Genomic DNA, 144,179 nt, shown 5'->3' with positions numbered 1-144,179 from the left:
GAATCATATGTGCCTGACCTCATAACAGAGCATATGCAGTAGAAAACAGCTAGCCACGTCACTTCTGTGACATGAATGTAGCATGGCTGACAGTCATTTTAGCACTTGACACTGATTTCTTGTAACTGTGAAGAGAGTGCTACAAAACAAGTTTTGTCTTTTTTATTTGCATACCAACACGCATTCAGAAAAATGAAGTAATATTGGTGCAATTGCCTGTCTGCATTCGAAGAGAAATGGTTCAATTTTAGTGTGATTTCTGGCTCGCATTTGAAGCAAAATAGCATAATTTTAATGTGATATTTACAGTGTGCTGAAGCACTATAGTACATGATAACTGGCCACTACTGGCAAGACACTGTCAACATTTTCTCTGGACAACAGCAACTGTAACTGTTAGCATCCACAGATGGAAATGTAAACTGTAAATGTTACCAGAGGACCATGGATTTAGGAGAACTATACAGGGAGTTTCGAGAAGAACATGCAAAACTTCAGCAGGATGTGGAGGATGCTCCACTGAACAATTTGAGGTAGGGAATCTGGTTTTGGAGACATTAGTTAACTGCACATACCATCTTTGACATAATGAATGTACTGTTTGAACTGTATCTTACAAAATGTGCTGAGACTGGTGACTGTAGATATCCTCATAGGAAATAACCAAGGGGATTCAGGTCAGGTGACCTAATAAGCCATGGAATAGGACCTCCCCTTCCAATCCAGAGACCAGGAAATACTGTACCAGTACTGCTCCATCATATTGTACTGAACATCTCCTGGACAGCACTGAGTAATGAATGGGACTGTCATTGATTCATAACACATCCTGTTATGGGATAATGTAAATACAACAGAGCCACCTTATGGACAAGTAAAGTAAACAAAACTTGCATCGTGACTACATGGTAATCGGGCTCAACCTCCTTGTTTGCTTGCAGGAAATAAAGAGTGGACTTGTAAATAAGCAGCACAGTACATGTAAACTTGAATGCATGTTGGTTGTAAATAAGCTGGAAAACAGGCAATGCCAGACAAAGCGGTAGATATGCTTACTTCTGTATCTCCTAAAGCTGGCCTCTCTGACCCCAGGTTCCCTACCTCTAACTGTTCTGTGGAGCATTCTCTACATCCTGTTACATTTTTGCCGCTCTTACGGAAACACCCTGTATAATGATTTGGATCTATTTGGATTGTAATGAATGATGATAGCTGTTACATAATCACTTATTACACATATTAATATTCCCAAATCAAAATATACATATTTGCCATTTGAAATACATGACCCACAGTCACAAGCTTAGGACAGCCGTAGAGTCTTCCTGTAGGTGCTCTTGGGGGGTTGGCCTGTTGACCATTGTCCCTCAGGCACAAATACCTCCAAAGAGAGCAGCTCTCTCCAGTGACATGGCTGAATGTAGTGGCCAAACATATTAACCACCAAAGAAATGTTAAGTTCTTTCGAAACTAATACGAGTAAAAAAAAGTCCTGCTGAATCATAAAAATAACACGAGTAAGGATACATTTCAGTGCATCTTTCAACCAGGTATTCTGTTCATAGAGTTCATTATTATAAATAATACACTAAAACATTCAAAATGATGAAATACTCTTGAGTCTGCTTCAAGGTACACACAGAAAAAAATTAAAAATACAAGTGCAGTGCTTACTTTTGTATTACTTCTCTCAGTAAAGGACATAGGTTTCAGATTGGTTTCTCGAAAACCCCTTGTGGTGTGAAAATAGTGACCACTCGTACCATTCCATCATGCCCAGTGTGTACTCCTTCAATTATGGCCAGCTTCCAGCATAAGGATGACAGGTTGTCTTCCCTTACTATGATCAGAGTGTGAGGTTGCACATTCTGACTGAGGACTGTCCTCATGGTTCGCTGCTGCAGATGATGCAAGTAGTCAGATGATCGTCGCCACCAAAAGATGTGGAACCCTTGCTGCAGTAGTTTCCACCTTGTGAGCAAGCTCAGGTTGGCTGCACGATGGTCAGGCTGAGGGATGCTTCTGATTGCCATTCCAGCCAGGAAATGACCTGCAGTGACGAATTGGGAATCAGTGGGCTTGCAAGGTAGTGGTGTGAGAGCACAAGAGTTCAAGCAAACCTCAATTTGGCACGTCAGGGTCGTCAACTCTGCGAGTATTGGATATATGTTTTTCATTGCTCACTGCATATGGTCCCCTCTGGAGGAATGAAGTACCAATCGATTCCTTCTTCATTTTGGATTCTTTTGCTGGTATGAAAGAGGACTTTAGTTCTTTTCTCTGGCGCCTCCTCAAATGCAGAAATGTGTCTAATACAGCCCATGAAGTGACATCTTTTTTAAGCCAGGGTTGTTCTTTCCATCACAGGCTGTTTCCTTACATGTCTGCAGAAGAAATCTTTGTGATGCCAGATGAGCTGGCATTGTAGGTACTTGGTTCAATGCCACGGTTGCCGATGAATATCTTCATACTGTCTCTTGGAATCATTGTAACTTCTCTTAGACTTTGGTTATCTTGTCTGTCTCTTTTCAGTCTCAGAGAAGTGTTTGCTGCATTGTGGTAAGAATCACCTAACTGACTTGGGTTTTGGGGAAATGGAAGGCAGACAACAAATCTGCATGTTGAGTCTTTCTTCATATGTCCTGCAAAGTGTGCTTCATACTATTCCTCTTTTTTCATCTTTGTAGCTTGATGTAATTTTCAGCCCCCCCCCCCCCCCCCCCCCCCCCCAGCCGAGAACTGAATGGATTTCAATGTCAGCATCGGTTTTGTACAAGACGTGACACGACCAGCTGCCATGACGAACTGGTGTGCTCTGGCATTTTATAGCTGCCTGATATGGTCCAACCTTTCTCATGAAGCATACAACTATCAGTACCTACAGAGATAGTCAAAGACTTTGACTGTATGGATAAAATTCTGCTCCTAGCAATACGTCAACCTTACCATGTTACCAAACCTCTGAACCAGCAAATTCCACATATTTGGCTCAATTATTTGTTGTGGCAAGGTGTATGTTATCTCTGGCAAAACTAGACGATCACTAAAGAACATACAGTCACTTATGCAAGAGCTCACCAGTACAGAAACAGTGTAGTGTTTTGTTTCTGAGAGGTCCACACTTATTCATGGAATTGGTACTCTGCTGTGCCACCTTCAGTCTGAGGCACTGTGCACATGCTTCCAGTATGAAGCATGATTGTAGCCCTGGATCTAATAGCACACAATTCCGTCACTTGCCACTGCTGTCTTGGAATTTAATTCTTACTGTCACCAGGAGCACTAATTTGTATGGGCTGACCTTCAGTGATTTGTAACACAATGTTCGTTGACTAACTGCGTTCATGTTGCATGTCATTGGACAGTCCTTCCTTGTTCCATCTACCGTGCATCGTGATTCTGCTTGTAATAAAGGATGGTGTCATTTACGACAGGTATGACAGCCAATGGAATTTGTGAGATCACATCCTTCTTCTTCATATTACTTCATTGACAATGAATTCTCCGTTTTCAACGATGACTTGTTGACTAATTTATAACTTTTAATTACTGATAGATGAAGCTCAGGAAGCACAACAGACGAGGTTGCAACAATTGATTTATTAATGCCTTGTAGGCGAAAATTATAAAATATGAATAATGAGACCATGCTGCGAGAATCTAATAACGCCGTGCGATCTGAAATGACTCATTTTGGGATGAAATTTCCTACACTCACACTGACGTTAGACATTACTCGCGCATGCGGCCGAACACAAAATATACTGCAATGGTACCCTCACATCTCAACTCTACAATTTTCGACATTGGGTTCATCACGTGTATGTAAAATCCAAGAGAAGAAATTCATAATAAATCCCGAACGAAACATTCAAGTCGTCCGAAACAGATTATAAGCAGCAAGAAAGGTCAATCAGTCATGAACATGGTGGAGTGCCTACAACTAATGTGTATATTGTGTACTTAACACAGTTTTAACTGGTGGAAAGATGTATAATGTCAACAAAAACATAGAATTACGAAGGCAATATTTAAGCAGATAACATACATATTCTTAGAAAACTTGACAATGGTACACAGTCACACAGGAAAAAGGAGATATCTAGTCTCACTTTGAAGCTGTGGCAACAATTAAATAATCAAGAAGAAAAGTACATAAGATGATAGTAATTTATAAACCAAGGCCATTTCCATTTACATACAGTCAATTACTTCTCAGTCTTTTATGCAACTAAGTAGGACAAAAGCATTGTCGGATCTCTATGAACACCTTAAATGTTCTATTAGGTTGACTGGTTTATGACTCTTCGCAAACGATGCAATCATTTGCCATAACAGAGGAGTTGCAGAACTTTCCCAAAATAAATATTTAAAAAAATAGTTAACTATGTGAAAAAGAGAGATCAAAAGACGTAGAAAAAGTCATGCAGAAATACAAAGATCATAGTAGAACAAGATAAATGAAAACCTAATCAGTCGATATTATTTAATCATTACATTATACAGTATTTGGATAAAACTGTCTCATCAGAAAAAAATACTGAAATTGGTAAACTAAGATTACAATAATGTTAGAATATGGTTCGAAAATGCCTAGTAAAACGGTAAATTCCCTTTTTATATCGATGTACTTTCATGATGCGCTATACAATTTATTACTTCACTATGCTTTTAACCAGTCATACGGTTCGCTGAAGTCTTAACTTGAGGTTATAGCAGCAAGGAGGACACGATGTAGTAGTTGTCGGGGGATGTGTTGTGAAGTGCACAATGCGTCGTGGAATGCACTCAGCCTCTGTCGAAGCGACGGGCGAAGTTTGTTACTTGGCTGACGCGTCTTCAGACAGACGCACTGCTGGGAAAAAAACAGGAGGCAGGCCTTCGAAGCAGCTGCTTCTGTGACGCCCTTGACCGTGAAGCGCCAGCAGTTAAGGTGGTCGCTAGCAGATGGCAAAGTGGAAGGTCTTCTCCCACCAGGCGTAACAGCTGTTACGTCGCATGCGCAATCTGCATATTGCCTGCGCGTGCGCACTGGTAGTGGACGGGTGGGGCGAGGTTGACACTTGGCAGTAACCACAGCAGAAAGAGCGGAACAGACACGTTTCGACAACATGAGTTAAATGGAAACAAAACGATCTCACACTGTGCATTGGCAGAGGTTAGTGCATGTGCATCTTAGGGTGGTCGTTACTTTTAACACTTAGCATGCGCTCCACGTGTAAAAACAGGATATGGCACAACACTTTCTACAGTGAACCCATAGGAGCTATCTGAAACAGTGTATACACTCACAGGAATTACCTGAACCAATCTATATAGACAGAGCTACACATACACAATCCAATCCAGACCACAGCGTCAACGTGCTATAACCATTGGTACACGGCAGGTTTTTTCCCCACATCTCTGGGGTGGAGATTGTGAAGCTGTTGTTGCGCGATATATCCACTTTCCAGCCATGGGGTTTGGAATGTTCTTCTGTTTCGGCACAATTTATTTTCTCATTTGGGTTCTTATTTTCTTTTTGGGTTTCATTCCACTTCTAGTGGAATATATGCCTTTTATGACGTCCAAAAGGACATGATCATTGGCTTTCAAGCCAAGGGAAGCATTTCTGAAACAGATAAGCTTGTAAACTATTCGCATGACAAAACCCTTAAATTATTCCGTGCATGTCAGAACGTCGCTGTTCGAAACTGACAACGAGGCAACTTGTGGTGCACCATGGGGCCATAGATGACAGTGGTGAACGATGGCTGCCGAGATGTATATGGGTGAATAGACGTGCAACTGTTGGGCAGCTGACCACCTAAATGAAACAGGGGGCTACCAACAGTGTCTCCTCAACGAACGTTGCTGCTTATGGACCTCTGCATCGGGTGCCTGGTTGATGCACTCAAGCTGACTGCTGCTCATTGGCGATAAAGGCTGGAATTTGCACGCCAATGCCAAAAATGGACGTTCACTGAGTGGTGACAGGTGGCGTTCTCAGATGTATTGCATTTTATGCTACATCAGACTGATGGCTGTTGGTGTGTACAGAGTGAAATATCTGAAAGGAAACACCCTGTAACAATCGTCGGAAGGGTCCAGATCACAGGAGAGACCCTTATGATCAGGGGAATGTTTTTGAGGCATTGCCCAGGTCGTCTCGTCATCCTGGAAGGCACACTGGATGACCACAAGACTATGCATCTACCCTTGTGGACCATATTCACCCCTACATTCAGTTTCTTCCTCCTCAGAACGATGACATCTACCAGCAGGACAATGGAACATGTCACACAGCTCACAGTGTATGGGCATCTAAATCTACATCTACATACATACTCCGCAATCCACCATACGGTGCGTGGCGGAGGGTACCTCATACCACAACTAGCATCATCTCTCCCTGTTCCACTCCCAAACAGAACGAGGGAAAAATGACTGCCTATATGCCTCTGTACGAGCGCTAATCTCTCTTATCTTTGTGATCTTTCCGCGAAATGTAAGTTGGCGGCAGTAAAACTGTACTGCAGTCAGCCTCAAATGCTGGTTCTCTAAATTTCCTCAGTAGCGATACGCGAAAACAACGCCTCCTTTCCTCTAGAGACTCACACCCGAGTTTCTGAAGCATTTCCGTAACACTCGCGTGATGATCAAACCTACCAGTAACAAATCTAGCACACCGCCTCTGAATTGCTTCTATGTCCTCCCTCAATCTGACCTGATAGGGATCCCAAACGCTCGAGCAGCACTTAAGAATAGGTCGTATTAGTGTTTTATAAGCGGTCTCCTTTACAGATGAATCATATCTTCCCAAAATTCTACCAATGAACCGAAGACGACTATCCACCTTCCCCACAACTGCCATTACATGCTTGTCCCACTTCATATCGCTCTGCAATGTTACGCCCAAATATTTAATCGACGTGACTGTGTCAAGGGCTACACTACTAATGGAGTATTCAAACATCACAGGATTCTTTTTCCTATTCATCTGCATTAATTTACATTTATCTATATTTAGAGTTAGCTGTCATTCTTTACACCAATCACAGATCTTGTCCAAGTCATCTTGTATCCTCCTACAGTCACTCAACGACAACACCTTCCCATGCACCACAGCATCATCAGCGAACAGCCGCACATTGCTATCCACCCCAACCAAAAGATCACTTATGTAGATAGAAAACAACAGCGGACCTACCACAGTTCCCTGGGGCACTCCAGATGATACCCTCACCTCCGATGAACACTCACCATCGAGGACAACGTACTGGGTTCTATTACTTAAGAAGTCTTCGAGCGACTCACATACTTGGGAACCAATCCCATATGTTCGTACCTTAGTTAGGAGTCTGCAGTGGGGCACCGAATCAAACGCTTTCCGGAAGTCAAGGAATATGGCATCCGTCTGATACCCTTCATCCATGGTTCGCAAGATATCATGTGAAAAAAGGGCGAGTTGCGTTTCGCAGGAGCGATGCTTTCTTAAGCCGTGCTGATGCATGGACAGCAACTTCTCTGTCTCAAGGAAATTCATTATATTCGAACAGAGAATATGTTCGAGAATCCTGCAACAAACCGATGCTAAGGATATTGGTCTGTAATTTTGAGGATCCGTCCTTCTACCCTTCTTATATACAGGCGTCACCTGCGCTTTTTTCCAGTCTCTCGGGACTTTACATTGGGCAAGAGATTCACGATAAATGCAAGCTAAGTAAGGAGCCAATGCAGTAGAGTACTCTCTGTAAAAGAGAACTGGAATCCCATCAGGACCTGGTGATTTATTTATTTTCAACCCATTCAGCTGCTTCACAACCCCAGGGATGTCTATCACTATGTCCTTCATACGGGAATCTGTACGAGACTCGAACGTCGGTATGTTTGTGCGATCCTCCTGCGTGGCCGGAAGAGCACCAGGGTAAGTTAACTGTACACATCTGGCCCGATTTAAACCCAATCGAGAAGCTGTGGGACCACCTCAATTCAGCTGTTCGCACTATGGGTCCTCAACAGACCAACTTAAGGAAGCTGGCCATGGCACTCGAATTTGCTTGGTTGCACATTCCTGTCGGTACCTTCCAGATCCACAGTGATTCTCTTCCTGCATGTCTCGCAGAGGTTTGTGCTGCAGAACGTGGCAGGTGATCACATTAATGTGACTGGTCAGTGAATAATTGACTGAGTTGTGCAGAAAGGTCTTGAACAAACGAAATCTAATTTCCGTCAAATATTTGACGCTCATGGTAATAGCTCTTCTAAATTTTTCGCTTGATCCTTTTTGAGAAGAGTTATCCTGTTGATTACTCTGGCTTCCAATAAAGTCCTGGTAGTACCATCCTGCTTTGTTACTGAATGTACGAGGCTACAGTACTCACTATCTGACAGCTGTATAATTCCCACACTTAGCATTCTTTCGATCTCTTTGTTAGCTGCAGGACTCATGGCTGACAGAACAGAGTAAGATTTCATACAAAATGGTTCGTGTGGTTTTACTTTTAATTTACAAACACACCTCTCATTCTTACGGGCTGAGACGAAAGTGCACCTAGGCGTAACTGTAATACCTCTTTCACATCTTTCCTTTGATACTCAGTAAGCTCCCCTTAATTGATTTATTTTCGCGTGAATATTTGTAGAAGAGTCGTTTATATCATCTCGCGACTTCACGTCGTTACCTTGCCGTCGAAATTGTGGAGTCCCAGCTCCCACTCGTTTAACAAAACGGAAGTCAGCGCCCACAGTGCACTTACAGTATTCATCCACAAGTCCTTTCAATCAAACCTTCATCTCTTCTTCCTTATTCTTTACAGAAGCACATTCTTTTACAAAATCTAATAACTAACATCTTTTTGTCATCCAATCTGTACCGAAGATGATTCCAACGTTCATAAATGGGACAACAAAAACTGGCTGCTCAAAACCTTATTCGAATATTCGGTATTTCAACTGAACTTGATCTCTGATTGGCTTGTATCGATTGCTTATCGCGGTTACAATTCTGACTGCATTTACCGGAACAATCGGTACAGCTGCACGAACATTGAGTTCTTAAAATAGAATCTCTGCAGTTGCGCTTCCCTCTGAACCAGAATCCAAAAGGGTGTCAACATTATTTCCGCTGCAACAATGGGTCTGACGCCGCTCTTAATACATTGCCCATGCTCCTTTTTGCGTAGGTTCTTTAAATGACCTGCACATATAAAGAAATATTCTCTCCGTCCCCGCGCGGGAAGGATATCGTAAGGAGGTATGTTCATCTCAGTAAGCTAACAACAAATTGAAGGTTAAAATAGCAGATATTTTATGTATCTCCTTTGTTATTTCACCGATCTCGGTGCCTGTCGGTCTTTTGAGCTGGTAAGAGAAAGAGCATGTAATTTCGCTTTCTCAGTATTGTTTTAATTAAAAGTTATAATATCCGGAAGTCGCATGTTTTCATTCTTCTACCGAGCTACGTCCTAACTTCCTTCTCTCGATATAATGAAGATTTGCATTTTTTAAATGAATACTTTCGGAGACGATGTCAACACGAAGAGGAAATAGCTGCCGCAACCTCGCCGGCATTATTCTACATCGTCGGAGAGAAAAGGTAAATACCAAGCGGCAAACCAAGACTATAAGGAATTAGTTTTTATTCAACGATCCAGAACTGCCACGTCTTAACACGCACGCATCTATGCTTGCGCGCGTTTCTGGGCAGACAATGTTTGGTGTGCCTAAATGATAATTATTCGACAGTCCGCACTATCTCTCTCTCCAAGTGACCTGCAGTAGGACATCCTTAACGGAAGAGAGGGGTTGGGTTGTTTTGGGGGAGGAGACCAGACAGCGAGGTCATCGGTCTCATCGGATTAGGGAAGGATGGGGAAGGAAGTCGGCCGTGCTCTTTCAGAGGAACTATCCCGGCATTTGCCTGGAGTGATTTAGAGAAATCACGGAAAACCTAAATAAGGATGGCCGGATTAACGGAAGAGAGTTAGCACGTTTGTAATAATTTCAAATAATTATATAATTGTGTAAATTTTCTATTATGCTAATTGTTGTCTTGAGATTCTGTGCTGTGGCAACGACGATGGAAATCACGTGATATGCAAAATATTAAACATAATCAATTGGAGAATTAATCCCGGATAGAGCGAGAAAGCCAGCGAAAAGGTAAGAAAATTCACGATATATCGAGTACATGACTGCGCTTAGTAGTGTCTCTGTCATTAGTGATCATAGTACCTTTCTTAATTCAGTTTCTTAAATTGAAGCATTCTGTTAAAATACGTAGACATTTGGACAGAAAATTAATGTTAGGGAGAGAAATGTGTGCATACAACTGAGTTATGCCGACAGTGTATTTTGATAGATATCAGCGAGGCACCTCTGAATAGGTTTTGTGGTGGTATCCTCACTATTACAAACAGAATATTTCATTTTCAAAAGTATTCAATTACTTTGTCATTTTGTAAAATTATCAAAAAATGAGTACACACAATACGCACGTCGTTGTCAGTCCATTGCAGGATAGCCAGGCACAATATCCAGAATGAGATTTTTTACTCTGCAGCGGAGTGTGCGCTGATATGAAACTTCCTGGCAGATCAAAACTGTGTGCCTGACCGAGACTCGAACTCGGGACCTTTGTCTTTCACGGGCAAGTAATGCTCTACCATCTGAGCTACCCAAGCACGACTCACGCCCCGTCCTCACAGCTTTACTTCCGCTAGTGCCTCGTCTCCTACCCTCCAAACTTTACAGAAGCTCTCCTACGAACCTTGCAGGGCTAGCACTCCTGAAAGAAAGGAAAGGAAAGGAAAGAACAGATGGTAACGCACTTGCTCACGAAAGGCGAAGGTCCTGAGTTCGAGTCTCTGTCCGGCACAGAGTTTTGATCTGCCAGGAAGTCTTATATCAGCGCACACTCCGCTGCAAATTGAAAATCTCATTCTGAAAACATCCCCCAGACTGTGGCTAAGCCATGTCTCCGCAATGTCCTTTCTTTCAGGCGTGCTAGTCCTGCAAGGCTCGCAGGAGAGCTTCTGTAAAGTTTGGAAGGTAGGAGACGAGGTACTAGCGGAAGTAAAGCTGTGAGGACGAGGCGTCAGATGTGCTTGGGTAGCTCAGATGGTACAGCACTTGCCTGCGAAAGGGCAAAGGTCCCAAGTTCGAGTCTCGGTCCGGCACACAGTTTTGACCCGCCAGAAAGCTTCAAGCACAAAATGACTCCGAAATGGACGTGGCAGCAAGTGAAACCGAAACTGAAAATGTCGGTCGCAGTGACGACGACCAGTTACATTTTTCCGTTAACGTGGACACAGATGATAGTAACATTATCATTCGAAATTATACAGTGATGACAGTAGATGAGACAAGGTCACAGTTTTCTCCAGGGAGTATTTTTTTCCCCCTAGTGACAAGGTAACAAGCGATAGCACGGACTTATTAAATCATTCTTTGCCTGACACACTTATGCCTAATGCAAACGTGATTGGACAGGGTGCATTGGGCACACTGAAAACCCCGATCAAGATGCAAATGTTGCAACAGTTATTTAAACAAATCTACAATGATTTTAAGAGCGAGTTTAAGGAAGAGCAAGAACAAAATGGTTCAAATGGCTCTGAGCACTATGGGACTCAACTGCTGTGGTCATAAGTCCCCTAGAACTTAGAACTACTTAAACCTAACTAACCTAAGGACATCACACACATCCATGGCCGAGGCAGGATTCGAACCTGCGACCGTAGCGGTCGTGTGGTTCCAGACTGTAGCGCCTTTAACCGCTCGGCCACTCCGGCCGGCAGCAAGAACAAACAGTCAAACGAAGTATTATCGAAAAATTTGATGAGTTTTCGAAACAACAGACAGTTATACAAAGAGAGTTACTTGAACAGCAAAAGCAAATTCTTTATGATTTCAAAAGCGACATAACACAACGATTCAATGACTTGGCAGAAGATCTGCTTGCTGAGCTTTCGAATAAATTACCGGATTAACTTGTAAGTATGGTGAAAGCCAAAAACACTATTCCTCAGTGATTTGTCACAAGATATAAATAAATTAAGCCAAAAAGTGTCATCAGTGGGCGAGGCACAAGAACAGTTCCTTTTATTATTTAAATACTTTTATCCTATCTTTAGATTTTTTAGGTTATTCTTGATGGTCGATATGTCTACAACCTCAAATAAGTGACAACTTCTCTGTGGATGAAGAGCCATGACATACCGCTACCATAACACCACATGAACACACCAGCTGCTACCATGACGACGGCGTCCTCGCTACATAGACTAGAGGGCGCCTGATGTACGCTTTGTAATCCATGGCAACGGCGTCCTCACCACAAGGAGTAGAGGGCGTTGTAGTCCCTCCATATTAACCGTTTTAGTAAATTGACTCAGATGATTTCTACGTAAATGTACGAATAGATATAATACAAGGCGACGCCAGTTTTTGTGTGTCACAAATTGTTTTACTTTATATTATGCCACATAATGTAATATACTTTTACGAAATTTACGAGTTGACTACGGAACATTTGTTATTATTTTATAATTAACACTGCATTTGTAACTCTATTTAAATGGAATGGTTCCGTTTTCTGTTATTTACTGTCACTTAAATTTATATTAAACCAAGGTGACTAGTAATTACATATAATAAACTATATTAAATGCCGTTGATCGCCGCTGGGGGTGTTACCATCTATTCACGTGATTTCAGTACGCTGTTTAAGCCCATACGAAGGGTTAGTCTCGCATAGTTTCCTGCCGTTATGTAGACAGGAGTGACACCACCAGCAGTCGACCAATGGGTAACTTATTTTAAATTTACGCAATTTTAGCTGTTGTATAATAGAGTCTTTCTGACGGATATCTATGATTTCACAATGTAAACGCCCAGAAGATGACCCCTACGTCGGGTTGAAACCGGTTGGCGGTATAATAATAATAATAATAATAATAATAATAATAATAATAAATGCGATTAAGACTGTTTTTGAATAATTGACTAATCATACTAATCGCTGCCGTTGATCGCCGCTGGGGGTGTTACCATCTATTCACGTGATTTCAGTACGCTGTTTAAGCCCATACGAAGGGTTAGTCTCGCATAGTTTCCTGCCGTTATGTAGACAGGAGTGACACCACCAGTCAGCTGTCCAAAAATCTAGTCACAATTGTGCCAGAATATACAGTAATACACTTTACGGTACGTTGACGGGTTTCAAACAGCGTACAAAGGTCTACTGGTAAAAGACCTGTCATTGCAACTAAGTAGCACAAGTTTAAATATTCAGTCCATAAGAAAGAACTGGGAAAAGACAGATAAAAAAATTAAGGAAATAAAGAATAGAGCCAAGACTGGTATCCTAGACCAAGGCTGTACACTGGCACAAGAAGGTAGTCCATGAACAAAAGGGTACGTAGATGTAATCGAGGAAGCAATGAAGGTACAGAAGGCAGAACTAAGAGCAGAACAAGATCAGAGGTTGAAAGCAGAGGAGGAAAAACTGCTGACTAACATCGTTAGTAACATTGGAAAAGGAAAGGGAACATTCAACCCCAAGCTATCAGGTGTCAACAGACAGGCTAGATAATCCAAACAACTGTCCACACTTGAACCCTAACCAGTTGGGTGAAATTGATCGCAACTATAACATGCAGCAGGCGCTGCCAGCTTCTGCCCTGTCGCGCAGAGGTATTCGAAATACGGTCCGATACATCAAAACAATGCCACCTCGGCAACGGGCACTGCTGCATGGTTCTAGGCGCTACAGCATGAAACCGAGCGATCGCTACGGTCGCAGGTTCGAATCCTGCCTCGGGCATGGATGTGTGTGATGTCCTTAGGTTAGTTAGGTTTAATTAGTTCTAAGTCCTAGGCGACTGATGACTTCAGAAGTCGCATAGTGCTCAGAGCCATTTGAACCAACTGCAGTCCTTTGCATTGGTGGACCGATCGAGGTGGCCCAGTGATTAGCACATTGGACTCACGTAAGGGAGGACTGCTGTTCAAACCCGCGTCCTGCCATCCTGATTGAGGCTTTCCTTGATTTCCCTAAATCGCTTCAGGCAAATGCCGGGAAGGGTCCTTTGAAAGGGCACGGTGGACTTCTTTCCCCAGTCTTCCCTTATCCAATGGGACCGATGACCTGGCTGTTTGGTCCCATCCCCCGAAATCAACCACCAACCATACTGTGTATTGCGCTACAGTGACAGGTACTGTTCTCATAACGCTGATAGTCCACTAGAACAATATACGACCGCACGCAGGAACTAACCCCTAGGCATGCAGTGGCGCTGATATGCGTCCAGCTGACTGCGCGCGACCAAGTCGATCGCATGCGGCCGTAGAAGACCTGCTGGAAGACGGATTCCAGTGAAACGGGATTGGTCGGACGTAGTAGGTGCAAGCAAGCACTCAGAAGTCATTGCGATCGCGAAACCAGGAAAAGACCCGGTGTTACCGCAACATTATAGACCAATTAGTCTACTGCCTACCTTCAGTAAGCTTTACGAGTGCCTCCTACTCACCCCCATACAGGACCATATCACAAGAGAGCAGATACTGCCAAATTCCAATTCGGCTTTCGGCAAAGACACTCCGCCCACCAACAAATTATGAGAGGAGTTGCAGCAGCCACGGACAGCTTCAACCGAAAGGGCTACTGCGGGCTTGTCTTGTTAGATGTAGCAAAAGCCTTTGATTCAGTCTGGCACGCCGGGATACTACACAAATGTACACCCTACACTTCCCCGGAAAGATTGTCAAAATCGTAAAAAACTATCTCTCCGGTAGGACTTTCTCAGTTAAGGTCGATGGATCCCTATCGACCAGGAGAAGAATCAATGCAGGCGTGCCCCAAGGTTCGGTCCTGGGACCCGTCCTCTACAATGTCTATACTGCTGACGTCCCTACGACCCAGCATGTACACACTGTAACGTTCCCTGGCAAACTCACGTTATTAAAGAACAAGAGTTTATTTGTACCATATACGCCGCTCTGGGCAAGTTGTATATATCGTAATTATTGAACAAAAATATTACTTAATGTGGTGTAAAAGACATTTGTTATTCTCCTTATATTTTTTGTTGTAATATTTCTCTGTATTTAGGATAGGAATTTTTCTGTATTTATTATGTGATTGTAAAATGTGTCAGTATTTGCGATAGCAGAGATATAAAATGTTGCCAGAAGAGAATAATATCGTCAATTTGCAAAGAAATGTTAATAGTCAGCAATACTATTTAAGCACAATGCATTATGTATTCTTTGGTCTTCTCTGTTCAGGAGTCATTGCGGTAGGACACTGTGAAAGAGTTTTTTACGAATGTGTAGACTTCTTTTGTCTCTGTCTGGACTTAGCCGCCATTAGACGATGCGTTACGAATTAATGTGAGTTGTATTGTTGTTTGATCTAAATATATTAGAGTTTATCAAAAGTGTGAATTATTTATGTAAATTAGCTTGCCCACGTCATCTATAAAATTTCTTTAAGAATTTTTCAGCATTTTTTAGCGGTGTTGCTGGGCTGTGCCGCGACCAACAATAGCAGAGGCGGCACATTTAAAAAATTATCAAACCCGTAAATCGGGAACAGATGCATAAAAATCAATAGTGAATTAAGAAATTGTTCTTCTTTTTCAGTGATCCTGTGGCTGATAAAATTTGAATTAATTATACGTTTGTGCATTCGTAGGCGGATAGTTAATGTTAGTTAACATTGAAATTTAAACAGTTTGGTTCTTTAAAATAACTCAAATGCATAGTGAAGTAGGTTTGATCAGTGATAAATGTCGGCTTGGCAATAATTAAAACATTTTCTGCTGATAGAGATAATCTTGTGTTCTATGGCTAGTGCCGGGATAAAATTCAGTAAAAATATTTAACAAAAAACCCATTGCATCTGGAAAGTGTATGCCAAGGCCGAATGATTTAAAGGACTCAATTCTTAACCTAATATTCTTAACCAGTTCATATGAGTTCACGTAAATATTATTTTTTCTTTAAATGTACGTAATTCTTAAGAAAGTAAAAATTTTTATTACCACACGAAAATAAGAGAGTGGTTCTACAACAAAGTTCGCACGAAAGAAAATTCACTTAAAAGCAAAAGATAAAATTTATTATTCTTCTTTAACGAAATTTCAAATCAGTTCCATTCATTTCGACGATTTCGTTAAAACACTGCGCAATATGCGGATGACACTGCAGTCTTCTTCTATTCGAAAACAGGAACCTGGTTACAAGGCGTCCGCAAACTGCCCTAAACAGGACGGAAAACTGGCCCAAGCAGTGGTGGATCACAATCAATTCCGACAAAACGCAAGCCATGCTGCTCACCAGATGCTACGGCAAACTCCGACCTCCAAGACAAAAAATGGTTCAAATGGCTCTGAGCACTATGGGACTCAACTTCTGAGGTCATCAGTCCCCTAGAACTTAGAACTACTTAGACCTAACTAAGCTAAGGACATCACACACATCCATGCCCGAGGCAGGATTCGAACCTGCGACCGTAGCGGTCACGCGGTTCCAGACTGTAGCACCTAGAACCGCTCGATCACTCCGGCCGGCTACCTCGGCGTCACACTTCATGGGCGCCTGACATGGAAGTGTCACATAGAGGAACGTCGCAGAAGAGCTCACGCCAAGATGCAGGTTCTGTACCCTGTGTTGAACAGCAACAGTTCCCTCTATCCCGCAACAGGTGTAGTGATCTACCGAAGTCTCATTCGACCGATACTGGAGTACGCGTGCCCCGCATGGGGCTATGCAGCCAGAGCGAAGGTATATCGCTTGCAAAAAGTATAAAATAGAGCGTTAAGACGTGTTTTACACGTCCCCACGCGCTTCCCCACGGCGGACCTACATGAAGCTGCAGATATTGAGCCACTATCAACGCGTTTCCGTGCCCTGGCAGAAGCTTTCTACGCCACGGCGCGAAACTCGCAAAATGATCTAATCAACACCGTTGGACAATACGAGCAACAAAGGGAGAAATACGAAAGACTCAAGTCGCTACTCATGCAGTAGCAGAATAAGAAAAGGAAAAACTCTCATCAAATAGCAATTAACAAAAGAACAGTACATGTAACACCACCCAAAAAAGAGGAGGAAATGTCCAAATGCGACAACAACCTCCACCAGCTACTCCCTCTTAAGGAAGAGGACAAAAAGAGAGAAGAGAGAGAAAGAGAGCGCCATTTCTTGCTTGTGTCTGTGTGTGTTTCGAACTTGATTACCAAGTATGGACGTAGAGAAGCTTACAAGTGTTGTGAACGAGAACTGGTCAAATGGTTCAAATGGCTCTGAGCACTATGGGACTTAACTTCTGAGGTCATCAGTCCCCTAGAACTTAGAACTACTTAAACCTAACTAACCTAGGGCCACCACACACATCCATGCCCGAGGTAGGATTCGAACCTGCGACCGCAGCGGTCTCGCGGTTTCAGACTGTAGCGCCCAGAACCGCACGGCCACTCCGGCCGGCAGAACAGGTCACTGTGGGATATCCAAACAAGAGATATTTCCATCGCGACTTAGAGGAAACCATGCTTGAAGCGACTTAGAGGAAACCATGGTTGAACGTTGCGGAGGATATGGATACGCTAAGCATAACGCAACAAAAAACTTAATATTGTATGATCAGATTTACTGAAGATACGGTACGTGAAGTAGACTGTGTATTCAGTAAGACTGTTTAAATAATTCTAGAAACCGTATTTAAAATGAAAACTGAGAAGAAACTAAAGACGGTCCACAATCCTGTCTTGCCTACGACTATCATATAATCTTAATGCGGCGTGATGACAGAAACAGCAATAAACCTTGAAAAAGAACATGGTGTGATATTTTTCTGTTGAATTCGCTGTTCTGTTTGTACGTCAATGATCGATTATTAGCACCTTATTCTATAGGACTTACAAAAATTCTAGAAAGTGTATTTAAAATCAAAATAAGAAAACGTTCAACCGCACGTTCACGCTATGTAACTAGTATTGTAACGACTCTCATGATCCTGATATTCCCTGACGGGTTGGTAGTGACTATTCGTCGTTAATGATGTTTTCCTTCTGATCTCAGGGTGTGGTAATAGTTAACTTTTCTTTGCGAGAAGACGCCACAAATTACTGTCTTCAAAATCTGTCGAGGTAGAACAGCATTTCGCAGTATCTTTTTCTCATTAACGTGATGGATTAATCACTGAATAAAGACGATAATCTTTAAGCAAGTTCTCTCCAAATTAATTTTGCACTCCCGCAAGTAAGTTAAATTCACGTGAAAAGTTATTTTTTTGCGAATTATTAATGCTGGCAGTCAAAGATCCTATGCCTATGGTAAGTATTTTTTGATTTTATTAAAAATACTGACGATCGCAGCGCTGGGCTGCGTAATGTGGCAATTGAAAATAAAGTTCTCACAGTTTAAGGTCTGAATTAGTTTCTGTCCGATGAAACTCCCTGTTTCACGTCCCTCAGTTCACTTAAAAATTAATTATCATTTCTTATTAATAATAAAACTTTTCGCTATCTCAAGGATAATGTGTGTCTGTTTAGGAAATAGCTCCCTGTTGAAGACATGCGGCTATTTGGGACCGAGGCCTTATTTTTGGCTGAACCTGTGGTGTTGGGCGCTGCCGGTGGAAATTTTGTGATAACCGTACAGCGTAAGAAGCAGAGCTTGGTCAAACAATGTGGAAGGTACTTCTGAAATTAAAGTTTTGAATACTTTCGCATTATATGTTTTCACTCTCAAAAGACACGAGTTGAAACAATATAGACGACGTGACACAAGACAAATTGAGACAAAATAACAAAATGAGATCGAGATGCTATTGTCTCGAATATTTATAGACTTACACGAAACACAAGTTGTTGTAACCGTAACTTCTTGCGCCTAGAAGCTCTTATTCTTAAATAATTCACAACTATACAAAATGACAGTAACCAAATTATTTTAAATCATGGCTTATGCCCATACAAGAGTGGCTTCAATATTCTCTGCGTATATTCAAACCGCTTTCATTTGTACGCTTCCTTAGCAAAATAATGTCATAAATTTATAGCGTATAAATTTATCTCCCCGGCAGAAGCGTATCATTTTGTCGATTGTGTTAACTGCCGAGTGAATGCAGATGTCCTTTCTTCCCCGTCCTTGTCAATTACGATGTTCTACAACCAACATAAACTATTGAACATGTCAACATTTCAGTACTTGTTTTCAGCCATCTTCATTTACTAATCACTATTACAAACGCACATTTTATCACTTGCCGTCTCTCAAAAAGGCACCTGTTGGAAGCAGTTTGCTTTGGTCCGAGTTTTGAAGCTGGAAATGGTCTCATCAGGGAAGCGTTCGGGTCAGTTACTTCGCGAATGACTGCTTGTGGGCCATATGTCGGGTGTCACCGGGCTGCAATTGACGAGCTTCAGCGATCGGTCGTACTAGTACGACCATACGGACAATCTGTTAGTCGGACGAATAAGGCCCCAGGGGGTGTCCAGGCTCTTACTGTAATAGGAATATTGACAAATTCCTGGGGTTGTTTCTAAGTGGTACTGCCGGCCGAAGTGGTCGTGCGGTTCTAGGCGCTGCAGCCTGGAACCGCGAGACCGCTACGGTCGCAGGTTCGAATCCTGCCTCGGGCATGGATGTGTGTGATGTCCTTAGGTTAGTTAGGTTTAAGTAGTTCTAAGTTCTAGGGGACTAATGACCTCAGAAGTTGAGTCCCATAGTGCTCAGAGCCATTTGAACCATTTTCTAAGTGGTACTAGTATAATTACAAGAGTCACTCCAAAAGAAATGCACACTATTTTTGTGAAAATACAGTTTTCATTCTGCATGTGTGAAAGTTTTACAATGTGTAGATACATCCTTCCCGCTTGTTTTCAAACTAGTTCAACCTGTTCCCGTGAGTTTCACCGTCACAGCATGTCTTCAAGATGGCTGCTACACTTGACGTTCGTCAGAAGCAACGTGCTGTCAGGGAATTCCTGTGCTATGAAAACGAGACAGTGGGAAACATTCACAAGAGGTTCAAAAAGGTGTATAGAGATGCTGCTGTCGATCGCAGTACCGGTACAGTTAGTCGGTGGGCAAGCAGATTACGTGATGAAAGCGGGCAGGGCAGTATTGAGGATTGTCCTCACAGCGGCAGGCCTCGTACTGCACACACTCCAGACAATGTGCAGAGAGTTATCGAATAGGTTACTGCTGACAGACGCATCACAGTGAACGAATTGTCACGCTACGTTGGCATAGGGGAAGGAAGTGTTTGCAGAATACTGAAAATGATGGCGTTAAAAAAGGTTTGTGCCGGCTGGGTTCCCAGGTTGTTGACAGTGGCTCACAAAGAAACAAGAAAAACGGTATGCATCGAACTTTTGGAACAGTACGAGAGTGGTGGAGATGAATTTCTTCGAAGAATTGTGACAGGTGATGAAACATGGCTCCATCATTTTCCACCAGACACGAAGAGGCAGTCAGTGGAGTAGCATCATGCCAATTCACCCAAGGAAAAAAAAATTCAAAACCACACCTTCTGCTGGAAAAGGTATGGCTACGGTGCTTTTCGATTCCGAAGGACTCTTGCTTGTGGACATCGTGCCAAGTGGAACCACCATAAATTCTGATGCATATGTGACGACACTGAAGAAACTTCCAGCTCGACTGAGTCGTGTTCGACCACATCGACAAAAGCAGGATGTTTTGCTGTTGCACGGCATTGCAAGGCCACATGTCAGTCAAAAAACCATGGAAGCGATCACAAAACTCGGATGGACAACACTGAAACACCCGCCTTACAGTCCTGACCTGGCTCCATGTGACTATGATCTCTTTGGGAAACTGAAAGACTCTCTTTGTCAAACAAGGTTTGAAGATGATGACTCCCTTGTGTATGCTGCCAAACAGTGGCTCCAACAGGTTGGTCCAGAATTTTACCGTGCGGGTATACAGGCGCTGGTTCCAAGATGGCATAAGACAGGTGAGAGGGATGGAAATTATATGGAGAAATGAGAATATTGTTCCTAAAGGATGTATCTACACACTGTAAAACTTTCAAACATGTAGAATGAAAGATGAATTTGAAAAAAAATAGTGTGCATTTCTTTTGGAGTGACCCTCGTATCACGAGTAAAAATTATTTTTATGATAATGCATCAGTATTTTTTAAAAATCATTCGTGTATATGCGTTTTGAATTACACAATAAAACACTGACACATGTCTTGTGACCTTGTCATGACGTCACTGACCTGTTAGCTGCCTGTCAAACACTATGGGTCTTATGACATGTTGTACGTTTCCACAAATATCTCCTTAACGACTAAAGGTATCCGACAATTGTTTTCCCAACATTTGAGAGGTCAAAAATCTGCGTCTGGTGATGGAAAATGCACAAGTTTGTTAGGTCCTGGTTTGAATTAAATGAAGTGTGTAAAAAGTGGGCTTTCCGCGAAGTGGGACTCATTTCAGACTGCCAAAATTGCGTTAACCACTGTTTTAACCCTTTAAGTGATAGATAGTTTTATCCAACATAATAATCAGTATGCAATGTTTGGGAACAGTAGCCAGCAAAACTGCTCAATTTATTATTTATCTCTATGGCCACCATGAGGTTTGGCATTGTAAATATTCATATCAATGAAACAGGAGCACAAAATTTGTGCTGGAAAAGTTAGAAGAAATCTGCAGGAAATTAGCAATGTCAGCTTCTGTTAGCAAGCATAAGCCATCAGGAGGAAGAAATTTCCGAAAGGACTTGAGTTCACAAACAACTTTAGACCATACATATATTTCCACATCTGGAGCCACTTCAATTTCACAACTTCCATGAAATACTTCCTCAAACACAAACAGTCTACCGTACCTGTTGCATCAGTATTGGACGTTTCACCCACTGGTCTACTTGAGATTATATTACCCAGACTACCATCAGTTACTGCAGTAGTGTTTGCATCAGAAGAAATCATCTGTATCAGAGTTTCTTCTAAAATATGAATCGTCTGCGAGCTCTTCTGAACCTCTCCCCGTCAGTCTCTTACACGGTCAGCCAGAACTTCATCTGCCATGGGACTATGCCGTCTCAGTGAAGACATAGATATAAAATAAATATTCACGAATGTCAGTACGAGCTTACAACAATAAAAAAACATATGAAAATGATTATATAACGGGCCTATTACATTCAAATTCGTGCATAAACGTTTTCCGTCAATTTGTATATTTTCAGTAATCATCGTCAGTGTCCGCTGCCACCAGAAATATTTTCGTATAATACTTCAGCTACTGACATGGAATATCTGAATATTTATTTCAGACCTATCACATCAATGAGACGTCATAGTTCCATGGCAGACGAATTTCTGGCTGATCGTGTAATGAACTGCTGGGGAGAGGTTACAGATTGTTTGTGAAACAATAGTACGTGGACTGCTGATTCTTCATTAAGGCATTTCACACCTTATTATCAGTAAAACTGGATGTAACTAGTGAAACATCTCCTTTGGAAAATTATAAATGACTGTGCTGGTAAACCTCTTACGTTATTTGATTTTCAAACAGCTGAACAAAACTAAACATACTCAGACATTTCTCTCTTTACTTATTCTGATCAACACTAAACTGATACACACTATATTTTCTTGGCGCAACGCAATCTGACTGTCAATAATCCCTACAAAAGAATGGCCCTGACTAACAATAACCTATACCTTTCATGAATCACTTACCTCACAAAAATCTTCGTTACTCGAACTACTGCCATACAGCGAGCGCCAATGCTGCCAGCTAAAGGAAAGATTCTAACTACTGAAGGCACTAACTACTGATAGGCATAGTTTTGATAGAGAAGAAACATTGTATTTACCTTAATAGTGTTCGAAAGTATATCAGTTCATGACATCCAGTCTTACAAATTTCATTTTTCTGACGGACACACGTCCAGATCGCCCGCTCTCAAAATTCTGCCATCTCTCTCCCACATCCACCCCTGCTGGCGGCTCACCACCAACTGCGCAACGCTACGCGCTGTTCACATCCAACTGCCCAACACTACAGTAGCGAATATTGTAACAATGCCAACCAGCCACAGACTGCACACAGTACAGTCAGTGATTTTCATACAGAGCTCTACGTGGTGTTACCAACATAAAAACCTAAACACCCTATTTACACGAGGAACAGAATTTATGGCGCGGAAGGAGACTGTCTCCATGTGTGATTACGATATTGAAGTGCCTGTGTTCTTTAGAAGTACGATGCAGCGTTGCGACAACTACAGCCTTTAAGAACCGCACTAAATGTATTCGCGGTTGCGAACATGGACAACCTTCAGCTGTATAATGGAATGACCACAAAGAAAATTTGTGCCGACCCGGGACTCGAACCCGGATTTCCCGCTTATCACCTTACGTTAGGCTACCTGAGCACGCTCCATGTCCACCTCCAAACATCCATATGTCGTCAACCATGTATCTACAACCTGCATTCGTTCATCCATTATGTATATTCATGTACAGGGGAGACATTTTAATTGAAAGTCGCTTGTCTGGTGTCGGCAGATAGATACAGTTAACCTATTCTGGGTGAGCTGACTCCTATTATAGAAATAGATTTTGTACTTTTGTGTCTCCTTAATGTTTATTGTGTTGTTTGCTTTGTTTTCACTACACAACGAAAATTTACACCAGATCCTGACATTTTTTCCTGCTAATGTCCTCTTATGATTTAAACGAAATATCTGAAGTCAAACACATATTTAGGTATTACAGAGAAAAAGCCTACACTATGCGGAAATAAGAAAGTAAATACATAAAGTGTTTTAATGAAAATTACGCTGGTGTTCAAATTAAAGCAACAAACAGAAATTTTGCAGGGCTGCATTTATTTTGCCACGAAACAGTATTGTAAGTAGGCTGTTTAGGTTTTTATGTTGGTAACGCCACATAGTGCCCTGTATGAAAATCACTGGCTGTGCTGTGTGCAGTCTGTGGCTAGTTGGCATTGTTGGAATACTCGCTAGTGCAGTGTTGGGCAGTTGGATGTGAACAGCGCGTAGCGTTGCACAGTTGGAGGTGAGCCGCCAGCAGTGGTGGATGTGGGGAGAGAGATGGCGGAGTTTTGAGAGCGGATGATCTGGACGTGTGTCCATCAGAGACAGTAAATTTGTAAGACTGGATGTCATGAACTGATGTATATATATATTATGACTATTGAACGCTATTAAGATAAATACATTGTTTGTTCTGTATCAAAATCTTTCATTTGCTAACTATGGCTATCACAAGTTAGTGCCTTCAGTAGTTAGAATCTTTTACTCAGCTGTCAGCATTGGCGCTTGCTGTTTTGCAGTAGTTCGAGTAACGAAGATTTTGTGAGGTAAGTGATTCATGAAAGGTATAGGTTATTGTTAGTCAGGGCCATTCTTTTGTAGGGATTATTGAAAGTCAAATTGCGTTGCGCTAAAAATATTGTGTGTCAGTTGAGTGATGATCTGAGTAAGTACAGAGAGAAATGTCTGAGTACGTTCAGTTTTGCTCAGCTGTTTGAAAAGCAAATAACGTAATTCACCAATTTTTCTAAGGGGACGTTTCAGCATAAACAGGTGATAGTAATGAAGAAACAGTGTAAAGAATACGGAACATAAATGACTGCTATAAGCATAACGGTACATAAAAATGTTCTTCATTTTTTTCAGCTTAACTAATTTGCACACACATCCCGACAACCGGCTGATATGTTCAGTATGGTGTGTGACCGTCTTTAGCAGCAATATAGGCCTGACAACGGTAGGACATGCTTTGAATGATGTGTACAATCTCACGTTGACGCAATACCGCCCATTCTTCCTGCAGAGCTGTTCGCAAGTCTTAGAGAGTGGTTGGTGGATGCAGCCTCTTTCCCTAGTGCATCCCAGATATGCTCTTCTGCATTCATATCGGGAGAACGAGCAGGCCATGCCATGTGTGCAATGTCTTCGGTTTCCAAGGAAACATCAACCATCTGTGCCCTATGAGCATTATCGTCCACCAGCACGAAGTCTGGGCCCACAGCACATTGCAACAACCGCACATGAGGTCTCAAGACCTCGTCACGATACCTGACAGCAGTCAAACCTTTCCGATTTATCCACACAATTTCATGAAGAGGTGTTCGACTGGACAACGCAATCCTTGCTCACACCATTAGGAATCGATTTCGGTCTCTTTCCACAATGCTTGGGTCCCGAAATCGTGTTCATGCGAATCCTTGGAGAATCACGCTCCAGACCAAATCGGGACTCATATGTGAAAAGAACATTGGCCCAATATTCGATGTCCAGGTTATATGTTGCCGATTCCATTCTAGAAGTTCCCTTCTGTGAGGACGCATCAGAGTTATACATACAGCAAGTCTCCAACAGTAAAATCCACTCTGCTGAATCTCTCTGTCACTGTTTGTCTCGATACAGCACGTCCACTGCATGCTGTAAGGTCCGATGCCAGTTGCCGTGCAGCACTAAGGCAGTACCGTCATGTCCTTACAGCCAAATGACGCTCCTTTCTTTCTGATATCACACGTGGTCGGGCCTGCCCTGGTTTGTCACCACATACGAGAAACAACGGAACGATTCACATTAAACCATCAGGCCACATCAGTTTGCGACTGTCCTGTTTCCATTCTTCCCATGGCCCTCCACCACAGTGTGTCTGATAGGCGTGTTCTCTGTGCCGCACTGCACCGCCTGTGACTGAAGACACAGCGACTGTGGATGGGGGACTACCCGGCACACGCTACATCGTTTGAGAGGTGCCCTGACGTCATCGTTGGCGTGGTTGTCCGCTGATCGGAATGCCATCTTCCGTGCAGAACACGATTTTACGGACATTTGTTGACAGTTTTTACGATTATACCGTGAATTAGACACAAGATAGGAAAATAGCGGTTTTTTGCTTTAATTTTGGACACCAGTGTACTTAAACCGTGAAAAGGTCAGAGTTATCTGAACAGAAAAATAATTTTCGATGTTATTTGGCACTTAGCAAGTGTGAAAGCATTGCTAATTATGCATATAAAATTTTTTGCCATGCTTTTATTTCGTTTTCTATTTTTTTCTTTTGTTACTATCGGCATATGTAATTATGATGATGTAAGGTACTACTGTGGTTTTTAAGTGTAAAGATGTAGTTGTGATTGCCGGCCAGTGTGGCCACGCGGTTAAAGGCGCTTCAGTCTGGAACCGCGCGACCGCTACAGTCGCAGGTTCGAGTCCTGCCTCGGGCATGGATGTGTGTGATGTCCTTAGGTTACTAAAATGTAAACTTTCACGGCCGGAAATATCATGTCTATTATAATTATCCGGGCTGTTATGCCGTGGTCGGTTGATGAATTCTGAGGTGATTCCCAACGTTTCGTCTCCGACTGCGGGAGACATCTTCAAGGGGGTCCGTGGCTTGATGGAAGGTCCAACACACACAGTGGCTGAAGATGTGTACCACTCGTATAACACGTTTGTGTTGTGGAGACATGGTAGGGAGGAACTAAGCCGGTTCCACGAACATCTGAACAGTATAAACTCAAGAATTCAGTTTACTATGGATGAGGAGGTAGACGGCAAACTACATTTCCTCGATGTGCTTGTGTTTAGAAACGAAAATGGTAGTTTGGACCACTCAGTGTACCGCAAACCCACGCACACGGACCGTTTTTTGCACTGGGATTCGAACCACCACCCACAACAGAAGCGGGGTGTTATCAAGACGTTAGCGGACAGAGCTAGAAATATTTGTGAACCTGAGTTGCTCGACGCTGAGATGGAACATCTCCACAATGCACTAACGAAGAACGGATATTCGTCCGCCGAAATAAAACGTGCGTTGAGGCAGACACGCAGAAATCATACTGACGTACAGGCTACTGAAAACTCTAAGGTTTTCCTGCCGTTTGTTAAAAATGTAACGGAAAGAATAGGGAGGATCTTGACGAAGCGGAATATTACCGTAATTTACAAGCCCACCAGGAAGATACAGGAATACCTTAGGCCTGCCAAGGACGCTCGCAAACCATTGGAAAAATCTGGAGTGTATAGGATCCCATGCAGCTGTGGTGATGTTTATGTGGGTACCACCAAAAGAACTGTTTCTAAACGTTTGGAAGAGCACAAGGGAAATTGTAGAAGAGGAGAAACGGAACGATCAGCTGTTGCGGAGCATGCTTTCCAGCCAGGGAACCACAATATTCGTTTCGAGGAGACGCTAGTACTAGCGGCCACGAGCGGATACTAGGAAAGGCTCTACAGGGAGGCAATCGAAATCGCTAAACACCCAAATAATTTCAACCGAAAGGAGGAGGGCGTCAAATTAAACGGTATATGGATGCCGGTGTTAAAGAAGATGTGTACCACTCGTCCACTACTGGGTGATGGCAACGGCGATCGACGGCGACGGACAGCGGCCAATTGCACTGACGTTTTCAAAACACGTGACGTCACGCCGCGGCGCGGGGGCGCGCGGACACGGAATTTAGCGGCAGTCAGTAGCGAGCCAGTGTGTGTGTTGGACCTTCCATCAAGCCACGGACCCCCTTGAAGATGTCTCCCGCAGTCGGAGACGAAACGTTGGGAATCACCTCAGAATTCATCAACCGACCACGGCATAACAGCCCGGATAATTATAATGGACGTCCTTAGGTTAGTTAGGTTTAAGTAGTTCTAAGTTCTAGGGGACTGATGACCTCAGATGTTAAGTCCCATAGTGCTCAGAGCCATTTTTTTTCTTGTAGTTGTGATTATTTCGTTTGCTAATGGGTAAATATGTTTCTTGGTTTGTAACTGTGGAAAGATTTGTAAATTTCTTTTTTGGTACAAATGGTTCAAATGGCTCTGAGCACTATGGGACTTAACTACTGTGGTCATCAGTCCCCTAGAACTTAGAACTACTTAAACCTAACTAACCTAAGGACATCACACATATCCATGCCCGAGGTAGGATTAGAACCGGCGACCGTAGCGGTCGCGTGTTTCCAGACTGAAGCGCCTAGAACCGCTCGGCCACCCCGGCCGGCTCTTTTTTGGTATATTATTAATTTTAAAAATTGTATTTGTGATGATGATATAACATCTGTAGACAGGGTACAGCGATAGCGATATCGATAGTCGAACAGAGGATGTGTAGTAGAAGTGGACGATGCGTCGGTGAAGCGTGCGCTGGAAAATGGTACTACGTTTTTATGAAAAGCATCCGGAATTGTATGGATAGTGATACCGAACTATGAGAATGTCAGTTCGCTTCACCACTGCGGTAACTAATACCATCGCCAGGGAACTTTAGGAACAAATAAACCGGACTGTGAACGTGCCACTAACAAGATTTTGTTGTGACCGACACCTACAGGCTTCTATGCGAATGAACTTTGCTGGCATTGACATTCGGGTGGTGGAACTGTTGGCTTTTGCGCTCTACTAAGCCGTGAAAGTGGAGACTTTAATGAACTGTGCATTATATCTGACTTTCAGTGACGGACAGTGCACAAAGTGTGTAAACGAACGCTGTCTACGTAATGCGCTTTGCAAGAGGGGACATGTCAATAATGGTCGCATACTAGCGTATTGTGGTTTGTTAATCGCCACTGGGTTACTGATACAGCTGAGCAGAAACTTTGGTCGCGTTTTGCCGGAGAAGATTAACAAGCTAAACTGCCTGTATTCTGCTCACAACATCGTAACTGGCCTACGTCGTGCTGTCCAGCGCAGCGCAGCGCTTCGTTTTTGTTGTTGTCGTTGTTGTGGTCTTCAGTCCTGAGACTGGTTTGATGCAGCTCTCCATGCTACTCTATCCTGTGCAAGCTTCTTCATCTCCCAGTACCTACTGCAACCTATATCCTTCTGAATCTGTTTAGTGTATTCATCTCTTGGTCTCACTCTGCGATTTTTACCCTCCACGCTTCCCTCCAGTACTAAATTGGTGGTCCCTTGATGCCTTAGAACATGTCCTATCAACCTATCCCTTCTTCTTGTCAAGTTGTGCCACAAACTCCTCTTCTCCCCAATTCTATTCAATACCTCCACATTAGTTATATGATCTACCCATCTAATCTTCAGCATTCTTCTGTAGCACCACATTTCGAAAGCTTCTATTCACTTCTTGTCTAAACTAGTTATCGTCCATGTTTCACTTACATACATGGCTACGTTCCATACAAATACTTTCAGAAACGACTTCCTGACACTTAAATCTATAGTTGATGTTAACAAATTTCTCTTCTTCAGAAACGGTTTCCTTGCCATTGCCAGTCTACATTTTAAATCCTCTCTACTTCGACCATCATCAGTTATTTTGCTCCCCAAATAGCAAAACTCCTTTACTACTTTAAGTGCCTCATTTCCTAATCTAATTCCCTCAGCACCACCCGACTTAATTCGACTACATTCCATTATCCTCGTTTTGCTTTTGTTGCTGTTCGTCTGATATCCTCCTTTCAAGTCACTATCCATTCCGTTCAACTGCTTTTCCAAGTCATTTGCTGTCTCTGACAGAATTACAATGTCATCGGCGAACCTCAAAGTTTTTATTTCTTCTTCATGGATTTTAAAACCTACTCCGAATTTTTCTTTTGTTTCCTTCACTGCTTGCACAATATACAGATTGAATAACATCGGGGAGAGGCTACAACTCTGTCTCACTCCCTTCCCTACTACAGCTTCCCTTTCATATCCCTCGACTCTTATAACTGACATCTGGTTTCTGTACAAATTGTAAATAGCCTTTCGCTCCCCGTATTTTACCCCTGCCACCTTCAGAATTTGAAAGAGGGTATTCCAGTCAACATTGTCAAACGCTTTCTGTAAGTCTACAAATGCTAGAAACGTACGTTTGCCTTTCCTTAATCTAGCTTCTAAGATAAGTCGTAGGGTCAGTATTGCCTCACGTGTTCCAATATTTCTACGGAATCCAAACTGATCTTCCCCGAGGTCGGCTTCTACCAGTTTTTCCATTCGTCTGTAAAGAATTTGCGTTAGTATTTTGCATCCGTGACGTATTAAACTTATAGTTCGGTAATTTTCGCATCTGTCACCACCTGCTTTCTTTGGGATCGGAATTATTATATTCTTCTTGAAGTCTGAGGGTATTTCGCCTGTCTCATACATCTTGCTCACCAGATGGTAGAGTTTTGTCAGGGCTGGCTCTCCCAAGGCCGTCAGTATTACTAATGGAATGTTGTCTACTACCGGGGCCTTGTTCCGACTTAGGTCTTTCAGTGCTCTGTCAAACTCTGCACGCAGTATCGTATCTCCCATTTCATCTTCATCTACATCCTCTTCCATTTCCATAATACTGTCCTCAAGTACGTCGCCCTTGTATAGACCCTCTATATACTCCTTCCACCTTTCTGCTTTCCCTTCTTTGCTTAGAACTGGGTTTCCACCTGAGCTCTTGATATACATACAAGTGGTTCTCATTTCTCCAAAGGACTCTTTAATTTTCCTGTAGGCAGTATCTATCTTACCCCTAGTGAGAGAAGCCTCTATATCTTTACATTTGTCCTCTAGCCATCCCTGCTTAGCCATTTTGCACTTCCTATCGATCTCATTTTTGAGACGTTTGTACTCCTTTTTGCCTGCTTCATTTACTGCATTTTTATATTTTCTCCTTCCATCAATTAAATTCAATATTTCGTCTGTTACCCTTGGATTTCTACTAGCCCTCGTCTTTTTACCTACTTGATCCTCTGCTGCCTTCACTACTTCATCTCTCCAAGCTACCCATTCTTCTTCTACTGTATTTCTTTCCCATATTCCTGTCAATTGTTCCCTTAAGCTCTCCATGAAGCTCTCTACAACCTCTGGTTCTGTCAGTTTATCCACATGCAATCTCCTTAAATTCGCACCTTTTTGTAGTTTCTTCATTTTTAATCTACAGTTCATACCCAATAGATTGTGGTCAGAGTCCACATCTGCCCCTGGAAAAGTCTTACAATTTAAAACCTAGTTCCTAAATCTCTGTCTTACCATTATATAGTCTATCTGAAACCTGCCAGTATCTCCAGGGTTCTTCCATGTATACCACCTCTTTCATGATTCTTGAACCAAGTTTTAGCTATGATTAAGTAGTGCTCTGTGCAAAATTCTACCAGGCGGCTTCTTCTTTCATTTCTTAGCCCCAATCCATATTCACCTACTACGTTTCCTTCTCTCTCTTTTCCTACTACCGAATTCCAGTCACCCATGACTATTAAATTTTCGTCTCCTTTCACTATCTGAATAATTTCTTTTATTTCATCATTCATTTCTTCAATTTCTTCGTCATCTGCAGAGCTAGTTGGCATATAAACTTGTACTACTGCAGTAGGCGTGGGCTTCGTGTCTATCTTGGCCACAATAATGCGTTCACTATGCTGTTTGTAGTAGCTTACCCGCACTCCTATTTTTTTATTCATTATTAAACCTTATCCTGCATTACCCCTATTTGATTTTGTATTTATAACCCTGCATTCGCCTGACCAGAAGTCTTGTTCCTCCTGCCAGCGAACTTCACTAATTCCCACTATATCCAACTTTAACCTATCCATTTCCCTTTTTAAATTTTCTAACCTACCTGCTCGATTAAGGGATCTGACGTTCCACGCTCCGATCCGTAGGACGCCAGTTTTCTTTCTCCTGATAACGACGTCCTCCTGAGTAGTCCCCGCCCGGAGATCCGAATGGGGGACTATTTTACCTCCGGAATATTTTACCCAAGAGGACACCATCATCATTCGACCATACAGTAAAGCTGCATGCCCTCGGGAAAAATTACGGCTGTAGTTTCCCCTTGCTTTCAGCCGTTCGCAGTACCAGCACAGCAAGGCCGTTTGGGTTAGTGTTACAAGGCCAGATCAGCCAATCATCCAGACTGTTGCCCCTGCAACTACTGAAAAGGTTGCTGCCCCTCTTCAGGAACCACACGTTTGTCTGGCCTCTCAACAGATACCCCTCCGTTGTGGTTGCACCTACGGTACGGCTATCTGTATCGCTTAGGCACGCAAGCCTACCCACCAACGGCGAGGTCCATGGTTCTTCGTATGCAACGAAAAGTTATTTCGCCGAAAGCTATCCCCTGATCTAAAAACTTTCTTTCTCTATTAAAAGTAATAGAATTATGGACTCTATTCAGATCAATTCTTTGCTTGTTTATGTTTGCTTTCTGCTATCGAAAATAATAGTACCATTAGCGAACTAATAGTTGCACGTTAGTAATTGTTGGAACATTGGTAAATATAAATTTCTTCCTCTCATTAGAACTAATTCTCCTTGCACGTCAGAATTATTCAGTCGCATTATTTTAGGTGGTTTTATGTTGGTTGGTTGGTTGGTTTTGGGGGAAAGAGACCAGACAGCGAGGTCATCGGTCTCATCGGATTAGGGAAGGACGGGGAAGGAAGTCGGCCGTGCCCTTTGAAAGGAACCATTCCGGCATTTGCCTAGAGCGATTGAGGGAAATCACGGAAAACCTAAATCATGATGGCCGGACGCAGAATTGAACCGTCGTCCTCCCGAATGCGAGTCCAGTGTCTAATCACTGTGCCACCTCGCTCGGTGGTTTTATGTATTGTTATGAGTACAGCAATGTGATAGTGATTAATAAGAGTGTTTTATCGCGGAACACGGCTGCGCGCGTAAATTACGGCGAGCGCCATAATTGTCTGAGATCCGACCAATGATACAAAAGCTACTATTTCACCATTGGTGCATTTCCTGCCATGAGCGCGAATCATATATGTCAGTTGTCAAAACACTTGGGGAATGTTTTCACAGTGTAAAAAGCTTTCATATTGTATTGCTACGAGTTGTAGTATTGAGAGAAGCCGGTTATACGTAAAAGTGGATGGATGTATGGTGAAGCCCCCTCTAGTGCTCATGTAATTGTTAACAGTATTGTCTCTGATATTTCTGAAGTTTCGGGGGGTATATACTCAATTTTGTTGACTCGGGTTGTTTTCAGAGAAGTTTCTCGTAAACATTCTGTTCAAAAAAATGTTCAAATGTGTGTGAAATCTTATGGAACTTAACTGCTAAGGTCATCAGTCCCTAAGCTTACACACTACTTAACCTAAATTATCCTAACGACAAACACACATACCCATGCCCGAAGGAGGACTCGAACCTCCGCCGGGACCAGCCGCACAGCCCGTGATTGCAGCGCCTAAGACCGCTCGGCTAATCCCGCGCGGCAAACATTCTGTTTTTCAGTTCGTAAATAAAGTGGGATTGGGACTAACTGAGAAGTATAACAAATTATTTGGTTTTCCAGCTAGAATTTTGGGTGACTTCACAGTTCAGCTTTTGATAATTAGTTTTCCTGTGGGATGAGGTCATCACACAAGAAAACAAGATAGGAAGGATCAAACAAAAGGACGCTATTTACTGCGTTCTGGATATCGTTTGATGTGTTTGCACTTTTCAAGTGTATATTTTCTGGAGCAAATAAGTGTCTACCACCATGTTCTGTGATGTTTGGATGACACTTTCCCTATTCTTTCAATTATCAGGAGTGAAAAAACTTGCAACACCACCATTTACAAGAACTTCCACACTGAATTCTGCTGTGGACATTGATAAACTGTATTGTCAATGCTTGTTCTAATATTTTGCTACTGTATTTCTATTTTTTCGCTAAAAGAGTAGTCCCTTATAATTTCATTTCCACCTTTAAGATGCCAAACTGCACAGCCGACAGTTCACGCAACACACTCAGTTTTGGACCAAAACAGACGAGAGTCAGTACACAAATATTTAAAGAAAAAAAAAGAAAAGAAACGCAAAAATGACAAAAAAAAAAGAAACGCACCCTAGAAATAAAACGCCAGAGGCGATGCTGTAAACTCGCTTGTCTCGAGTTTTCAATTGAGACAGGAAAGCTGATCAAGTAAAAGGGGCTTAAATGCGACCCTACCTGCGACTCGGGGTGACAATGCATAGTGCTTGAGTGGGTAACCACAGAGACGCAGGCGGTGGCCGCACGGCTGGGAGAATAGACGCTGCACTGGAACGGGCAGGCGTGGTGTCGGCGCTTACGGGTGGGGGAAGGCTCCTACCTAGCGCGGTTGGGACTGTGAGGTCAGGAGCGGCCTTGCAGAGTTCGCTGGCGCCAGTTGCACGCCAGCCGGCTGCCAGCATGCGAGCCCCCGCGAGTCTCGTCCTCCTACTCGTCGCCGCCCTCGTCTTAGCCGCCCAGCCTCAGGTCTCAGGTGAGCTTATTGTGGGTAATACCGAGAGGATACATAGTCGTTGGAAGACCTTTAGTGTTAGTCCTACACTGGAGGAATGTCGGTCAAGAGGAGTTGGCGAGATTAACCCTCGTGTTTGACCCGCGACGTAACGGTAATGGTTGCTGTGACGACATTTCATCTACATCTACATGATTCGTCTGCAATTCACATTTAAGTGCTTGCCAGAGGGTTCATCGAACCACAATCATACTATCTCTCTACCATTCCACTCCCGAACAGCGCGCGGGAAAAACGAACACCTAAACCTTTCTGTTCGAGCTCTGATTTCTCTTGTTTTATTTTGATGATCATTCCTACCTATGTAGGTTGGGCTCAACAAAATATTTTCGCATTCGGAAGAGAAAATTGGTGACTGAAATTTCGTAAATAGGTCTCGCCGAGACGGAAAACGTCTTTGCTTTAATGACTTCCATCCCAACTCGCGTATCATATCTGCCACACTCTCTCCCCTATTACGTGATAATACAAAACGAGCTGCCCACTTTGCACCCTTTCGATGTCCTCCGCCAATCCCACCTGGTAAGGATCCCACACTGCACAGCAATATTCTAACAGAGGACGAACGAATGTAGTGTAAGCTGTCTCTTTAGTGGACTTGTTGCATCTTCTAAGTGTCCTGCCAATGAAACACGACCTTTGGCTCGCCTTCCCCACAATATTATCTATGTGGTCTTTCCAACTGAAGTTGTTCGTAATTTTAACACCCAGGTACTTGGTTGAATTGACAGCCTTGAGGCCGGCCGCGGTGGTCTCGCGGTTCTAGGCGCGCAGTCCGGAACCGTGCGACTGCTACGGTCGCAGGTTCGAATCCTGCCTCGGGCATGGATGTGTGTGATGTCCTTAGGTTAGTTAGGTTTAAGTAGTTCCCAGTTCTAGGGGACTGATGACCACAGCTGTTAAGTCCCATAGTGCTTAGAGCCATTTGAACCATTTTTTTGACAGCCTTGAGAATTGTACTATTTATCGAGTAATCGAATTCCAACAGATTTTTTTTTTTTGAACTCATGTGAATCACCTCACACTTTTTGTTATTTAGCGTCAACTGCCACCTGCCACACCATACAGCAATCTTTTCTAAATCGCTTTGCAACTGATACAGATCCTCGGATGACCTTACTAGACGGTAAATTACAGCATCATCTGCGAACAACCTAAGAGAACTGCTCAGATTGTCACCCACGTCATTTATATAGATCAGGAGGAGCTGAGGTCCCAGGACGCTTACCTGGGGAACACCTGATATCACTTCAGTTTTACTCGATGATTTGCCGTCTATTACTACGAACTGCGACCTTCCTGACGGGAAATCACGAATCCAGTCGCACGACTGAGACGATACCCCATAGGCCCGCAGCTTGATTAGAAGTCACTTGTGATGAATGGTGTCAAAAGCCTTCCGGAAATCCAGAAATACGGAATCAACTTGAGATCCTCTGTCGATAGCGGCCATTACTTCGTGCGAATAAAGAGCTAGCTTCATGACGGGCATTTGGATTCCTATTATCGTGTTTTGTTTGGTTCTGACAGTAATTATACACTGACGTGACAAACTCATGGGTTACCTCCCACTATCGTATCGGACCTCCTTTTGTTCTGCGTAATGCAGCATCTCGACTTGGCATGGACTCAACAAATCATTGGAAGTCCCTAGCAGAAATATTGAGCGATGCTGCCTCTGCAGTCGTCCATAATTGCGCAACTGTTGCTGGTGCAGGATGATCTTTCCATTATGTCCCATAAATGTTCGATGGTATTCACGTTGGGCGATCTAGGTGGTCAAATCATTCACTCTAATTGTCCAGAATGTTTTTTAAACCAGTTTTTTTTGTGGCCCAGTGACATTTTCATCCGTAAAATTTCCATTGTTGTTTCGAAACATGAAGTCAATGAGTTGCTACAAATGGTCTCCAAGTAGCCGAAAATAAACATTTCCAGTAAATGATCTGCTCAGTTGGACCAGAGAACACAGTCCATTCTATGTCAGCCGGCCGTGGTGGCCGAGCGGTTCTAGGCGCTTCAGTCTGGAACCCCTGGACCGCAACGGTCGCAGGTTCGAATCCTGCCTCGGGCATTGATGTGTGTGATATCCTTATGTTAGTTTGGTTTAAGTAGTTCCCAGTTCTAGGGGACTGATGACCACAGCTGTTAAGTCCCATAGTGCTTAGAGCCATTTGAACCATTTTTTTGACAGCCTTGAGAATTGTACTATTTATCGAGTAATCGAATTCCAACAGATTTTTTTTTTTTGAACTCATGTGAATCACCTCACACTTTTTGTTATTTAGCGTCAACTGCCACCTGCCACACCATACAGCAATCTTTTCTAAATCGCTTTGCAACTGATACAGATCCTCGGATGACCTTACTAGACGGTAAATTACAGCATCATCTGCGAACAACCTAAGAGAACTGCTCAGATTGTCACCCACGTCATTTATATAGATCAGGAGGAGCTGAGGTCCCAGGACGCTTACCTGGGGAACACCTGATATCACTTCAGTTTTACTCGATGATTTGCCGTCTATTACTACGAACTGCGACCTTCCTGACGGGAAATCACGAATCCAGTCGCACGACTGAGACGATACCCCATAGGCCCGCAGCTTGATTAGAAGTCACTTGTGATGAATGGTGTCAAAAGCCTTCCGGAAATCCAGAAATACGGAATCAACTTGAGATCCTCTGTCGATAGCGGCCATTACTTCGTGCGAATAAAGAGCTAGCTTCATGACGGGCATTTGGATTCCTATTATCGTGTTTTGTTTGGTTCTGACAGTAATTATACACTGACGTGACAAACTCATGGGTTACCTCCCACTATCGTATCGGACCTCCTTTTGTTCTGCGTAATGCAGCATCTCGACTTGGCATGGACTCAACAAATCATTGGAAGTCCCTAGCAGAAATATTGAGCGATGCTGCCTCTGCAGTCGTCCATAATTGCGCAACTGTTGCTGGTGCAGGATGATCTTTCCATTATGTCCCATAAATGTTCGATGGTATTCACGTTGGGCGATCTAGGTGGTCAAATCATTCACTCTAATTGTCCAGAATGTTTTTTAAACCAGTTTTTTTTGTGGCCCAGTGACATTTTCATCCGTAAAATTTCCATTGTTGTTTCGAAACATGAAGTCAATGAGTTGCTACAAATGGTCTCCAAGTAGCCGAAAATAAACATTTCCAGTAAATGATCTGCTCAGTTGGACCAGAGAACACAGTCCATTCTATGTCAGCCGGCCGTGGTGGCCGAGCGGTTCTAGGCGCTTCAGTCTGGAACCCCTGGACCGCAACGGTCGCAGGTTCGAATCCTGCCTCGGGCATTGATGTGTGTGATATCCTTATGTTAGTTTGGTTTAAGTAGTTCCCAGTTCTAGGGGACTGATGACCACAGCTGTTAAGTCCCATAGTGCTTAGAGCCATTTGAACCATTTTTTTGACAGCCTTGAGAATTGTACTATTTATCGAGTAATCGAATTCCAACAGATTTTTTTTTTTTGAACTCATGTGAATCACCTCACACTTTTTGTTATTTAGCGTCAACTGCCACCTGCCACACCATACAGCAATCTTTTCTAAATCGCTTTGCAACTGATACAGATCCTCGGATGACCTTACTAGACGGTAAATTACAGCATCATCTGCGAACAACCTAAGAGAACTGCTCAGATTGTCACCCACGTCATTTATATAGATCAGGAGGAGCTGAGGTCCCAGGACGCTTACCTGGGGAACACCTGATATCACTTCAGTTTTACTCGATGATTTGCCGTCTATTACTACGAACTGCGACCTTCCTGACGGGAAATCACGAATCCAGTCGCACGACTGAGACGATACCCCATAGGCCCGCAGCTTGATTAGAAGTCACTTGTGATGAATGGTGTCAAAAGCCTTCCGGAAATCCAGAAATACGGAATCAACTTGAGATCCTTTGTCGATAGCGGCCATTACTTCGTGCGAATAAAGAGCTAGCTTCATGACGGGCATTTGGATTCCTATTATCGTGTTTTGTTTGGTTCTGACAGTAATTATACACTGACGTGACAAACTCATGGGTTACCTCCCACTATCGTATCGGACCTCCTTTTGTTCTGCGTAATGCAGCATCTCGACTTGGCATGGACTCAACAAATCATTGGAAGTCCCTAGCAGAAATATTGAGCGATGCTGCCTCTGCAGTCGTCCATAATTGCGCAACTGTTGCTGGTGCAGGATGATCTTTCCATTATGTCCCATAAATGTTCGATGGTATTCACGTTGGGCGATCTAGGTGGTCAAATCATTCACTCTAATTGTCCAGAATGTTTTTTAAACCAGTTTTTTTTGTGGCCCAGTGACATTTTCATCCGTAAAATTTCCATTGTTGTTTCGAAACATGAAGTCAATGAGTTGCTACAAATGGTCTCCAAGTAGCCGAAAATAAACATTTCCAGTAAATGATCTGCTCAGTTGGACCAGAGAACACAGTCCATTCTATGTCAGCCGGCCGTGGTGGCCGAGCGGTTCTAGGCGCTTCAGTCTGGAACCCCTGGACCGCAACGGTCGCAGGTTCGAATCCTGCCTCGGGCATTGATGTGTGTGATATCCTTATGTTAGTTTGGTTTAAGTAGTTCCCAGTTCTAGGGGACTGATGACCACAGCTGTTAAGTCCCATAGTGCTTAGAGCCATTTGAACCATTTTTTTGACAGCCTTGAGAATTGTACTATTTATCGAGTAATCGAATTCCAACAGATTTTTTTTTTTTGAACTCATGTGAATCACCTCACACTTTTTGTTATTTAGCGTCAACTGCCACCTGCCACACCATACAGCAATCTTTTCTAAATCGCTTTGCAACTGATACAGATCCTCGGATGACCTTACTAGACGGTAAATTACAGCATCATCTGCGAACAACCTAAGAGAACTGCTCAGATTGTCACCCACGTCATTTATATAGATCAGGAGGAGCTGAGGTCCCAGGACGCTTACCTGGGGAACACCTGATATCACTTCAGTTTTACTCGATGATTTGCCGTCTATTACTACGAACTGCGACCTTCCTGACGGGAAATCACGAATCCAGTCGCACGACTGAGACGATACCCCATAGGCCCGCAGCTTGATTAGAAGTCACTTGTGATGAATGGTGTCAAAAGCCTTCCGGAAATCCAGAAATACGGAATCAACTTGAGATCCTTTGTCGATAGCGGCCATTACTTCGTGCGAATAAAGAGCTAGCTTCATGACGGGCATTTGGATTCCTATTATCGTGTTTTGTTTGGTTCTGACAGTAATTATACACTGACGTGACAAACTCATGGGTTACCTCCCACTATCGTATCGGACCTCCTTTTGTTCTGCGTAATGCAGCATCTCGACTTGGCATGGACTCAACAAATCATTGGAAGTCCCTAGCAGAAATATTGAGCGATGCTGCCTCTGCAGTCGTCCATAATTGCGCAACTGTTGCTGGTGCAGGATGATCTTTCCATTATGTCCCATAAATGTTCGATGGTATTCACGTTGGGCGATCTAGGTGGTCAAATCATTCACTCTAATTGTCCAGAATGTTTTTTAAACCAGTTTTTTTTGTGGCCCAGTGACATTTTCATCCGTAAAATTTCCATTGTTGTTTCGAAACATGAAGTCAATGAGTTGCTACAAATGGTCTCCAAGTAGCCGAAAATAAACATTTCCAGTAAATGATCTGCTCAGTTGGACCAGAGAACACAGTCCATTCTATGTCAGCCGGCCGTGGTGGCCGAGCGGTTCTAGGCGCTTCAGTCTGGAACCCCTGGACCGCAACGGTCGCAGGTTCGAATCCTGCCTCGGGCATTGATGTGTGTGATATCCTTATGTTAGTTTGGTTTAAGTAGTTCCCAGTTCTAGGGGACTGATGACCTAAGATGTTAAGTCCCATAGTGCTCAGAGCCTTTAGAACCATTTTTTTTGTATATTTTCATATCACTATCCCATGAACTTTCGTCATCTCAGTGTATACTGGCGTGCAAAACCTAAGGACGGAATTAACTTTCATGATGTTGCACTGGCAAGTAACATTGTTAAATGACACTACGGCCGTACCGCTTGGACCAAACTGCTACAGTGTAGCACAGAACGTAAGTGAAAGAAATAAGCAATGAGACGAACAGAAATAACACTTTTACTCATAGACACTACTTACATTGAAGTCACCGCGATTCATGACGGTCCTCTGGACATTACAAACGGCAGGACATGGTTCTTAACAGGGCATCTGATCACCACAGACGTCAATGCATGCTCTCCAACGTTTCCCACGCTAACCATAGGACTGGAAAGATGTTACAGCGAGATTGAATGCAATTTTCCGAAATCCTTCACCAGGGAAGACGAATGGAATATTCCAGAATTTGAAACACGAACAGCTGCTAGCATGAGTTTCTTAGAAGTAGATACCTTAGGGGTTGCGAAGCAACTGAAATCGCTTGATACGGGCAAGTCTTCAGGTCCAGATTGTATACCGATTAGGTTCCTTTCAGATTACGCTGATACAATAGCTCCCTACTTAGCAATCATATACAACCGCTCGCTCACCGATAGATCTGTACCTACAAATTGGAAAATTGCACTGGTCGCACCAATGTTTAGGAAGGGTAGTAGGAGTAATCCATCGAACTACAGACCTATATCATTGACGTCGGTTTGCAGTAGGGTTTTGGAGCATATACTGTATTCAAAAATTATGAATCACCTCGAAGGGAACGATCTATTGATACGTAATCAGCATGGTTTCATGGCCGCTATCGACAGGGGATCTCAAGTTGTTTCCGTATTTCTAGATTTTTCGGAAAGCTTTTGACACCGTTCCTCACAAGCGACTTCTAATCAAGCTGCGGGCCTATGGGGTATCGTCTCAGTTGTGCGACTGGATTCGTGATTTCCTGTCAGGAAGGGCGCAGTTCGTGGTAATAGACGGCAAATCATCGAGTAAAACTGAAGTGATATCAGGTATTCCTCAGGGAAGCGTCCTGGGACCTCTGCTGTTCCTGATCTATATAAATGACCTGGGTGACAATCTGAGCAGTTCTCTTAGGTTGCTCGCAGATGACGCTATAATTTACCGTCTAGTAAGGTCATCCGAAGACTAGTATCAGTTGAAAAGCGATTTAGAAAAGATTGCTGTATGGTGTGGCAGGTGGCAGTTGACGCTAAATAACGAAAAGTGTGAGGTGATCCACATGAGTTGCAAAAGAAATCCGTTGTAATTCGATTACTCGATAAATAGTACAATCTCAAGGCTGTCAATTCGACTAAGTACCTGGGTGTTAAAATTACGAGCAACTTCAGTTGGAAAGACCACATAGATAATATTGTGGGGAAGACGAGCCAAAGGTTGCATTTCATTGGCAGGACACTTAGAAGATGCAAGTCCACTAAAGAGACAGCTTACACTATACTTGTTCGTCCTCTGTTAGAATATTGCTGCACGGTGTGGGATTCTTACCTGGTGGGATTGACGGAGGACATCGAAAGGGTGCAAAAAAGGGTAGCTCGTTTTGTATTATCACGTAATAGGGGAGAAAGTGTGGCAGATATGATACGCGAGTTGGGATGGAAGTCATTAAAGCAAAGACGTTTTTCGTCGCGGCGAGACCTATTTACGAAATTTCAGTCACCAACTTTCTCTTCCGAATGCGAAAATATTTTGTTGAGCCCAACCTACATAGGTAGGAATGATCATCAAAATAAAACAAGAGAAATCAGAGCTCGAACAGAAAGGTTTAGGTGTTCGTTTTTCCCGCGCGCTGTTCGGGAGTGGAATGGTAGAGAGATAGTATGATTGTGGTTCGATGAACCCTCTGCCGAGCACTTAAATGTGAATTGCAGAGTAATCATGTAGATGTAGATGTAGGTAGATGCTGAACGGTCGCTGGTGCATGAGTATGCGCTGCAGTACGTCCCCCCCCCCCCCCGCCCCCCCAAAACGCATCCCATCCCACACGTTCTCGATGAGGTGATTTACACAACATATCTGTATGGTGCGAAAAGTGGCAGTTGGCCCTAAGGAACTTCCAGTGTGAGGTCATTCACATGAGTACTTAAAGAAATCCGTCCAGTTAATCTTAGACGATAAATCACACAAATTTCAAGATTGCCATTTGCGCTATATTACTGGGGATAACAGTTACGCACGACTAAAGTTGGAAATGTCTCACACATAATATTGTGGGAAGGTGAGTCAAGGACTGCGTTTTATTGACAGAACAGTTAGAAGATGCAACAAATCCACAAAACAGACAATCTACGCTGAACTTGTCCGTCCTCTGCTTTGTTGCCAGATGGGATTGATTAAGGAGATCGAAAAAGTACAAAGACCGACAGCTCGTTTTATATTATAAAGAAACACGGGAGGGAAAGTCACGGATACGATGCGTGAATTGGGATGGAAATTATTAAAACAAAGGCGTTTTTCGTTGCGGCGGGATCTTTTCACGAAATTTCAGTCACCAGCTTTTGCCCCGGAATGTGAAAATATTTTGTTGGCGCTCACCTGCATACGGAGAAATTATCAACGTGATAAAATAAGAGAAATCACTGCTAGCGTAAAATTGATTTGGGTGTTAGTTCTCCCCGCGCGCTGTTGGAGAGTGGAACTGTCGAGCAAATAGTCTGAAAGTGATACAATGAACCCCCCGCCAGACACTGAAGCGTGAATTACAGAGTAGTTATGTAGCTGTAGATGCAGATGTAGATTTAAGTCGCGGGAGGAGTAGGTCAGTCCATTCGCCTAATATACTCTCTTTCCAAGAGCTCTTCCGCGTCCAGTGTTCGATGTGATCGCGCTGTGTTACCCATAAAAATGACGTCAGGGTCGATTGAACCTCTAAAAACAGGCACATGGGGAAGGAGTACATTATTACATTAACGTCGCCCATTGAATGTACCGTGTTCAAAGTTCTGCGGTGGTGCCACAGGGACTGGACCAGTGTGCAGTGGAGTCGCATGCCCTTCCCAGATGAGAGAGAATTTAGTGTGCATAGTGATTCTGGACTTATTCTCACATGGCCAGAGGTGGGAACATGTAATGCACGCAGGGGCATTGTCGAACATGATCGTTTTTGTGATCCAGGTGTTAGGGTGTGGAGATGTATAGCTTTGCATGGGAGTACTCACCTCCAAATCTTTGGTCAATGGTCAAGGTTATTGTGTCTTCGTACTCCTCCCCCGTATGCGTCTTTTCAGGACTGCATTCACCTCTGCCTTCGTTCTGATGGATGACAATGCTTGATCGCATTGGAAGTCGCAGATGAAGGAGCTCTTGGAACGAGAAGATATTCCGAGAATGGACTGGCCCACCCCTTCCCGTCAAACACTCGTGGGATGGGTCTGGGGACATATTGCAGCACGTTCACACGTACCAACTGTAAGATGTCGTGGTCTCCTGTCCATCATTGCTTACATATTCCGCCCTCACAATCATATTCCGCACATCAAGAGGCTTCATTCGAACCCAAACTCGATAATATAAAGTCAATGTTGTATGAATTCATGTAATCGATATGTAATAACAAGTAAATCGCAAGTGCGCACTGAGCTTGAAATACCCGAGGCTGGCTTACACACACACATTCAAGACACGACGGTCACAAAACCTTTTAGTTTGGGAGAGGCAAACCGTACACCTGGTGGCCGGTCCCTTCAGAGGACGAGTCAACCTATCTACATTGGCCGGCGACCACCCGTAGAGCAGACAGCATTTACCCAAGCGAAATGGACAACGACCCCGTGTTCGGCTTAAAAGCAAATTCCGCTACATTGTGTGGGAGCGCCCAGCCCACGTATTCTTTACAAACATAGGAAGTAGTTTCAGAGGTTTTCACAGGGAGACAGCAAACGCCAAACGCCGAAGCTACAGATTTCCGGATTGGTTGCCTTAAACGAAACATCATTCTCCCATTTTAGAAGAGCAATGCTGATTGGCAGACGATATTCCTGACGCCTTGAGCTGAAGGAGTAATGGAAGAGACTGAAAGATATACCCCTTCATGTCTGGCGTGGAGAGGCGCCATTCCGTTGTCGCTCTTGGAGTGAGGAACAAGTCTCTCCTCAGTACTTCACTGGGAGAGCACCTCGTCGAGAGGGAAACGGAGTGCGACTCTATACTGATTCCTTGCAATTAAGCGTTGTTCACTGTGTTGGCTGCCACACTTATTGTGCAGTGTAAATGGACAGAGTTATAGTTAAACGCCTGCGAGCGAATTTTTGAGTGGCATTGCGGTGCACTGGTTATCTGAACGGTTTACCACGCCAGTAGTTAGACTAGGGGCGAATAGGAGTCCTTGACTTCAGCAAGGCGTAGGGAGAGTTTGATTGGCGAAAGTCAATCCAGATAGAATGAGAGTTATCTGTCAGCAGCGAGCGACGCAGACAGCAGTCATCGCAGCTTACGGTATTGTGCGCTACAGCTCTTGCGAGCCCTGTATTTCCTCCACAACAGTACACTTCACTGCATTTCACACGCGACAGCCTCAACCGTACCTAGCAACACTCTAACGGATAATTATTCAAGTCGAGTAGGTGCGGCTGTCAGCCATTCTGCCAAGTCAATAACAATCTTAAACTTTGTATAGAAATTTCATTAGTGGACCCTATCCTTAAGAGGTAACTTCACATTCCGAAAAGAACCCGGAAATAACTTGTTCAGTCCATAACTAAAAGTGCCATTGTGATTTCTCAGAATTTTTGCAAAAAAAATAATAATTTTCGTTAGTTTTATGTTTTTCTTACACTAGCACTACTCCAGTACCCAGGTATCCCACTAGTTACATAAGAAATTTTGTGAATTTTTGTGTCATTTCCTTACAGCGGACGACTCCAGAAGATATTTATTGCTGAAAGTTTTTCAGCCATTTCTCTTCAGAACGTTAAGAGCATCTGTCTGACTTCTGTAGTAGTGTGGGGGTGGAAATTGCATCTTGCAGGAGCCACAGGGAAAAGGGTACATCTCAGATTAATTCGTTGCGCAGAATGACAGAATAGCACCCACACGTTCGCTCACACAACTACCGCCCATCACTGCGCTGGCGGAGGATTGGGGCGCCCTATGATAAGAACTCCTTAACAACCTTATGGTGTTCCCTGGTGATGAAGCACCCTGATAAGAACCATGTCCCGCCGTTTTTAATGTTCAAGAGACCATCAAAAAATCCGTTAATACGGTGTAATTATTGTCTGCGTATGAAAGTGTCATTTCTGTTCGTCTCATTGCATATTTATTTCAGTTACCTTGTGTGCTATACTATACCAGTTCTTCAACTGCAGCGCCTGTGCGACGTGGTTATCGTCGCCGTTGGCGGCGCAGTGTTCCTATGTACAAGGCATTGAAAGCAAAAGACAGCAGCAGCTTATTGGTGGCCCAAATGTGTTTCGTGGACTACGAATGCAATTCACGTGTGATGTTTCTGCTGTGTCTCCACTTTTCGTCAACCTATGTTTCTTGACAGTGACACATCTACATCTACATCATACTCCGCAAGCCACCTAATGGTATGTGGCGGAGGGTATCTGATCCACCCAACCCTGTGCCATTCGCGAACAGTGCGTGGGAAGAATGATTGTCGGTATGCCTGTGTATTGGTTCTAATTTCTCGAATTTTCTCATCGTGGTCAATACGCGAGATGTATGTGAAGTATGTTGTGGGTTGGCAGGACAGCCAACACCGTGATATTAGAGGAAGCCGAAAGGCACGCGTTTTAGCTCACGCAGGCTGGCGTGAGGTCTGGAACAGGTCAAGGAAATTAGACTTTAGCAAAAAACGGACGTAGCTGGTGGAATACTTAACTTTAATCCATAATTGGTGAACATCGCTCTTGACGGTACATTATTCATAATCTCAATAGAAACTGGTAATGGCGCTTTGCTAGGTCGTAGCAATTGACGTAGCTGAAGGTATGCTAACTATCGTCTCGGCAAATGAGAGCGTATTTTGTCAGTGAACCATCGCCAGCAAAGTCAGTTGTACAACTGGGGCGAGTGCCAGGAAGTATCTCTAGACCTGCCGTGTGGCGGCGCTCGGTCTGCAATCACTGATAGTGGCGACACGCGGGTCCGACGTATACTAACGGACCGCGGCCGATTTAAAGGCTACCACCTAGCAAGTGTGGTGTCTGGCTGTGACACCACAAAGTAATATGTTGTCTGACTCCTCCTGAAAAGTGCTGTCCCGAAATTTCAGCAGTAAGTGTCTCCGTGATGCACAACGTCTCCCTTGTAATGTCTGCCAGTGGAGTTTGTTTAGCATCTCCGTTACGCTCTCTCGCCAGCTAAACGATCCCGTGATGAAACGCACCGCTCTTCGCTGGATCTTTTCTATCTTCTCTACCAGTCCTACCTGACAGGGATCCCAAATAGTTGAACAATACTCAAGAATCGGGTAAACAAGCGCCTTATAAGCCACTTCTTTCGTTGATGAGTTACATTTTCGTAAGATTCTTCTGATGAATCTGAGTCTTGTGTCTGCTTTTCCCACTATCTATTCTATAAGGTCATTCCGCTTAAGGTCACTGTGGATAGTTACGCGTAGATATTTTACGGCAGACGCTGTCTCCAGCTGTTTGTCATCAAAAGTGTAGCTGTACAGTAGTGGATTTCTTTTCCTATGTATGCGCAATATGTTACGTTTATTTCCGTTCAGGGTCAACTGCCAGAGTCTGGACCATTCATCGATTCTCTGCAAGTCGTTCTACAGATTTCTACTGTCTTCTGGCGTTTCTACTTGGGTATAAACAACGGCATCATCTGCGAATAGCCTTAAAGAGCATCCGACGCTTTCTACTAGATCATTTTTATATATTGTGAACGGCAATGTTCCTATTACACTTCGCTGTGGTACTCCGGATATTGCCTTTACATCTGTCGATTTAGATCCGTTAAGAGCGACGCGTTAAGTTCCATCTGCAAGAAAGTCTTGAGAATCCAGTCGCAGATCTGCTCCGATACTCCGTAAGCTCGTATTTTTTTTCATTAAACGGCAATGCGGGACTCTGTCAAATGCCTTACTGAAATCAAGGAACGCGGCATCAGCCCGTCCTCGGTAGTCCACTGCGCTGCGGATCTCTTGGAGGAACAGAGCGAGCTTCGTTTCGCAGGATCTCTGTTTGCGGAATCCATGTTGATTTTTATAGTGGATCTGTTCATTTTCCAAGAACGTCATAATTCTTGAGCATAAAACATGTTCCATATTTCTACAACAGATTGACGTCAACGATATAGGTCTATAATTGTGTCGATCTGTCTTATGGCCTTTCTTAAAAACGGGAATGACCTGCGCTTTTCTCCAGTCGTTAGGTACCTTTCGTTGCTCAAGCGATCTACGATAAATTACTGCTAGAAGGGGAGCAAGTTCTTTCGCATAATCTTTATGGAATTTTGTAGGTATCTCATCTGGTCCTGAAACCTTTCCACTACTAAGCGATTGCAGCTGCTTTTCAATTCCGCGATCGGTTATATCAATATCTGCCATTTCGACGTTCGCACGACGTTTGAAAGGAGGGACAGTGTTACGATCTTCTGCAGTGAAACAACTTCGGAAGACCGAATTCAGTATTTCGACCTTCTATTATCTTCCTTTTCGGTGCCGGTGTGGTCGCTGAGAGAATGAATTGATGGTTTTGACCCACTTATTGATTTTACATACGACCAAAACCTCTTAGGGTTTTCGCTCAGGTCGGTTGACAACGCCTTACTTTCGAAATCACTGCACGCTTCTCTCATTGCTCACCTCACGCTCATTTTCGCTTCGTTCAGCTTTTGTTTGTCAGCTAGGTTTTTACCTCTCTTGAATCTGAGATGAAGTGCTCTTTGTTTACGTAGCGCTTTTCTAACACGGCTATTAAACCATGGTGGATGTTCCCTATCCCTTAAAACCTTACTCGGGTCTAGGGCATATTGAATGATGCATTTGAATTTTTTCCATTTGTTTTCCACATCTTCGTCTTCATCACCAAATATTTGATGCTGACTGCTGAGATATTCTAAAATTTGTATCCTGTCACTCTTTCTGAGCAAATATATCTTCCTACCTTTCTTAACATTCCTTGTGGGACACATCATGCGATAGACACTTCCGACATTAATTTTTGCAGAACAGGGTGTTTTCAATCTCTGCTGTGTATGAGAAATAAAATACTCTCTCTTCTATGTCGGAGGGAATTATAACATTTAATCGGTTTATCAGTCTTTTTCTCTATATGATTTGTTTAAATTTGTGTTATTAATCGCGATATACCGGCTACACCTGTAAGTTTTTTTTTTTTTTTACGGTACTCGATTCGTTTTCTCTCCCATAAATACACTGCCTGAGGAAGAAATGTAGCGCACAGAAGGTGAGGACGAAATGAAATAAACTTCATGAGCTGAAGATGTATGTGATGTTACTTCCGTAATTACAAAATCGAGTCAAATTTACAAAGGACTTCGAAGTAAGAGGGCAATCCTATGGCGCTGCACTCACTTTGGTCTGGATATATGCACTAGAGCGTCAGAAAGCCCTTTTATCCTCTCCTGCATCCCCCCCACGAACTGTGGACCTTGGTGTTGGTGGGGAGGTCTGCCTGCCTCAGCCGCGCGGGGTAGCCGCGTGGTCTAGGGCGACTTGTCACGGTCCTTGCGGCTCCCCCCGTCGGGGGTTCGAGTCCTACCTCGAGCATGGGTGTGTGTTGTCCACAGCGCAAGTTAGTTTAAGTTAGATTAAGTAGAGAGTAGGCTTAGGGACGGATGACCTAAGTAGTTGGGTCTCATAAGACCTCACCACAAATTTCCAGTTTTCCTGCGTGCCTCAGTGATACAGATAGCCGTACTGTAGGTGTCACCACAACGGAGGGGTATCTGTTGAGAGGCCAGACAAATGTGTGGTTCCTGAAGAGGGGCAGCAGCCTTTACAGTAGTTGCACAGGCTGCAGTCTGGATGATTGACTGATCTGGCCTTGTAATGTCGACCACGGAGAGCGGCATCAAACCTGTCTCTGGACTGAAGACCACAACAACACATCCTCTTCTGAGGGGTGCTGGCCAACAACTGTTATAACTGGTCCTCCATATCTCAGATACTGCCACAGGGGCGGAGCTGACGTCCGATCTGGTGCTACACATGTTCTGTTGGGGCAGACGTGAGGAGTCTGCTGTCCATCGTAGTTCTTCAGTATGAAGCAAGCAGTTCATAGAGACAGGTGCCATGTTTGGAAGTTCGGACGAGTATCGCCCTGTTGGCACATGGCAGCACAATACCGTCACACGGGAGGCTAGTACATGGGGACGCAGGAAGTTCGTGACCTACCATGGTGCCCTCAGATGTCCCACAGTCACTGCCAGTCGTGACGTGGAGCTACAGCCGATGGTTGCCCACACCATTACGGCAGGAGTAACACCGCTGTGCAAAACAATTGCAGAGTGAGACCTCTTCCCAAGTCACCGAACACTCGTCGATGGTGGTCATTCAGGTTAGTGGAACCGCTATTGATCGCTGAAAACAATACGACGCAGTTGATCAGTGCTTCCCAGTGACGGCACCGCGGCCGTTTCTGTTGCGGTATTTACGGCGGCCTACGCGAAAGAACTTGCCCCCCTTCTAACAGCCGTGTACCGCAAGTCTCTAGAGGAACGGAAGGTTCCAAATGATTGGAAAAGAACACAGGTAGTCCCAGTCTTCAAGAAGGGTCGTCGAGCAGATGCGCAAAACTATAGACCTATATCTCTGACATCGATCTGTTGTAGAATTTTAGAACATGTTTTTTGCTCGAGTATCATGTCGTATTTGGAAACTCAGAATCTACTATGTAGGAATCAACATGGATTCCTGAAACAGCGATCGTGTGAGACCCAACTCGCTTTATTTGTTCATGAGACCCAGAAAATATTAGATACAGACTCCCAGGTAGATGCTATTTTTCTTGACTTCCGGAAGGCGTTCGATACAGTTCCGCACTGTCGCCTGATAAACAAAGTAAGAGCCTATCAGACCAGTTGTGTGGCTGGATTGAAGAGTTTTTAGCAAACAGAACAGAGCATGTTCTTATCAACGGAGAGACGTCTACAGACGTTAAAGTAACCTCTGACGTGCCACAGGGGAGTGTTATGGGACCATTGCTTTCCACAATATATATAAATGACCTAGTAGATAGTGTCGGAAGTTCCATGCGGCTTTTCGCGGTTGATGCTGTAGTATACAGACAAGTTGCAGCATTAGAAAATCGTAGCGAAATGCAGGAAGATCTGCAGCGGATAGGCACTTGGTGCAGGGAGTGGCAACTGACCCTTAACATAGACAAATGTAATGTATTGCGAATACATAGAAAGAAGGATCCTTTATTGTATGATTATATGATAGCGGAACAAACACTGGTAGCAGTTACTTCTGTAAAATATCTGGGAGTATGCGTGCGGAACGATTTGAAGTGGAATGATCATATAAAATTAATTGTTGGTAAGGCGGGTACCAGGTTGAGATTCATTGGGAGAGTCCTGAGAAAATGTAGTCCATCAACAAAGGAGGTGGCTTACAAAACACTCGTTCGACCTATACTTGAGTATTGCTCATCAGTGTGGGATCCGTATCAGATCGGGTTGACGGAGGAGATGGAGAAGATCCAAAGAAGAGCGGCGCGTTTCGTCACAGGGTTATTTGGTAACCGTGATAGCGTTACGGAGATGTTTAACAAACTCAAGTGGCAGACTCTGCAAGAGAGGCGCTCTGCATCGCGGTGTAGCCTGCTCGCCAGGTTTCGAGAGGGTGCGTTTCTGGATGAGGTATCGAATATATTGCTTCCCCCTACTTATACCTCCCGAGGAGATCACGAATGTAAAATTAGAGAGATTCGAGCGCGCACGGAGGCTTTCATACAGTCGTTCTTCCCGCGAACCATACGCGACTGGAACGGGAAAGGGAGGTAATGACAATGGCACGTAAAGTGCCCTCCGCCACACACCGTTGGGTGGCTTGCGGAGTATAAATGTAGATGTAGATGTAGATTGGATGTAAGTCCCTAGCCCGGCTACTGCTAGTCTCCGACCAGTGGTGTGGAAAGATGTAGAATAATGCAGGGAGTCCATCATCTGCTTTCGGATGGCAGGCGCAGATGTGAAAGAGTTACTACGCGCTTGGTACACTACAAGGCGATCATGCCATGTAGTTGTCAGACGCGGTCGAACCGAATCTTGATAACGAAATGTCTCCCATCACGTTCCCAGGCAGTCCAGCATCGGACCATTGTCACAACCGAATGCCCCGCAAAACTGGATGCTGCAAGAATTGACCAGCTGCCCAAATGGAGACCCACAGTGATACCACTATAGAACTCTGTCAGGCGCTGATAACGCCGTCTCAGACGTGTACACGGCAACTGCATGGCCTTCACAGTGATCATTCAACATGCACTAATGCGCTCTGGTGGCTTTTCTACATACCGCAGAGAATTACAACTCTTCAATCTTTTACATACCCGTCGGTCGTGTGCACGTGTACGATGTTACATTGACATCTCACTGTTATTTTCAAGGTGCTTCACTTTTTATACCAGGCAGTGCCGTTAGAGTTCTTGTGATAACCATTCCGAGTTGCTACTGATATGCAGAAATACTCATAATTGCTTATCACTGTGTCTGCTTGAACTACACTACTGGCCATTAAAATTGCTACACCAAGAAGATGACGTGCTACAGACGCGAAATTTAACCGACAGGAAGATGATGCTGTGATATGCAAATGATTAGCATTTCAGAGCATTCACACAAGGTTGGCGCCGGTGGCTACACCTACAACGTGCTGACATGAGGGAAGTTTCCAGACGATTTCTTATACACAAACAGCAGTTAACCGGCGTTGCCTGGTGAAACGTTTTTGTTCTGATGCCTCGTGAAAGGAGGAGAAATGAATACCATCACGTATCCGACTTTGATAAAGGTCGGATTGTAGCCCATCGCGATTGCTGTTTATCGAATCGCGACATTGCTGGTCGCGTTGGTCGAGATCCAATAACTGTTAGCAGAATATGAAATCGGTGGGTTCAGGAGTGTGATACGGAAAGCCGTGCTGGATCCCAACGGTCTCGTATCACTAGCAGTCGAGATGACAGGCATATTACCCACATGGCTGTAACGAATCGTGCAGCCACGTGTCGATCCCTGAGTCAACAGATGGGGGCGTTTGCAAGACAACAACCCTCTGCACGAACAGTTCGACGACGTTTCCAGCAGCATGGACTATCAGCTCGGTGCCCATGGCTGCGGTTACCCTTGACGCTGCAACACTGACAGGAGCGCCTGCGACGGTGTACTCAACGACGAACCTGAGTGCACGAATGGCAAAACGTCATTTTTTCGGATGAATCCAGGTTCTGTTTACAGCATCACGATGGTCACATCCATGTTTGGCGATATCGCGGTGAACGCACATTGGAAGCGTGTATTCGTCATCGATATACTGGCGTATCACCTGGCGTGATGATATGGGGTGCCATTGGTTACACGTCTCGGTCACCTCTTGTTCACATTGACGGCACGTTGCACAGTGGACGTTACATTTCAGATGTGTTACGACCCTTGACTCTACCCTTCATTCGATCCTTGCGAAACCCTACATTTCAGCAGGATAATACACGACCTCATGTTGCAGGTCCTGTAGGGGACCTTTCTGGATACAGAAAATCTTCGACTGCTGACCTGGCAGCACATTCTCCAGATATCTCACCAATTGAAACATCTGGTAAATGGTGGTCGAGCATCTGCCTCGTCACAATACGCCAGTCACTACTCTTGATGAACTGTGGTATCGTGTTGAAGCTGCATGGGGAGCTGTACCTGTACACGCCATCCAAGCTCTGTTTGACTCAATGCCCAGACGTATGAAGGCCGTTATTACGGCTAGACGTGGTTGTTCTGGATACTGATTTCTCAGGATCTGTGCACCCAAATTGCGTGAAAATGTTATCACATGTCAGTTCTGGTATAATATATTTGTCCAATGAATACCCGTTTATCATCTGCATTTCTTCTTGGTGTAGCAATCTTAATGGCCAGTAGTGTATTTAGCCAAAGCATATTTCCCTATACCAACTTCGACTTATGAACGACTCATTTTCTTATGTTAGTACTGTATATCGTGGTCTACACTATAGCGTGAGCTTTTATTTTATTTTATTTTGTTTATTTATTTATTTTATTTTTTTGTACGGTGGTCTGCTTGGTTTCCTTCCGACAGATTCGAGGGTAAGTCCATTATTATACGCAATTTAGTTATAATTATGTTTATTTTGGTAGTAGTGTCGTTTTACGCTGATGGCGCATGCTTTGTTTATTTGTTGTTATATCTTTGCAATTTTCAGGCTGCTACATTAGTTTCGTTATCGCTGCCATGCTGTTAATCGTGGCTGCTCCCCTGTCTATTTCCACGGAAGAAGAGCAACGTTCAGTGGTCCGTTTTTTGTGGTCGGAAGGCGTATCAGGGGCCGATATTCATCGAAGACTTTCGGTACAGTACGGGAACAGTGTTTTGCCACAACGGAGTGTCTACGAATGGATTGAAAAATTCCTAAATGGTCGCACAAGTGTTACGCACGATGAAGGAGACGGACGACCGTTTACCAACCAACACAAATGAAGAAACCATTGAGCGTTCACATGATATGATTCTCTTAGACAGACGATTAACTATTGACAAAGTGGCACATAGTCTGCAAAGCAGTCACGGTTCTGCCTACGAAATCATCCACAACAGATTGTGTTTCGTAAAGTTTGTGCAAGATGGGTCCCAAAACAACTCACACAGTTGCATAAACAAACGCGCTTGGACATCTGCAAAGAACATGTGGATCGCTATGGTAACGAAGGGGACAACTTCTTAGACAGGGCCATTACTGGTGACAAAACATGGGTCCATCATTACGAGCCGGAGAGTAAAAGGCAGAGTATGGAATGGAAACACCCAAATTCGCCGTGCAAGAAAAAGTTAAAGATCCAACTGTCCGCAGGAAAACAGATGCTTACGATTTTTTGTGACGCACAAACATTATGGGGAAAGCGACACAACAATAGACAGTGTACTTCACAGTGAAAAGTTTACTGCCAGGCTAAAGCCTGCAATTCGAAGCAAACCCGGAGGATTGCTAACAAAAGGTGTTATGTTGTTGCACAACAATGCCCGTCGGCATACTGCTGCCCACACTGCTTAAACGCTCCAGAAACTCAAATTTGAAGTACTGGATCATTCTCCATATAGTCCCGATCTTGCTCCTTCTGACTAACTCTTGTTTGGTCCACTCAAACAGGCATTAAGGGGCCGTCGATTTGCCTCGGACGAAGCAGTGAAAGAAGCGGTGCATTCCTGGCTCGCAGCTCAATCGAGAACCTTCTTTTGTGAGGGCATCAGGAAGCTTGTACAACGATGGACCAAGTGCGCTGAAACGGAAGGAGACTATATCGAAAAGTGATGTTCTTGTAAGTTCCCTATCTGATTACAATAAACTTTTATAACTACGTTGAGGATAATAACTGACTTACCCTCGTAGCAGAAAACTTCCTTGTCAAATTCTTTTTCAATGTACTACTGAAAAGTACATGTATCCGAAATTGCGTTTCGTTGTGTGCACTTGAGCTTAAGTCTATTCTCCTATAAGATTTATTGATGATCAATATTTGTTTTTAAGTTCGTATAGTACAGATGCCTATTACAACTATATAACTTGTTTTTATGATATGTGATTCGTTTTCTTTCCAAGACATGCCTCTCTCACTTGTATGTGACTGATAATAATAGTTGTACTTCGGAGTATGTATTCTCCGACGCATTCTCCGATTTAGTAAATTTTCCTAATCAAAACCGCCGATGTCGTTTGTGTTTCAGAGTATCGCCACAGTCTGGTATCGCCAAATATGTGACGTTGTAGTCGCCACGTTGTTTACATCATCTGCGCATGTTCGCTAAGTACCGGGTTGAAGCTGACTGCTAGTATCTATATTTACTTTTTTTTCCTCCGTTATTAGTCCAGACCAAAGGAAATTGTCAGTGATGAACACGGGTCGTGGTAGCACCTTTTCCTGATTCTCTGCGAACTATGGCTACTCTGTTCGAAACTACTTCATGATCGACACTACGGCAGGAGCAATTGAAACCACGTACAGAGCACACGTCCAATCGTACGTATCATTCACCTCTCTCAAATTTGCAAACTATTCAGTGTACAAAGATGGAATTTCCATCAATGAATTTTAGAAGAACTACAACAAGTTTTCTGTTTACTTTTACTCACGGCAAGAAATTTTTGGAGTGAAATACGGAAGGATTATGAAAATGCTCTTCCTTAAGACGACACCAAATTTCCGACATACAGGAAACTTTTTTGTTATTGACTTTAAGTGAACACTTTGTTGTTGTGGTCTTCAGTCCTGTGACTGGTTTGATGCAGCTCTCCATGCTACTCTATCCTGTGCAAGTTTCTTCATCTCCCAGTACCTACTGCAACGTACGTCCTTCTGAATCTGCTAAGTGTAGTCATCTCTTGGTCTCCCTCTTCGATTTTTACCCTCCACGCTGCCCTCCAATACTAAATTGGTGATCGCTGGATGCCTCTCAACATGTCCTACCAACCGATCCCTTCTTCTAGTCAAGTTGTGCCACTAATTCCTCTTGTCCCCAATTCTATTCAATACCTCCTCATTAGTTATGTGATCTACCCATCTAATCTTTAGCATTCTTCTGCAGCACCACATTTCGAAAGCTTCTATTCTCTTCTTGTCCAAACTGTTTATCGTCCATGTTTCACTTCCATACATGGCTACACTCCATACAAATACTATCAGGAACGACTTCCTGACACTTAAATCTATAGTTGATGTTAACAAATTTCTCTCCTTCAGAAACGCTTTCCTTGCCATTGCCTGTCTACATTTTATATCCTCTCTACTTTGACCATCATCAGTTATTTTGCTCCCCAAATAGCAAAACTCCTTCACTACTTTAAGTGTCTCATTTCCTAATCTAATTCCCTCAGCATCACCCGACTTAATTCGACTACATTCCATTATCCTCGTTTTGCTTTTGTTGATGTTCATCTTATATCCTCCTTTCAAGACACTGTCCATTCCGTTCAACTGTTCTTTCAAGTCCTTTGCTGTCTCTGACAGAATTACAATGTCACCGGCGAACCTCAAAGTTTTTATTTCTTCTCCATGGATTTTAATACCTACTCCGAATTTTTCTTTTGTTTCCTTTACTGCTTGCTCAATATACAGATTGAATAACATCAGGGAGAGGCTACAACCCTGCCTCACTCCCTTCCCAACCACTGCTTTCCTTTCATGTCCCTCGACTCTTATAACTGCTATCTGGTTTCTGTACAAATTGTAAATAGCCTTTCGCTCTCTATGTTTTACCCCTGCCACCTTCAAAATTTGAAAGAGAGTATTCCAGTCAACATTGTCAAAAGTTTTCTGTAAGTCTACAAATCCTAGAAACGTAGGTTTGCCTTTCCTTAGTCTATCTTCTAAGATAAGTCGTAGGGTCAGTATTGCCTCACGTGTTCCAATATTTCTACGGAATCCAAATTGATCTTCCCCGAGGTCGGCTTCTACCAGTTTTTCCATTCGTCTGTAAAGAATTCACTTTATGTGAACCAAATCTTAAGAATACGTAATATATTCACCCGCTCCAAACGAGAACTGTGTCTTACATATTTGACAAGAGGTAAGTTGAATCAAACGTGATGAATAATGCTTCTTCAGTACAACGAAAGTTAAGCTATCACCAGGTTGCGTTGTTTGTGACAAAGACAGCTAAGTTTATAATTAATGTGTTATTACATTTTCTGAGCCCAGGTCATGTAGTACAGTAAATAGCGATGTGCGACTTTCTTGTAAAGGACCTGTTTCGTGAAGGGTGACATACTCGCACCGAGGTTATGCTGTGCTCTTCACAGAACTGAAAAAACGCCCCCCCCCCCCTATAAAATTACGTTTCTGCTGTTTTTATCTGCTTAGATCTAGAAAATCATGGTTTTTAAAGCAGCGTTAATAAAAATGAAGCATTCTGGGAGAAAATATTTCTTAAAAGAGCTGTATTAATGAAAAATATTGCAACGACAAATTAAATATATCGTTGTGGTAAATAAATAAAAATTGTGTAAATTTTCTAAAAACTTAAAATCTGGCAATATCCATCCATATCTTATCGTTTTTCTTAACTATTCTGCATTGCTTTTGTCATCATATATGATAAAGAACAGTTGTTTTTGCTCCTGTCAAATTATTAATAGTGCATAGATTATTAATCTCTATATGCAAAAGGCAATATCCTGACTGACTGACTGACTCACCACCGCCCTGCCCAAACCGCTAAGGATAGAAACTTGAAGTTTGGCGGAGGTGTGGATCTTACACTATAGGCGTCGTTTAAGAAGGGATTTGTCGAAATCCCAACCCTAAGAGGGTGAAAAAGGGGAGGAAGTATTTTTTGAAAAAGTCGCTCTTAAGGCAATTTTGAAGCAAGACCTACGAAAACTGGTATTAGGTTTCTCGGCCAGAAACAAAGAAATACGTGTTTCAACATTTTTGGAAAATTAGCACTATTGGATGTGAAATAATGGGTGAAAGCCTTTTTTTGAAAGTATAACATTATTAAAGGACTGCTGAAGTATTTTTAAAGCTACATTTATGAAAAAAATACGTGCTTTAGTATTTTTGAAAGTTGAACCCTTAAGGGGGTGAAACAGGGGATGAGATTTTTCATGAGAATATTTATTGTGAAAGCATTTTTAAAGATAAAGCTATGAAAAATTTAGAAATCCAAAAATACATGTTTCACTGTTTTTGGAAATTCAGTCCCTACAGATATGAAACGGGGGATGAAAGTTTTTACAGAAATATTTCATTCTGCAAGCGTTTTTGAAGCTAGAGCAATGAAAATTTGTATTTGGCTTTTCTGTTAGAATTTAAACGTACGCAGTTTGGAAACTAAACTCCTAAGGCGGTGAAATACGAAGTGAACCGTCTTATGAAAATATTTCATTGCCGTAGCAGTTTTAAAGCAAAATTGGTGTTTGGTTTCTCGGTTAGAGATGAAAAAATCCTTTTTTCACTGCTTTTGGAAATTCAACCCGTAAGGGGGTGAAACACGGTCAGACTAATTACTGACTCATCATCGTCCAGCCCACACAGTTAAGGACACAAACTTGAAGTCTGGGGAGGGCGTGGATCTTATACTGTAGGCATCGTTTACGAAGGGATTTTCCGACATTCCAGTCCTAAGGGGGTGAAATAGGGAATGAAACGCTTTTCGAAAGTACGTCGCGAGTAAGGGAATTTCGAAGCGAGAACTACGAAAAATGGTATTTGGTTTCTCAGTCAGAAAATAAAAAATACGTCTTTGAGCATTTTCGGGAATTCAAGTGGGTGAAAGTTTTTTGAAAATAGATAATTACTAAAGAACTACTACAAGATTCTATCGACGGGACAGGTAACGCTGATAGTCTACAATCCTCATACTCAGTCTTCATTGTTTTTTTTATCACATTTAATTTGTTGAAGTTGCGTCCACATGATGATGCAGTCACTCGCAATGTCATAAATCTTGCTAAAGCTGTTTAGATGTTCGGAAGAGTATCTCTTAACCAACAGTTTGAAAAAAAGCTTCAAAATACGCCAATGGGAAGCCGTGTATATCTCACCTGGAATTCGAAAGCAGCTCCTTCTTTAACTAGATCCGCTGTATCAATATCTCTGCCATACTTGGCACCAGCTGGACATTTCTCGAGATGATGTATAGATCTTGTAGTTAATGCGTTTGCTGATAGGGAATTAAAGATAGCTGAAATTGTGTGATATATGTAAGATCTGTTCTGCATTTCACCTATTGCACATGTTATTGTATCAAATTCTTTGAAGCACTCTAGCTCAAACAACCTCGCTCCAGCTCTCAGTTGGCAGAATTCGGCAAATATCGGAAGCCATCATCTACACCTACATATACATCTACTCGATTACTCTGCAATTCACAATTAAGTGCCTGGCAGAGGGTTAATCGAACCACCTTCACACTGTTTCTCTACCGTCCCACTCTCGAACAGCTCGCGGGAAGAACGAACTCTTAAATCTTTCCATGCGAGTTATAATTTCTCTTATTTTAATATTATGATCATTTCACCCTATGTAGGTGAGGCCAACAAAATGTTTTCTCATCATTCGATGTGTAAGTTGGCTGTTTAGGTTTCTATGTTGGTAACGCCACATAGCGCTTGTATGAAAATCACTGGCTGTGCTGTGTGCAGTCTGTGGCTGGTTGGAATTGTTAGAATATTCGCTATTGTGGTGTTGGGCAGTTGGATGTGAACAGCGCGTAGCGTTGCACAGTTGCAGGTGAGCCGCCAGCAGTGGTGGATGTGGGGGAGAGAGATGGCGGAGTTTTGAGAACGGATGATCTGGACGTGTGTCCATCAGAGACAGTAAGTTTGTAAGACTGGATGTCATGAACTGATATATACATTATGACTTTTGAACACTATTAAGGTAAATACATTGTTTGTTTCTATCGAAATCTTTCATTTGCTAACTATGCCTATCAGTAGTTAGTGCCTTCAGTAGTTAGAATCTTTTATTTAGCTGGCAGTATTGGCCCACGCTGTATTGCTGTAGTTCGAGTAACGACGATTTTTGTGAGGTAAGTGATTCATGAAAGGTATAGGTTATTGTCAGTCAGGGCCATTCTTTTGTAGGGATTATTGAAAGTCAGATTGCGGTGCGCTAAAAATATTGTGTTTGAGTTTAGTGATGATCAAAATAAGTAAAGAGAGATATGTCTGAGTACGTTTAGTTCTGCTCAGTTGTTTGAAAATCAAATAACGTAAGAGGTTTATCAGCACAGTAATTCATAAATTTTTCTAAGGGGATGTTTCAGATGGGGGAAGCTGGTGTTTGAAATTTCATAGAAGATTCTGCTGCAACGATAAACGCCTTTATTGTAATGACTGCCTTTAGTCAAAGAGCAAATCTTCTACGTCACCTCCGAACCTTTGAGATCGTACAGTAGCGTAGCGAAGTGGCAGCATGAAGTCCATTATTGAACTAAGGGGGATATGTATGCGGCAGCTGTGTGAAGAAAGCACTGTGTCCCACATAAATCTCATTAGTGATAGACAGCTGTCCACTGCCGTTTCTTTATTATGCTACTTGGATGATGCGACGCTGTGGCTAGAGCGTATTTTTGCAGTCGCAGTCCTAGAGAAAGGCTTTGTATCTGGGCAGAAGATAGCAATTCGTATCTCTCCCGGTTAGTCCCTAAACCGTTCTTCTTAATCATTTCTTCCTCACCCTCTGTGCCTGCGTTCCTCAATGGTACCTACCTCGCCACTCCCTCGGCCCCCAATAATTTGCTGAGTGTGAATGTTCCTTTTTGCGATATAATGATAAACACGTCAACGTGTCACACTCTCAGCAAATGTATCTGTTTTGACACTCCACTTATCCATAAAGCGATGGTCTCCGTATTTTCATCTTCGATCATTTACTAGCTTGCTCTTCACCCTAATACATTTCCTTCCCAGCATTTATAATGTCTTTGTTTGTATTTAAAGCCGCAGCAGTTCTTCTGGTCACCTTATTAATATTAACAGACGAACTTTCTTAATTCTTAAATGAGATTTTCACTCTGCAGCGGAATGTGCTCTGATATGAAACTTCCTGGCAGATTAAAACTGTGTGCCGGAGCGAGACTCGAATTTGGGACCTTTGCCTTTCGCGGGCAAGTGCTCTACCAACTGAGCTACCCAAGCACGACTCACGCCCTGTCCTCACAGCTGTACTTCTGCCAGTCTCGGTCCGGCACACAGTTTTAATCTGCCAGGAAGTTTCATATCTGCGCACACTCCGCTGCAGATTGAAAATCTCATTCTGGAAACATCCCCCAGGCTGTGGCTAAGCCATGTCTCCACAATATCCTTTCTTTCAGGAGTGCTAGTTCTGCAAGTTTCGCAGGAGAGCTTCTGTAAAGTTTGGAAGGTAGGAGACGAGATACTGGCAGAAGTGAAGCTGCGAGGACGGGGCGTGAGTCGTTCAAATGGTTCAAATGGCTCGGAGCACTGTGGGACTTAACATCTGAGGTCATCAGTCCCCTAGAACTTAGAACTACTTAAACGTAACTAACCTAAGGACATCACACACAGCCATGCCCGAGGCAGGATTCGAACCTGCGACCGTAGCGGTCGCGCGGTTCCAGACTGAAGCGCCTAGAACCGCTCAGCCACACAGGCGGGCGGCGTGAGTCGTAGCTCAGTTGGTAGAGCACTTGCCCGCGAGAGGCAAAGGTCCCGAGTTCGAGTCTCGGTCCGCCACACAGTTTTAATCTGCCAGGAAGTTTCTTAATTCTTTTTTCTTTTCTGAATTAGACACGTAATATGCAAACCAGATCAGAATTTACAGCAGCCAGAGGTTCTATTATAAATAGATGAACTCCTTTATTTGTTTCTTTTCTGAAGTAGACACATAATATGCAGACCAGTTTGGATTTTACGACAGTCACAGGTTCTATTATGTACATCAACATTGTTATGGATATGTCGCGGTAACACTGTATTAGCTCTAGTGCACCGTACAGTTCAGATGAAGTTACTAATACGTTGCGGACGGATTAAAATTCATTTGTGTTTCGTGCAATGTCCGTTATGGACGGTTCTCGAGATAACTCGTATTTTGTACATGCTGCAAAGAGATGCCCCCTGCTGTGATATATTTTAGCTACTTCGTCTGTGTAGGTGTTTACACCAACAGTTATTGTATTATACTTGATTGGCTTCATGTACTTTTTGCGAATTTCACATTTTGATTGTATTTTGAGATTTTAAGTAGTTAATGTTTTTGCTATTTTCTCAAAAACTGACATTTTGACCCCGTGGCTGTGTACAAAATATAGGTTGACTCTTACACAGAAGATTACAGCAACCAGCCACATTTACAATGCTATCTATTTATTTAAACAGCGCCGTTTAAATAAATAAAATAGCATTGTAAAAAGTGGCTGGTTGCTGTAATCTTCTGTACAAGAGTCAACCTACAGTTAATGTTTTTGTCTTGAAGTTTCCCCTGCTCTTAGAGATGGCCCTGTTCAGAAAACGGAAACAAATGAACGAATCTGAAATACTTTAGGAGGTTTTTGACGATGTTGTGCAGATGTACCTAATGAGAATGAAGATCCCGATGACTGTGTGAATCAATGTTTTTACGGTTCTGAGGACGAATCCAGTGACAGTTTGATCATTAGACCTGTAAAGATGCGTAAGATGACAATGTTTTCAAGTAAATCCGACCATGACGATGAAGATGATTCTGCTCTTCTGAATGATTAGTTTTGTCGCAGTTTTAACATCATCACCATATCGCATGCTGTGCCAGTGCCCGAATGAGACTCGTGTGTTCACAATATCACCGCACAGTTTGCTTCTTTAATTCAGTTAACTACTTAAAACTTGGTATTTAGCTGGAAATAAACGCTGTCAGTCACTCCGTAAATGAAGGGTCGTTCTAAGTTTGGTCAACGCTATGTCATTGTTCTTTATCGTTGTTATTCGTTCGTTGAGGAATTTTCTCTCGATCTTCCCATTTCACAGATGTTAGAAGTTTCAGTAAGCAGTTTGTCGAATGATTATTTCTGACAGCACTATTCCTAAAATGACATAATGCTGGCGAAGGCATTACGTACTATACTGATTGTTTCTACCACCTTACATTCAATAACAAAGCTGTCTAATTCAGTTACGTTTTTCAGATCTCTGCTACACTTCGTTCGTTAATCGTAGGAATTATGTTAATGACTGTCTTTTTAACTGCGCACATGACATCATACACTACTGGCCATTAAAACTGCTACACCAAGAAGAAATGCAGATGATAAACGGGTATTCATTGGACAAATATATTATACTAGAACTGACATGTGATAACATTTTCACGCAATTTGGGTGCATAGATCCTGAGAAATCAGTACCCAGAACAACCACCTCCGGCCGTAATAATGGCCTTGATACGCCTGGGCATTGACTCAAACTGAGCTTGGATGGCGTGTACTGGTACAGTTGCCCATGCAGCTTCAACACGATACCACAGTTCATCAAGAGTAGTGACTGGCGTATTGTGACGAGCCAGTTGCTCGGCCACCATTGACCAGAAGTTTTCAATTGGTGAGAGATCTGGAGAATGTGCTGGCCAGGGCAGCAGTCGAACATTTTCTGTATTCAGAAAGGCCCGTACAGGACCTGCAACATGCGGTAGTGCATTATCCTGCTGAAATGTAGAGTTTCGCAGGGATCGAATGAAGGGTAGAGCCACGGGTCGTAACACATCTGAAATGAAACGTCCACTGTTCAAAGTGCCGTCAGTGCGAACAAGAGGTGACCGAGACGTGTAACCAATGGCACCCTATACCATCACGCCGGGTGATATGCCAGTATGGCGATGATGAATACACGCTTCCAACGTGCGTTAACCGCGATGTCTCCAAACACGGATGCTACCATCATGATGCTATAAACGGAACCTGGATTCTTCCGAAAAAATGACGTTTTGCCATTCGTGCACCCAAGTTCGTCGTTGAGTACACTATCATAGGCGCTCCTGTCTGTGATGCAGCGTCAATGGTTACCGCAGCCATGGTCTCCAAGCTGATAGTCCATGCTGCTACAAACGTCGTCGAACTGTTCGTACAGAGGGTTGTTGTCTTGCAAACGTCCCCATCTGTTGACACAGCAATCGAGACGTGGCTGCACGATCCGTTACAGCCATGCGGATAAAATGCCTGTCATCTCGACTGCTGGTGATACGAGGCCGTTGGGATCCAGCACGGCGTTCCGTATTACCCTCCTTAACGCACCGATTCCATATTCTGCTGACAGTCATTGGACTTCGACCAACGCGAGCTGCAATGTCGCGATACGATAAACCGCAGTCGCGATAGCCTACAATCCGACCTTTATCAAAGTCGGAAACGTGATGGTACGAATTTCTCCTCCTTACACGAGGCATCACAACAACGATTCACCAGCCAACGCTGGTCAACTGCTGTTTGTGTATGAGAAATCGCTTGGAAACTTTCCGCATGTCAGCTCGTTGCACGTATCGCCACCGGCGCCAACCTTGTGTGAATGCTCTGAAAAGCTAATCATTTGCATATCACAGCATCTTATTCCTGTAGGTTAAATTTCGCATCTGTAGTAGGTCATCTTCATGGTGTAGCAATTTTAATGGCCAGTAGTGTATATGCCAGCCCAACGCAATGAGTTTAGTGTTTTAACTATACGTCGGAAGTACTCACGGAACGAATTTTTAAAATCGTACCGACACAGCTCTGAGAGGTCAAGGCATTTTTCGAGATAGCGGGTATGCAGGGACTGGTTGTGCACATTGGTGTAGCGGTACTCCGTGGGTAACCAAAGGCAAATTTACCTTCAGACGGTCGCCCGAAATCAACGATAAACAATAGTTTATCCCCTTGGAAAGTTTAGGCTAGTTGATAAAGTTCAGTTGTTACGCATTAAGGAAATAATAACAGAATGCCTGAGGTAGTCAGGCCTCGTCTGATGTTTGTGGCAGAAGTACCTGGGCACACAGTACGTAAGAAGTAAACGGAAAACTGTTGACTTCGAAATTAAATATATTGCACTGATAAACACAAGATTTATTCGTATGGAAAATGAGCCTACGAGAAGTACAAGTGAACATGAATATAATTGGAGATCAACAAACTTCAATGATTTCATGCAAATATGGATTGTTTAGCAAGGTCGCCACAGAGTGATGTTTGAAAAAACCGCGGTTGACGTGTTGTCCGGGCGTACAGGCGTCTCGCGACTGCAATCATCAAACAGTGAACACAATTTTAATACAACAATAAAAGAAAGAGTGAATGGAAGAGGGAGCACACAACAGAATTATAGAATGGAAATAGAAAACAGATAAGTCATCATCAGGGAAATAAATCTCTGACGATTTAATCTAAGTTGTGCTTGATGTCAGAAAAAGAAATCGTCACGAGTAAGGGATGGAGTGCTTGAGGTGCTAAGCGCACTTGAAACACGGATCGAAACTATTCATGATCTGACATGACATGTACTTCACTACCACGTGTACCGAAATCACAGGTGTGCACCGCTTGTGCGGTCCAAGCACGGCTGTGCTGATGCTTACTGCTGAGAGTGGATGGTGCGTGGAGAGGAGTCGTGTCTGGAAACGTGGAGGTCGGCCCTCGGTCATTCCCGAACACAAACACCGGCGATATTCTGTGACCGGCAAGTATGGTTTGAAAGTTGAAGATCTGATTCATACGAACATTAAAATCTCACTGAGGCCAGGCTCAAATTGAGCTGCAAATCCATCAAAAATCAGACCAAGACTGTCACCCCAAAACACTTCTGGCTCGCTTTAGACCTCGGAGAAAACCGCTGTACAGTCTTTACGGCCAGTCACAGTAAATGGGGAAAATTTTCACCATTTGGAACCGACGGAAGAAAATCGACAGATGTAAAGGTCATTTCCGGTGTACCGCAAGGAAGTGTGGTAGGACCGTTACTGTTTACAATACATGTAAATAATCTAGTAGAAAGGGTCGGATGCACTCTAAGGCTGTTCGCAGCTGATGCGGTTGTCTATAACAAAGTAGCAACGCCAGACGGTGGTAACGATTTGCTGAATGACCGCCAGAGAATTGACGAATGGTGCAGGCTCTGGCAGTGGACCCTGAACGCAAATAAATGTAACATATTGCTCATACATAGGAAAAGAAATCCACTACCTTATAGCAACACTATTGATGACCAACTGCTGGAAACAGTATCTGTTGTAAAATGTCTAGGAGTAACTATAGGGAGCGACCTTAAGTGGAATGACCCTATAAAACAAAAAGTAGGAAAAGCAGATGCCAAACTCAGATTCATAAGAAGGAGCTTAAGGAAACGTAACTGACCCACGAAGGAAGTGGTTTGTAAGGCGCTATTTCGACCCATTTTTGGGTACTGTTCATCTGTCTGGGATCCCTACCAGGCAGGATTGATAGAAAAGATAGAGAAGATCCAACGAAGAGCTGCAAGTTTCGTCACAGGATCGTTTATTCGGTACTAGAGCGTTGTAAGACGTCGTGGTCTCCTGACCTTCATTGCTTACATATTCCGCCCTCACAATCATATTCCGCACATCAAGACGCTTCATTCGAACCCAAACTCGATAAGACAAAGTCAATGTTGTATGAATTCATGTAAACGATATGCAAATAACAAATAAATCGCAATTGGGCACTGAGGTTGAAATACTCGAGGAGTTCGGGAGAGGCAAACTGCATTCCAGGAGGCCGGTCCTTTCAGAGGACGAGTCAACCTATCTACATCGGCCGGCGACCGCCCATAGAGCAGACAGCGTTTGCCCGAGTGAAAGGGAGAACGACCCCATGTTCGGCTTAAAAGCAAATTCTGCTACATTGTGTAGGAGCGCCCAGCCTACGCATTCTTTACAAACATAGCACGCAGTTTCAGAGGTTTTCACAGGGAGACAGCAAACGCCAAACGCCGACGTTACAGATTTCCGGATTGGTCGCGTTAAACGAAACGTCATTCTTCCATTTTAGAAGAGCAATGCTGATTGGCAGACGATATTCCTGACACTTTGAGCTGAAGGAGTAATGGAAGAGACTGAAAGATATAACTCTTCATGTCTGGCGTGGAGAGGGGCCGTTCTGTTGTTGCTCTTGGAGCGAGAAAATGTAACAAGAGCGTGTGCACTCGTACGTGTACTCAAAGAGCGAGGAACAAGTCTCTCCTCAGTACTCCACTGGGAGAGTCATTTCCTTACAGTGGACGACCCCAGAAGATATTTACTGCTGAAAGTTTCTCAGGCATTTCTCTTTAGAACGTTAGGAGCGTCTGTCTGATGGTTCAAAAATGGTTCAAAGGACTCTGAGCACTATGGGACTTAACATCGGTGGTCATCAGTCCCCTAAAACTTAGAACTACTTAAACCTAACTAACCTATGGACATCACACACATCCATGCCCGAGGCAGGATTCGAACCTGCGACCATAGCGGTCACGCGGTTCCAGACTGAAGCGGCTAGAACCGCACGGCCACACCGGCCGGCGTCTGTCTGACTTCTGTAGTAGTGTGGGGGTGGAAATTGCATCTTGCAGGAGCCACAGGGTAAAGGGTGCATCTCAGGTTAATCCGCTGCGCAGAATGACAGAATAGCACCGACACGTCGCTCACAGCGTTAAGGAGGTATTCAACTAACTCCATTGGCGGACGTTGTAAGAGTGGCGTTGTGTATTGCGGAGAAATTTACTATGGACGTTTTGAGAGAGCACATTCCGGGAAGAGTCGGACAACATATTACTTCTGCCTACATACTTCTCGCATAGTGACCACAAGGAGAAAATTCAAGAAATTAGACTTAGCGACAAACATTTTTCCCACGCGCTTTTCGCCACTGGAACAGGACTGGAGGGCTCAATTAGTGGTAAAAAAGGAATGTATGAATTCTCCGCCCTGCGAACTTTCCACCCCACTAGAAATCTGCGAACTCTCTGCCTCGTACCTGCGTCCATTGTGTCCTGTCCTACCTGCAGCCAGACCGTCCTAATCACCTTGCTCTACCTGTTCCCTGGACTCGACCGAACTGCGCCCGCACAGTCCCATCTGCCTGTTGTATAGCTCTAGTTTTACTAGATTTCACATCTTGCTACTTGGATATTACCATCTCAGTAGTTGTGATATGGAAGTTTCAACGACAATTCGTGGTAAGCGTAGTTGCCACTATGAAGGTTATTCTTACACAGTGAAGAAAACAAAGGAAGATGGGACTGTGATTTGGCGCTGTTCAAAACAGAAAGAGAAGCATTGTCATGGAAAGCTTAAAATGAAGGATTCTACAGTGTTCTTTTCGCACGAGCATCAATGTGGACCTCCGGATGACGCAAGGCTGGAAGTGCAGAGGACTCTGAACCAGGCAAAGAAGAGGGCACGAGAGAAAAATTCGTATATTTCGAAAATCTATTCAGATGAGCTAGGTAGCTTCCATAGTAGAGGGTACGACTTTGTGACAGAAATGCCAGAGCAGCGAACAACGAAGAGGACGTTATACAAGGAAAGGTCAAAGTCGCAGGGAAGTGAGAGGGATCCAGAGACAACAGAAGAGATTGAACTTAAAGCAGAGCTAATAACTATGAATGATGGTAGCAGTTTCCTGTTAAGCGACGATAAATCAGGAGACAGGATAATAGTTTTTTGTGGAAGAGCAGGGAGAAAGGCTCTAAGAAGTAAACGAGACCTTTTTTATGGATGGTACTTCAAGTGCTGTGGCAAACAGTTTTCACAGATATATACAATTCATGCAGATTTTGGAAGCAATAAAAATGGTAAAGAGACTACAACAAGAGTAGTACAAACTGTGATTTTTAGTTGAATGTGCCATCCAAGTTCTAAAAACACTCTCACGCTGTGGCTGATATAGAAGGAGTCAGACGTTAACTGTTAGTTAACGCTTCTTTTTATCTCAGTGTCTGTTAAACAAAAACGAATGAGTAACGTTTATTTTCAAATTTTTTGTCACCTACTATTTTGAGGATTCAACTGTTAGATTTCCAAGACAGTCACAGGTCACTGACAGATGTCAGGAAAGAAAATATTACTACTACTTTCATTGGATTCTTCTTCATTTGCTCTTTCTTCAACTAATGCACTGTCTTCTTTCGCATGACAGTTATGTGTAAGATTTTCTACGTTTTCTTTAAGTCCTCCAGTTTTATCAAGAACCACCTCCTTAATAGGTTCTTATTTTTTGTTAGTCTCGTCAATTTTTTGATCAACTACAAATGCACTCCTCAACTATAATAATTTTGCGCCTTCTTTCATGTGCTTTGGATCGAGTGCTTCTCTGACATAAGTTTAACAAATTTCAGCATTGAACCAGCCAACAAATGGCCCTTCAAAAACCTGACAGCAATTTACTTGTTTATTTATTTATTTACTTATTTTGTGCTCCACTTGGGCAATGTCACTGTGTATGTGTTCTAAACCAAATTTCTGCATAAATTAATAGAATCATTTTTTTTTTTACTTTTAATCAGTAAGAACTCTTAAGGTTGAAACATATACGTATCAGAACTAATAACACTGAAATTGTTACATACAACATATTGTATGGCTTGTACCATACGGCTTGAGCATGCTAGCTTGTGTCCCCAGGGGATTAGTGGACCCTTCCTCGACCTTTTCTGGGCGGTAAATTCGCAGGGCGGAAAATTCACAGGGCGGAGAATACATGACACTGTAAAAAAGTACCCCCGCCAAAAACCATTAGGTGGCTTAAGAAAGTATGATGTAGAGGCAAATGTAGATTCAGCGACCTCCAAGCGCAGTCGCCTGCTCCCACCAGCAGTTAAAATATGTTCGCCAATCCACATCGAGAATTCAGAGAGCAGACAGAAAGTGTAGGTCTCCTACCGGGAAGGGTCGTTCGTTGGGTACCTCTCGGAATGTCTACTGCAGTTTCTATGTTCGCCAATCCGCATCGAGAATTCAGAGAGCACACAGAAAATGTAGATCTCCTACCGGGAAGACTCGTTAGTTGGGTAACTCTCGGAATGTCTACTGGAGTTTCTATGTTCGCCAATCCGCATCGAGAATTCAGAGAGCGCAAAGAAAATGTAGATCTCCTACCGGGAAGACTCGTTAGTTGGGTAACTCTCGAAATGTCTACTGGAGTTTCTATGTTCGCCAATCCGCATCGAGAATTCAGAGAGCGCAAAGAAAATGTAGATCTCCTACCGGGAAGACTCATTGGTTGGGTAACTCTCGGAATGTCTACTGGAGTTTCTATGTTCGTCAATCCGCATCGAGAATTCAGAGAGCGCAAAGAAAATGTAGATATCCTACCGGGAAGACTCGTTAGTTGGGTAACTCTCGGAATGTCTACTGGAGTTTCTATGTTCGCCAATCCGCATCGAGAATTCAGAGAGCGCAAAGAAAATGTAGATCTCCTACCGGGAAGACTCGTTAGTTGGGTAACTCTTGGAATGTCTACTGGAGTTTAACGACGCTTTCTCCCTGCACCTTATAGAAAAGAGAAGATCCAGGGGTCCTGATATCAAAATGTTTGATTTCTATGGACAGGTGCACAAATACGAAGGAAAATTTTCGTAATGGGGGAACTCTTCTGGGCTCGGAATACTTGTGTCGTGTTTCTCTGTTCACTATGTTAGCTGTGCTATAAAGCTGGCGTACAGTTGTACTGACATAAGACGGTGGGGATTAACGAGAGGCTCATCCAGCTACCTGAATGTCCGGTATGCTCAAGTAGTCACTGTTTCCTTTCATCTGCAGGAAAGCTACTACCTGTACTCTCCCTCAAACAAATGGAAAAACCAGTCTCTCAGAGCCTGACGCGACGCAAGGATATTCCAGAGACCGAGAAGTACATCTGCTTGCGATCATAAGACTATACAACAATAAAAAGTGAGCTACGTCCTAATCACTTATGTAATCGCAGCTTAACCACATGGAAGTTCCCCGAATCAGATTGAATCAGAATGCAAATGATGTGGTATGGAAATGAGGAGAAAAATATGAGTGGCAGGGACCTGGAACAAGCCGCCGCCTCACAATTTGTAGATGTCAGCTGTTACGAAATACACAACTGTTTCTTGTTTTGCTCCGTTAAAACTTTATACGCAACATCTGCTCACATGGAGGCCCTCTCGTTCTATAGAGTCAGGTAACTGAATCCAAGTAACAGATTCATCTTGGACTTCGGCGAAGAAATTGAGTCATTTGCGTATCTTTATCTGTGAAAGATTTCCGCAACCATCTTTGATTACCTGAACAATGTGAAAGAGCTCGTTAGACTGACTGAGTTAACCAATTTTCCACTTTACTTTCCGTTTCAATTTCTCTGTTCTCTTCTTCGTTCCCTTTTGCTCCCGGGTGTTACGGGGCTTTGACCAAGGTGCTCCAGCCTAGTATACCCTTGCTATTAAACCTGGATAGTTACCACAGTTGTGCGGTTATTATTTTCCGCGCGTCCTCCTAGTAAATAAAAAATCGCTACTGGCCGCAGTTGTCAACAATATAGGGTTCCCTCCAGCGGCACATAACGTTGCTTAGCATTAACTGGATACGAGACTAACGGCGAACAGCCTGAATGTATCCGTCCCCAGTCAGAAAAAACTGAAGAAAATAGTGTAACCAGCAAGAGCGCGGCACAACGGTAACAGGCAGAACGAAAGTCCTCAACAAAGGTCTGAGTTCTGCCAGTCCATGGCACCCAAACTGCAAAAATGTTCAAATGTATGCGAATTCCTAGGGGACCAAACTGCTGAAGTCATTGGTCCCTAGACTTACACACGAATTAAACTAACTTACGCTAAGAACAACACACACACCCATGCCCGAGGAAGGACTCGAACCTCCGGCGGGAGGGACCGCGCAATCCGTGTCATGGCGCCATAAACCGCGCGGCCCCAAAATGCCGGCATCAAATCAGTTGCACATTGCTGCGGACGCACAAAGTTAACTCTCAGAGGCATGTACAGTATGTGTGATGAATATGGCTATCTTCGACACTGCAGTTATATTCGGAGTAATTTGGTTTTGCAAACTGTCCATTAAGATTGTGTATAGCCCTTTAGCTGACACAGATTGGGTTAACAAAGCCGGAATGTTATCTTCTTGTTCTCCACTTTATGCCATGGCTTTGCGGGGTCGCCATGTTAATTTGGCTTTGGCAACGTTAGTGCTAAGGGTGGCCTGATGCCTTTCCTGTCGCCACCCCATCGTCACCCCTCTTGGGCGGAATTTGTGGGCCCCATCTCTTTGCGTGTATCATTGTCCCTTGTGAAAGTGTCCGAATGTTTTCCAAATGTTTCTGAGTCGGTTAATGAGGAAGGCTGTGGATAACGGCCTGGTAGGAAGTGGGAAGCCGCCTAAAAACCACATCCAGGCTGGCTGGCACACCGTCTTTAATCTGCTGGACAGTATCGATCAAAGCCTGAATGTTATACATGTTGTAATCACAGCCAACAGGAAAACTACAAACTATACATTCTCCAGTAAAGGTCTCGTGACAAGGACTCCTTTGCATTATCGCCTACATACAGGGTATTACAAAAAGGAACGGCCAAACTTTCAGGAAACATTCCTCACCCACAAATAAAGAAAAGAAGTTATGTGGACAAGTGTCCGGAAACGCTTAATTTCCATGTTAGAGCTCATTTTAGTTTCGTCGTCCACCTACGCTCAATGGAGCACGTTATCATGATTTCATACGGGATACTCTACCTGTGCTGTTAGAACAGTGCCTTTACAAGTACGACACAACATGTGGTTCATGCACGATGGAGCTCCTGCACATTTCATTCGAAGTGTTCGTACGCTTCTCAACAACAGATTCGGTGGCCGATGGATTGGTAGAGGCGGACCAATTCCATGGCCTCCACGCTCTCTTGACCTCAACCCACTTGACTTTCATTTATGGGGGCATTTGAAAGCTCTTGTCTACGCAACCCCGGTACCAAATGTAGAGACTCTTCGTGCTCGTATTGTCGACAGCTGTGATACAATAGGCCATTCTCCAGGGCTGCATCAGCGCATCAGGGATTCCATGCGACGGAGGGTGGATGCATGTATCCTCGCTAACGGAGGACATTTTGAACATTTCCTGTAACAAAGTGTTTGAAGTCACGCTGGTACGTACTGTTGCTGTGTGTTTCCATTCCATGATTAATGTGATTTGAAGAGAAGTAATAAAATGAGCTCTAACATGGAAAGTAAGCGTTTCCGGACACATGTCCACACAACATATTTTCTTTCTTTGTGTGTGAGGAATGTTTCCTGAAAGTTTGGCCGTACCTTTTTGTAACACCCTGTATAATGTTCAGCATGATGTCTTGAAATACACTATTTCCGTGTATATAGCTTAACAAATAACACATTTCCATAAGAATCTGTAATGCTGTCTATCCGTATTTCATACATTAAGTTATTTCTTTTTTGTCAGAAAGCTAATTTGACATTTAAATCGTAGGAAACTGTGGATATTAAAAATGTAATTTTAAGTTCTTCTCTGCTGACATAAACTTAAATAATGTGCGTCAGCTTTATAGCCTTTGTGCTATGCAGTTCACACTGTCAGTCCCCAGTACGGTGCACCCACGTATACTTGGTTTCTCGTCTCCCTAGTACTTGTGATCTATTCCTCCCTTCTTTGTTGTTGCTACTGTACATTATGGTAAAGTCTTTCCAGAAGACTCGAGAGGAGTGAGATTTACAATAAATTTTTTACTTATATTTTCTTGCACAGTTGGCTCCACTTCTTTAAGTCTAAGGGTCTGCTTCTTCAAGCTGAAATTCTTACATTTTAGGTTTCCATGGTTCAATTGATCTAAATAATTTTGGAGAATGTCGTTGCAGAATTTTTGTTTTTACGTTAAGTCAATGTCTCACATTTTACTGTATCACATTGTCTTTTGAATTTTCACATTAACAAAGCTGAAATTACACTGTTCGTCCAAAGTACAAAAATACGTCCGATCACATCTGAGGCACGTTTACTACTACTTCACTCTGCGCTAATAACAGTATTCTAAAGGGCTTACAGTTTTTCTTTACAGATGAATTTCTATTCCTTTAGGTTATTATTCTATAAATGAATCCATAAATAAACATAAAAAACAGTACTAGATTGCTTAATTAATAGTAGAAATTTTAAGTGTGCCAAATATTTCGTAATTTCAAACGTTTTTAAAAGAAACCATTTTGACTGTACATTCAGAGCTAGTACATATCGATAGTAACAACAGAAATAAATTAATTCCTTTTCATAAATTTTAGCTGGAAACATATTGTGTATGAAATAATATGAAATTTTTCAGAAAAACAGCTGAGATATTGTTGACCTGTCCAAAATTCGAAAAATACTTCTGGTATCGACTAATACTGTTGAGCAAAAGTAATGCTACAGGAGGATATCCCTTTAGAACTAAATAGACAGAGCTACTAATATTCCGCCAGACAAAAAGATAAACCACACGGGAGACATGGTCAGATGTCTATGTAGTTATCAGATGTACACCCCGTCAGTGGGTATGTAGATGGTTAGAGTTTCAGTATTCTGCGACAGAGAGAAAGACCACCAGAGTACAGTAGTGTTTTTCCTGTTTAGGGTTGTTATCAAGTCTAGTAGAGTACATAAGGGGAGTTAAGAGTGGAAGAAGGTAAGTGATCACTGTGAAGATGCTGCGTAGTGATGCGATGTAGCGTTATCAGCACTTGAAGGACTTTGAAAGTGTTGTCACTGTGGGTCTCCATCTGACTGGCTGGTCAAATCGAGCAACTCTAGGTTTCTGGGATATTTGGATGTGACAAAGGCTCGGCGATGGACAGCACGGGAACTTGACGGCAGACGTACTTGCTGTAAAGTTTCCTATCGAACACGAGTGATCACCACGAGGGAAGATAGCCTTACTGAACCCAAGCACTTGATGTAGCTTTCACATTTACACCTCCATCTGAGTCGAAGTAATGGGCTCCCTGCAATACTTTGTGTCATCCCGCAATGTTGGTCGGATACTAGTAACAGCCGGACGAGGGAATCACCGTCCCATGTGTAGAACGGCGTTAACACAACAACAAAAATTCAAATGGCTCTAAGCACTATGGGACTTAACATCTGAGATCATCAGCTCCCTAGACCTAGAACTACTTGAACCTAACTAAGGACATCACACACATCCATGCCCGAGGCAGGATTCGAACCTCCTACCGTAGCAGCAGCGCGGCTCCAGACTGAAGCGCCTAGAACCGCTCGGTCACAGAGGCCGGCAACACGACAACACAAACGGCTGCAGACCTTGGGAGCTCCCATTCTTCCCACGTTCTTGAGAGGCACAGTGGTGTTACTGCTGTCGTGCTGTAGGAAGTCCTTGCTTATGACTTCTGGTCACGGTTGGTAGTGATCGAGGGAACTTTGATGGCACAACGATACATCATGGACATTCTGCATTCTCATTTGTTACTTCTCGTTGAACCGGAGCATGCTGGTCCACACATGTCCATGTGATGTTGAGGTACTCCTGTGGCCAGCAAGATCACCAGACCTGTCCCCGATAAAACATGAGTTTGACCAGACCAGATGTCAGCTCTGTCCCAGTGGCAGGATCCAGGATAACAAGGGCCAGTCACAGCAGTAAATGGGGCAGCTCACCACGGGGAAGATACAACGGCTTGATGACACCCTACAAACCGAATCAGCTTCACAAGACTACGTTCGTTGTGGTCTTCAGTCCAGAGACTGGTTTGATGCAGCTCTCCATGCTACTCTATCCTGTGCAAGCTTCTTCATCTCCAAGTGCCTACTGCAACCTACATCCTTCTGAATCTGTTTAGTGTATTCATCTCTTGGTCTCTCTCTACTATTTTTACCCTCCACGATGCTCTCAAATACCAAATTGGTGATCTCTTGATGCCTCAGAACAAGTCCTACCAACCGATCGTTTCTTCTAGTCAAGTTGTGCAACAAATTTCACTTCTCCCCAATTCCATTCAATACCTCCTCATTAGTTATGTGATCTACCCATCTAATCTTCAGCATTCTTCTGTAGCACCACATTTCAAAAGCTTCTATTCTCTTCTTGTCTAAACTATTTATTGCCCACGTTTCACTTACATACATGGCTACACTCCATACAAATACTTTCAGAAACGACTTCCTGACAGTTAAATCTATTCTCGATGTTAACACATTTCTCTTCTTCAGAAATGCTTTCCTTGCCATTGCCAGTCTACATTTTATATCCTCTCTACTTCGACCATCTTCAGTTATTTTGCTCCCCAAATAGCTAAACTCATTTACTACTTTAAGCGTCTAATTTCCTAATCTAATTCCCGCAGCATCACCCGATTTAATTCGACTACATTCCATTATCCTCGTTTTGCTTTTGCTGGTGTTCCTCTTATATTTCCCCTTTCAAGACACTGTCCATTCCGTTCAACTGCTCTTCCAGGTCCTTTGCAGTCTCTGACAGAATTACAATGTCATCGGCGAACCTCTAAGTTTTTATTTCTTCTCCATGGATTTTAATTCCTACCCCGAATTTTTCTTTTTTTTCATTTACTGCTTGCTCAATATACAGATTGAATAACATAAGGGATAGGCTACAACCCTGTCTCACTCCCTTCCCAACCATTACTTCTCTTTCATGCCTCTAGACTCTCATAACTGCTATCTGGTTTCTGTACAAATTGTAAATAGCCTTTCGCTCCCCGTATTTTACCCCTACCGCCTTCAGGATTTGAAAGAGAGTATTCCAATCAACCATGTCAAGAGCTTTCTCTAAGTCTACAAATACTAGAAACGTAGGTTTGCCTTTCCTTAGTCTATTTTCTAAGATAAGTCGTAGGGTCAGTATTGCCTCGAGTGTTCCAACATTTCTACGGATTCCAAACTGATCTTCCCCGAGTTCGGCTTCTACCAGTTTTTCCATTCGTCTGTAAAGAATTCGTGTCAGCATTTTGCAGCCGTGGCTTATTAAACTGATAGTTCGGTAATTTTCACATCTGTCAACACCAGCTTTCTTTGGGACTGGAATTATTATATTCTTCTTGAAGCCTGAGGGTATTTCGCATGTCTCATACATGTTGCTCACCAGATGGTAGAGTTTTGTCAGGGCTGGCTCTCCCAAGGGCATCGGTAGTTCTAATGGATACATGATAAATAAAAAGTGTTCTATCCAAATAAAAAGTATCATATCCAAATTAAAATTGCCTAGAGATCTTTCAAGTACTGTCATTGTGTTTAATGACGAAATTGTTCACCGGTGAATAGCTGGATGACAGTGTCCAATACACACAATGTTTTGGCTAGCTACCACATTGCCATCGTAACATTCGCTGCAGTCTTACTTGCTGACTCATGCCACGGCCCCCTTGAGGGCTCTGTTGCCTGCATGCCAGCTGCCCTGCAGGGACTATGCATGTTTCCCTAGATAGGTCCGGTGCTATTTTTCTTGCGAGGCCTAGTCGGATTCCCTGCATGCTACCTGCACTGGCTTATCAGGACCCCTGCTTGGTGACTGACGTCACAGGCTACAGCACGGGAATTCTGGGAAACGCCAGTTAAGTACCTTGAAACCAAACACGAAGTCACACGCCCTCGAGCCTTATCAGGACCCCTGCTTGGTGACTGACGTCACAGGCTACAGCACGGGAATTCTGGGAAACGCCAGTTAAGTACCTTGAAACCAAACACGAAGTCACACGCCCTCGAGCCTACCTGCGACCTTTCTCAGACGTTTATAAGGAAACAACTCGGTAACAAAATTTTATTCTTGCATATCTTGAAACATCACAGGTTTACGCTTCCTTTAACCGAGTGATTAATTTCTACATGTTTAATGATTCATTTTACGCCGAGAGCGTCCTTTCAATGTTTCGTCTAGCTAATTAACCTCTGGATTCAAGGATGCTTCCGTGTATATTTTTTCTTGCGTTGGTGTCACACCTCCTCTCTCATCCTTTGATCCCATGATGTATGTGGATGGATAAACGTAATTATGCATGGGATATATAATAATCTGGCTTAGTCAAAGATGGTAGCAGTAGGGTAGTTTAGCACCAATATAACAACGTTAGCAGATTCGGCAGAGAGTTCGTGATTCCAAAGATAGTGGGGATGAGCAGGGAAGAGTTTGTGAGGTTGGTTATCACTGAGGTCCTACACCCACCACCAGTTTTTTTGAACGGTTGGCGGTTGGTCCTGGAACGCACCGTGTTAGGACTCTGGGGCCGCCGATTGAACGAGACGGACGCAGGGGTGTGGCGCCCGTCATTGATGGTGAGAAAAGTTATTCATAATGTAGGTTTTTTGGAGTAACGTTGATTATGAAGCATCTTCGGGCGTGAATTAATACCGGGAAACGTTGAGCGATATTTTATTTGTAGAAATTTTTAAGATTAATGTGTTTCAACTAGCGAACTTAGGCGCGAGGTGATTGAGGGCATGAACCAACGGTTCTTGTTCTTAGGTCAATAGCGGATAGGTTCATTAATGTTTCATTTGTTGCATAGTTTCGATCTGGATATAAGCAACATAAATTTTTCATGATTCAACGGTTTATTTTACTCCTTTCTTTCTTGTCGAAAGTGGCCACGTGTTGCCAGCATTCATAACGGTAGTCATTGGATTTGACATTCGTTAAAAATAGTATGAATAATGGGCTGGTTTGCTCACGTTGCATTGCGGTTGCATAATACGTGGTTTCAGCATGAACTTATCAGCATGCTACTGCATGTGTAGTAACACAAGTAATGTTTGAGACAGTGAAAGGTAATATCCTTCCCTGCTCCGCGCGTTAAATAGGTGTGACAATAACTAAATGGTGTTAAGAGGCCACCAATCAGTAACATTCATTTTTACCCACTTGAATCATTAGTAGATGTAACTGGCGACGAAATGTTGTCTATGTTTCCGGTATAATGAGATGCAAGAGATAGCGAGTGCTTCATGTAGGTTTTGTCACTGAGAGTATTAGTTTTCTTAAATATAATAGATTTAATGTATGTTTTGTCACAAGGATTAATACTTTTCTTAAATGTTTTGTCACAGAGAGTAATAGTTTTCTTAAATATTATCGAAATAAATCAGAATGATAATTGAAATTCTCTCTTAGCGTTATTTAGTATCCTTCATCCATACCACCGAGATAATGACTATATTTTATGAATTTTCAATCCAGGCATATCCACTCTATGCATTATGCACTTCATGCGACTAACTGAATTCATAGTATTAGAAAAAGAAAATCTTACCGTCCCTAATGTGCACGTATTGTTCCATGGCCATTCACCGATGTTGCGTTATCCGTTGCTTCATTTTTAAATTAGAATACTATCTTTTCTAGCGGGTTTGATGACCCATATCTCAATTTATCGGGCCTAATTGAAAGACTTAGACACATAGCGGTAGAAATGGGAACCATGGAGCACTGCGTCCGCTTATATTAAAGGGAGATACTTCTTACATGAAAATTAATCAGCTTAACAAACAAGGGGTAGACTTTCAATCTTATAGCTTGATTCGTCAGCTTCACGATGAACTGCCTATAATTTCCTTAATGGTCATATTTATTGTGGTATTTTAGCGTTAAATAAAATACTGCAAGGATTTCGAAAGGTTTGCAGTGAAAAATAGAGGTTCTTACGAATTTGCGTTTAGTGCATGTTAGGTCATATGCTGATGTGTACAAAACGAGGGTTTTCTTTAAACTTAGAAGGACATTGATATCTATCACCACCTCGAGAAAATGGATCGTATGTAAAGCACTTCATCCTGAGTTCGTGCGCCAGGGAAAAAGCAAGAATGAAATATTCACAAAATATTTCATATCTCTTAAACAGTTCAGATATCGAAACAAGATTCTGGCAAATTACAGTATGCAAAGAGCAGAGTATTTCGCCATATGGATTAATATGTGAAACTTCTATATCTATCGCAATACTCAAGCGACTACAGATTTTCTCGATGAAATGACGCAATATTTAAGCGCCATCGGTAGCTGGTGAAAGTAGGATTACTGTGGGTTTCGAACAATGTATGTGAAAAAATTGCAGTTTACTTTTATTCCGAGAATGGGTATTTTCATAAACTATTGACGTGTCTTGATACCAGTTGCTGTTTTATGGTTCTGTCGCAGTTTCAACTGCATTAGAATGTTAAATAGATGAATATTTATGAATTAAAAAGTACTTTGGCGAAAGAAACCGATTAATATGGCAACAAGGAGCCTATCTATTACTCAAAACTCGTCACTAATAACATTTCTCTGAATAAAACTAAAGGTAATTATAAGCCAGGAGAAAATAAATCACTACTTCTCTTGAAGTTTCGGGGATATCCTATATCTCTGCCTATTTTTAACAATGAATGACATGGATTGAATCTGGGCAACAGATTTTATTTCTGTAACTCACTAATCTAAGAAATATGAAAACAATTAACAGCTCATAGGATGCCAGCTTTGCTTTCCCGTCCCTATACAGAATGAGGGACTGCACTTTTTCACCACAAACAACTTTTAGTCAAAGACACAGGTAATCTGCTTACACCTTGAGAAGTAGTTGACTAGATGTTTGCAAATATAAATGTTTTCATACTTCTCAAATTTTTGAAAATGAAATTCTTTGGTCAGTTTCAGTCCATAACACTCATTATTAAACACACACTTAGTTATAGGATTCCATTAAAATTTCAACGGAAGTATCGGTTTAATCGCCAGACTTCTCATTTCCTTTAATTGTTTTCAGAGAGATGTTATCAGAGATGAGTTTTGAGTGATGTGTTAAGTTCCCGTATTGCCACGTTCAAATCTGCTGCTTTCGTCAAAACACAGCAGAGTTTGTAAGTACTCGTGTCACTACCATTCTAATTCAGTTGAAATTGCGAAAGAATCATAAAACACGAACTGATGGAAAGACAACTCAGTAGCTTGTGAAAATGCCCATTCTTGGTATAATAATAAAGTGAAATTTCCTCACAAATCGTGTTCCAAGACCACAGCAATTCTCTTTTCACCAGCTATCGACGGCATTTAAATATCATTCCATTCCAATGAAAACATCTGTAGCCGCTTGAACATCGCGGTAGATACGGAAGTTTCGTATTATATAATACACCAAAATACTCTCCTCTTAGTGTACCACCACTTTCAAAAATGTGTTTCAGTTTCTAAAACCGTGTAAGAGATATGAGGAATAATACGAATATTTCATTTTGGCTTTTAAGCTGGCACGCGAGTTCGGCACGAAGCGCTTCATATACAGTCCAATTTCCGGAGAGTGATAATAGATAGCAATATCCTTCAAAGTTTAAAGAAAAATTCAATATGTTAGCCACATTTGATACACAGGAACGTATGGCCTAACTTGAAACAAACGCAAATTCATAGCGACCTTTATTTTTCACTGCAAACCTTCCGGAATTCTTGCAGTAGTTTACGCTACTGGAGATTAAAATTGCTACACCATGGAGATGACGTGCAACAGACGCGAAATTTAATCGACAGGAAGAAGATGGTGTGATATGCAAATGAGTAGCTTTTCAGAGCATTCACACAAGGTTGGCGCCGGTGGCGACACCTACAACGTGCTGACATGAGGAAAGTTTCCAACCGATTTCTCATACACAAACAGCTGTTGACCGGCGTTGCCTGGTGAAGCGTTGTTGTGATGCCTCGTTTAAGGAGGAGAAATGCTTACCATCACGTTGCCAACTTTGATAAAGGTCGGATTGTAGCCTATCGCGATTGCGGTTTATCGTATCGCGACACTGCTGCTCACGTTGCTCGAGATCCAATGACTGTTAGCAGAATATGGAATCGGTGCGTTCAGGAGGGTAATACGGAACGCCGTACTGGTTCCCAACGGCCTCGTATCACTAGCAGTCGAGATGACAGGCATCTTATCCGCATGGCTGTAAAAGATCGTGCAGCCACGTCTCGATCCCTGAGTCAACAGATGGGGACGTTTGCAAGACAACAACCATCTGCACGAACAGTTCGACGACGTTTGCAGCAGTATGGACTATCAGCTCGGAGACCATGGCTGCAGTTACCGTTGACGCTGCATCCCAGACAGGAGCGCTTGCGATGGTGTACTCAACGATGAACCTGGGTGCACGAAGGGCAAAACGTCAATTTTACGGATGAATCCAGGTTCTGTTTACAGCATCATGATGGTCGCATCCGTGTTTGGCAACATCGCGGTGAACGCACATGTGTGTGTGTTCCTTTTAATCGTTCTCGACTTGCTTTTACCTCCCCTGAATTGCGTCTGAGGGACACCATTCTTCCTTTTAGAGACACTGTGGGGTTCCTGGGCCTCACTTTTGATTCCAAGTTGTCGTGGTTGCCGCACCTTAAAGACCTCAAGGGGCGGGCCCTGAAGACACTGAATATTTTGAAGTGTCTGAACCATCGGTTCTGGGGAGAAGATTGGGCGCGTCTGCTGCAGGTATATAGGGCTTTCGTCCGGTCGCATCTTGACTATGGATGCACCGTGTATGGGTCAGCGAGGCCTTCGTATCTGAAGATTCTTGACGCAGTACACCATGAGGGTATCAGGCTAGCCACTGGTGCCTTCCGTACCAGTCCCATCCCCAGCCTGTGTGCTGAGGCAGGGAAACCGCCGCTCGCCATCCGTCGGAAACTCCTCATGGTGCGACGGGTCTGTCAATTCCTTGCCTGCCCTACCTCCCCTGCGTACCCTACTGTTGCCCGATCGCCTGTGGAATGTCTCTTTTCCAATCGTCCCAGGGCAACGCGACCATTTGGGATTCGTGCCAAGCATTTGCTTGAGTCCCTTGGTGTGGTGCGTTTGGCACCCCAACTCCAGGGTTTTACCCGCCTGCCTTCCTGGTTGCTGCAGAGGTCCAGCGTCCTTTTAGACTTGTCAGAGTACCGGAGGAGCTGCACTACTGAGTTTGTTTTTACCTCCTTATTTCGCGATATTTTAAACCAGCATCCCGATAATGTACCAGTATTTACGGACGCTTCTAAACAGGGGGACTCTGTTCGTTGTGCTGTTGTTTTCCCTGATCGAGTCGTCAAGTTACGGCTTCCTGCGGCGTTTACCATCTTTGATGCCGAATTGTATGCGATCTTGCGGGCCTTGGAGCAGATGAGACGTGTTCCCAGTCTTACGTTTCTCATCTGTTCTGACTCCCTGAGTGCCCTTCAGACAATGCAACACTTGTACCCAGCGGATACGGTCGTCCAGAACATCCATGATGCCCTACTCCACCTGCAACGACAGGGGAAGGAGGTTTCTTTCTGCTGGGTGCCGGGGCACGTGGGTATTAGGGGAAACGAACTGGTGGATGTGGCTGCCAAAGATGCATGTTCCCTCCCTCACGTTGTTGAATGTGCCGTCCCCCTCCATGCTGTTACCTCCCTTTTGCGTTTTCGTGTTATGCGTCAATGGGAAGAGGAGTGGCTGGCAGTCAGTGAAAATAAGCTGCGTCTGGTCAAGGCCACCACGCGGCCATGGCGTACGGCCTACCAGTCATGCACGCGGGATGAGGTTCTCCTCACTCGCCTCCGCATCGGGCACAGTCCCGTAACGCATGGTTTTTAACTCCTGTGGGAGGACCTCCAATCTGCAGTGATTGTGGCGTCCAGATTACTGTCCGCCACATTTTACTTGACTGTCCTTTATTCTCTGACCAGAGGGCGGTGGAGATGTTTCAATTCCTCCCACACTCCATCTGTCGATGGAACGAAATAAATCCTTAATGTTTGCTGCAATAAGAGGTACCCTCTGACACGCACTTCACATTGACTCACAGAGTATAGGAGTAGATGCAGACCACTAGTGCTAACAGACTTATCTTTAAAGTGAATGACCGCGTAAGCTAAACTGCCATTGAAGCAAGTGACAGGTCATTTGTTTAGGGTCAAATTCCCTGTAGCAGCATTTCCTCCTGAAAGGTCCACGGAAATCTGATCCCAGAACGGTGTATTAAAAAACTGCTCAGCCGTGTTGCAAAACCATATCGTGTTTAATGGGTGGGCAGAAATCTCTATCGAGAAGGCAGAGAGCATATACAATTCAATTTTCCAAATGGACACAATGACAGAAGTGCTTGACAACGACGATTTGAGTGATGCTCGAACGTCCGAGCGAAAATTTATGTTGCTAGTAGGAGAAGTTGTATGAAAAGACTGTTGTAGCAACTGCCAAGCGTCATTAATACACTACTGGCCATTAAAATTGCTGCACCAAGAAAATGATGTTCTACAGAAGCGAAATTTGACCGACAGGAAGTAGATGGTGTGATATGCAAATGATTAGCTTTTCAGAGCATTCACACAAGGTTGGCGCTGGTGTCGACGCCTACAACGTGCTGACATGAGGAACGTTTCCAACCGATTTCTCGTACACAAACAGCAGTTTACCGGCGTTGCCTGGTGAAACGTTGTTGTGATGCCTCGTGTAAGGAAGAGAAATGCCTACCATCACGTATCCGAATTGGATAAAGGTCGGATTGTAGCCTGTCGCGATTGCGGTTTCTCGTATCGCGACATTGCTGCTCGCGTTGGTCGAGATCCAATGATTGCTAGCAGAATATGGAATCGGTGGGTTCAAGAGGGTAATACGGAACGCCGTGCTGGAACCCAACGGCCTCGTATCACTAGTAATCGAGATGAAATGCATCTTTTCTGCATGGCTGTAACGGACCGTGCAGCCACGAATCGATCCCTGAGTCAACAGATGGACTATCAGCTCGGAGACCATGGCTGCGGTTACCCTTGACGCTGCATCACAAACAGGAGCAGTTAGCGTAAGGAGGGCTATGCGTGAAGCGTTCATTGAATTCGAAAGTAAAATTCTATGTACCGACTTGACAGAAAATCCTAGGAAGTTCTGGTCTTACGTTAAATCAGTAAGTGGCTCGAAACAGCATATCCAGACACTACGGGATGATGATGGCATTGAAACAGAGGATGACACGCGTAAAGCTGAAATACTAAACACCTTTTTCCAAAGCTGTTTCACAGAGGAAGACCGCACTGCAGTTCCTTCTCTAAATCCTCGCACAAACGAAAAAATGGCTGACATCGAAATAAGTGTCCAAGGAATAGAAAAGCAACTGGAATCACTCAATAGAGGAAAGTCTACTGGACCTGACGGGATACCAATTCGATTCTACACAGAGTACGCGAAAGAACTTGCCCCCCTTCTAACAGCCGTGTACCGCAAGTCTCTAGAGGAACGGAGGGTTCCAAATGATTGGAAAAGAGCACAGATAGTCCCAGTCTTCAAGAAGGGTCGTCGAGCAGATGCGCAAAACTATAGACCTATATCTCTTACGTCGATCTCTTGTAGAATTTTAGAACATGTTTTTTGCTCGCGTATCATGTCATTTCTGGAAACCCAGAATCTACTATGTAGGAATCAACATGGATTCCGGAAACAGCGATCGTGTGAGACCCAACTCGCCTTATTTGTTCATGAGACCCAGAAAATATTAGATACAGGCTCCCAGGTAGATGCTATTTTTCTTGACTTCCGGAAGGCGTTCGATACAGTTCCGCACTGTCGCCTGATAAACAAAGTAAGAGCCTACGGAATATCAGACCAGCTGTGTGGCTGGATTGAAGAGTTTTTAGCAAACAGAACACAGCATGTTGTTATCAATGGAGAGACGTCTACAGACGTTAAAGTAACCTCTGGCGTGCCACAGGGGAGTGTTATGGGACCATTGCTTTTCACAATATATATAAATGACTTAGTAGATAGTGTCGGAAGTTCCATGCGGCTTTTCGCGGATGATGCTGTAGTATACAGAGAAGTTGCTGCATTAGAAAATTGTAGCGAAATACAGGAAGATCTGCAGCGGATAGGCACTTGGTGCAGGGAGTGGCAACTGACCCTTAACATAGACAAATGTAATGTATTGCGAATACATAGAAAGAAGGATCCTTTATTGTATGATTATATGATAGCGGAACAAACACTGGTAGCAGTTACTTCTGTAAAATATCTGGGAGTATGCGTACGGAACGATTTGAAGTGGAATGATCATATAAAACTAATTGTTGGTAAGGCGGGTACCAGGTTGAGATTCATTGGGAGAGTGCTTAGAAAATGTAGTCCATCAACAAAGGAGGTGGCTTACAAAACACTCGTTCGACCTATACTTGAGTATTGCTCATCAGTGTGGGATCCGTACCAGGTCGGGTTGACGGAGGAGATAGAGAGGATCCAAAGAAGAGCGGCGCGTTTCGTCACAGGGTTATTTGGTAACCGTGATAGCGTTACGGAGATGTTTAATAAACTCAAGTGGCAGACTCTGCAAGAGAGGCGCTCTGCATCGCGGTGTAGCTTGCTCGCCAGGTTTCGAGAGGGTGCGTTTCTGGATGAGGTATCGAATATATTGCTTCCCCCTACTTATACTTCCCGAGGAGATCACGAATGTAAAATTAGAGAGATTAGAGCGCGCACGGAGGCTTTCAGACAGTCGTTCTTCCCGCGAACCATACGCGACTGGAACAGGAAAGGGAGGTAATGACAGTGGCACGTAAAGTGCCCTCCGCCACACACCGTTGGGTGGCTTGCGGAGTATCAATGTAGTTGTAGATGTAGATGTAGACCTGCGATGGTGTACTCAACGACGAACCTGGGTGCACGAATGGCAAAACGTCATTTTTTCGGATGAATCCAAGTTCTGTTTACAACATCATGATGGTCGCATCCGTGTTCGGCGACATAGCGGTGAACGCACATTGGAACCATGTATTCGTCATCGCCATACTGGCGTATCACCCGGCGTAATGGTATGGGGTGCCATTGGTTACACGTCTCGGTCACCTCTTGCTCGCATTGACGGCACTTCGAACACTGGACGGTACATGGCTCTACCCTTAATTCGATCCCTGCGAAACCCTACATTTCAGCAGGACAATGCACAACCGCATGTTGCAGGTCCTGTACGGGCCTTTCTGGATACAGAAAATGTTAGACTACTGTCCTGACCAGTACATTCTCCAGATCTCTCACCAATTGAAAACGTGTGGTCAATGGTGGCCAAGCAACTGGCTCGTCACAATCCGCCAGTCACTACTCTTGATGACCTGTGGTATCGTGTTGTAGCTGCATGGGCAGCTGTACCTGTACACGCCATCCAAGCTGTGTTTGACTCAATGCCCTGGCGTATCAAGGCCGTTATTACGGCCAGAGGTGGTTGTTCTGGGTACTGATTTCTCAGTATCTATGCACCCAAATTGCGTGAAAATATAATCTCATATCAGTTTTAGTATAATGTACACTCCTGGAAATGGAAAAAAGAACACATTGACACCTGTGTGTCAGATCCACCATACTTGCTCCGGACACTGCGAGAGGGCTGTACAAGCAATGATCACACGCATGGCACAGCGGACACACCAGGAACCGCGGTGTTGGCCGTCGAATGGCGATAGCTGCGCAGCATTTGTGCACCGCCGCCGTCAGTGTCAGCCAGTTTGCCGTGGCATACGGAGCTCCATCGCAGTCTTTAACACTGGTAGCATGCCGCGACAGCGTGGACGTGAACCGTATGTGCAGCTGACGGACTTTGAGCGAGGGCATATAGTGGGCATGCGGGAGGCCGGGTGGACGTACCGCCGAATTGCTCAACACGTGGGGCGTGAGGTCTCCACAGTACATCGATGTTGTCGCCAGTGGTCGGCGGAAGGTGCACGTGCCCGTCGACCTGGGACCGGACCGCAGCGACGCACGGATGCACGCCAAGACCGTAGGATCCTACGTAGTGCCGTAGGGGACCGCACCGCCACTTCCCAGCAAATTAGGGACACTGTTGCTCCTGGGGTATCGGCGAGGACCATTCGCAACCGTCTCCATGAAGCTGGGCTACGGTCCCGCACACCGTTAGGTCGTCTTCCGCTCACGCCCCAACATCGTGCAGCCCGCCTCCAGTGGTGTCGCGACAGGCGTGAATGGAGGGACGAATGGAGACGTGTCGTCTTCAGCGATGAGAGTCGCTTCTGCCTTGGTGCCAATGATGGCCGTATGCGTGTTTGGCGCCGTGCAGGTGAGCGCCACAATCAGGACTGCATACGACTGAGGCACACAGGGCCAACACCCGGCATCATGGTGTGGGGAGCGATCTCCTACACTGGCCGTACACCACTGGTGATCGTCGAGGGGACACTGAATAGTGCACGGTACATCCAAACCGTCATCGAACCCATCGTTCTACCATTCCTAGACCGGCAAGGGAACTTGCTGTTCCAACAGGACAATGCACGTCCGCATGTATCCCGTGCCACCCAACGTGCTCTAGAAGGTGTAAGTCAACTACCCTGGCCAGCAAGATCTCCGGATCTGTCCCCCATTGAGCATGTTTGGGACTGGATGAAGCGTCGTCTCACGCGTTCTGCACGTCCAGCACGAACGCTGGTCCAACTGAGGCGCCAGGTGGAAATGGCATGGCAAGCCGTTCCACAGGACTACATCCAGCATCTCTACGATCGTCTCCATGGGAGAATAGCAGCCTGCATTGCTGCGAAAGGTGGATATACACTGTACTAGTGCCGACATTGTGCATGCTCTGTTGCCTGTGTCTATGTGCCTGTGGTTCTGTCAGTATGATCATGTGATGTATCTGACCCCAGGAATGTGTCAATAAAGTTTCCCCTTCCTGGGACAATGAATTCACGGTGTTCTTATTTCAATTTCCAGGAGTGTATTTGTCCCATGAATACCCGTTTATCATCTGCATTTCTTCTTGGTGTAGCAACTTTAATGGCCAGTAGTATATAAGGTGGCGAAGGTCCACGTTGTGATGAAGTGAGACAGTATTTAATAACACAGACCTTTGTCAAGCATGCGTATGTGGGCAAGGTCGTGGAAGAAAACAGCTGCTATCTACTTGACATTTGAACTTGGTATTTCAACAATTTTGTTTTCTCGTAGTTGTTTATGAGTTCGTTCAACTAGCAGAATGTGCTGATAACATTTATGACTTTGTTTGCTGTTACTTCTTTCTTGTGTGCGAGCGCTCCCATCCTCTTGCATCTACTTTCGATTTTTCTTGGGAGGTAACTGTAATCTTCCGGTCTAGATTTTTCAGGAGAGACGCTAACCTTTTGAAGTGTGTAGCGCAATTCTGTGTTTCCATATTTATAATTATAAGACATTGTGAAGTGCGTGGTACAGAGTATTTTTATCGAATCATTTAAATCCCTTGAGTATCTTTGTTGTATCTTCGTAAGGACTATACCACCAACCCGTTGCTACATGAATTCCTTCGATAACTTGCTGTCAAGCCTTCCTATTAGAGATGTTACGTGCTTGTCCCACTTCATACTGATAGACGCCCATTGGTCAACCTTTCGTACAATTATGTATTTTATCGAGTTCTGCAGTGTGTCTTTTCTCTTTCTGTGTTTTCTTGTACCACGCCAGGGAGTAAGATCGCGCTGAGAACCGAACTGAGTGCGTTTTATTTTCATATTCATTCTGTTTGACATTCAGCACACCATGTACCTTTAACAACCTTCACTAAACGTGGATGATTGCTACACTACTGGCCATTAAAATTGCTACACCACGAAGATGACGTGCTACAGACGCGAAATTTAATCGACGGGAAGAAGATGCTGTTGTGGGGCGGCGGTTAAGTTTGAAACATCAACTGTTGTATCCTTGTTTGAATATTGTAACATTTCCCGGCCGATGCACCAATTGTGGGGCGGCGGTTAAGTTGTAAAAAAAATAAATCTAGATTGCTGTATAAATGCTTGCATGTTGAATCAGTTTCTGGCTTTTAGAATGTTGTTAATGCTGTCTTTCGCCGTTCTCAACACTGGCTCTCTATTTACTTTTTGGCACCCAGAAAGTGATTTAATAAAACATGGAACCAGTAATTAGAGATCCTAGTGCCCACTTTATCTGAGAATGTTATTATAGCTGCAGCTTATAGCTCTGAGGAATTAGGAGATTGTCCGGGATTTCTAATCAAAAACGGTTTTCCAAAATAGTTGAGTATATTCTGAAATTCACTGATAAAAACACAAGTATCCCTACAACCTATCTAACAGAGCAGTTCAGAGTCTAATGCGCTGATGCAACTATAAATGTCCGAATTAAATGTTAAAAGGAATGCTCGCCATAATTTGATGAAAATACTTCATCAAACGCCACGCTAAATATTTGGTAGAATGTCTGTCCCGCGACGGCACGTGAAAACGCGACAATACGCAAACTGAAGCTAGATAATGAAAATCATTCCAGAATTAACACTTCACATGAAATGTTTTCATGGTTCCGCGTATCTCTAGTAACTTAATACGGCACCTGAGACTGTTTGTAGCAGTGACACTGATGCGACGCGGCTCCCGACACAGATGGCGTGTCATTTAGCGTCTGGAGAGAACTGGGGCCTTGCTTCCTCGCGCAGCGTTCTTATATATAAAGCCGCGGTGCGGACGGCTAAGGGAACGCCTGATCAAATCGGCTGTCCCGACTAGCCGCTGGGCTAGTAACGCATCACTTCAAGTTACATAATAATTTATAGCTTCTTTTGCTGATGGCCGATGAAGCTCTTAATTTAAATGTGCATTCAGCACGCAGGTAAGTATTGATAATAAAATTTTGACGTGGCTAAGTTAAATATTTTGGGCGAGAGAATTAATTAAATTACACTGCACGCAGCAGATGAGCTCTGAATATTCAAAAGAAACTTTTCACATTTTCATAGTCATAGCGGACCTCCAACCTATTTAAATCTAAACATCCTAGCCTTATTTATTAACCTACTTAATCTATCTTGCTTCCTTCAGTTTTGAGACGAAAACAAGAAAATCATGAATTTCCACTAAAGTCTTAATTTGTGAAATCCAAAGTACTGTTTTTATTAAATCATTATGAAAGATGAATCTAAATATAAATTTTGAAGTCTGTAGCTCTTTTCTGTTGCGCCAATGATTTTTTTAGAAAAACGTCCAAATTTCGAAAATGGCTGAAGTTATCGAACTGATATTTAACACACATTAATTTAGTATTACTTCTGACATGCCAGAAAAGTTTTAGGTCATTTGCTTGATTTTTAAGGTATTGCGCAACATTTATGACGTCAGAGCTAGTTACAGCAGACTGGCTGGCACACAATGGAAACTGATGAGAATTTACTACGGTGTGAGTAGGCTGCTTCCCTACATCACCCTCTACTTAAATTTTTTTGTTTATGAATGTTAATGTATGAAAAAAAATTTAATTACAAAAAGGAAAGCACGAGTACAGTTTAACTTCCTATGAAAAATCAAAATTGAAATATAAACCTGTAGAAACATTAAAGAAAACTGATTACCTACATTAATTATTTAAATTGTAGGCATGTTCACTGCCTTTTAAACAATGTCATTACTCAAAATTTTAAGCAAAGTCAATGAAATATTTTGGCATACATCTTACCTTAGACAAACAAACACATACAAATTGAAAAATTATGAAAATCTTAGATCCATTAAATACATTAAATACATTTTTACATACACAAATTCAAAGAAAATAACATGATACATAAACAGATGATTATCTCTTAGCAGTCTTTTCTAAACCTGAAAGAAAAGTTCACAAATAATTTTTACACACGTGGTTGTAGCCGCTTTGGCTGGCGTCCTACACTTCCATTCACAAGGGTAGAGGAGGGGAAGTTCCTATGGTGTGCGTCCTTCACGTTCTCTCTAAATAACGTGGGGGAAAGGGGAGGGGTCACTGTGAGTTGTGTCCAAGTCACTCCACGCTTTCACGCAGCTACCAGGCTGCCATTATCTGGTTTGTCCTGTAGAACAAACAAAAAGAGTGCCTCAGACTCTGTTCACTTAATATCTATGGGTGGGTCACAATGAAATGGGGATATATACATTTTCTCTTCCAATATGTTACTGGAACAAAGTTAACAGAACTTTTTCAGTATTACTCTCGCGGTTACTTAACTGTCATAAAATCGTTAAACAAATGGCTCAAAACGCCTTTAGTCATGTATTAGAGAAAATTTATGCTCCTAAGGCATACAATCATAAATCATATTTAATCTGAATTTATTATTTCTGGGCCGGAACACTGAACCAATGCTCGGTGCATTCCTGATAAATCTGCATTTTAAACACTTAACTGACTCATCTTTGATTACCTTATTCTTAGAGATAGTATGAGTATGATTAGTGGTTGCTTCCTCAGCTTCTTGGTACATGTGAGTAACTTTTGGTAATAGTACAGTTGTGAGTGTTCAAAACACACTACGTTTAGTTGACTAATAAATCCACTTATTGGTCCTCTGCTGTTGTCAGTTCCACATCTGCAATTAGGTACTTACTTTCTTTGAAGTGTATTTATGCTGAGCTAAACTAATATTTCACGTCTATCAGTATGTTATTTATTTACTTTGCTAGTGTATGTAATTATTTAACACTCACTCTATTAATATTTAAAGCATAGGATAGCACATTTATTTCATATTCATAGTGTATTGCAGCTGATTAGTTTGCTCACGTGGCAATCCATTTCCACTCGATCGGACGCTGAAACCTCAGGTAGTCTCTCTCAGACCTGCCACTAAAGTGCATCAAGTAAATATGGACGAGCGTAATGCTAAATTCCTTAAACCTATAGGACACCATGAGCTACTCTGTCTCATCTAACGTAAGGGTACCTATGGTCGCATTCACGCCTCCAACTCATAACCTCAATACGTGTAGGTGTATCCTGTCACACACTACACTAAAATAATGGCCAGCTCCAACCTTATAAATACTTCAGGGACGTGTCCTTCACGTCTCAACCACAAACACTGCTATACTCTATTACATTGCCTTTCCTTGCTCCACCAGGTGAGTTTAATCTTACAACTTATCTGCGTATTTTTCCTAACACTAAGCAATCTCTTTTACTATTTCTTAGTTAGCTCTACAGCATACACTAGGTTTCACTACCACTTCAGATCCTGCTTGTACATGAATTCATACATCTTTTTAAGTTACTGTTGGTGGACCATTTCCAATAAAACAACACTTTGTAGTTACTATATTACCAGGGTACTATACATAATTGTTACTCAAATACATTTGTGTCTTAATTACGTCATACTTCTCTATTGTTTGTCACTATTAGGTTTGTCACATTAGATATTTTTCTTCACTAATCGGTAGATAGAATGGTTCCAGAACTCATGACTTGATAGCCATGACGGAAAATTTTAGTATTTGGAAAGAAAAGGTCGAAAATTTTAGTGGATAGGAAAGAGGAAGAGTGAGTGAGACCTGAAAGGGAAAGAAGATCTCACACAGCTGGGACTGCACAGCTGCCACACTGTGTAGAGGTTACAGAACAACCTCCTCCCTACAGCAGTCATTAGCTTAATGCTGTAAAGAAGAGTTAGAAATTTTAGGTAGATAGAAAAGATGAAGAGTGAGTGAGACCTGAAATGGAAAGAAGATCTCACACAGCTGGGACTGCACAGCTGCCACACTGTGTAGAGGTTACAGAACAACCTCCTCCCTACAGCAGTCATTCATAACCTTTGACCACGCCCCATCGATCTGAAAATACTTTATGATGTCTTTTTAGAACCTGTCTCAGTTCTTCCTTTTGATTGTCTGAAATCTTATCGATTTCCTGCAATTTAGCTTTTATTTTGTCTAAAATAATTGCTTCTTCTTCTTCTTCTGTGTTCAGCTTTCTGTTATTAAGATTAACACCTTCGTCCCAATACCTCCTATTTTTCAGAACTCGTATAGGCAGCTCCCAAGTTTCATGATCAGTTACTACATGTTTATCACTAAAAGGTACTATAATTACTCCAGTTATTGGCAAGACCATTTTTAACTGGCTTCTTTCAAAGTCAACAACACTCTGATATTTTGACAAGAAATCTATGCCAATTAAAACCTCAATACTGAGATTATTTACAATTAAACATGGATGATCAATTAAATTACCACTTATGTTAAAGGGTAGTAAAGCTTCTTGCTTTATCGTTTTTGACACCTTGCCAGTAGCACCAATTATTCTTAGTCCTGATACCCTCATGACTGTAAGCTTGTCCTTACCAGGTAATGCGTCAAAGAAGGACTGAGATATTGCACTCACCTCACTTCCACTGTCTAAGAGACAACGTACATTGATACCCAACATATTCACTATTATTATAGGGTGGCTTATTCTAGGTTGTACAGGTGGTTCCTCAAATTCATCTAGTAGTTCCTTTTGGATTTGTCTCCAACTAAAGTGATCGACATCTGTCTTCATTACATTTAGGTCACAGTGTGTAGGGGTTTCCTGAATTACATTTTCAGCTGCCTTTTCCAGTCGGTCTATTAATTTTAAATCGAAACACCGCACGACTTCATTACATTTAGTTTGCTGAACATGACCCAAATTACTGTAGTCTGAGCGATTCTGCGCCTCCAGACCGGGCATAACATTAGTTACAGCTAAACCACTTTCACCATTATCGTCGGTTTCCTTCTCAAGTGATAACTGGTTACAGCTACTGGGTTCATCGACCCTCAACAGCCTACCCTCTACATTCTCACTTACCTCCTGTCCTAAATCTATTAGCACATTATCAATATCCTGCACAGGCACTTTAGATAAGAGCACATCATCTTCATCGTAAATATAAGCATGAATTTCTTCTGCTTCTTCACCTGTCAATTCAGTATTTTGTAGCTCGTCCCTATCGTTACACTGCTGCGCCTTCTCTTTCTCTTCCCACTTAGAAAGCGTCTCTAACACGGTATCTATCAAATACTGTGAGTGATCTAATATTTCTGTTGTATCCTTAGATGCTACCGACACTTCATCCACCTGTTCAGTTTGAGTATTCTGATCTGTCTTACCAATTCCCTTAACTACTGGCTTAGGAAAAGTAACCGCCTGGTGAGCGCCAGTGTCCTCATAGACGGGAACTAGTTTTCCTGCCTCGGCCTACTGCTATTTCCTTTATTTTCATTATAGTTAGCTGGCATAGCATTACTTTGCGTACTGTTGTTTACCTGCATATTTCTGTTTGGAACAAAATTATTATCCCTTGGACGCCATTGTTGGTTCTGATAATTATTTCCCCAATTCCTACCTCTCTTAGGACGGCGAACACCTACTGTTCTGATGTTTACATTGCCACTTTGCTCGTTCCTAAAATTACTATTATTGTTATTGGCATTTCGGTTATTACGTGCTTGCTCCTCATTGGCAGCAACACGTTCTACACGTTCCAAATACTCAATGAAACGATCCAGATTGTCTCTAGGGGCAGATATAATTCTAGTTTGCCAATACCATGGCAGTTTGGCTTCAAGACCTAGTATAATCATTTCTGGTTTTAGCTTTTCCACCAAATGTGACAAACGTGAAATCCATGACCTAGCAATTTCTTTAATAGATTCCTTGCCTGCATTGAAGCGTTTTCCACTCCAAAATTCTCTCAACACTTCATTTTGCTTATTACTAGACCAATACTCATTAATGAAAGCTGTTTTAAACTCCGCTAATGTTTTACACTTCAACATAACATCAGCTGGCCAACGCATGGCGTCAGCTGCTAAATGACTTCTAATAAATGAGATTTTCTCTCGTTCAGACCAAGTTGGTGGAATCACATCTTCAAAATCGTTCCAGAAATCTAGCGGATGGATATTTTTATCTGGATCGAACCGCAAGAACTGCCGACACCCGATAAAAGCGGTGTTTGCAGCTACAACTTGTTGTATACTACCATTACCAGAAGTTACTGAAGCTACTTTACTCTCAATGTTAGCAATGTTAGTACTGATATTTTCTACTTTCATTTCAACATTATCTACTCTTTGCACAATATGAGTAGTATCAGTTTTGATTGCATCTACTTCTGCTTGACATATGTTTACTTTGATATTAACATCTTTAAATCTATCTGAGCACAGTTCAGATTCCGCCTCGATCTTTTCTGTTAACTTGTGCTCCAGCTTCGCATCTTCCATTTGGAAGTCTTTGCGAACCTCAGCAACTTCGGATTTAACTGTTTTATACATTTCAGAAAACTGTTGAGCAACCTTTTTCTTAATATCTTCATGATTGTAATCAATTTTATAATTCAAACTGTCTAGCTCCTCTTTCAACTTATTGCAACCAGCCTTGAAGGTATCGTCCATTACCTCCAATCGTTTATTAAAATTTGTTTGGCTGGCCATAATTTCAGACTTTAATTCAGCATTACTGCTTTTGACCTGTTCACTTATTTCAGACTTTAATTCAGCATTCATTCTAGCATTACTGGCTGACATTTCAGCATTATTGGATTCTAATTTATTGTTCATTGCCTCAAACCGCATATTAAAATTTGTTTGACTGGCAGCTATTGCTTGTAATATAACATTTAGATCAACAGCCCCAGCATCTTTGGGTTGCTCACTAGCTGGCTTTTTATCACACTCAGGTGACGAAAAACTAGCTCCAACACCAGAATCATCAAAACTAAATGAAACTTCTGACTGATTAGTCATATCTAACTTCTCCTTCTTAAACTCTACCATCTCTGATGACTGTTTCATTTTTAATTCATCAGAGAAACTATCATCCCATAAATTTACAATTTCTACTTTCTGCTTTACTACAGGTGTCTCTATTATTGAATCATTGCCCCTTCGCACACTACTGTCAGGAGACAATACTTCATGTTTCACCTTAACATTACTACTTTCATGCATATTTACACTTGAACCGTTGTCTGAATTTACAGTTCCCTCAACAGACATAGGTTCTAATTTAAGTTTAAACTCAGTTTCTTTTGGCGGTTCCATCGCCGACAGTCTTTTAGTGCAGGTTAGTAAAATTTTTAACAGCTTTTCACTTAACTTAATTCCTTCTGCACGACGTATGGCGTTGCCGGCGCGGCGTACCAGGATTCCTGATGCGACGTGGCACGTTGAACTGCAGACGGCTCTCTGACGGCTGTTGTCTGTTTGCGTGGCCCACAATTGCAGGCTCTGCGCCGGCTGCTCCAGCGGACGACTGTGGTGAGGCGAAACTGGCTTCTCGCGATGCCGGCAGCACCGCTAGACTCAGTGCCAGCTCCGTCAATCCAGATGCGTTGTTAATCCAATTGCGTCGTCCACATACACACGTAACACATTCACTGTTCTATACTCAGTTGCGTGTCGCATTTCACTCGCGAATCCGAATAGTTAAAAATCACTTTCACTTAGTTGATTTCCCGGCCGATGCACCATATGTGGGGCGGCGGTTGAGTTTGAAACATTAACTGTTGTATCCTTGTTTGAATGTTGTAACATTTCCCGGCCGATGCACCAATTGTGGGGCGGCGGTTAAGTAGTAAAAAAAAAAAATCTAGATTGCAGTATAAATGCTTGCATGTTGAATCAGTTTCTGGCTTTTAGAATGTTGTTAATGCTGTCTTTCGCCGTTCTCAACACCGGCTCTCTATTTACTTTTTGGCACCCAGAAAGTGATTTAATAAAACATGGAACCAGTAATTAGAGATCCTAGTGCCCACTTTATCTGAGAATGTTATTATAGCTGCAGCTTATAGCTCTGAGGAATTAGGAGATTGTCCGGGATTTCTAATCAAAAACGGTTTTCCAAAATAGTTGAGTATATTCTGAAATTCACTGATAAAAACACAAGTATCCCTACAACCTATCTAACAGAGCAGTTCAGAGTCTAATGCGCTGATGCAACTATAAATGTCCGAATTAAATGTTAAAAGGAATGCTCGCCATAATTTGATGAAAATACTTCATCAAACGCCACGCTAAATATTTGGTAGAATGTCTGTCCCGCGACGGCACGTGAAAACGCGACAATACGCAAACTGAAGCTAGATAATGAAAATCATTCCAGAATTAACACTTCACATGAAATGTTTTCATGGTTCCGCGTATCTCTAGTAACTTAATACGGCACCCGAGACTGTTTGTAGCAGTGACACTGATGCGACGCGGCTCCCGACACAGATGGCGTGTCATTCAGCGTCTGGAGAGAACTGGGGCCTTGCTTCCTCGCGCAGCGTTCTTATATATAAAGCCGCGGTGCGGACGGCTAAGGGAACGCCTGATCAAATCGGCTGTCCCGACTAGCCGCTGGGCTAGTAACGCATCACTTCAAGTTACATAATAATTTATAGCTTCTTTTGCTGATGGCCGATGAAGCTCTTAATTTAAATGTGCATTCAGCACGCAGGTAAGTATTGATAATAAAATTTTGACGTGGCTAAGTTAAATATTTTGGGCGAGAGAATTAATTAAATTACACTGCACGCAGCAGATGAGCTCTGAACTGTCCCATTTGAGATCCGCTATCGCTATAATTTCATAGGTATTCAAAAGAAACTTTTCACATTTTCATAGTCATAGCGGACCTCCAACCTATTTAAATCTAAACATCCTAGCCTTATTTATTAACCTACTTAATCTATCTTGCTTCCTTCAGTTTTGAGACGAAAACCAGAAAATCATGAATTTCCACTAAAGTCTTAATTTGTGAAATCCAAAGTACTGTTTTTATTAAATCATTATGAAAGATGAATCTAAATATAAATTTTGAAGTCTGTAGCTCTTTTCTGTTGCGCCAATGATTTTTTTAGAAAAACGTCCAAATTTCGAAAATGGCTGAAGTTATCGAACTGATATTTAACACACATTAATTTAGTATTACTTCTGACATGCCAGAAAAGTTTTAGGTCATTTGCTTGATTTTTAAGGTATTGCGCAACATTTATGACGTCAGAGCTAGTTACAGCAGACTGGCTGGCACACAATGGAAACTGATGAGAATTTACTACAGTGTGAGTAGGCTGCTTCCCTACACTGTGATATGCAAATGATTAGCTTTTCGGAGCATTCATACAAGGTTGGAGCCGGTGGCGGCACCTACAACGTGCTGACACCTACAACGTGCTGCAGGAAAGTTTCCAACCGATTTCTCATACACAAACAGCAGTTGACCGGCGTTGCCTGGTGAAACGTTGTTGTGATGCCTCGAGTAAGGAGGAGAAATGCGTACCATCACATTTCCGACTTTGATAAAGGTCGGATTGTAGCCTATCGCAATTGCGGTTTATCGTATCGTGACATTGCTGCTCGCGTTGCTAGAGGTCCAATGCCTGCTAGCAGAATATGGAATCGGTGGGTTCAAGAGAGTAATACGGAACGCCGTGCTGGATCCCAACGGACTCGTTTCACTAGCAGTCGAGATGACAGGCATCTTATCCGCATGGGTGTAATGGATCGTGCAGCCACGTCTCGATCCCTGAGTCAACAGATAGGGACGTTTGCAAGACAAGACCCATCTGCACGAACAGTTCGACAACGTTTGCAGCAGCATGGACTATCAGCTCGGAGACCATGGCTGCAGTTACCCTTGACGCTGCATCACAGACAGGAGCGCCTGCGATGATGTACTCAACGACTAACCTGGGTGCACGAATGCCAAAACATCATTTTTTCGGATGAATCCAGGTTCTGTTTACAGCATCATGACGGTCGCATCCGTGTTTGGCGACATCGCGGTGAACGAACATTGGAAGCGTGTATTTGTCATCGCCATACTGGCGTATCACCCGACGTGATGATATGGGGTGCCATTGGTTACACGTCTCAGTCACCTCTTGTTCGCATTGACGGCACTTTGAACAGTGGACGTTACATTTCAGATGTGTAACGACCCGTGGCTCTACCCTTAATTCGATCCCTGCGAAACCCTACATTTCAGCAGGATAATGCACTACCGGATGGTGCACGTACTGTACGGGCCTTTCAGGGTACAGAAAATGTTCGACTGCTGCCCTGGCCAGCACATTATCCAGATCTCCCACCAATTAAAAACGTCTGGTCAATGGTGGCCGAGCAACTGGCTCGTCACAATATCCAGTCAGTACTCTTGATGAACTGTAGTGTCGTGTTGAAGCTGCATGGGCAGCTGTACCTGTACACTCCACCCAAGCTATGTTTGACTCAGTGCCCAGGCGTATCAAGGCCGTTATTACGGCCAGAGGTGGTTGGTTCAAAATGTTTCAAATGGCTCTGAGCACTATGGGACTTAACATCTATGGTCATCCGTCCCCCAGAACTTAGAACTACTTAAACCTAACTAACCTAAGGTCATCACACAACACCCAGTCATCACGAGTCAGAAAAAATCCCTGACCCCGCCGGGAATCGAACCTGGGAACCGAACCCGGGAACCCGGGCGAAGAAAGCGAGAACGCTACCGCACGACCACGAGCTGCTGACCAGAGGTTGTGGTTCTGGGTACTGACTGCTCAGGATCTGTGCACCCAAATTGCGTAGAAATGTAATCACATGTCAGTTCTAGTATTGTATGTTTGTCCAATGGGTACCCGTTTATCATCTGCATTTCTTCTTGGTGTAGCAATTTTAATGGCCAGTAGTGTAGATTGTATGAATGTGGGTGCAAGTACAAATGCAAATGACCCTCCTGGTTCAACTTCGTCGTAGAGGCCTCGGACCGGTCGTTGAGTTCAGTTTTAGAAGCAGGCAGGACTTTATCTCCTCAGGGTTTCTTAACGTTCGGCGTTGCGATTGGTTACTTCAGGCCCAAACGGAAAGTACACGTGCTCTCAAATTTTAGACATTGAACCAGTGGAAAGTTTTGAGCTAGGCAAACAGGCGTTGTCTCTCCTGACTTTTGTTTGGAGGAGATGTCTGGACCACCGAAAAATTCGTCTTGGTAACTAGTCAGTTGCGCTCTCCAAGTATTATGTCTCTGTGTTCGGAGGCGAAGCACGTTGGATTTTGTACAGAGTTAGTCAGTCGCAGTTCTGGGTTCAGATGAGTATGGCGTGCTGCTTCTGTGCAGTATTTCCGTACTAGAGACCTTCTTTAATTTTAAAGTGATTCTTTAGAAGCGTTATAGAGTTCTCTCCAATGATAATGTTACTATCGTTTACAACACTACAACATAATGCCTCACAATTATAACTTCATTTATTTTTGAAGTATTAATATAATTTTATGATCGTAAAAGTATATATTTGGATCACATACACACTCATGCTCATAAAACAAGAATAATGCTTATACATGGTAACACAACGTTCTGGTGGGCGGTTTGCGGGTTTAAATCACCTCGGGATATGGCCATGTGGTGCATCTGAACTGCGGTCGTCGCACGGTGGCACTGTCAGCAGTCCACGTACGCAGAGGTCTGTTGGTGAATGTCAGAGTACGGTGCAGCGAGTAAGTGTGCAGACTTTTCAGACGTGCTAATGGTGACTGTGTGTTGAAAATGGCTCAAAAAACACATACTGATGAAGTTATGAGGGGTTGAATACTAGGGCGACTGGAGGCTGGTCAAACACAGCAGGTAATAGCGCGGGCTCTCCGTGGGCCACAAAATGTGATCTCAAGATTATGGCAACAATTCCAGCAGTCAGAAGACGCGTCCAAGCGCTACGGTGCGTGACGTCCACAGTGTACAACACCACAAGAAGACCGATATCTCGCCATCAGTGCCCGCAGACGGCCACGTAGTACTGCAGGTAGCCTTGCTCGGGACCTTACCGCGGCCACTGGAACAGTTGCCTCCAAACGCACAGTCTAAAGACGACTGAACAGACATGGTTTATTCGCCTGGAGACCTGCAGGGTGCATTCCACTGACCCCTGATCACAGGAGAGCCCGTAAAGCCTGGTGTCAAGAACACAGTACATGGTCATTGGAACAGTGGTCCCAGGTTATGTTCACCGACGAGTCCAGGTATAGCCTGAACAGTGATTCTCGCCGGGTTTTCATCTGGTGTGAACTAGGAATCAGATACCAACCCCTTAATCTCATTGAAAGAGACCTGTATGGAGCTCGTGGTTTGATGATGTGGGGTGGGATTATGATTGGTGCACGTACACCACTGCATGTCTTTGACAGAGGAACAGGTCAGGGGTGCAGTGGACCCACGTTCCTCCTGATGGATGATAATGCAGCGCCTCACCGAGCTGCCATCGTGGAGGAGTACCTTGAAACAGGAGATATCAGGCGAATGGAGTGGCGTGCTTGTTCTCCAGACCTAAACCCCATGGAGCACGTCTGCGATGCTCTCGGTCGGCATCTCACTACACGTCTTCAAACCCCTAAGACACTTCAGGAGCTCCAACAGGCACTGGTGGAAGAATGGGAGGCTATACCCCAGCAACTGCTCGACCACCTGATCCAGAGTATGCCGACCCGTTGTGCGGTCTGTGCACGTGTGCATGGTGATCATATCCCATATTAATGCAGGGTTACATGCGCAGTAAACATTGGCGTTTTTGTAGCACATGTGTTTCGGGACGGGTTTCTCAACTTATCACCAATTCCGTGGACTTACAGATCTGTGTCGTGTGTGCTCCTTATGTGCATATGCTGTTAGCGCCAGTTTTGTATAGTACCACGTTGTGTGGCACCACACTCTGCAATTATCCTTAATTTATGAGCGTGAGTGTAGTATATTATTTCTCAAGTCAACATACCTCTTTCTCAACACGTTCTAAGCGCACAGGGATGAATGAGGTATCGTTAAAAAGGTTCTTTAACCAGCTTCTGACATTGCATACTGATTTTGCGCCAAATCTTGCTTTTTGCAGAACTTTTAACATAAAATAGACTTTTAACTACACAGGGAAATGACGCCATGAACGCCCAGCTTCGTACCTAATTTTTTAAGCTAATTTCTTAATCCCGAATGAGAGACTCGTTTTTCATACTGTTTTATTACAAATACCATTTCATTTGTTTTTAAGTAGATGATTTGTATACAGCATTGTCATAGACAATAAGCGTAACCACTGCAGTAGTCTATTATCTATGCCCATAATACAAGTTGACTTTTCTAAACGAATATATTTTGCGAAACGACAAACATATCTGTCATTGTCTTATCTAATTGTGGTATACCCTCTACTATGGTATAACGTATTTACTGTAATGAAAAATGTTTGTCGAGTTAAAATTATAGGTTATGTGGCCCTGCAGACAGTCCCTGATCTCTGCCTATCGTACAAGCCAGGACAAACATTCCGAATGAAAAACACATTGTTGGACATATGGTAATGGGTATAAAAGGATGTATCATAAATTTATGATCATTATTTGACATCGTTCGTTCATTTTTAAAGATCTCATCATTCCCACGACTACACTTATTCCATATACGGTCATTATTCAAAACTACACTATTAAAATTGCTACACCAAGAAGAAATGCAGATGATAAACGGGTATTCATTGGACAAATATATTGTACTAGAACTGACATGTGATTACATTTTCACGCAATTTGGGTGCGTAGATCCTGAGAAATCAGTACACAGAACAACCACCTCTGGCCGTAATAACGGCCTTGATACGCCTGGATGGCGTCTACAGGTACAGCTGCCCATGAAGCTTCAACACGATACCACAGTTCATCAAGAGTAGTGAATGGCGTATTGTACGAGCCATTTGCTCGGCCACCATTGACCAGACGTTTTTAATTGGTGAGACAGCGGGAGAATGTGCTGGCCAGGGCAGAGTCGAACAGTTTCAGTATCCAGAAAGCCCCGTACAGGACGTGAAACATGCGGTCGAGCATTATCCTGCTGAAATGCAGGGTTTCGCAGGGATCGAACGAAGGGAAGAGCCACGGGTCGTAACACATCTGAAATGTAACGTCCACTGTTCAAAGTGCCGTCAACGCGACAAGAGGTGACCGAGACGTGTAACCAATGGCACCCCCCCCCCCCCCCCACACCCCCAATCACGCCGTACGCCAGTATGGCGATGACAAATACACGCTTCCAATGTGCGTTCACCGCGATGTCGCCAAATACGGATGCGACCATCATGATAGTGTAAACAGTACATGGATTTATCCGAAAAAATGACGTTTTGCCATTCGTGCACCCAGGTTTGTCGTTGAGTACATCATCGCAGGCGCTCCTGTCTGTGATGCAGCGTCAATGGTAACCGCAGCCATGGTCTCCGAGCTGATAGTCCATGCTGCTGCAAACGTCGTCGAACTGTTCGTGCAGAAGGTTGTTGTCTTGCAAACGTCCCCATCTGTTGACTCAGGGATCGAGACGTGGCTGCACGATCCGTTACAGCCATGCGGATAAGATGCCTGTCATCCTGACTGCTAGTGATAGGAGGCCGTTGGGATCCAGCACGGTATTTCGTATTACCCTCCTGCACCCACCGATTCCATATTCTGCTAACAGTCATTGGATCTCGCCCAACGCGAGCAGCAATGTCGCGATACGATAAACCGCAATCGCGACAGGCTACAATCCGACCTTCATCCAATTCGGAAATGTGATGGTACGCATTTCTTCTCCTTACACGAGGCATCACAACAACGTTTCACCAGGCAACGCCGGTCAACTGCTGTTTGTGTATGAGAAATCGGTTGGAAGCTTTCCTCATGTCAGAAAGTTGTAGGTGTCATCACAGGCACCAACCTTGTGTGAATGCTCTGAAATGCTAATTATTTGCATATCACAACATCTTCTTCCTGTCGGTTAAATTTCGCGTCTGTAGCACGTCATCTTTGTGGTGTAGCAATTTTAATGGCCAGTAGTGTATAAGATTCGTCAGTGTCGCAGATACATCTGAAACGAAAATTGTAGTTATTCTGTTAAAACGTAATTAGCATCTGTGTTAACTGATTTACCTACGTCACCAGTCATCAGTAGGAAACTTTCCCTGCCAGCATCTCGTGGTCGTGCGGTAGCGTTCTCGCTTCCCACGCCCGGGTTCCCGGGTTCGATTCCCGGCGGGGTCAGGGATTTTCTGTGCCTCGTGATGGCTGGGTGTTGTGTGATGTCCTTAGGTTAGTTAGGTTTAAGTAGTTCTAAGTTCTAGGGGACTGATGACCTCAGATGTTAAGTCCCATAGTGCTCAGAGCCATTTGAACCATTTTTGAAACTTCCCCCTCAACCGAGTGAGGTGGTGCAGTGGTTAGCACGTTGGATTCGCATTCGGGAGAACGACGGTTCAAACCAGAGTACGGCCATCCTGACATAGTTTTTTTCCGTGATTTTCCTAAATCGCTTCAGGCAAGTGCCGCGATGGTTCGTTAGAAAGGGGACGGTGACTCCCTTCCTCATCTTTCCCTAAAGCGATGGGACTTCACTGCTTGGTTCTTTCCCCTCAACCCTACCAACCAATCTTTTCCCTCATCATTACTACGTACCACATTATAAAAAAACAATGTTACGTGATTTGAAAGAAAAGATACTTGCCACTTAAAACTTAACGTTATCTGTTTCGAAAGCTAGAATCAATGATAATTACTAAATTCATTTTGTATTGTAGCGCATGTAAGTGAATTCGACAATGATCGAAAGATTCAAAGCATTAGAAGAAAGTAACTGCACATTACTGGCAATATGCAGTTAATCTCAATATTTATTTCACGAGTTCCATCGATATTTTATGTAACCTTGTTTTTCGCACTTTTATCGTTGTTTATAGAGTTTAAAACCATTTATCAAATCATGTAGGGCAGAACTAGTGAGAACTGTAGTGAAGATTATTAATTAGTTGCAGTAACGTTTCTCAGTCCATGTCAGGTTATGTGTTTCTAATAGCTAATCGGTTTTGGTTTTCACCATTTATAAAGCATTTTTTGCGATAATAATTAACTTTCATTTTTGCTTTCGTACAGTATTTGTTATGTAACGACAGTTTGAAGCAGACCGATAATTTCATAACTTCTGCCTAACATGAACTGGCGACCATAGTTTATTAGTCAGTAAATAACATTTCAACCAATATAAGTTACGTAATTAATTATCAAAATAGCTAGTTACACAACATTATTTAACGGGAATACACAATTTGTGCGGATCATTGCTATTAAGAATAACTTATTATTCGGCAACGATGACTTATGATCTTGCTGACATTATTTCGGTTTAGCATTTATGGTTTGGAATCGACACATTTTGTGTGAAGTACAGAAAATTAGGTTGCATGGATCTTTAGTACAGCGAAGAGTGCAGTTGGCTTATACGTTGAATTAAACTCAGTTGGGTTCAGACTTATTCTTTATCTTGTCAGTATTCACTTCATGCATCGTGTTCCCGATCAAGTTTCATATTTCTTTTCACCACGACTCATGAGCCACTTTCGACGATACGAATCCTGAATTATGGTGATTAATATAATGAGAAACTATTTACCCTTACAGAACCATTGTGGTAACATTTTATACGCAATAAACGTTTACTGAAGTTCAGGAGTACGATCCGTTTTGTGAATAAATGTCCATTCAGAATGAACTTAGTTTGTTAAAGCTTTCCCCAGCGTGCGATGAGTCATTAACCTCACGCACCCTGTAAGAGAAAGATATTAGGAAGCATTTAGTAAAGTTCACTTCCTGATTGGTCGATCTGGAGTTCGGTGCTTAGATTTCCGTTTCACAGTGGAAAATCTGGTAGAAGCCTACCTTGTGGAAGATCAGTTTGGATTCCATAGAAAAGGAACACTTGAGGCAATACTGACCCTACGACTTAACTTAGAAAATAGATTAAGGAAAGGCAAACCTACGTTTCTAGCATTTGGTGACTTACAGAAAGCTTTTGACAATGTTGACTGGAATATTCTCTTTCAAATTCTGAAGGTGGCAGGGGTACAATACGGAGAGCAAAAGGCTATTTACAATTTGTACAGAAACCAGATGGCAGTTATAAGAGTCGAGGGGCACGAAAGGGAAGCAGTGGTTGGGAAGGGAGTGGGACAGGGTTGTAACCTGTATATTGTAACCTATATATTGAGCAAGCAGTAAAGAGAACAAAAGAAAAATTCGGAGTAGGAATTAAAATCCATGGAGAAGAAATAAAAACTTTAAGGTTGCCGATGACATTGTAATTCTGTCAGAGACAGCAAAGGCCTTGGAAGAGCAGCTGAACGGATGGACAGTGTCTTGAAAGGAGGATATAAGATGGACATCAACAAAAGCAAAACGAGAATAATGGAGTGTAGTCTAATTAAATCGCGTGATGCTGCGGGAATAAGATTAGGAAATGAGCCACTTACAGTAGTAGATGAGTTTTGCTATTTGGGGAGCAAAATAACTGATGATGGTCGAAGTAGAGAGGATATAAAATGTAGACTGGCAATGGCAAGGAAGGCGTTTCTGAAGAAGAGAAATTTGTGAACATCAAGTATAGATGTAAGTGTCAGGCAGACGTTTCTGGAAGTATTTGTATGGAGTGTAGCCATGTATGGAAGTGAAACGTGGACAATAAATAGTTTAGACAAGAAGAGAACGGAAGCTTTCGAAATGTGGTGCTACAGAAGAACGCTGAAGATTAGATGGGTAGATCACATAACTAATGTGGAGGTACTGAATAGAATTAGGGAGAAGAGGAATTTGTTGCACAACTTGACTAGAAGAAGGGATCGGTTGTTAGGACTTGTTCTGAGGCATCAAAGGATCGCAAATTTACTATTGAAGGGCAGCGTAGAGTGTAAAAATCGTAGAGGGAGACCAATAGATGAATACACAGATTCAGAAGGATGTACGTTGCAGTAGGTACTGGTAGGTGAAGAAGTTTGCACAGGATAGAGTAGCATGGAGAGCTGCATCAAACCAGTCTCAGGACTGAAGACCACAACAACAACAATTTCTTTGTGGTAAAACCTCGTGCTAAATTCAATTAATATTTCTGAAACTTCAGAGGAACGTCATTTAGGGAAGTTAAAGAACAATAAGCACCGTTTTGTCCAAAAGGAAGTCCGCAGCTGTGAAAAAGTGCAAGTTATATGGCAGAAGTGCTTCCCACTGAAGAACCAGTTACCGACATTTAATCGTTTTCTATAGTTTGTGCCTTTCATCTGGCGCACCTGGCAGGATTTTTTACACACCACAGTTCTTTTGGGAACTGTTAGATTCGAGGAAATGCTTGATGTGTATTTTTTTATTACAGAGATAATCCAGTTTTTGTGTTACTTTTCTTACGGGGATATTCCAATTCTTGTCGAACACAAAATTATAGTGTTGGATTTCCGGCGTTGAAAACTACGGCACAGCCTTCTTGTGATTTTTCATGTGCTTTTGGAGGGATAGTAATCCTATGTGTGAGTAGTATTTGTGTTTATGTGAAGTAGCGGGTGTCTGTGACCAGTTACCAGGGATATACTTCTAAGCGTGGTCGTGTTTTGTAGTGTTACCAACAATGATACTAATTTTTCGTTGATCTATATTTTTTTCTCTCAGTAGTTCATTGTATGTGTGTTAATCCATTTAATTATGGCACTGTGTATTTATATTCTGTGTAAGTGAAATGAAGGAGTAGTGATGGAGTTTAAATTTTGTGTGGTGAGGGGGACGGGGGGAGAATCTAAGATGAGTGCAGAAGTGTACAAATGAACAGTGGAAAGTAGTGTACAAACTGTGCTGTGTTGAACTTCAAAAATGCATTCACAATTATCAGTGTCTAACGTAGAATGGAATCAAAAACATGCTAGCAGACGTCATTTTCTGAAGTAGACGAAAAACCAAGTAGAAATTACCCTAAATAAAAACCAACAATTTGTTCAAAATGGCTCTGAGCACTATGGGACTCAACTGCTGAGGTTATTAGTCCCCTAGAACTTAGAACTAGTGAAACCTAACTAACCTAAGGACATCACAAACATCCATGCCCGAGGCAGAATTCGAACCTGCGACCGTAGCGGTCTTGCGGTTCCAGACTGCAGCGCCTTTAACCGCACGGCCACTTCGGCCGGCCCAACAATTTGTTAATGAATTGTTTTTCGATCTAGAAAACAAATCAAATTGTAAATATATTAAATTGCAGCCCACTGTTGACGCTTTACTTCACTAGAGTGAAACGCATCTGGCGAGAAAAACACGCATTTTCTTGTAGTTGTAACGACAGAACAAAAGTCCCCTCAGAAATATCTGTGGTTAGTGCGATTGTTTTGCCAGTGGTAATGTATTTGATGGAGGAGAAGTCTTGTGGGTTACTTCGTTGTGTGAGATATCAATATTGCGCCGTGAAGGAAGGAGTCTTGACGTAGACACAGGAAAGAAGACTGACCCACTGTTATGAATTAGCAGTTACGTGAAGAGTATTTTTGAATGTAGAATACCAGGGAGCAAATGTCGGCTAGCAGAGAAGGCCCTGAACCAAGTTTTGAGATCTGCACGTGGAATGTAGACGTAAGCAAGCACCTGCACGAGGATGCAAAGGTAAGGTTGCTGACGTTTTTGTAGTCTGCCCGAGTAGAGCGAAGTCATAGAACCGAGGAGAATCGATTAACTGTGAATAATGTTCTTGTTTTCCTCTGACTGTAGCGTGTTATTTTGAGAAGTGACTACGTATCATAAAGCCCTAAGAAAGACATCGGATATACAATACGAGTGGAAGAGAGTTGCAAAACGCTATGATAAAGTTGTCGTATGTAAGGCAACCAGACCTGCGTTAGGGAAAACACACACACACACACACACACACACACACACACACACACACAGTGAGAGAGAGAGAGAGAGAGAGAGAGAGAGAGAGAAAGAGAGAGAGAGAAACCATTACTAGAAGTCAACGCGGTTGTGTGCATCTATCTTGAACTGAAACTTCCCCTTAGAATAATTAGTGAATTACTGTGCTGGTAAACCCCTTACGTTATTTGATTTTCAAACAGCTGAGCAAAACTGACCGTACTCAGATATTTCTCCCATTACTTATTCTGATCATCACTAAACTGACACACAATATTTTTAGCGCAACGCAATCTGACTTTGAATAATCCCTACAAAAGAATGGCCCTGACTAACAATAACGTATACCTTTCATGAAATCTTCGTTACTCGAACTACTGCAATCAGCGAGCGCCAATACTGCAAGCTAAATAAAAGATTCTAACTACTGAAGTCACTAACTACTGATAGGCATCGTTAGCAAATGAAAGATTTTGATAGAGAACAAACAATGTATTTACCTTAATAGTGTTCAAAAGTCATTATATATATACCGCCCACGGTACCTGTGTGGTCAGCGTGACAGACTGTCAATCCTAAGGGCCCGCGTTCGATTCCCGGCTGGGTCGGAGATTTTCTCCGCTCAGGGACTGGGTGTTGTGTTGTCCTAATCATCATCATTTCATCCCCATCGACGCGCAGGTCGCCGAAGTGGCGTCAAATCGAAAGACCTGCACCAGGCGAACGGTCTACCCGACGGGAGGCCCTAGCCACACGACATTTCATTTCAGTTCATGATATCTAGTATTACAAATTTACTCTTTCTGGCGGACACACGTCCAGATCGTCTGCTCTTAAAATTCTGCCATCTCTCTCCCCACATCCACCACTGCTGGCGGCTCACCTCCAACTGCGCAACGCTACGCGCTGTTAACAGCCAACTGCCCAACACTACAATTGCAAATTCCAACAATGCAAACCAGCCACAGACTGCACACAGCACAGTCAGTGATTTTTCATATAGAGCGCTACATGGCGTTACGAACATAAAAAACTAAACAGCCTACTTACACAACCAGGTGTGTGTTAGCATCTAGGCTAATGATAAAATGTTGCCGTTCAGTGTACTATTTTTGTGACATGCCTAACCATTTGTGTAGTTCTAGTGCAAATAGTGGCCAGAACGTGATTGGGGAAAAAGGAGAGAGACCACAAAAGGAATGTGCAGTGGAATTTTAATATTTGCTTGTAGCACGGTTGTATGCACGTGCACTGGCAGTAGGCTTGTTTTGGCTTGTCTACAGGGATCAAGGATGAGTCACCATGTATACAAGAGAATGAAGCTTGCATGAAATTCTTTGTTAGGCCGAGTCAGGAGTAAGTAGACCTAATAATGTGTAGTGATAGGCGATGACGATAAGTAAGTTTTTGTATCGACATGCATAACTGGAAACGGAAAATGATGGTTCAAATGGCTCTGAGCACTATGGGACTTAACTTCTGAGGTCATCATTCTCCCAGAACTTAGAACTACTTATACCTAACTAACCTAAGGACATCACACACATCCATGCCCGAGGCAGGATTTGAACCTGCGACCGTAGCGGTCGCGCGGTTCCAGACTGTAGTGCCTAGAACCGCTCGGCCACTCCGGCCGGTCTGGAAACGGAGACTTAAAGTGAGACACCATCTCGTCATGTATTGTTCATTGTGGCATCCATATTGGTGATGCTACGGAAAAGATTTTGTAAGAAGCCTCAACAACACATTTCCTATCTTGAAAGAGGCTTTCCTTTCCATTATGTGAACTCATGAGTATTTTAGGGTATTTGTTTTAACCTATGTTATATAATGACCTGCATGGAGTGTCTCGAATACATGCTTACACGGAAGCACACTCTGTTGTAAGTTCCAAGTGGTAATTATGTTTTTACCACCTCGTGTAAAGAGAAAGCAATATTTGTTCATAGATGTTGTAAGTTTTTCCCTGTAAATTTTAGTGTCTTTTTTATTTATTTACATACGTAGATGGTCTAAGGATTACATGCTCAAATGTTAAGAGGTACCGAGCAACAGTGGGGACAGCAAGGGAGAACACTGGGACAACACTGGCAGAAAAGTTGTGGAGTGGTCGACATCAGCCACTGGGCAAGTTAACCGAGTGGGGTTGCTGCATTCTTTGCTGTCCAGATGGGAGCAGTCACCTCATCCGCCCGGTCCCCGTGAATGCCAGATTCACCTTGAGCACCTAAGGCATGTATGCCTGTGGTCAGCTGATGGCCAGATTGGGACAACAAGGACGAGAATCACCGTTACATGGAAGCTGATGGAGAGGTGTGAAACATTTCCACACCCTGCCAATACCCATACCTGCAGCCAGCTGGTCTCTAGGTAGCATTGACCAGGGCCAACGAGGACAGAGATACGCAGAAGATACTGGAGGGTTGGGAGACGCTTTTGTACCTGCAGCCGGTGGGCCTCCAGGCAGCCTTGGCCACGACGAGGCACCTGGTGAGCAGCCATACCCTCGTCACTTGTCTGTGGATAAAGGCAGCTCAACAATAGGCACCCACGTAAGGACTGTGGACTGGACAAACAGTAATTTGTAATTGTGGGAACCTTTTCCTTCTTACTACTCTGTGCACTCAGTCCGGGTGTATGGTGATTGGGACAGAGACTTGTTAATTCTTAATTAGATGCAGTTGTGCCCACTAAGTAATCTGAAGGTAAAAATCCAAAGCAGGAACAAATTTACCGTCGATGTTTTCGCCTCATATTCTTCTTTCAGTACAGAATGAGAGGGATGAGTAAGCAGAGACAGGAGTTAATGACTGTTGTGTTATCGGCAATGCTATTGAAATTTTATCTCTATGTAACATACGATCTTTCAACCAGAAGCCATAGACACGTTTGTAACAAGTAGTAGCTGTGTGGTGTATCTCCCTTATAATTTTTGGAACAGATGAGGTACAACCCCGAACTATGATGGCATGACTTTTCTGCTGTCCAGTCATCAACCTCTGTCCAGATCCTGATTACCAAGATGACTAACAACGTTGCCTACACCATGGTCTAGTCCATTGTACCTCATCATCACCAACAAAATCGTGCAACCTTCACCATCTTCAACACCTCCTGATTTCTGACACTCACACTTTCTTGTGAACAAATATTATAGGATGGGGGGGTCCATTATAGAACAGTGGACTTCAGTGACAATGGGCGTCTACAACCTCGGGTGGCTTTGGTGTTGCATTTTCATGGAAGTAAAGGGACAGAATGTATTAGAGACACGAATGCAAGATGCTAACTTCTCATTACCTTCATCATCAGGTCCTTGTTCGAAGTATGGTAATGCGAATTTTGTCTTTTTTTGCTGAAAATGACAATAACACATGTACACGATTCTTTCCTAACTCATATGAATGAGGACTATATTTTGTATCATGATTGTTTTTTCATTGTGTGCTTTTTATCTTCAGGAAAAGACAATAGCTGTGGTATCTGTATTGTATTTCGTCCAAATGAGGACATTGCTCTTATGTACCTAATTATTAGCAATCTTATATTTTATCTTTGATGAATGACACTATTTTGTGACACCCATTATTCTTGTAACGCAGACAGATTGATATGTTTTTGAGATACTATTTAATTTTTTGTGGGTGTTCTGTGTATGTGTATACTGTATTTTCATTTGTCTTTAGTATATTAACATTTAAAATGCGTCTGTGTTTCGGAAAGCAGACGAATATTATGTTTCAACTGTGACTTGTGCGTATGTGAGACCCAAGTGAGAGCAGAGAATGGATATTTGAAGAGTAATTCATAATGTTTCTGTACATGATGTTGAAAAATCATTTTATTACTAAAGAAAATTTATATTTTTATAGCGTTTGCATAGCGAGGACGGTAATTAAGAAAGTTTTCGTGTTGATAACAAGACTTCAGGTTCCTCTTGTGGTCTCAACAATTAAAAATTATAAGGGGCAAAGAAAACAATACATAAAATAAGTCACTTGACCCTGTCAAGATTTGTAACAACAGATCTGACGGTATTTTTCTAAATTCACGTATGGAGCAATGAAATGCAGCAGTCAATCTACTTTTCACATAATTCTGTAGTTTGATCGAGTTCTGCAGGTGTCTTTTGCCTGTGTTTTCTTATATTCTTGCCACGTCAGGGAGATTGTTCTCGGCTTGTATTGGTACAGCGGATGGGTGGCCTTCGTTTCTGCCTTTTTTTTTTTTTTACACATGCTATTTGCCCCTATTGGTACAGTGAATGGGTGACCTTCATTTTCCCGTTTTCTTTTCTTTTTTAATACGTGCAGTTGGCCTACACCATTACCTTGTTTCGTATTGGTACCGTGGATGGTTGACTTTGCCATGTATAGGATAGAGGTGGTTCCCAAAAGTGTTATCTTATCAGGGACCCTGATTTTGATCCTTGTTCCAGCCCAGTGGGTGGGTTGGTCCGAGGCAAATCTACGGCCGCTTAATGCCTGTTTGAGTGGACCAAACAAGTGACAGTCAGAAGGGGCAAGATCAGGACTATATGGAGGATGATCCAGTACTTCAAATTTGAGTTTCTGGAGCGTTTCAGCAGTGTGCGCAGCAGTATGCGGTCGCGCATTGTCGTGCAATAACACAACACCTTTTGACTGCAATCCTCGGCGTATGCTTCGAACTGCAGGCTTTAGCCTCGCAGTAAGCATCTCACTGTAACGTACACTATTTATTGTTGTTGCCCTTTCCCAATGGTGTTCGAGTACTGCATCTTGTGCGTCCTAAAAAACCGTAAGCATCAGTTTTCCTGTGGACGGTTGGGTCATGAACTTTTTCTTGCACGGCGAATTTGGATGTTTCCATTCCATACTCTACCGTTTACTCTCCGGCTCGTAATGATGGATTCATGTTGCACAAACTTTATGAAACCCAAGTCTGTTGTGGATGATTTCGTAGGCAGAACCGTGACTACTTTGCAGACGATGTGCCACTTCGTCAACAGTTAATCGTCTGTCTAAGAGAATCATTTCACGTGAACGTTCAATGCTTTCTTCATTTGTGGCGGTAAAAGGTCGTCCGTCTCCTTCATCGTGTGTAACACTTGTGCGACCATTTCGGGATTTTTCAATCCATTCGTAGACACTTCGTTGTGGCAAAACACTGTTCCCGTACTGTACCGAAAGTCTTCGATGTATGTCGGCCCCTGATACGCCTTCCGACCACAAGAAACGGATCACTGAACGTTGCTCTTCTTTCCTGCAAATAGACAGCGGAGCAGCCATGATTAACAGCACGGCAGCGATAACGAAACTAACCTAGCAGCTTGAAAATTGCAAAGATATAACAACAAATAAACAAAGCATGCGTCATCAACGTAAAACGACAGTACTACCAAAATAAACAAAAATATAACTAAATTGCGGATAATAATTGACTTATCCTCGTACATTATGGTGCAAGTATTTCATTATGTTATAACATACTTTGTGTAGGAGATTATAGTAATTGTATTGCCCCATAGAGTGTGAGATATCCAGTATCTGTCGTCTTGTCAAGATAATTGATATCTGATAGTATCACACTACGAGGCAAAGTAGTGTCTGTGTAATGTGTGAAGTGCAAACTATACTAAAATTCAAAATTAAAACAGGACACCATCCAGAAATTCTCTTCTGTGCTTAATGTTAGCAGCAAAGACCTAAAAAAGGAAATGATGTCTCTGTCAACACAGTATAGACAAACTCTATCAGATTATCATTCAGGCAGAACTGAATTTGTACAGGAGAACAGTGGAATAATCAGTCCTGGACTCGGGTAGGCGCGCCGGCCCCGGATCGAATCTGCCGGCGGATTGCCGACAATTGCCGGTGTGCCGGCCAGCCTGGATGTGGTATTTAGGCGGTTTTCCACATCCTACTAGGTGAATACCGGGCTGGTCCCCACGTCCCGCCTCAGTTACACGACATTTGAAACACATACACACTATTTCCCGATTTACACTAGATGCAGACAGCTGGGGTACACTAATTCCGTCCCAGGGGGTATGGGGTGGCGGCAGGAAGGGTATCCAGCTACCCCTTAAGATTAACCATGCCAACTCCATACTTAACCCTGCCAACCCTGCGCTCACTGCGGGATAAAGGCAGTAGCGAAAGAAAGAAAGAACAGTGGAATTATCAGTGAGCGAGGGCATGGCACGTGGCTTCACAGCAACAGCAGATACCCCTATCACATTCTTTGGTACAGATTGTGGCATTAATGTGGAACAGGGCCGGCCAATGCGTGCCAAACTTCACACGCGCAGCGTGTAGTATAGCGGCGCGGCATTTTTAAGTCGGCATAACGGTCGGAGCGTCAGCGCCGTTTAGCCTCCGCTATCTGTTCATCGTATGAAGGACGTCCACTGACTGTTTGCTCGCAAAGAGGCAGTCTAGCGACCTGTCGTCACAATCCTTTAAAATGAAAGGAAGTGAAAGAGGAGAAAGAATGACAATTATAACTTCGCCTTTGCTGTGAAACTGCATTACAATACCATGCACAAAGTATGATGTAGGACTGTAGGTGGCCGGCCGAAGTGGCCGTGCGGTTAAAGGCGCTGCAGTCTGGAACCGCAAGACCGCTACGGTCGCAGGTTCGAATCCTGCCTCGGGCATGGATGTTTGTGATGTCCTTAGGTTAGTTAGGTTTAACTAGTTCTAAGTTCTAGGGGACTAATGACCTCAGCAGTTGAGTCCCATAGTGCTCAGAGCCATTTTTTAGGACTGTAGGTGATGACCCGGAAATGGTAGCTACTCAGATTGGTGACACAAATGTACATTTTTTGCAACTATACAAACGTCGTGATCGACGTCATCCTAATGCTGCTGTTAGACGTGTTAACGTGGGGACTGAGCAGGCACTGATGGCGGAGGGTTCAAAATGGTTCAAATGGCTCTCAGCAGAATGGGACTTAACATTTGAGGTTATCAGTCCCCCAGCAGGATTCGAAACTGCGACCGTAGCAGTCGCGCTGTTTCGAACTGAGAGCCTAGAACCGCTCGGCCACCGCGGCCGGCCGATAGCGGAGGGCATGGCTCCCAGTGCAGTGGTGCCAGTTGAGTCTGACAAAAGATCAGGTTTCACTTGGAATGGCCTGCACCTCAATAGGTATGGAAAAGGGAAGTTGGCAAAGCTTAGAGGTGAGAGTATAGTAGATGGTGGTGGGACCACCCATGGGAAAATTACTGTAGTAGTCGGTGTTCGAGCTGCACCTTTTCTAGACTGAAGTCAGCTCATAGGTATCCCTGGTCAAAGGACGTCTCTGCAACAAAGAGACCGTCTTCAAAGAAAGTTAGGTACCCACGTAGTGAAGGAATTAGCATATTTAATCAAAATGTAATAGGTGTTAGAGATATAGTTAGTGAACTGCTTATAGAGGTAGACTGACGTTACTGATATATCAGAGCACCACTCAAATAATGTGACGATTCAGAGGCTTCTTTTAACACGACACAGATTCGCTGGTTCTCTTTGGAGTAAGGGACTGACCATGAGTATGAAAAACAGTGTTCCATTTGAGTTCGTAGCTGTATCAAAGCACTGTATTGAACAGGTATTTGAATGTTGTGCAGGGGTTGTTGAATTTAGTGAAAGTAAACTTTTAATTATAATTCTTTATAACACCCCTAACTCTTCCATCAGAGCATTTCTTCTCGAGTTAGGGAGAGTTCTTGGTTTACTTTATAGAAAGTACATAAGATCAGTTGCCTGTGTTGACTTCAATATTAATTTTGTATGTGGTTATGCTAGAAAAAGGATGTTGGAAAGATCTCCTGAATTCTTATGATCTGATTTAGACCGCATTTTTTCCACCCAGGGTACAGGGGAACGTTAGCACAATCGCAGAAAATATTTTTATTCGTTCTTCATTACTAGATGGGCACTGTGTTGGTACACTACTGGCCATTAAAATTGCTACACCACGAAGATGACGTGCTACAGACGTGAAATTTAACCGACAGGAAGAAGATGCTGTGATATGCAAATGATTAGCTTTTCAGAGCATTCACACAAGGTTGGCGCTGGTGGCGACACCTACAACGTGCTGACATTAGAAAAGTTTCCAACCGATTTCTCATACACAAACAGTAGTTGACCGGCGTTGCCTGGTGAAACGTTGTTGTGATGCCTCGTGTAAGGAGGAGAAATGCGTACCATCACGTTTCCTACTTTAACAAAGGTCGGATTGTAGCCCATCGCAATTGCGGTTTATCGTATCGCGACATTGCTGCTCGCGTTGGTCGAGATCCAATGACTGTTAGCAGAATATGGAATCGGTGCGTCCAGCAGGATAATACGGAACGCCATACTGTATCCCAACGGCCTCGTGTCACTAGCACTCGAGATGACAGGCATCTTATCCGCATGATTGTGGTGGATCATGCAGCCACGTCTCGATCCCTGAGTGAACAGACGGGGACGTTTGCAAGACAACGACCATCTGCATGAACAGTTAAAAAGCCTTATGGGACTTAACTGCTAAGGTCATCAGTCCTAAGCTTACACACTACCTAACCTAAATTATCCTAAGGACAAACACACACACCCATGCCCGAGGGAGGACTCGAACCTCCCCCGGGACCAGCCGCACAGACCATGACTGTAGCGCCTTAGACCTCTCGGCTAATCCTGCGCGGCACACGAACAGTTCGACGACGTTTGCAGCAGCATGGACTATCAGCTCGGAGACCCCGGCTGCAGTTATCCTTGACGCTGCATCACAGACAGGAGCGCCTGCGATGGTGTACTCAACGAAGAACCTGGGTACACGAATGGCAAAACGTCATTTTTTCGGATGAATCCAGGTTCTGCTTGCAGCATAATGATGGTCGCATCCATGTTTGGCGACATCGCGGCGAACGCACATTGGAAGCGTGTATTCGTCATCGCCATACTGGCGTATCACCCGGCGTGATGGTATGGGGTGCCATTGGTTATACGTCTCGGTCACCTCTTGTTCGCATTGTCGGCACTTTGAACAGTGGACGTTACGTTTCAGATGTGTTACGACCCGTGGCTCTACTCTTCATTCGATCCCTGCGAAACCCTACATTTCAGCAGGATAATGCACTACCGGATGGTGCAGGTCCTGTACGGGCCTTTCTGGATACAGAAAATGTTCGACTGCTGCCCTGGCCACCACATTCTCCAGATCTCTCACCAATTGAAAACTTCTGGTCAATGGTGGCCGAGCAACTGGCTCATCACAATACGCCAGTCACCACTCTTGATGAACTGTGGTATCGTGTTGAAGGTGCATGGGCAGCTGTACCTGTACACGCCATCCAAGCTCTGTTTGACTCAATGCCCAGGCGTATTAAGGCCGTTATTACGTCCATAGGTGGTTGTTCTGGGTACTGATATCTCAGGACCTATGCACATAAATTGCGTGAAAATATAATCACATGTCAGTTGTAGTATAATATATTTGTCCAATGAATACACGTTTATTATCTGCATTTCCTTCTTGGTGTAGCAATTTTAATGGCCAGCAGTGTAGTTTGTCACGAACGACGTGCAGTAATGAGATCTTTTGCTAGCTGAACTGAGGACGCAACCTGTGGCTCGCACTGCGCTGCTAGAGAGGTGAAATTCAGACGCATTAGAGAAACAACTTGTCCCGCCGCGTCGCGGCCAACGGCTTGTCGGCGTGTAGCCGATGTGACACTTGAGGCGTAACCGCGCCTCGCCTTCCTTGGCCCGTTTCCAAGCGGTAATCCTGCTCACCTTACTCACACTACTTCTTCTGTGTTTGCAGTCTAAGATTGGTTGCGCCACGACGGAAAGGAGAAGTTTCCTTCCCACGAGAGGGCCTGCAAGTAGGTGACTCAGACCGACGCTCATCTTACACACTGAAGCGTCAAAGAAACTGGTACAGGCCTACGTATTCAAATACACAGGCACGTAAACAGACAGAATAAGAGGCTGTGGTCGGCAGCGCCTGTACAGATCGGAGAAAAATTGTGCGCTGAAATTTTATCCTTGGATAGCTGATGCGCACGAGCGATGGGACACAGTATCTCCGAGGTAGCGATGAAGTGGCGATTTCCTCGAACGATCATTTGACAAGTGTACCGTGAATATCAGGAATCCGGTAAAACATCAAATCTCAGATAAAACTTTCTCCGGCCGGAGAAAGATCCTGCAAGAACGGGACCAACGATAACGGAAGAGAATCGTTAAACGTGACGGAAGTGCAGCCCTTCCGCAAATAGATGGAGATTTCAATGCTGGGCCATCAACAAGAGTCAGCGTGCGAACCATTCAACGAATCATTGTCGATATGGGCTTTCGCAGCCGAAGGTCCACTCCTGTTCCCTTGATGACTGCACGGCACAAAGCTTTACGCCTCGCCTGAGCCCATCAACACCGACATTGGACTGTTGGTGACGAAACCTGTGGCCTCGTCGGACGAGTCTCGTTTCAAATTGTATCGAGCGGATGGACATGAACTGGTATGGAGACAACCTCACAAATCCATGGCCCCTGCATGTCAGCAGGGTATTGTTGAAGCTTGTTGAGGCTCCATAATGGTGTGGGGTGTATGCAGTTGGAGTGGTACGGGATACCTGATACGTCTACATACGACTCTGACAGGTGACACGTGCGTAAACATCCTGTTTGACCACCAGCATCTATTCGTGTCCATTGTGCATTCCGGCGGACTTGGGCAATTCCAGTAGGACAATGCGACACCCCACACATCCACAATTGCTACAGAGTGGTTCAGGAACATTTTTCTGAGTTTAACGCTTCCGCTTGCTACCAAACTCCACAGACATGAACGTTATTGAGCGTATCTGGGATGCATTGCAACGTGCTGTTCAGAAGAGATGTCACAGATGGACAGCCCTGCAGAATTCACTGTGTCAATTCCTTCCAGCACTACTTCCGATCAGCCGGCCGGTGTGCTCGAGCGGTTCTAGGCGCTTCAGCCTGGAACCGCGCGACCGCTACGGTCGCAGGTTCGAGTCCTGCCTCGGGCATAGATGCGTGTGATGTCCTTAGGTTAGTTAGGTTTAAGTAGTTCTAAGTTCTAGGGGACTGATGACCTCAGATGTTAAGTCGCACAGTGCTCAGAGCCATTTGAACGACTACCTCAGATCTTAGTGGAGTCCATGCCAAGTCGTGCTGCGGCGCTTATGCGTGCTCACGGGGGTCCAACACGATATTAGGCAGGTGTACCAGTCTCTTGTACAATGCTGCAAAGTCTGCTCGTCGCGTTGAAGTTTCTAGGCATCCAGATGGGTAATAAGCTGATATTGGTACCAACATGTGGATAAGTTCACTAAGAAATCCGGCTTTGCCTGCTTCACTCTCAGGAGTCTCTCTTCCCTTGCATTCACCTGTAGACGGAATTGCTATCGTGCTTCGAGTACTTAGTTTTTCTCGACCCTGTGCTACGCCGTAATCTTTCAGAACAACGCATTAGAAGTAAAAACAATGTATTTATTCTACAAATGAAAGCAGTACGAACATTGCGTAAAAGTAGGTAACTGATACTCTTACATAATCCTTTGATGTTACTTAGGTTTCTTATCGTACCGCGATGATACTTCTACGTACTTCCTCATACTATTCCTGGTTAATAACGTTAGTGGACTTACAATCTACTGTGCAATGCCCCACCGCAATAGTCCAGCAATTGTATCTCCCTTGCGTTCGCAGTCTAACTGAATTTTCTCAAATGACATCATGTCCACCTAGGGCGACATAATTTATTTTAATTACTACAATTGCAAATTTCGATTTTAATGTCATTGTGAAATAGTTCGAAACTGCAACTGCGGAAAGTTAAATAAGTAGCGAATCCACGGTGAAAATGTTGTCATTTAAACAATACTGAAAATAAAAATAACATCCAAGCGGACTATACATCTTCATGTAGGGCTCAGAATAGAGTTTGATATTCAGGGACAAAAGTCTTTAAGAGGTGGCCAGTAGAGATCAGATAGGAAATTGAAAACCGCAATATATTCAAAAACATACTATAAGAATACCTCATTAGGTACTCCTCTTACAACTTACCAGAGCTACTAGTCTCACAGGCGTAAATTTGCAGTTCACATTACTACTCATGTCAAAAATGTTTTGAAGTTATGCTATGCACTGCATAAGCTCTCCCATCTATCTTGACCACACCAAATTACTTTTTGTCCAAAAGCAAAACAAAATAGTATCAAGAAAATGTTGCATAAAACATTCTCTGACTTTTTATCGCGGCAGTTGTGCGTAAAATCTCGAGTTTTCGACGACTGCATCCATCGCCTTCGTCAGAGGCGATTGGCTGCCAAAACTGTTGCTGTGGTGAGCTTATATAGGACGTAGACGGCTTCTGATTGGCCAATAATCACGCAGTGTTGTCACAGATGGTGTCTACGGCTCCCGCCGTAGCGTAAACATTGCGACGAATATCTCTGGTTCTTCTCTGAGTCGAGAGCTCGCTTCCATGCGCCCCTAAAATTATATCAGCTGTCACTGTTGATGTTATTCTCGCACAAGCTTATTTCTACAGCCTCTTTAGTTACAGAATCCCAATATGAAGGAGCCTGGGACAAAACTTTTGTTTCATCAAACAGTATTTTGTGTATCATTATGTAAGAGCCTGGGGCAAAACTTTTGTTTCGTCAAACAGTATTTTGTGTTTGTTTGTGATGCTGTGCTCAGCAGCTGTAGATTTCTTCAGTCCTCGATTTGTAATACGCCTTGGATATTCTGAACAGTTGTCGGAAACGGTGCGTGTATAACTGCTTCCGCACTCACAAAGGATATTGCACCCCGAGTTTTCACCATTCAGTTCAGCAGACAGCAGCTTTAAATACATTAATACACACAGCATAAACTGTTTCTGGCGAGGACCACTTGATTCCGAAATTTATCATCTGATGTACTTGGCCTGAAAGAATGGCCATGGGTCACCTGTTGCGGAGTCAGCGTTCTCTAAGAAAAGGAAACGTGATACTGTTGAAGACTCACGTGCTGAGTCACCGACTGCATTCCTTCCATTTTGCGACGATACATCCAGGAAAACAGGTAGAGACCTGGGAAGACAAGGTATCAGATCTATTTTCCGACCTCCTAAGAAGATAAACGAGACACAACGCCCTGTGATGGACAGTCTTGGCCTCAGTATCCCTGGGATTTATAACATCCCTTGTGAGTGCGGAAGCAGTTACATCGGTCAGTCCATCCGCACCGTTTGGGACCGCTGTGTAGAACATCCACGTCATATTAAAATTCGAGTACTGGAGACATCTGCAGTTGCTGAGTACAGCCTCAGAAACAAACACAAGATACTGTTTGAAGAAACAAAAGTTTTGTCCCAGGCTCCCACATACAGGGATTCTGTAATTAAAGAGGCTGTAGAAATAAGAATTGCGGGAAGAATTTCAGCTGTACAGCGGTGCATGGGAGCGAACCCTCGATGCAGAGAGGAACCAGAGATATTCGTCGCAGTGTTTACGGCACGACGGGAGCGGTGGCGCCACCAACGCAGACGTTGACACCATTTGCGACAGCACTGCGAGATTACCGACCAATTGGAAGCTGTCTACGGGATATATGACGCCACCACGGCAACAGTTTTGGCAGTCACTTGCTCCTGACGAAGACGATTGAGGTAATTGTCGAAAGCTCGAGGTTTTACCATGAAATGGCAAGAAGTCCGAGTATGTTTTATGCAACAGTGCCATCGCAGAAGACTTCGTACTCATGAAAATGTTGTTTAGCTATCAGGGAGACATTAAACACTGTGGCTGCCATTCTTGTAACCTTGCTCATTACGAAGATATGAACTGCAGTATATGTATTTAATCCATTCAGACCTGAACTCTATCTGGAGCAACGAAAATTTTTCTTTGTGTGGGAATGCTCTTAGGTAGTTTTTTTAAAATGATTTTTGGTGCAAGTTTTACACAAAAATATATACCCGTTCTCAAAACATACTTTGTACACTTGGTTTCATTTTATGGAGTAAAATAACTAATTACAAGATATTCTCATTCAATAATGACCATGCAAAATAACAATAATTCAATTACATAGTGAAATATAGCGAACCAACCACACCTGTTTATTCTGGGCTTACGACCTGTTGCACACTGCTACGTTGACTTGTTGATATTTTCGTAGTATTGTTCAACAGTTGGCAACACTTGCATAAGATGAAAAGGTTGAATATTCAAAAATGTGGTCCTCAGGTTATCATTGGGAAAAAGGAATTCTGCTGTTGATAAGACACAGTAAAAGTTATTGTGCGCATTTGTAGCCAGAGGTTATGAGTACTTTAAATGGTACTGAGTTTTTTTATTCGGTTATTCACTTCCTCCCTTCAAGACCTGTTCAAAAAAGGATCCCAATGTTCCATTCACGTAGACATCACGTTACTAAATACGTAACACAAAACTGAATCTGAGTCACCAGTACCAGTATCATCTGTACCAGTATGCGCTGCAGGTACTGGGGTGATGTAACTCGTCCACTTGCTACAGTTGAGAGAAATCAAATTCAAGCGCAAGGAAATAATACACCAGTTGTTCACTCAGCCGTCTTCAGTTGAAGGTAATGATGGTCAATTTTTAATCACGGATTATCTTTACTGTACATAAGATTGTTTAAAAGTACTATAGTACAGCAGTACATGTACCGTTTTTGTAAACAAGGAAATATTATTGCGATTATTGCTCTGCTAACTTACATTCTCCACAGATGAGTAGCACTTCTATCTTGCCCTCGTTGGTGTACGTGGTTTTCACACAAACCTTCAACTGAGAGCGGTTGACTGAACGGGTGGTCTGGAATTTCCTTGTGCTTCCATTTGTTTTCTGTCAACTCTTGCAAGTGGACGAGTCACGTCATGCCGGTACTTGCAGTACGTGCTGGTGTAGGAGACTAAGAGTCAGTTTTGTGTTACGTCTTTAATAACGTCTTGTCTACATGAATGGTACACTGAGAAACGTTCTTGAACATGTCTTGAGGAGAGGGTGTTGCCTGATGAAAACACTATAGGGTACAACATATGAAACGTTTTTAAGGAGGTCTTTGAGCAGACGAGGTTGACTGCGAATACAATATAGGGTACATAATGTGATACACTTTTAAAGAGCTCTTGAGGAGACGAGGTTGATTGCCAGAAACAATATAGGGTAAAACTTTAAAAAAAGGGCCCACTGCTGGTCCTATCTTCGCTATGAAAGTGAATCGTGCTGATTAATGTCCCCTGATGGATGAACAACATTTACTTGATGCATTTTTCTTTTTTTGCTTCTGGACAGAAAGATATTTGGGGTCATGGAAATAAGTGTGACGTTCTGTATACACAGCTGATATGTTCTGTGAAATCAGTTAAGCTACATAACTGCTTAATGCGAAGAAGTATATGAATTTAATAGCAAGAATAGATGCTTTCTACTAATATACGTATACCCAAGAGAAATAATATAACAGCAATTCCCATAATTATCAGTTTTACTAGATTAGCACTGGTCATACATTTTCAATCTAAGATTTTGAACATGGTTGCGATTTAGTAACTGTGCATGCAAGAGCTTCAATCGATTGGAAACAACAGCCAACCAGTTGCAAAATACAGGTTAATTAAACCATGAACATGGTTTTGACAGTTTTAAAACTGTCTTCTTCCGAAGGTATTGTGTGTGGAATCACATAATGTATATCCAATGTGGGAGTCGTTGGCTCTGTCTTGTAGATACGCGTGTCATCCACTTGATCTATCTATCTATCTATCTATCTATTGCTTGCGCCTTGTCCCACGGATACGCAGGGTCGGCCATGGTTAATCGGATTTGGCATGTTAATTTGAAGGGGTGGCCGGATGCTCTTCTTGCAGCCACCCCGCAACCCCCAGGACGAAAATAGTGTACCCCAACTATCTGTGTCTAGTGGAATCCAGAAAGTAGTGGGAATGTGTTCAGATGTCTGCGAGCTGTGTGACTGAGGTGGAACGTGGGGACTAGCCCAGTATTCACATAGTGGGATGTGGAAAACCGCCTAAAAACCACATCCAGGCTGGCCAGCACACCGGCTGTAGTCGGTAATCTGCTGGGTGGGTTCGATCCGGGGGGGGGGGGGGGGGGCAGCGCGCCTACCCGAGTCCAGGGAGCTGCGCGTTAGCACTCTCAGCTACCCTGGTGGGATGTGTCATCCACTTAATCGTCCGCAGCTCATGGTCGTGCGGTAGCGTTCGCGCTTCCCACGCCGGGTTCCCGGGTTCGATTCCCGGCGGGGTCAGGGATTTTCTCTGCCTCGTGATGACTGGGTGTTGTGTGATGTCCTTAGGTTAGTTAGGTTTAAGTAGTTCTAAGTTCTAGGGGACTGATGACCATAGCTGTTAAGTCCCATAGTGCTCAGAGCCATTTGAACCATTTTTTTCCACTTAATCGTCATTTAAAATACATGATTGAAAAGTAGTGGCTCTCCACTGCAGAGCTTTGTGTTAAAACTTTTTAAATAATCACACATTTCACATTGGATCCAACAACGAGCTCTGTGCCACTTGACAGATTTGTATATATATGACATTAGATATGAAACATGCCATTGGATCTTACAAATTGTACGTATGTTACTACAGAGCTGGTTGATGCATGTCATGAATTCAATTTTTTCAGATAAATGCAAGGTTGGAGACTGTGGCTGTTATATGAAATTAGTTATATGAAATTAGTTGTTGACAGTGAACAGCAACCAGCATCAAACTGGTTTTACATTATTTTATTCACAAAGTATTACATAATTCATCATCAGACAGCATCCGTGCTTTCGTCAAAACATATGATGCATTGGTTTACCGGTGAAATGCCCTAGGGCAATTGGTCAGATAGGCAGGAGCTTTGAGATTGGATACAAAGAAAACCTTGCTGCGTTAATACCCGCCAACTCGAACGAATTTACGATTGCGGACTACGTTGCTGAAGATAACCATTCAGTGAGAAACATTGAGAACAACATGAAAATATTACACTTAGCAGGAAAGGAGCCGGCATGAACTTGTGAGAAGAAATGGAAATACATACACATAAAACTAGTGGCGCTGATAATATCCTTAATGAGCAGACTACAGAATGTTGTATATATCTGCACTATGTATATATATATATATATATATATATATTAGAAGGGCTGCAGAATGTTGTATATATCTGCACTTTGTATATATATATATATATATATATATATATATATATATATATATATATATATATATATACTTAGCTCCGTCTGAACAGGCCTTGGAAGACCCAACTGTACCGACCAGCCGCCGCGTCATCCTCAGCCCACAGGCGTCACTGGATGCAGATGTGGAGGGGCACACGATCAGCACGCCGCTCTCCCGGCCATATGTCAGTTTCTGAGACCGGAGCCGCTACTTCTCAATCAAGTAGCTCCTCAGTTTGCCTCGCAAGGGCTGAGTACAGCCTGCTTGCCAACAGCGATCGACAGACCGGACGATCACCCATCCAAGTGCTAGCCTAGCCCGACAGCGCTTAACTTCGATGATCTGACGGTTCCCGTCAGATCATCGAAGTATATATATATATATATATATATATATATATATATATATATATATATATATATATAGGGTGTTACAACAAGGTACGCCCAAACTTTCAAGAAACATTCCTCACACACAAAGAAAGAAAATATGTTATGTGGACATTTGTCTGGAAACGCTTACTTTCCATGTTGAAGCTCATTTTATTACTTCTCTTCAAATCACGTTAATCACGGAATGGAAACACACAGCAACAGAACGTACCAGCGTGACTTCAAACACTTTGTTATAGGAAATTTTCAAAATGTCCTCCGTTAGCGAGGATACATGCAACCACCCTCCGTCGCATGGAATCCCTGATGCGCTGATGCAGCCCTGGAGAGTGGCGTATTGTATCACAGCTGTCCACAATACGAGCCTAAGAGTCTCCACATTTGGTACTGGGGTTGCGTAGACAAGAGCTTTCAAATGCCCCAGTAAATGAAAGTCAAGAGGGTTGAGGTCAGGAGAGCGTGGAGGCCATGGAATTGGTCTGCCTCTTCCAATCCATCGGTCACGGAATCTGTTGTTGAGAAGCGTACGAACAACTTCGACTGAAATGTGCAGGAGCTCCATCGTGCATGAACCACATGTTGTGTCGTACTTGTAAAGGCACATGTTCTAGCAGCACAGGTAGAGTATCCCGTATGAAATCATAATAACGTGCTCCACTGAGCGTTGGTGGAAGAACATGGGGTCCAATCAAGACATCACCAACAATGCCTGCCCAAACGTTCACAGACAATCTGTGTTGATGACGTGATTGCAGAATTGCGTGCGGATTCTCGTCAGCCCACACATGTTGATTGTGAAAATTTACAATTTGATCACGTTGGAATGAAGCCTCATCCGTAAAGAGAACATTTGCACTGAATGAGGTTTGACACATTGTCGGATGAACGATTCGCAGAAGTGTACCCGTGGAGGCTAATCATCTGCTGATAGTGCCTGCACACGCTGTACACGGTACGGAAACAACTGGTTCTCCCGTACCACTCTCCATACAGTGACGAGGTCAACGTTACCTTGTACAGCAGCAACTTCTCTGACGCTGACATTAGGGTTATCGTCAACTGCACGAAGATTTTCCTCGTTCATTGCAGGTGTCCTCGTCGTTCTAGGTCTTCCCCAGTCGCGAGTCATAGGGTGGAATGTTCCGTGCTCCCTAAGACGCCGATCAATTGCTTCGAACGTCTTCCTGTCGGGACACCTTCGTTCTGGAAATCTGTCTCGATACAAACGTACCGCGCCACGGCTATTGCCCCGTGCTAATCCATACATCAAATGGGCATCTGCCAACTCCGCATTTGTAAACATTGCACTGACTGCAAAACCACGTTTGTGATGAACACGAATCTGTTGATGCTACGTACTGATGTGCTTGATGCTAGTACTGTAGAGCAATGAGTCGCATGTCAACACAAGCACCGAAGTCAATATTACCTTCCTTCAATTGGGCTAACTGGCGGTGAATCGAGGAAGTACAGTACATACTGACGAAACTACACTCCTGGAAATGGAAAAAAGAACACATTGACACCGGTGTGTCAGACCCACCATACTTGCTCCGGACACTGCGAGAGGGCTGTACAAGCAATGATCACACGCACGGCACAGCGGACACACCAGGAACCGCGGTGTTGGCCGTCGAATGGCGCTAGCTGCGCAGCATTTGTGCACCGCCGCCGTCAGTGTCAGCCAGTTTGCCGTGGCATACGGAGCTCCATCGCAGTCTTTAACACTGGTAGCATGCCGCGACAGCGTGGACGTGAACCGTATGTGCAGTTGACGGACTTTGAGCGAGGGCGTATAGTGGGCATGCGGGAGGCTGGGTGGACGTACCGCCGAATTGCTCAACACGTGGGGCGTGAGGTCTCCACAGTACATCGATGTTGTCGCCAGTGGTCGGCGGAAGGTGCACGTGCCCGTCGACCTGGGACCGGACCGCAGCGACGCACGGATGCACGCCAAGACCGTAGGATCCTACGCAGTGCCGTAGGGGACCGCACCGCCACTTCCCAGCAAATTAGGGACACTGTTGCTCCTGGGGTATCGGCGAGGACCATTCGCAACCGTCTCCATGAAGCTGGGCTACGGTCCCGCACACCGTTAGGCCGTCTTCCACTCACGCCCCAACATCGTGCAGCCCGCCTCCAGTGGTGTCGCGACAGGCGTGAATGGAGGGACGAATGGAGACGTGTCGTCTTCAGCGATGAGAGTCGCTTCTGCCTTGGTGCCAATGATGGTCGTATGCGTGTTTGGCGTCGTGCAGGTGAGCGCCACAATCAGGACTGCATACGACCGAGGCACACAGGGCCAACACCCGGCATCATGGTGTGGGGAGCGATCTCCTACACTGGCCGTACACCACTGGTGATCGTCGAGGGGACACTGAATAGTGCACGGTACATCCAAACCGTCATCGAACCCATCGTTCTACCATTCCTAGACGGGCAAGGGAACTTGCTGTTCCAACAGGACAATGCACGTCCGCGTGTATCCCGTGCCACCCAACGTGCTCTAGAAGGTGTAAGTCAACTACCCTGGCCAGCAAGATCTCCGGATCTGTCCCCCATTGAGCATGTTTGGGACTGGATGAAGCGTCGTCTCACGCGGTCTGCACGTCCAGCACGAACGCTGGTCCAACTGAGGCGCCAGGTGGAAATGGCATGGCAAGCCGTTCCACAGGACTACATCCAGCATCTCTATGATCGTCTCCATGGGAGAATAGCAGCCTGCATTGCTGCGAAAGGTGGATATACACTGTACTAGTGCCAACATTGTGCATGCTCTGTTGCCTGTGTCTATGTGCCTGTGGTTCTGTCAGTGTGATCATGTGATGTATCTGACCCCAAGAATGTGTCAATAAAGTTTCCCCTTCCTGGGACAATGAATTCACGGTGTTTTAATTTCAATTTCCAGGAGTGTAAAATAAGCTCTAACATGGAAATAAGCGTTTCCGGACACATGTCCACATAACATCTCTTCTTTATTTGTGTGTGAGGAATGTTTCCTGAAAGTTTGGCCGTACCTTTTTGTAACACCCTGTATATATACTTCTGGAAAACGAAAAAAGAACACCATGAATTCGTCGACCCAGCAGAGGGAAATTTCATTGACACACCCGTGGGGATGCATACAACACATGATCACAAAGACAGAGCCCTACCTATGTGAGTAAAGTCAACAGAGCGTGTGCATTGTCGGCGCTAGTACTGCGTGTACCCTCCTATTGCAACAATGCAGGCTGCAATTCTCCAATGAAGACGATCGTAGAGGTGCCGAATGTAGTCTTGATGGATAGCCTGCCATGCAGTGTCCACCTGGTACCCCAGATGGGCCATTTCCGTTCCAGTCGTGCAGACAGTGCAAGATGACGTTTCATCCAGTCGCAAACAAGCTCCATGGGGGATTGTGCTGGCCAGGGTAGTTGGCGTGCACCTTGAAGAGCTTGTAGGGGGGCACAGGAGACATGTGGACGTGCATTGTCCTGTTGGAATAGCATGTCGCCTTATTGGTGCATGAACGGTAGCAAGACCGGTTGAAAAATGGGTTCAATTTACCGTTCACAGTTCTAAGCTCCCTCTACTATCACCAATGGAGAACGGCCAGTCTAGGATATGGCTCCCCACACCATGATTGATCCTGTGTGCCTCTGTCGTTCACACTCCAGATTTTGCGCTCCCCTGCACGACGCCACACACGTGTTCGACCGTCATTGGCCCCGAGGGAGAAGTGACCCTCATCACTGAAGACGACACGTCTCCATTCGTCCTTCCATAATCGCCTATCGTGACACCACTGGAGGCGGGCTGGGCGATGTTGGAGCGGAAGACGCCATAACTGCACGCGGGATCGTCGCCCTGCTTCAAGGAGACGGTTGCGAACGGTTCTCGATGATCCCCACGAAGCAACAGTGTCCCTAATTTGTTGTGAAGTGACGGTGCGGTCCTGCACGGTACTTCGTAAGAGGCGAACGTCTTGGCGTGCATCTGTGCGTCGCCGCTGTCCGGAACCAAGTCGATGGGCATGTGCGCCTTCTGCTGAGCACTGGCGACAACATCGATGTCCTGGGGAGACCTGTCGCCCCACGTGTTGCGCAATTTTGCGGTATGTCCATCCGGCCTCCCGCAGGCCCACTATACGCCCTCGCTCAAACTCCGTAGTTGCACGAACGGTTCGCGTACACGCTGTTGCAGTGTGCTGACAATGTTGAAGACACACAAGGAGCTCCGTACACCACGGCAAATTGGCTGCCACTGGCTCTGGCGGTGAACAGCTGCTGAGCATGAAACTTCCTGGCAGATTAGAACTGTGTGCCGGACCGAGACTCGAACTCGGGAGCTTTGCCTTTCGCGGGCAAGTGCTCTACCATCTGAGCTACCCAAGCACGACTCACGCCCCGTTCTCACAGCTTTACTTCTGCCAGTACCTCGTCTCCTACCTTCCAAACTTTACAGAAGCTCTCCTGCGAAAGGCAAAGGTCCTGAGTTCGAGTCTCGGTTCGGCACAGAGTTTTAATCTGCCAGGAAGTTTCATATCAGCGCACACTCCGCTGCAGAGTGAAAATCTCATTCTAGCTGCTGAGCGACTTGCAACAGGACGGCCGAAACCGCAGTTCCTGGTGTGTCCGCGGTGTGGCGCGTTTCATCATCGAATGCACTGCCCTCTCATAGTGTCCCGTGCAAGTATAACAGGTCTTATTCACTTGCGTCAGTGTGTTCTTTTTTCATTTTCCAGGAGTGTCTATACTGTATCATAATTAATGACGTAAAAGCATATAGTTGAAAGTACACGATACTAGAAACAAAAAAGTCTCAGTAAACATACGGTCGGAAATGCAGACCTTAAGAGCTACGAGCAATTTTTCATCTTCGATACTGTGAAGCAAATGTTTTCTACTGCAAGTCCTTGCTTTCCGCATTTTTGGAAGTAGTAGCATGAACCTAAACAAGAAAAATTGTCCGGAAGCATTTGCTCGAAAACGTATACCTCTAAAGTTATGAGCAATTGTTCATTAGAAGAGTTGTGTTTCCAAGAAGCGAAGATTAGCACGTGCTCATAGCTCTTAAGGTATGCGTTTTAGAGCCCATGTTTGCTGGCCTGTTTTTGTTCCATACTACTACTTCCCAAAATGTGGAAAGCAAAGAACTTGCAGTAGAAGAGATTTGCTTCACAGTATCGAAGATGAAAAATTGCACGTAGTTCTTAAGGTACGCATTTTCGACCCTATGTTTACTGAGACTTTTTTCCTTATAGTGTCGTGTATTTTCAACTGTATGCGTTTACGCCATTAATTATGATTCACCATGTGTAATTTAAATAAATAAATATATATAACTTAAAAGGCAACAAAGTGCAGATTCAGGTTCTGCGCGAAGTTTTAAGTCCTGTCTTAACTGCAGACTAAACATGATGATTTTCACTCCCGCCTTACCTTTTGTGGCTCTTTCTCACCACAGAATAATTAGTGTGCTGAGGTAAAATGTGAAATGCGATCTAGGATTCTATCTAATTCCGACCCCCACTTATATATACTGAGCCGTGTATCGACTGGTGCTACACCTAGTGTTTAAATTGCATTGGTTTTTCTTTTCTTCCCCTGACATGTTTGTTTGATTTGTTGTCTGTCATTAAGTGGCTGCTTGGTTGTCTTTCCCTCTGCTATCGATATCGGCGTTTGATCCGGGAAACTGCCATGGAGAAAGTGAGATCTTTGACTGGTGGTAACTTCGTGTGGTGGCGCGGAAGTAGGGGCGTGCGCTCAGAGAGTCTGGTGTAGACGGGAGGGCAGTGTGGCTCGCCAGCGCGGACCAGGCGTGGTCGGTTGTACCGAGTCGCCACGTGAGGTATGTCGGTTGTGTGTAGCGAGCGGGTCGAGTTGACGGAAGAGCTCCCCTCGGGTTGGTTGCATACAGAATCGCCCCACGAGTAATTGCTGTTCATTTCACTTTGGTGGGACGTTAACAAGCTTCTTTAAGTCCTCCGTTTCAACACTGGAGTTTAAAAAGGAGACACGTAACATGAAGGAGCGGTCACTACCCGTCAACGTTGCAGAGAAGACGTGAACTCCGATGACACAGCGAGTTGTCGCGTGACCGTGGCGTGTTGGGTACGCTGGCGACGCGTGCGCGGTCGGATGTGTGGATCCTTGCCATCGGAGGTCGTGTACTGCCTGTTCGAGCATAATTGCAAGTTAAGTTAGTGGAAGGTTTAATCATTAAGTAATAAGTTTGCGTAACCAGTGAATCTTCTGCCTTGTGGCCTCTGAGGTTCGGGTTTCCTGTGCCCGGCACTGGTGTATTTGAAGACAGTGATCTTTCCTTCTCCTCTCGTTACTGCCCGATGGGAGGTGCCGGCCGCGGTGGTCTCACGGTTCTAGGCGCGCAGTCCGGAACCGCGCCACTGCTACGGTCGCAGGTTCGAATCCTGCCTCGGGCATGGATGTGTGTGGTGTCCTTAGGTTAGTTAGGTTTAAGTAGTTCTAAGTTCTAGGGGACTGATGACCACAGCTGTTAAGTCCCATAGTGCTCAGAGCCATTTGAACCATTTGAACAGATGGGAGGTGTAGTTTCGGCAGTTTAATTGTTTCGCTATTCTGCCGTGTGTTATGAGTAAATTCATGCTTCTTGGTTGATCATGTGGTCGCTCATTCAGGAGTGTGTGGTGTAATGTTTTTGCACGAGGTTGGCTATAATTCTGTCAGCAAGTTAAGCCATCTTATTACAAGTTTTCGCTGGCTAAAGGTCGGTGCAGTGACTAACCTGAGAGTGGCAATTGTGTTGAAACCTTCCCGTCTCCTCTATATCTCTTTTGTTACGCATAACCTTCCCTTTTACAATAACCTATGTAACCTTCCCTTAGGATTTCTATCTCTTGCTTAATAATAACAAATGAAATCTCCCCTTTGAAATTTATTCTCTTTCTCAATCTTCACATACAAATTTAATTGCAGTTTTTTAAAAGTGATTTTCGGATTATTTCGACGAAACATAGAACGTGTCGTTGTCGTGTGGCCCTCAGTCGTTATCTGCTATAACCCAAAACTGTTCCTTACCTTTTTTACTGTTACTGGATCGCCATCTGACTGCTATATCGAACTGCGACATGAATATACTTACACTGTTTCACTATCCTCTATTAGTTGCTGGTGGGCTGTCATAATAAGTGGTTGTATTTATTGCCAAAGCTGACGTTATTTTTTAATAGCAAAGCTGAAGTTATTCTTTAATTAATTTGACTGAAGTTACGTAATTCATAGTTAAACTTTTTCTTGAGAATAATAAAATTTTGCAAAGTTTTACGTTGATGGTTTTTGGGATGGATTATAATTAGAAATGCAATATTGCTGGCAAAAGTTAATTGTATTCTGAATGAAATGATTTTACAAACGTTCAAATGGGACTTATTTTTTACAATAATCTTACAACTAGCAATACGCAAACATACCTTCAGTAGTCTTGAGTTTCTCAAAAAATTAATTCAATAATATTAGCTCCTCTTACGATAATAGTTAGCTGATGTCTCTGTACATCCGTTTATAATCTCTTGTAAATCATAACTGGTGCCTGGTAGGCACACCGCTTCTCTCAACTTCTCACTTCAGACCTGCTACCGACTCGCTTCACTTCTCGCTTACTACTGACTTCCTACGAACGCTAAAGTGCGGTCTCTCCTGCCAACAATGCTTTCTGGTGCAAACAATCCCTGCTACCATTACAAAATGTATCAATGCGCGGTCTTTCCTGCACTTTTCTTAAAATGTATCCATACGCGGTCTCTCCCGCCCTTTTTAAAATTATATCAGTTTGCAGTCTCTCTTGTCAACAATACTTTGGTGCAGACATTCCCTGCTACCCCAATTATTTCCAACATGACAAATATTAATTATTCCTACTTAATCCTATTAATAAAATATAAACATCTTTCATAAATTGTGATTTGACAATAGACAATAGAAATATACACGTCTTACAGTGTTTACGGGCGTATTTAAATTGGTCAGTATTCTGCCTAGCCTGAGCATCCCTGAGTGGGTGATTTATGGCCGCCTTACACGGGTCCGTCATATCTGTTATGTTCTAATGATATTCCAGGACACTTTTGTTTAAAAACCTCTTTAAATTCCTCCAATCCTTTATTGCTACTAATCGTGTGTTTGCTGAGACCTTTGCTTTTTTTTTTAATGGCGGTGTTGGTAGCTTCACTACCTCACCGTACTTTATTAACAAAGTTCTGTACTTTAGTAGCCTGTTTACTAATTGCTATAAATTACTTGATTGCCATTAGCGACGTGTTTTGAAAGGTTGTATTGGCGTGCTGCTCGTTTCTGTAAGATATGAATAAAACATTTGTGTGTGAAAATCTCAACTCGACAGTAAACTACTAGAAATTTGGCCCCGTTTCCCAACGTGTGGTGTGGCTTGTAGTAACCGTAACCACTGTGTGTGTCAATACATATGGGAGGGTCAGAATTAGATAAAATGATAGATTGCATTTTATAATTTGAAGAAACTGCTCTGGCAAAACTCAGCGCCCTACGCCCATGGAATTGTCGCACAGCCTGCTCCACTTCAGCGTTGGTTTGTGGATGTAGAGGATTACTCACTTCGACCTTCATCCTCGACACTCTTCCTTCCTTCTCTGAACATGCAGCTCCAGCGACCAACCGTCTGACGGGACACAACCTCTTCATCATACACGGTCTGTAGGCGTTCATGGATGACTCACACACTAGTCCCACGTGCCCATTCATATTGGACAACAGCACGCACTTCCATTGGCGACCATGTTACCAGTACACGTCGGTTTGACATCGTGTTCACTTTTTTCCTCAGTATGTAACTGACGTGTTGAGTTCTGGCAGCATGTTTGTATACAGTGTCATATAAAGTTAAGTACATTATATTACTGAGGCACTGCCACTTAAAATGCAAGAGATATGATAAAATGAAAATATACATGAGTGGTCCATCTCACCCATTGGTGACAGATGGACGACATAAAATATGGCTGTACATGAAGAAAAGAGTGAATTAAAATTCCATATACGTACATGTGACTGAAGTAACATTTCTTGAACCTCTGTTTGCTAAAACACTGCCAGGTTCGTTGTTCAACTGCAGTCCCGTTTCAACTGTGTGGTAGATGTGTCCCGATTTAACAAACAAGTCGTTTTCGTACATCACAGTTTCAAGTAGTTTTCTGGCCGCTGTAGTCGAGCGGTTCCAGGCGCTTCAGTCCAGAACCGCTCTGGTGCTACGGTCGCAGGTTCGAATCCTGTCTCGGGCATGGATGTGTGTGATGTCCTTAGGTTAGTTAGGTTTAAGTAGTTCTAAGTCTTACGGGACCGATGACCTCAGATGTTAAGTCCCGTAGTGCTTAGAGCCATTTTCAAGAAGTCTGAAATACTTTTACAGTGGCTTCATTCAGCCCTTTCCCTCGATCAACCTACACACCTTCTATCTTTCTTGTAAGGATATTTTGATTACGTCTAACAAAGGAGATGAGCCAGTCGTAACTGGCTTTTTTTGATTGACTATTAAATGCATGAGGTATGTTTTGTCTTTCTCCTAATTCAAATGCCATACACCTTACTGAATCTCAAGATGAAGTGAAACCTCGCTCTTGCAGTTTCTTAATATGATCAATAAGCTTCCGTTCGTTGATAGTCCCCAGTAAAGGATGAGGTCCCATATAACCCTTAGAATAGGTTTTTTACTGCAGTCTTGTATTTAGCGTTGATACCCATGAAATTGTTTCGCACAGCGTCCATAGCGTTTATTAACGCATATTCAGACCATTTACCATGCTCACAAGACCCATTCATTTGTAATCAGTTGGAATTTTTTGAAACAGAAAAATGGCAGCTTTGAAAACAATACATGTTATTTAATCTCTTTCCAGAGTATCATTAAATTTCCATGATCACCTAAGCTAAATGTAATTGTGATCCAGCTGTCCCACATCAAAACATGTATGCCATCTCTGCCAAATAACACTGGTCCATCGCTCCCAAATAGTACTGGCCAATCTCTCCTGATTGTCAGGGAGAAATGGACCACCTTGACTTCTATCGTTAGGTAGCGAACTCTATAGACATTTTAGATTAGTTTCATCCTCACAAATGTGTCAAGCTCACGGTAAAGGAACTGCATCAATATTGTGCAAACTGAGTCTTAATTCTAAAATTAAGTGACTCCTCATCAAAACTTTTCGGCTTACCTGAACCAAGAGTTTGATTTTTCTGCAGAACTAACACGAATATAACAGCAACACTTGTGCACCACGTTTTTTAACAAAGGACCTGCCTCACAAACGGTGGGGGATGCTCTCTAGATACCCATTTGTGAAATACTCTACCGGTCCATCTCACTCAGTGGACCAACTCTCAAAGACATATCCTATTCGAATAACGTCAGGCATGCCAGTCTGCTGCTACTCTCTCTTCTTCGTCGCTCTGCACATGTGTCATCGCTCCTCTGCTGACGCCCCTTCCATCGTTAAACCAGAAACGGGTGTGGATTCAAATGGCATTTGATTGTGTCACCTGTACCATCTTCTCTTGCTTTCAGGACATCCTTGTATTGTGCTTGGAGGACAGTGAAGTGTATGGCAGCTCGCACACACAGCCTTTCTGCTGACACCTCGTTTTATTTGTGTTGCAGCGCGAGACGTGGCTGGCGTGAACTGCGTGCCTGGAACCAGCTTCACGCATGGCTGCGATGTGTGTCGTTGCCGCGCGGATGGCCACAGCGGCGCCTGCACCAACCGTCACTGTACCAGCGGAGACACCTAGCCTGGAGCCCCGAGCCCCCAAACCTGGAGCCCCGCAGGTGTGGAGCCCCACAGCCTGGAACCCCCTAGCCTTGAACCCAATAGCCTGGTGCCCCTAGCTTGGAACCTCCCAGGCTGCTCTAGTGGGTTCCAGAGGCAGCTCCAAACGGTCCTGAGCTGTGTCTGCCACTCTGACATTTTGTTGTGCATCTTCCTACTTTTCTGTACAAACTCCAATAAATTCATTAAAGCTGCCGCTATATTCTCATTCTACACAACCTTACATCTACCCAGATTGAGACAATACTTCATAGGGGCTAAAGTGTCCCTGAGTGTGCTAATCACAGATTCAACTGGGAGTTACAGGGTGTTCATGGTGCCACCTTGCTGGTCGTTCCTCACTGACATCTCGCTACGATCCTCACCACGCAGTAGTATCAACCTGGTTTTTATTTGGATCAGCAGTCGTCGCCGCCCATGCTGAATCTTGAGCCATGATTAGCCGCTTCAAGATAACTCTAATAGTGCTGTGTATGGCTGCGCCTCGTTGTGTGGTTTCCCGCACACCACAAATCAACTTCAGCATCTTAATCTACATCCATATACTGGAAATTACGATGAAGTGCAGGCTAGAAGATACTTCCAGTTGTACCAGATATTAAAGTTTCTTTCCATTCCAGCCGCGAACGTAGCGTGGGAAATTGACTTCTTAAATGCTCTTTGTAGGCTGCGACTGGATTTATCTAATCTTCACAATCAGTGCAAGAGCAATATCTAGGGAACTATGGTAGCTTCCTATGAGGAGTCAAATGGAAACCGAAAGTCCGCCACAAGAGGACATGGAATGGTTGCATTCAAAAGTAATTACCACACTTGTTAAGACATTTATCCCACTGGGAGATGAGACAAACAATTCCTGTTTCGTAAAAGATGGTCGGCCGCTGACAGATCCACAAACACATCGACTCTTGCCCTTCCTTGTCTGACTGAAACTGACATCCACAAATGTCTTTCTTCAGGTCGCCAAAGATGTGGAAATCACACAGTGAAAGATCCGGGGAGTACAGAGGATGTTATAGCGTTTACCGTCCAAATAGCTGATCTGTGATATTCGTCTGATTAGCAGTGTGGGAGTGGGCGCTATTGTGCAGTAGGATAATTCAGTCCGACAGCATCCTTACAACTCGAGTGCTTACATCAAAGCCAGAAGTGGAGACATCCCACATCTCCCCCACCAAAAAGATCCAAATCTGTTCGCACAAGTTCTGGTAAGGTCCTGATGACTTTCTCCTTTGACTGCAGTGGTTCTCTGTTCATCGAATTCCTGGTGCGTGAAACTACGGCCGATGCACACCGCTATGAGGACACTTTGCGAAAACTGAGACTTGCCCAGGAATGCTTAAGAGGGAATCATCCTGTTGCACAATACTGCCCACTCCCACACTGCTAATCAGACTGTCTCTGCTTCAGCAGTTTGCGAAACACTACAACATCCTCTGTCTAGCCCGGAACTGCGTGGTTTTCAGTTCTTTGGCAAACCGAAGAAAGACGCACGTGCACGTGGGTTTCAGTCGTAAGAGGAAGTGCAGAAGTGGATGCGGTTATGGATCCATTGGCAGCTATCTGCGCTCTCTGAAACAATAATAGATCGTTTCGTCTCCAACTGGGATAAATGTCTTAACGTGTGTGGTTGTTATTTTTGAATGGAGCCATTCTGTAGTCGCGTCGTGGCAGATGTTCTGTTTTGATTTGAATGCCCGTTATAGATTCCTCACTTAATACTACCACTTAACACTTTTTAAGGAGTCCTGCGAGGGAGAGTTTGCATCTAACCTCAAGAACCTGCCACTTCAGATTTCTGCATTTCTATAATGCTCTATCATGGATCATATATGCGACCTTGGTCTTGACATTTTCTGTATACTTCCGCCGCGCGGTTAGAGGCGCCATGTCACTGATTGCACGGCCCCTCCCGCCGGAGGATCGAGTCATCCTTCGGGCATGGGTGTGTGTTGTTCTTAGCACACGTTAATTTAAGTTAGTTTAAGTAATGTGTAAGTCTAGGGACCGATTACCTCAGCAGTTCGGTCCCTTAGGAATTGACATACATTTGAACATTTTGTACACTTCCGGGGTCTGCCAATAGTGTTATTTGGTATCTACATCTACATCCACACTCCGCAAGCCACCTGACGTTGTGTGGCGGAGGGTACCTTGAGTACCTCTATCGGTTCTCCCTTCTATTCCACTCTCGTATTGTTTGTGGAAAGAAAGATTGTCGGTATGCCTATGTGTGGGCTCTAATCTCTCTGATTTTATCCTCATGGTCTCTTCGCGAGATATACGTAGCATGGAGCAATATACTGCTTGACCCCTCGGTGAAGGTATGTTCTCGAAACTTCAACAAAAGCCCGTACCGAGCTACTGAGCGTCTCTGTTGCAGAGTCTTCCACTGGAGTTTGTCTGTCATCTCCGTAACGCTTTCGCGATTACTAAATGATCCTGTAACGAAGCGCGCTGCTCTCCGTTGGATATTGTCTATCTCTTCTATCAACCCTATCTGGTACGGATCCCACACCGGTGAGCAGTATTCAAGCAGTTGGCGAACAAGTGTACTGTAAGTATCGATGCTATACACTTGATCAATGTTCTAGGATGAGTCATGTGACTGTAAGCTATCACTTTTTAGACTGTTCCCGGAATATGCAGACACTAATGTTATGATACACTCATGCTCTTAAATTAAGGATAATTGCAGAATGTGGTGCCAGACAACGTGATACTACACGAAACTGGCGCTGATAGCATAGGTACATAGGGAACATAGACGACACAGACACACTGTAAGTCCACGGTATCGGTGATAAGTTGAGAAAACCGTCCTGAAACACATGTGCTACAAAACGCAACTGTTTCCTGTGCACGTACTCCGACGTAAATATGGGATATGATCACCATGTACACGTCCACAGGCCGCACAACGGGTTGGCATACTCTGGATCAGGTGGTCGAGCAGCTGCTGGCGTATAGCCTCCCATTGTTGCACCAGTGCCTGTCGGAGTTCCTGAAATGTCCTAGGGGTTTGAAGACGTGCAGCGATGCGTCGACCGAGAGCATCCCGGATGTGCTCCATGGGGTTTAGGTCTGGAGAACAGGCAGGCCACTCCATTCGACTGATAACTTCTGTTTCAAGGTACTCCTCCATGATGGCAGCTCGGTGGGGCCGTGCGTTATCATCCATCAGGAGGAACGTGGGTCAACTGGACCCCTGAAAAGGCGAACATACTGGTGCAAAATGACGTCCCGATACACCTGACCTGTTACAGTTCCTCTGTCAAAGACATGCAGGGGTGTACGTGCACCAATCATAATCCCACCCCACACCATCAAACCACGACCTCTATATAGGTCCCTTTCGAGGACATTAAGAGGTTGGTATCTGGTTCCTGGTTCACGCCAGATAAAAACCCGGTGAGAATCACTGTTCAGACTATACCTGGACTCGTCGGTGAACATTACCTGGGACCACTGTTCCAATGACCATATACTGTGTTCTTGACACCAAGCTTTACGGGCTCTCCTGTGACCAGGGGTCAGTGGAATGCACCTTTCAGGTTTCGGGGCGAATAAACCATGTCTGTTCAGTCGTCTGTAGACTGCGTGTCTAGAGACAACTGTTCCAGTGGCTGCAGTAAGGTCTCGAGCAAGGCTATCTGCAGTACTCCGTGGTCGTCTGCGGGCACTGATGGTGAGATATCGGTCTTTTCGTCGTGTTGTGCACTGTGGACATCCCGTACTGTAGCGCCAGGACACGTTTACTGTCTGCTGGAATCGTTGCCATAATCCTGAGATCACACTTTGTGGCACACGGAGGGCCCGTGCTATGACCTGCTATGTTTGACCAGCCTCCAGTTACCCTAGTATTCTAACCCTCATAACGTCATCAGTATGTGTTCTCTGAGCCATTTTCAGCACACAGTCACCATTAGGACGTCTGAAAAGTCTGCACACTTACTTGCTGCACCGTACTCAGACAAGCAGCAACGCACCTCTGAGTATGTGGACTGCTGCCAGCGCCACCGTGCGACGACCGCAGGTCAAATGCACCGTATGGTCATACCCCGAGGTGATTTAAACCCTCAAGCCGCCCACTAGAGCGTTGTTTCAGCATGTATCAGCATTATCCTTAATTTATGAGTATGATTGTAGTTACAAGTGGCGGTTTTAAACAGATACCTGTTTCAGCCGATTTTTAATGCAAAGCTGTCAGTGACCAGAGGCACGTTGGTTATGTCACTTGATGATGGATAATGTTAGATACAGTACTTTGTGGGAATTAGTTCCATTGTTTTATCTAATTTACAGTTTTTATTTCGTTGAAATATCAGCAGGAAAATCTATAAACTGCAGAAGTAGTATGTAAAGTAGATGGTCTACAAATCGTTGTTCGACAGAAATAACATTAGAATTTCTAATTAATCCTCATATTTTAAATTAGTCTCGAAAATAGTGGGAAATAGGTTGCGAGGTTCGTAATTGTTTGAAAAAGTGCTCTCGTTAATTTTTGAGCTGTTATAAGAACTTGTGACAGTATCTTCAGTGTATACTGTCTACATTAAAAGGGTGCATTCATACCCACTCTACTTTCTCGTTGTCAGTAACCATCTTTTTAGCGTGAACCAACCACTGTTAATGTTGTAGGATGATGGATAGCATAATTTTTGCTACATACGCTGCCGGTAATCCACTTAAACAAGGCTGTGGACAGTCGCAGAGTAATGGTTCTTGCCGAGATACGAGGCATCTGTGCGATCAGGAAGTAGTGATGTGCCGGCAGCGAGCCTGCTGCCTGAGTATAACAAGCCTTTTGCCGAGCAGCGAGATGCATGGCCATGACTCGTGGATTCTGCAAGGAGACAACTGGTGTTTTTTTATTTTTTCATTTTTTTTACATATTACACAAAACTACTATCAAAGAACGACTTCCCTGCCAAGGTAGTGTCGATGAATGGTACAATCAACTGGTTTTGTAAACTATGCAACAAATAGTAAAAGAAGGACTTGATCGAGTATATAAAGTTTAGGGATTGTACACTACAAGGCTGTGCCACAGTGTGGCCAACAGAAAAATTATTGTAGGTGCATCTTTGCTCTCCCTTTAGTCTTTACAAAGTACGATAGAGCACGTGGTGTAACGCGACAGGAAGAGGAGCCTGTAACTACTGGAGACAGAGCCACACATTATTCGAAAGTATTAGCACAACACATGTTGTTGTTGTGGTCTTCAGTAGAGACTGCTTTGATGCAGCTCTCCATGCTACTCTATCCTATGCAAGGTTCTTCATCTCCCAGTACCTACTGCAGCCTACATCCTTCTGAATCTGTTTAGTGTATTCATCTCTTGGTCTCCCTCTACGATTTTTACCCTCCACGCTGCCCTCCAGTACTAAATTGGTGATCCCTTGATGCCTCAGAATATGCCCTACCAACCGATCCCTTCTTCTAGTCAAGTTGTGCCACAAATTTCTCTTCTCTCCAGTTCTGTTCAGTACCTCCTCATTAGTTATGCGATCTACCCATCTAATCTTCAGCATTCTTCTGTAGCACCACATTTCAAAACCTTCTATTCTCTTCTTGTCCAAACTATTTATCGTCCATCTTTCACTTCCATACAAGGCTACACTCCATACAAATACTTTCAGAAACGACTTCCTGACTCTTAAATCTATGCTTGATGTTAACAAATTTCTCTTTTTCAGAAACGCTTTTCTTTCCATTGCCAGTCTACATTTTATATCCTCTCTACTTCGACCATCATCAGTTATTTTGCTCCCCAAATAGCAAAACTCCTTTACTACTTTAAGTGTCTCATTTCCTAATCAAATTCCCGCAGCATCACCCGATTTAATTCGACTACATTCCATTATCCTCGTTTTGCTGTTGTTGATGTTCATCTTATATTCTCCTTTCCAGGTCCTTTACTGTCTCTGACAGAATTACAATGTCATCGGCGAACCTCAAAGTATTTATTTCTCCTCCATGGATTTTAATTCCTACTCCGAATTTTTCTTTTGTTTCCTTTACTGCTTACTCAATATACAGATTGAATAACATCGGGGACAGGCTACAACCCTGTCTCACTCCCTTCCCAACCACTGCTTCCCTTTCGTGCCCCTCGACTCTTATAACTGCCATCTGCTTTCTGTACAAATTGTAAATAGCCTTTTGCTCCCTGTATTTTACCCCTGCCACCTTCAGAATTCGAAAGAGAGTATTCCAGTCAACATACAAATGCTAGAAACGTAGGTTTGACTTTCCTTAATCTATTTTCTAAGATAGGTCGTAGGGTCAGTATTACCTCTCGTGTTCCAACATTTCTACGGAATCGAAACTGATGTTCCCCGATGTCGGCTACAAACATACCAAATTACGCCACTTAAATCCACCTGATGATGGATGTTTAAACCTACGAAATGTGAAAATAGATAAATAGTGACTGGTAACAGTAAACTTTTTGTGTCAGTCCGAAAGAGCTGAATGTACATAGCTACAATTTTCGAAGCAATGCATATCGAGGCGAACTTCATTTTCA

At 43.6% G+C, this 144,179-nt stretch overlaps 1 long non-coding RNA gene across 1 annotated transcript; it reads left to right on the top strand.

Moving 5' to 3' along the window:
• Positions 1-34,073: 34,073 nt before the first annotated feature.
• On the top strand, positions 34,074-137,842 carry LOC124544787. The gene is made up of 2 exons (XR_006967564.1): positions 34,074-34,190; positions 137,479-137,842. It is a non-coding gene; the product is annotated as an uncharacterized LOC124544787 (long non-coding RNA).
• The last annotated feature ends 6,337 nt before the right edge of the window (positions 137,843-144,179 follow it).

Source organism: Schistocerca americana, chromosome 8, assembly GCF_021461395.2.
Source record: "Schistocerca americana isolate TAMUIC-IGC-003095 chromosome 8, iqSchAmer2.1, whole genome shotgun sequence".
NCBI lineage: Eukaryota > Metazoa > Arthropoda > Insecta > Orthoptera > Acrididae > Schistocerca > Schistocerca americana.
This window is presented reverse-complemented; position numbering and strand designations above follow the sequence as displayed.